The sequence below is a fragment of the Corapipo altera genome, unplaced genomic scaffold (genome assembly GCF_003945725.1).
Source record: "Corapipo altera isolate COAL_440 unplaced genomic scaffold, ASM394572v1 61411, whole genome shotgun sequence".
In the NCBI taxonomy this organism is placed as follows: Eukaryota; Metazoa; Chordata; class Aves; order Passeriformes; family Pipridae; genus Corapipo; species Corapipo altera.
Window position 1 is genome coordinate 26,724,404 of NW_020884875.1, and position 121,896 is coordinate 26,846,299.

Genomic DNA, 121,896 nt, shown 5'->3' on the forward strand with positions numbered 1-121,896 from the left:
TACATGTTTGGGACTTTTGAAAACTTTCTTTAAACCTCCCATCAACAGTATTTGTTAGGATTCTTCACCTGTCTTACATACTTACAGAGGATTTAATTTCTCATATCCATATATTGCCTAGTATTGCCACCTCCATCTAACAGATATTTTGTCATTTAATGGCCTTATTTTCAACAGAGATAAACACCTACATGTTCCCCCAAAGCAGTAGATAATCATTAAGTGTGTATAGTATTGTTTGACTATGTAGCCTCTTCATTTTCGCTTAATCATAGGGGAAATATTAACAGACACTTTAAATAATCTCAAGATTTTATTTTTGCTGAACATTATCATCTCATGGTTTTGCATATAGTTTTGTTTTCCTTAGCTTTTAAGTTTATCAGTGCTGTCTAGAATTAATTTAATTTCTAGTCTCTAATGTTTCAAGGTTGATTTTTCCTTATTTGCCATCAAAGATATTTTAAATGTCTAAAAACAAGGACTTACACTTATTTCTGAAATAATCAACAGGTTCATTGGTTTGTTTTTTACTTTGCTACTCTTTACACAGTCAGAGCAGAAGACATAACCCCAAACACAAATAAGACTTTTTGATTTTTTTTTTTTGCAAGCAGTAAGAAAGTGGATTATTCAAATTTTAAAGGTGGGTTATTCAGTGACACTCATGAAAATATACACAAATCAAAATAAATAAAATGTCAACTAAATAGCAACACTGCAGGACAGCTAAAATCCACAGTCACTGTACATCTTCAAGCATAAAGTCAAAGGACAAATTTGTAATAATGTGGAAGATACATACAATCAAAACCACATCACTTAAACCAAACACCAAGTCTACTGTTAAACAAGTTTGCTTCAAAATAAATTCATTATATGATCCCAGAATGCAATACTCAGAATATGTGGAAGAGTAACCAGAAGATATCAGCACTTACAAACTCACTTAGGTGGGAATTTAATTTTAGGTCTGTAATCTTTCCACTGGTAATTTACTCAAAAACAGACAATCTCTGATTTATATCACTAAATACTATCCTAAGGGAACAGTTGAAACTACTTTCTTTCCAAGAATTCTGTGTTAGTAGGTGAGGGTTGTTAATGATGGATTCAAAGGCTATTAGTGTTCCACAAAAGCCATATTGTCTCAATATTAAACTTTACTTCACATTAATGTGTTATTTATGCAATAATTAACAAGAAGCTACATAATATCGGATTTATAGAAGTTTCATAAAAATTAGTGGTATTGCAGATGAAAAAACTTGTGTTAATGTGCAATACATATGTTGGACCTACAAATTGTATTTGGCTATGATTACTTGCAGTATGAGGCAAACTAACCAGTTACCAGATCATTAGTTCTTCTTTCACACAATATTAATCCAAATTTGGAGCTGTTACTGGTAAGCAGTTTAGTGGTCTGATCAGTGCATCTATTCTAATATATGGATTTGAGTTCAAATCATGTGTTTAATCATCTATTATTTTGTGAATTCATAAAATCTTGCTTTAACTCAAGCTAAAAGGTATTTTTTTCATTATACTTGTATTAAGTGCTTGCAAACATATGAATGCCTGTGTATGTAAATTTCTCCCTTTCAAGAGCAAGAGCTTAATTTTTATATACTTATATTCCCATAATCTGCTTTACAGGTTTCATGTATCGTCACACATAAACTTTTTACTTCATATTTTCCAGTGAAGGGTTACAAAGATGTGGAAGTGACTGGAGCATCTCACATATGACAAAAGGCTAAGAGAGCTTGGACAGTGCAGCCTGGAGAAGAGCATGCTCAGAAGGAATGTTGTTAATATGTACAAATACTTCAAGGGCAAGCGTAGAGAGGACACAGCCACAGCTCAGGCAGTGCTGCCTAGTGACAGTACCAAAGGTAATGGGGAAATTCAAATGTGAGGGGTTCCTCCTGAGCATCAGGAAACATTTTTTGTGACTGTGTGTAAAGGTCCAAAAACTAAAACAATCCCAATTTTGGGGGAAGAAACTGGAATCCTTTATTGAACACACAAAACGCTATTTAAGGGTTTCAGGGGCAGAACATGTTAATGAGGGGGCCGGGTTATGCCAACTAGGGGATTCCACAATTGATTATAGCATTTCCAGTAACAGGGATTACATATGGAGGAAAAATGGTTAACATTTCCTATATCCAGGATTTACACATGGGAGGAAAAGGATCAATATTTCCAGTAACCAGGATTACACTGGGGAGAGGACAGTTAACATTTCCTGAAATAAGGATTACAAGGGAAGGGAGAAAACAAAGCGTTTTCTGCATGGACTGATAGCATTATCACATAGTCTTTCCATATCCTGCTGCAGGAGACAGGACTATCAACAATGAATATCAATGGATTTTGTCTGGTCATTAGATGGTGGGATTTCCCCAGCCCCTGTGGCCCAAGGCTTGCTGCTTAAGTCCATCAAGCTCCTTCCTGAAGAAGGTTCAGCTCTTACAACTGAGCACTGGCACAGATTGCCCAGGGAAGTTGCAGAGCCTCCATTCTTAGAGATATTAAAAGAAACATATGGACAAGATCCTGGGCAACTTTTCCTAGGCGGTCCTGCTTGAACGGGAGGCTTGACCTAGATGACCTCCAGAGGTCCCTTCCAACCTCAGTCATTCTGGGATTTGGTGATTCTGTGACATCATAAGTAATAAAGCTTCCACAGAATATTCTGAGCTGGAACGGACCCACAGGGATCATCGACTCAAACTCCTAAGTAAATGGCCCATATGAGGATCAAACTCACAACCTTGGCATTATTAGCACCATGGTTTAATCAACTGAGATAATCTTTCCTTATCCACACTTGGAATTCCGGTGTTCTGGAATTCTTTTTAAATACATGTCATAGCATACAGTAGTCCTGCAAGACATCTTACGGACAAAAAGAAAAATCTGGCACAGATAGTTTTGTAAAAACTCATTCCAATTCAAATTTTTACCTGAAGGAAATTAAAGACATTATGCTTAATTTTGCTTTTGTACCCTCTAATGAAAAAAAAAAAAAAAAAAGGATGAAAATGTCCACTACTAGCTTTCTGTCAAATTGCTCATATTATATTTATTCCTTCACAGTGCAGGAAAAAGAAAATAAACACAGTAGAAAGTTTAAAGTTTGAGGCTCAACCTCTTAAACCATTAATGTTTTTCTAGCAAATTTGAACCAGCATAATGAGTTTATGCTTAAGTGCTTTGCATTACATGCCCAAAGTGCTTCTATTTCTGCAGTGTTGTCCAAGTTGGAAAACAAATCATCAACATTTCTGGCTCTGCCTGGAAACTCCAGTGCTTCCCAATGTTCGCAGCCTTCCTAGGCTTCCCCTGGTGGCTCCTAAACAGATTAAGCTCTAATTATATCATAGTAAATCTGCATGTGTAGTGTTTCTATTCATTTAACGAAAGTGAACCTCCACTAAAAAAAAAAAGAAAAGAAAAAAAAGGTAAAAAATTTATGCTAAGAGCATAAACAGCCTTGTCAATAGGCTTAGATCCTATCCTAAGATTTTTTCAGACTTTTAGGGATTTTATGAATGGATCAATATACACCTTCTCCTTTGTTCCTACATCTGACAACCTTGATATTATGATACCCTGCCAATTATCTACTCTCCTTTGAACAGTAAAATTAATTGTGGGTTCATATGCTGTATTCACACAGGCTGATGATATTTTTTCAGTTGAGGCAACTTAGACCTCCATTTCCAGCATATTGATACTAGATGAAAACAGAGTTCCACGCCAAAGAGGAAAGTCTTGCTGGGCTTTCTCCAATTATCTTTCAACATAGCATTTCAGTGTTTATCAATTTAAATAAGCTGTTTACTTGTCTGGTCACAGCGGTAAGACGTTTCAGTAGTAGTCACAAGTCCCAGAATAGTAGTCACAAGTCCCATGAAACAGGAAGTTATTCTCATTTTGAAAGAGTAAGTGAGGCAATGATTAAATTATGGTAACTGTTACAGAACAGAGTGAAGGCTTCCAGTTGGACCTGTGCCTCCTAGGTTTCACTGTGCTCTCTAACTTAGTGCTTTGTGCCTGAGTCCCCAGATCAATGCCGTACTTTTTTCCCCAACTCACTGGTCTCAGCCTATGAAAGCAAACAATAACAAGATATCCATAAGCCAACAGTGTGTCCTTTTGGTTAAGAAGGCCAGGATGCATTAGTAAGAGCATTGCCTGTATGTTGAGGGAGGTGACCCTGCCACTCTACTCAGCCCTGGTGAGGCTGTATCTGAAGTGCTGTGTCCAGTTCTGGGCTTCTCATGACAGGAGAGACATGGAGCTATTGCAGTAGGTCCAGCAGAGGGCAACAGAGATGATTAATGGACTGAAGCATCTCTCTTACGAGAAAAGGCTGAGAGACTTGGGCCTGTTCAGCCTCGAAAAGAGACAACTGAGAGGCAACTCATAAATGTGTACAGGTACATGAATGGAGAGTGTCAAGAGGATGGCAGCAAGCCCTTCTTGGTGGTGCCGAGCAAGAGGACGAGAGGTAATGGGCAGAAACTGATGTACAGGAAGTTCCTCCAGAACATGAGGAAGAACTTCTTTATTGTGCAGGTGACTGAGCACTGAACAGTTTGCCCAGAGAGGTTGTGTGGTCTTCCTCGCTGGAGATATTCAACAACCATGTGAACACAATCCTGAGCCATGTGCTCTAGGATGACCCTGATTCAACAGGGAGATTGGACCAGATGACCCTTCCAACCTTATGCATTTTGTGATTCTGTGACATCACCAGAAAATGAGATATGTAGCTGTGTTTTTCTTCTCTGTTCAAGTTATTGAAAAATATAATAAGCCCATATTTCTCAATGCCTCCAGTCTATGCAAACAAATTCTTGACAAAATGTACCCATAATCACAGAAGTACACTATGAGTCCCAAAGAAATCTAGATTTGGATGAACATAAGGTGATAAATATACACTGAAAGTGCACTGTATTTACTGATTCCATATAGTCGCACATAGAAATCTACTATGATGTGGTTCTTTTATATGGATGAAAATGATACATATTGCACTGAACTGAATAAAATCATGTTTCAGTGAACTCTTACGAAGTGAAATGTCTTTCCATACATTTGAATTTAAGTCCAGTTACTTAAATGAATGAGGCTGTGCAAATTGCAATGTTAATATTAATGAACATCTATTAGTGACGTTACACTGCAGGAGAAGGACTTTTGAAATGAGTATACACAATAGTCCTGTCTTTGATTGCTAAGTTAATGAAAGCTCCTTAAAACTTCCTTCTCATTTTCACAGCTTAGAAATTTCTTAAAAGTAACACCACCTATGAGCACTATGGAATACATCAGTAATATACTTGTTTGTAGACAAGATATAAGAAATATGCAAATCTGATTATAAATTATAAAAAATAAACAAAATTAGGCAAAAAATTTATTCTAAGGGTATCACTTTTTAAGGATTAAAGTTTGGGTTTTTTTTATTTTGAAGGTTTTGGTTGGGCTTCTTTTCCCATTTTTATTTTCCCATGTCAAGAGAACTGTTATATTACTGGTTGTTCTGATCTGCTTAGATGTAGAGGGGAACCAGGTTATAAAACATTCCTATGAATGAGATTAAGGCACAAAACAGGCCAGACACTGGATAATTCAACTTCATTTTGTAACACAAAAGAGCAGAGAGAAAGAAGGAAAACAGAAAGGTAGGAAAAGATAAGGGTAACTGCTAAAAGCACAGGACAGGACTTACCACCACTATGAAAGGTCAGTGGTTTGCAAGCTGGTAGATCTCCATCAGGCTTCTTCCCTGGTCACCTTGTAGGCTATGAGGAGCAATGGCAGGCAGGGTAACAGAGTGGCAGCAGCTGCCGCAGCAGTCCTCCAGTTGTACCCTCAGCAGTCTCCCGGGCATGGCCTTAAATTTCCTTGCTCTGGTAGAGCCTGGATGCCCATTGGCCAGTTCATCGATATCCAAGCAAAGTTTACGTGGTACCAAGATGGGCCCTGAGTGTCCATTGGCTGGTTCCCCAGTCTCCACAGAAGATCTGCCTGGCATACCTTATTTGGGAGAGTAAATCCTTGCCATGTTCTTGATTGTAACAACTTTTATCTTTTTTGCTTGTCTACCTGCCTCTGATGGCTTGCCAGGTACCTCCTGGAGCTTTTGCAAGTAGCTCAGCTCCTGTAGCAGCCTAGCTGTGGCATTAAGGCTTTTTATCTCCATGCTCAAGGAAATGGTGAAGCAGACTCCATCTTTTAATCAGTCCATTACACCCGCTTCAACATGTGCTTTTAAAAACTTTAAAAAGATCTTACACAGCTTGCAGTAGTTCAACAATGTTGACTAGATCATTACAGGATTTGGTTTAAACTGTTACAACTGACTCTTCCACATCTTAAGGAAACTCGCGCTCTTGAAATGTTCTTATTGACCTGCAAAGGCTCTAGATTCTTATGGGGTTTTTCCCTAATCTAGAAAGAGTCAGCAGGGTTCAAACAAGACATTCACTAACCTGGAATTACTGCTTTTTCAGCCTTGCTTACTACAGAGTGATTATAAAATAATTTTATTGACTTTGCTCTTACTAACAGTTATTCTGTTTTGCTGAAAAATGTTGCTGTTACCCATCTGCCTTCATTTCTAAAAGCACTTTAAGGGTTCATACATTAATTACAAGAATAAATACTACATTGTACACACAACTTGTATTGAGTGAATTGCCATAGAATCTTTCTAGTGCTTTAGCATGGTTTCATTCAGTACCTGTTACTGAAATACCATCTGTTATCTGAGACTGCTTTGCTAGTGCTAGGACTTTTCAAGGAAGTATTTATTCTTACCTGGAAAAGACCAGTTCAGCAAAACAAATATTTATTGGGAATATATGATATTAGGGATCTGTTTTTAATGCTGTTGGTGAATGACCTGATGTGAAGAACTTAAAGAACCTAAAAAAAACTTGTAATACTTTACATTGATTGTGTATATTTTTGTTTCCCATATTTATTCGCACTGTTTATAGAGAAAGAGATACTTAACTCTTTTTCGTGGATCAAAAGAAGACTTGAGTTCACAGGTCATGTGAGAAATAAAGTGATGTTTTGCTGAAGCCAGTGACTAATGGAGGGGGGGGGGATATGCTAACCCTTGTTTCTTACTTATAGCTGCTTATTGTTTAGATGTGGTTCAGACTGTTTCTTGCGGAGTTGATAAGAAACAGTAGGAAAAGCTAAAGACTTGCCAAAAAAGGCAGAAGATGAAGGGGAGGAGACTTGGGCAAAGTAGGTGGTCGGGAGAGAATGTGAGTCCCCGAGTACCGAGTCAATGGGAAAGTGGAGAGGCACCACTGCCAGCCGGGGCAGGAGATAAAAGGTCGTCCATTTTGGTGTCTGGGTGTGCCTCCCTGGAGAGAGACACCTGACTCAGCTGCCTCTTTTAATAAAGTAGTTTTACTTCTATGACTTTGTCCCCTCTCAAATTTATCAAGAAGTATTTCTCGCATTTACTACCTGACACATCATTTACTAGGAGGAAATAACGAGGCCACTGACTGAGCATGACCAATCAGGTTTTTAAGCAGTCAATTTGCTTGTTTTTTCCTCAAATTCCTATTATTAGAGTTGTTTTGACTACGTGTGCACATTAATTCACTAGAGTGCTGAAAATTGTCAGAAAATAATCAAAAGACAATGGCTACATATGCCTTGCTATCTAAGGTACTCCCTTTTTGGAACAAACACATTCAAGAACAGATGTAATTAATAATGGCACTATGATTTTCTTAATGTCATGAGAGTAAAGGCAAGGGGCTTTGAGGATTCCAAGAGAAATTGTCAAGGTCATGGCCTACAGAAAAAAAATAATGTTGGTTATCCTTGACCTTAAATCTCTCCCCCAAACTACAAAAGATTCTAATCCACCATTTCAAAAGCAGAATTTTTTCTCATAGAACTTGTTTAGAACAACATAAACTGAGTCAAAAATAGCTAATTATGAAGAATGCTAGGCAGTATGCAAGTCCTACTTTTCAGTTGTGAGTGCCCATGTTACATTAGAAAGGACCAGAAACAATTTTCTCTCAATTCGTTACTATATCACTTAAAAAAATATAAGGGGAGTTAACTGCATTCAGACAGGGAAGGTAGCTTCATGGTACAACTTCAGGATTATGGCCTATATATTTGTCCTGATGGGTAGCAAACAGTGTAACCAGCACAAGGAGATGTATGAGTTACCAATAAAAGCAGTGAAAGTGCATCATGTAACCAGACCATAAATATCTGCTGTAGGCTCTGGGACAGTAATTTTGTCTTATTTGAGGTGAAAGGAGAGAGAAGAAACACAATTCAGTCTCTAAATAAATAACTTAATTTTAAATTATAACAGTTTCTCCTCATACATTTTTTCTCAGAACTGACAGATCTGCAATCATTTTTACTTAGAGAAATGAACATACATCAGTTTCATTACTTCCCCCAGCAAGAAGCTATTACAGGCACTAAATGTTTTTTCTATTATATTTTGTGATGAGGGAAAGGTAAATGTCAGCAGGATTACTTCAAGGAAAAAAGGCAAATATTCCTGAACAATCAGATAATCATGCCTTTCAGAAAAAAATAACCCATCCTGGTGTGACGGTTCAGAAATTTTTTCTGTATGGTAGAGGACAAGCCCAGTCTCCACATGATGAACAAATGTCATAACCAATGCAAGTGCAATGTGAGTGGAGTGTGATTGCAATTCTCTGTCTCCTCTCATTTTTTTCCCAATAGTGTCTAATTCATTGTTATTTCTTCTGTTAAAAGGCCCTGATATGGAAATGAAACTTTGTTATAGGCAGATCTTTCTATCATCCTATCCAGATATTAATATTAGCATTTCATCAGGAATAAAACAAGAGCAAAGAATTTTTCCTATCTGCATAGGTCAAAATATAAAAATGACAACAAAAAAAAATCACTATTCTAATTTTAATTCCTTTAAAAGCTGAGATTTTCAGTGATTTTTGAAGGTTTTTGAATCCCACCACATCAAATAAGTGACAATGTGCAAAACCCAAGGTATGGTAAGGAAATATTTTCTTTCAGATTGTCAATTAAAAAACTTCAATGACTGCTAAAATCATTATAATTTATAGATAAATTAAAAAGGGAATTCCTTATCAGAAATAAAGACAAGAGGAAGAGCAGAGAACAGAAATTACCTATTAATCACATGTATTTTATTTTTACCAAAGGACGTGATTTTGATTAACTTCTTTAGTCAAAGAAGAGAAATTATTATAATAGTAAAGAAAGCTAAAGTAGATACAATACAAAGTATGTGGATAAAATAATTGACAATCTATACATGGAAATCTCTTGGTATCCAGCATAATCACTATCAAACTATTTGTGAAGAAAAATAGAACTCCTTAGAGAGAATGCTGTTTCTGAATATTTTTGTAGGATCTTAACAGTTTACCAAAGAATAAAATAAAGTATCTTATTATCAGACAAATTGGTCTCACTGCTTTGATACGGTCTAAGATCTCTACACTTGTCTGGTTATACTGGGCCAAGTCTTTGAATATTTTAAGTATACTTACCACAATCTACAAGATCTACAGATTTCACCCAGACATTTTCTCTTTAAAGCAATAAGTTGGAAACTAGACCAGATTATAGCAAACTTTTTTATTGAACTAGTAAATTTTAATGTAGTTGGAGGGGAGACATCTGGAGTGGGAACAGGTAAGATAGCAGGTTAAAAGTTGAAGAAAGAGAATATTAAAACTTGCTTTTAACTGCAGCAGAAATTTATAGGAAATTTGTTTCCAACATCTGATTGTACTGTTCCTATAAAGGTAAGAAACAAGCGTAATTTGGAAAAGTACATAGAAACTACTGGGAGGTCATAGATTGTTTATGCTTGTGATGAGACTCAAAAGCCAATTGGTATGGTTTTTACTGCATGATAGATAAAGCAATAGTAATCCTTCCTAAACCAGCAAAGGCTGCAAAATCACACCATGATTACACAAAAAGATGTGAAGTTCAGTAAAATGAATAGTTACCAGAGAATAGTTAATACTAGTTAATAGAGAAGGTGATTCAGAAGCCTTTGTCAAACTATAGAATCAGGGAATAGTTTGAGTTGGAATGGATCTTTTAAAGGTCATCAAACCCAACCGCCCTGCCATGGGTGGGGACATCTTCAACTATATCATATCGCTCAGAGCCACATGCAAACTAAACTTGAATCTTGCCAGGGATGGGGCATCCACAACCTCTCTGGGCAATACGTGTCTGTTTTTCACCCTCATTGTAAAACACTTTTTCATTATATCTAATCTAAATCAACCCTCTTTTAGTTTGAAAACTTTTCGCTTGCTTATCACAACAGTCCTCACTGAAAGGTTTGTCACCATAATTTTTATAGGTCCCCTTCCAGTACTGGCAGGCTGCAACAAGGTCTCTTCAGAGTCCTCTTGTATCCACACTGAACAATCCTAATAGGACAGGGGTTCCATCCATCTAATAATCTTCGTGGATGGCAGGACTTCAGGAAACACAATATGACCAAGAGACGATCAATATGATCAAGCGATGTTCAATTCATTATTTAAATGAGTTAGCTTTTATACAGTTAGTTTGTTCCGGGTACGTGATTACAACAAAGTGATTACACAGCTCAGTCTGTGCACGTCTCATGCCTTCAGTTCATTGGTTCTGATGCTCTGTCCACGCGGCCTGACATCATTCATGCCACCCAAAGTCCCTCCTATTGATCCGCCTTTAGGGACTTTCCCTAGGCTTTCAAGGTGTCCCTTTATCTCCAGTTTCCCACAACTTTCAACTATAAACACATGATTTTCTCATACCTTACAACTATAAACATACAGTTTTCACACAGCTAACAACTATAAACATGCATAGTTTCACACAGTTTGCAAGTATAAACACACAGAGTTTTCACATCGCTTGCAACCTCCAAAGTTATGTCAAGTGAGGCCTAGTGCTTCTTAAAAAGAGGGATTGTTCATAATGTGTCCATTTTCCTGCAAATACTCTACAGTCCTCCTCTGGAGTCACTTCAAAAGTTCACATCCTTCCTGTGCTGAGGACGCCAGAGCAGGGCACAGCACTCCAGATGTAGTCTCACCAGAATAAAGTAGACTGGTTTTCTGAGGTGCAAGCACACATTGCCAGTTCATGTCCAGCCTCTCATCCACTAGCATCTTCAAGTCCTTCTTGGTAGGTCTATTCTTCATCCATTCATCCCTGTATTGGGTCTGGCTGAGCCAGAGTTCATTTCCCCATAGTAGCCCTCACAGTGCTGTACTTCGCGTTGGTAGCTAGAAGGGTGTTTATAACACACCGGTGTTTTTGCTACTGTTGAGCACAGCAACAGCACTGTAACATTCCTTCCTCAGCTGAGGGTAAGATTCTGGGAGGGGACCCAAGTAGGCCAGCTGACCCAAACTGACCAAAGGGATATTCCATACCATATGACAGCAGCTCAGATAGAAAAGCTAAAGCAAGGAGCAGGTAGGCAGGCAGTCATTGTCTAATGGCTGCCTGCTGAGGAACTGTCATGCATGCTGAAGCCCTGCTGCTCTGGAGTGTCTGACCATTGCTGCTGATGGGAAGTAGAGAATAAACCGTGTTATCTTTTGCTTTGCTTTTGCATGTGCAGGCTTCCGCTTTGCTTCTGCTTTAAGTAAACTGCCTTATCCCAATTCGTGAATTGTTTTTCCACCTTACTCTCTCCCCCGTCCAGCTGGGAAGGGGAGTGATAGAGTGGCTGGGTGGGCACCTGGCATCCAGCCAAGGTCAACCCACCACAATCCCTCAGCCTGTATGGATACTGGGGGTTGCCCCAACCCTTCTGCAGGACCTTGCATTTGGCCTTGTTGAACTTCATAAGGTTCCCAAGGGTCCACTTCTTGAGCTTGTCCAGTTCCTTCTGGATGGCATCTTGTCCTTCAGGTGTGTCAACTGCATCATTCAGATTGGTGCTATCAGCAAATTTGCTGAGGGTGCATTCAATCCCACTTTCTGTCACTGATGAAAAGATTAAATAACACTGGTCACAATACAGACTCCTGAGGGACACTACTTGTCAGTGATGTCCACCAGGACACTAAGTCATTGACCTCTATCCTCTGAATACAACTGCCCATTTAGGGGACTGGAGCATTTCTCTTATGAAAAAAGGCTGAGGGACCTGTTCAGCCTCAAAAGGAAACAACTGAGAGGGACCTCATCAATGTGTACAAACAAGTACATGAACAGAGGGAGCCAAGAGGATGGAGCCAGGCTCTTCTTGGTGGTGCTGAGCAACAGGACAAGAGGCGATAGACAGAAACTAATGTACAGGAAGTTCCTCCTGATCATGAGGAAGAACCTCTTTACTGTGTGGGTGACCAAGCACTAAACTGATTGCCCAGAGAGGTTGTGGAGTCTCTCTCACTGGAGATATCCAAGAACTGTCTGGATGCAATTCTGTGCAACGTGCTCTAGGATGACCCTAATTCAGCAGGGAGGTTGAAACAGATGTCCCCTTGTGGTCCCTTCCAACCTTACCCATTATGTGATTGTGTGATTCTGTCCAACCTCATCCACAAGAGAAGAGAAGAGAGAAAAGATAAAAGAAACATCCCTGACAAACAGACTTAACAGTCAAAGTTTACATTAAAATTTCACAAAGTTTTGTTATCTTATACCTGCAGTATAAGATAATCGTAGGATCCTTTTCTATGCAAAACCCGTCATATCACATGAAGGCACCCTTTACATTGTTAAGGAGTGGTTTTCGTAGTGAGTGTCCATAGTCTCATTTACACAGTCTTTTATCTAATTCAACAGCTCTGTCTCTGCTATGATCTTTTGAAACTGCTGCACAGCTCAGTCACTGTCCACTGCTATGTAGTAAGGCCCCTTCCAATACATAAAAGTTCTCTTGTTTATTTAACAAGTGTTAACAGAAGTGTCTGAGGCATTTTCTCATTAACTTCAGCACTAAAAATACACACAAGACACATATAACTGGCAAAAATACTGTCAGTTAAAAAGAAAATGCTTTTTTCCAGTTTATTTTCCAGTTAGATATCTTTTTTCTTCTTCATTATGTTAGCTTTTTCCTTTCCCTCAATTCTGCAGTGAGCAGGGGGTATGCATACACATCCACATACACAACTCACCCACCCCTCTTCTCAGTCTCTCTACTTTTAGCAATAATTTGCACATAATGGAACAGCCAGAGGGGGGTTTGATCAATGACCTCTGTCTCAGAGATGCCGTTCCAAGGGAAACACATCTGCCAACATAAAGCATTGGTGCAATCATAGCTCAGTGAGCGCCGTAATAAGCAACTGTTACACTGGAGCCATCAGTCATGTTCAGTTACAGACCTGAAAGGATATGGCACCTCAGGGAGTAATGTCCTTCCATAAATTTGGGCAGCAATGAAGAATTATTTGCAATCAAGTAATAAAAAGCCTAAAAAAGGTCCACCACGCATACTAACATCCAATACAGCTGACAAAGAAAATAAAAAACCTTGGCATTGTTTGCTCGTTATGTAAACTACACAGCTGTCTAAGCAATTAAGAAATGATTTTGGGAATTCTCTCATAAAAATTTGCTAACAGTGCTTTCACTTGTGAAAGTGACATTCTTCTTTATCAGTAAAGTGCATTTCATTAAGGTAATGCAATTTCATCTAGCTTAATAGTAGGAATTGCTTAACCTTATGGCAAGAGTACGTAAACAACATAAAATTAATGACACTCTGTGCATTATGGGAATAGATTTGCATTAGTGACAGCATTGATCAAGTAATAGAGAAACTAACATGCACTTCCAATTATTAGTACTCTAGGGATTCCTGTTCACTATCTGCAAAGTTATATTTCTGGTCTTCTGTTTGCAAAACTGTTAGAAAAGATAAAATTCACAGTAAGCTTTGCAATTTTTTAATACTAATACTAATGAAATAAGCATGGTAAAAAAGGCATAGGTCTGAAGGGATCCATCTTCACAGGCAGGCTAAAAATATAACTGAAACAGAAGAGATGTGCAAGGGTCTTTTAGAAGTGATGATTGACTTTAAATGTGCAATAGCCCCATGACTCAAGAGGGTTTTTTCTTCCATTCATTCAGATGAGAAAATCTGTAAGTGCTGTGGACACCACTTCATATTCTGATATGTTTATGGATCCAGCTACAGGAATGTTTATTCTGCTTTATGTGCTTTATCATTTCTGCTTCTACCATTAATGGTATGGCTGTGTGTTGTTGTGTAGCATCATGGACAGGACAATTCTCTAATATGGAGGATTTTTCACATACCAAAGTCAAGAAAAAGTACTGAGGGTATCAAGAGTCATATATTCCCAGGAGGATCTTCAGTCTTTTGTACTCTTTTTCTCCAGTGAAAAGAATTTACAGACACATATGACACTGTATAGGCATACCAGCAAAGCTTATTTTGGGTAGTCTAACCCCTTTCTTACCAGGAGACATTTTTCTCAGGCCCCTCTTCATGCACAAGATTAAGAAACCTCTGACTTCTTAGTGAAGCTTGGTGACTTCCTGAAAAGTGTCCCCTAGGTAATCACAAAAATTTGGACCCATAGCAGTAATCTCTGTTAAAACAGCTAAATCTTGATTGCTAGTATTTATATACTACAGTGAAGACCTGTTTTCATTTCTTCTTTCTTCCAAAGGAACTACTTAATTAAACTTGTCTGAAAACGGTCTCATTTTATTAGTGTATGAGTCGTATTGACTGGGTATATCACATTCTATATCATGCACCCACTTCAGGAAAGGTAGAAAGGTGTAATGGACTGTTGAAGACAACTCTAAAGGCACTAGGTGAGGGAACCTACAAAAACTGGGATAAGAACTTAGCCAAGGCCACCTGGCTAGTCAACACTAGAGGCTCTGTCAATCGAGCCGGCCCTGCCCAAGCAGAATCCCTCCACACTGTAGATGGAGACAAAGTTCCAGTGATCCATCTAAAAGGTATGTTAGGTAAGGTCGTTTGGATTACTCCACCCTTGGGCCAAGACAAACCCATTTGTGGGATTGTTTTTGCTCAAGGGCCCAGAAATACCTGGTGGGTAATGAGGATGGATGGAGAGATCCAATGTGTGCCTCAAGGAAACCTAACTTGGGAAAAAATTAATTCTGTGCCTTGAGTTGTGTTTTACAGGAGACCAGACACCAGACAAAAAAGACCCGAACAAAGCTGATGCTGGTATCCAATGATGTCTGATGATGAGACAGCCCAAACCAATAAGCCAGCCCTAAACCAGAACTGTGATTGTGCCAAGGATCCGAACTGAACTGTTGTTGGTGCTGGTCTTCGATGACAGACGACAGCCTTCAAAAAAATAACATGGACTATATATGTATATATGTGTATATATGTGCAGGATGTGGACGAACGCGAGACACAGGTGTTACGTAAAGAAATAGTATGGAATAAGGGGTGGAGAAGGGAGCCCGCATGTCTCTGTGTTGCCCAGGCTACACTGCAGGGTCTGTTCACAGGTGCGATCCCACTACTGACAATCACGGGAGCTTTGACCTACTCTGTCTCCAACCTGGGCCGGTTCACTCCTCCTTAGTCAACCTGGTGTCCCGCAGCTCCCCATGGGTCACCATATTGATGAGTTCCCTCACCCAGTGCACTTATTCCTGATGCTTTAAGTTCCTGTGTCTGACCACCCGGCACACTGAGCAATAACAGTTCTGTGGGAGCCCCGCCTGCTTTTCACGTTTTTGAGGGGAGGGAAGAGAGAAAAAAAGGATGAAAAGGGACAGAAGCAAAACAGGTATGCACAATCTAAAAATCCGGTAAATCAGCAAAATAAAGAACTGGTAAAATCTCACCACTTCTCTTGAGAGAAGCGGGATGGCTGAACACAGCCCAGCACTCTCCCCTCACTTGTGGCAGACAACAATAGTCACTGCAAGCCTCAGCTCCAGATAAGCAAGACCGAGACAGGGACCCCCTGTTCTCAAACGTCGCCGGAAAGGAAGAGAGCAAGCTCTCTTTTCTATGCCTTATTGTTACCCCAGGTTACGTAAAGGAATAGCATGGAATACTTCCTGGATCACCCTCCTAGTTCCTTCCTGGTTACAAGCTGGTCTCCAGAAAGGCCTAGGGTGAAAACTATCACAATGAGCAAGAAACCCATCCTAGAGATGATGGAAAGTAGGAAGACAGGGAATGCTTTAGCAGACATCGGCAAGTCACAAGGAATGCTACTTCTTCTGGGGCTTTTATTTTGGTTTGGTTTACCCTTTTGCAGCTTATTGACATTTTAGAGCTTTTAATTTAAAAGCCAAAAGCTAATTCCGTCTCTTTCTTCCAGTTGAAGAACATAAATGGAATTATTACCTATAAATTCCCTTTATTTAATTAAATTCATGACTGAAAAAATGCCTCAGGCTGCAGAGCTTCCTACTAAAGAAAATATACATAGTAGGTAAGCTGAAAAAACAGTCTTGGTCTCATGTCCTTAAACAATAGCAGTGCAAGGTGTTATTTTAAAGAAAAGTGGATGAAACTTTCAGATAATATTGGGTTAGAATCTTTGTTCAAAGTATGGTTTTCATATTGAACTTATTCTTCAACAGGAAAAAGATTCAAAGTTAGGAAACAAGAGCCATGCAACTAGAGGAAAGGATATTTTATTAGGAATCAGCCAGGTCCTTGATTATACACACCTAGAGTAGAAAATCCAGCAAAGAGCAAATTTCTCTTACTTAAGATGCACCAGTATTTCATTCCAGATTGCAGGCTAGACAGATTGCTGGATTAATGAGAGCAGAATACAATGAACAGTATAAATCTCAAGCCTAAGAAATGTAAATCGGTTTAATTCCTAAACCAGTCAACAGGACAGCTTCTAGGTACAGAACAAGCAGGTCTCTGCATGGATGATGTCTAAATCAAGTAAGAGGGGATTAAGAGGATGCAATATGCAAGTCTCTAAAGGCTGTTGTTCTTAACCAGTTTACTGCTTTACTGCTTTACACTGTAGGACTCCAGGATACTGTAAGTAGTTAACAGGGTTAACTTAGGACAGGAGAACTGGTCCCATGCAATGCCAAACAACTCCTGCAGGATTTTAGAAGTCTGAAACTCAGACTTACAAAATAAGTCCTTTTACAAATATTCGAAGGGCTTTTTTCCCCCTTTTTTTTGCTAGTCAGCCTACAGCTAGTTTAAGAAAGCTAGGCAAAGATCCTATTATCTTTATTTGCTATTATCCATCATGAAGTACTCTTTAGAGGGGAAAATCATACTTCAGAATAAATCTAGGCAATAGATTTACTTCATCGTTCACAAATCAGTCGCCCATTCTTAGAGGAAGGAAATAAGCCTGACTGTGGACATTACAGGTAGTGCCCAACAGCTCCCTAGAAACTATTGATTTCTAGGGATAAGTCCTGCAGATAATGCTCATTTTTAAATATTAAACAATTACATTGTTTTAGAGTTTTTCCAGTTGTATCTTCCAGTGATTACAAAAAGCACTGATACAAAAAAAAAAAAAAAAAAATCTGGGGCAAAACCCCCATGGAATTAAACAGCTATCTATTCTCATGTACCAAGACAGAAGAAAACTGCAAAAGTTCTTCTGCAGGAAAGGATTACTAAATCAGAAGGCCACCATGTCTTAATTCCTCTAACACTCTGAATTCTTAGATCTCATTCTTCTGTGATTTGGACACAAAAAGCTATACTCTCCACATGTGATCCTCCAGTTTCCACAGCATTGTTTATTGCTCTTTACACCGCAAGGAATTTTTCTGAAAAGATTATCTACCAATACTGACCTCAGTCATGAATGGAAACCTGCTAATGATTGAATTAATACAGTAATCTGAGGGAAGGGGAGATAGATATAAATGCTTTACTGTCTTCTCATTTTCTGTAAGATTTATTTGAATGAGATAATTTTGTCCATCGTATCACGCTTTTTAATCTATACTTCTTCTGTGTGCCCAACAGAGTTCTGATTTCTGCAAATAGTTAATACTTATCCATCCTTGTTTCCCTCTCAAACACTGTTTAGTAAAAGTCACTACTGTTGTCATTTTGTGAGGACACATGGTCCCCTTTGCACCAATGAGACATTCTGCAGCCCAGAGGACTCTACAACTCATAAAATACAAAGGATGAAATATTCTGAATCTTGATTAGCACAGTGGCTAAAATCAATGTACCTCTTCTCTTTTCAGTTTAACAAAATATAAATACCTTATAAGAGAATTTCATCCATGAGTAGAGGACCAACATATAACCCTCTTGGACCTTTAGGTACTCATGGTAAATTGCACCATTTGAAAACAAGGCTGTGATTTTTCAAGAGCTCATGCCAACAACCACATGGTTTATGTCATAATTAAAATGTTCAATTTAGTTGAAAGCCACCTACTTCACATATAACTTGTCCTGATTAGACTCACACTTATCTCAGTGACCAATCAGCCTCAATACTACCTTTAAACTCAAGAAAGCAAATACTGGACTCCTTAATCTTTGCACTAGAACCATGAAGACGTTGCCTCACCTAATACAACATACTTATCATGAAATAGAAGTCAATTAACACAGATATTCCTTTTATTCCTCTTTCTCTTCCATCCAGCTCTCATCATACAAATTTTACGTATTCTGAACGTTTACAGTAGAAAAACACATGAAAAACATACAGTCCACATGTGTTTTTATCACCACAGATAGACAATTGTCTCAACTGGTTTTTCCTTATGGATAGCATTAAGGGGAGCTACCATGTAGTGGAAGCTGGTCACATTCCCTGAATGCTGAATATCTGCTTTACATGAGACAGTGACTAAGTAAGATTTTGGTTTTTTAAAATGTTTGATTCTAGACCCACTGGAGACTTAGCCATTCTGCTTTGTCCAGGAGAACCTATGGACTCCCTAATGTCAAGCCCTAAAGTTGCAGGACCTTATCTTTGTCATTCATTTCATTTAAAGATCAATAAGGACTACTTAATGATATTCTGTCATAGGTTTACTTGTTCTAAAAATACAAGCAGAAATTTTCCTTTCCCCTGTCCCACTGTAAGAGAAGGAGGTTGAATGAGGAGGGAGAAGGGGTAATTGACTATACAAAAGAAATAGCTGGCAGACCTGCATTCCCGGCTAATAGCCCTTCTAAAAAACTGCAGGGTGAGGGAAGGAGTTTTTCTCCTCCTCTCCTTACAAACTGGGGACACTTCACTTTCTGCCTTAATGGAGGTAAGGTATGTGTGTGTGTTGGAAAAGCTTTGAGGCCATTTTGCTCTCGATCTGGTCATCTGGCTGCTCTCCGGCCTTGGCTTGCCTGCGCACTGCCCTGTGTCCAGCCTGAATCTGCTCAGATTTCATCATAGAGTTTGTGCTCACCAACGAACAAGGGGGGAGTCCTGTCTACAGCCAGCCGCAGACAGCGCGAGTTTAGTGGGAAAGAAATCGCCTTTCTTTCCCCCTTTTTTTTCCCCTTGGGGGAGGTGTAAAATCTCCATTTTTCAGCTTCTCCTGAGGTCTGGGGCCCCCATGTGGCGACCACGAGAGCCCAACAGCACGCCCTGCCAGCCACCACAGAGCACTTCAGGCTCTGCACCTCTAGTGATCCAACAGTGCTCCTGCCAACTGTGATTAGAATCACACAGAGAAGTATCAAGTTGTTTCTTTCCTTTGAAGGGGACTTTTTGTACAGGATTATTGTTTAGTTGTTTTTGTGTTCTGTTGCTCTTTTTGCCAATATACATATGTTTTTTAATAAAGGCTTGTTATTTCTTCCTTTTTCCATACTTCCTCGATTGGAGTCTCTTAATTTCGGATTTATGGTTGCTAAGAGAGAGGAGTTTGTCTACCTCATAACTCATCCTCTCTAGCAAAACACTCCAATCTCCTTAAACTAAGACTTACTCTAAGGATATGTTGTCTATAATTCTGATACTTTTATTTAATTCAAAACAGGAAATAGTTTCCATTCAATTCATCTCCCCACTACCACAACTACTCTGCTTTAAAATATTTTATAGGATATAAGAAATGTTTATACGAGACATTTTTCAACTAGTAAAGCTATCATTCATTCCAAGTGACTTCATAACTTTAGGCTCATTGACAGGCAATACCAATTCTTTTGTAAGCATACTCCACCTGTGTAATTACTAAAGACTGCAATTAAAAGTTTTCCCTCCTTTTCCCTAAAAAATACTTATTGCTACATAATTTGTGCTAGACCCTTACAAACTTTATAGTTTCAGTAGAAAAAAAAACAAACAACAACAAAGATCAATGTTTTGACATTATTTTTGGCTTTCAAATAACAAGGCTGAGAGAAAAAAAAACAAACAAACAATTAATATATCAGAGAGCTCTGCCAGGCTTTTATAGCAATACAGGATTTTTCAGCTGTAAAGAAACATATTGAATCTTTACAGTACAGCCTATTCTTCACTGCTTCAGTTGTCTTCTTTTGTTTACAAGTCCCTGCCATCCTTCTCTGTGAATTGAATGCTAAACTGTCTCTAGAGAGACATTATATTGCTCACAGAATGCCTCAGCAGATGGTGCTTCCTGTTGCAACAGAAGGCTGTGATTACACCTGAACTCTACAAGAACTCTAACTTACACAGAAAAAACAAGATAAATGGAAGTCTTACAGCTCTGTCCTTTTCTTCCTCTGTTCTCCCACCTTCAAAAAAAAAAATAATAAAATCTAGATTTGTAAACTGCTAACATTTTACCAGAATAGTTTTGTCACAACTTCCATTTCAGACTCTATTTCAGGTCACTCCATATCTAGTTATAGCATTGCTTATTATAGTTATAAAATAGAAGAAACCTTCACCAGGAATAGTCTGTAAACACAAAATGAAGCACCATGAATACCATCTGGATTCAAAAGTTCAATGTTCTGTAGCAGTTTGCTACTGCATGTGAAATGGCCCTTTTACAGAAGATCTATGAATTCTTTGTAGGAAAGCGTCCATCCCATCTATTCTCCTGATCTATTGGCTTCTGTAAAATGTAAAGCTAATTTTAGGACCACATAGCTTAAAACCAAGAACCATAGCAGTATCATAATAAGTTAAATATGTGCGTTTTGTCTTAATAATTAGCAGATAAACAATTGCCATTGAAAGGCAGCCCTCTGAAATAAAGAATTTCTGTAAATTACTTTACATTTGAGTCTTTATCTCCCAAATACTGCTCTGCATGATTTCTAAAGACAGACTACATAGGTCATATAGACAAGGCAGGACAGAAAGGGTTCAATATCACTCTCTGTAGGTATCAGTCATGCAAATTAATGTCTTTTATGTGGCAGAGAAAGGTCATTGTCTGTTGGATGGCTGCATTGGGCTCTGCCTACATCTACCATTGTTATTTTGAGCTTTTGTTGTCTGTGAGCTTTCAGAAGTCATGTAAGTCCAAATGAAAACCAATGTTCAATTTGTTTGTAGAGTTCCAGGTGGTCAGAGACCTCTTGGGACATTGCAAAATACAAATGAGAATAGGTTCCGGTCCTTCTCTTAAAAGAGTATATGGATCTGCCTACGCCTTAGTGCCTGTTCACTGAACATGGAAAGACTTGTTCATCTAGTTTTTGCAGCCAAATGACTGTATTTCCACCACAAATGGTTCCCCATAACAAAGACACTCCCCCACCCCAGATTGAACTAAAGAGAAAATTAAACTTGTATTAGATTGAACTAAATAGAAAGTTAAACTTGTATTTGGGTTTAGCCACTTTTATCAATCTCTCACTTTTCATATAGATGATTCATCAGTTTCATTGTAAACCTTAACAGAACTAAGCCATTGCTGTTTTCAGTGAAATTTCAAGTGTCTTACTGTACAAAACCATTTATAAAAGTTCCTAGCTAAAAAAAAAATCCCCTCAAAATTTTACAGGTTTCAACACTTACTCATTTCTTCAACCTTTTCATATGGGCATGTTTTCCCAAAAAAATAAGTTGTGACAACTCTGAATAACATCAGGCAATGATCAAGTTAATTTCTTTAAATGAAGGAAAAACCTCCCTTACCTTATAAGGAGATGTCTAGTAAAAAAATTCTCTTCTTGCCTTTCCTTGCATTCTCAGAATATATCTATATAGTGTAACAAAGAGGAATGTGAAGGTAGCGAAGTAATTTTACTGCTGCAATGGTTCACATCAGTTTACCAAGCTCTAACAAGACCAACACTCATGGTATCTGCTTTGGCTGTCCTGCTTCCACAGTGTGCCTTTCTTCTGGTCTCTGCATCCAGTTCCCTCATGCTCCTAGAATCATAGAATCATAGAATCATAGAATCGATTGGGTTGGAAAAGACCTCCGAGATCATCGAGTCCAACCCATGGTCCAGATCCAGTCCATTTACTAGATCATGGCACTCAGTGCCACGTCCAATCTGCGTTTAAAAATCTCCAGGGATGGTGAATCCACCACCTCTCTGGGCAGCCCATTCCAATGCCTGATTACTCTCTCTGTAAAGAATTTTCTCCTGATATCCAACTTAAATTTCCCCTGGCGGAGCTTGAACCCGTGCCCCCTTGTCCTGTTGCTGAGTGCCTCAGAGAAGAGACCAACCCCCACCTGGCTAGAACTTCCCTTCAGGTAGTTATAGACGGTGATGAGGTCACCTCTGAGCCTCCTCTTCTCCAGGCTAAACAACCCCAGCTCCCTCAGCCTCTCCCCATAGGACTTATGCTCCAGTCCCTTCACCAGCCTCGTTGCTCTTCTCTGGACCCGCTCCAGCACCTCAATATCCTTCCTGAACTGAGGGGCCCAGAGCTGAACACAATACTCAAGGTGTGGCCTCACCAACGCAGAGTACAGGGGAAGGATCACTTCCCTGGTCCTGCTGGCCACGCTATTTTTGATACAGGACAAGATCCCATTGGCCTTCTTGGCCACCTGGGGCACACTGTTGGCTCATGTTGAGCTTCCTGTCAATTAGTACCCCCAGGTCCCTTTCTACCTGGCTGCTCTCCAGCCACTCTGTGCCCAGCCTGTAGCGCTGCATAGGGTTGTTGTGGCCAAAGTGCAGGACCCGGCACTTGGCTTTATTGAACTTCATCCCATTGGAATCAGCCCATCTCTCAAGTCTATCCAGATCCTCTTTGTAGATGCACTCTCTTCCCACCAGCACAGCCCAGGGGAGAAGAGTCTTTTTTGTTCAGTGTCACATTTCTTAGTAACTCAAGTATCTAGCTGGTGTATATCTTTGTATGATGCACAAATAAAAAGAATTGATGCGTAGCGACCGATCATCTAATTATTAGGATAGCACTCAGTCATTACATAGTATGAGCCTACCAGGCATTCTAACAAGAGGTGTGGGGGAATAAGCAGAACTCAGTTCAAATAATATTTTATACTAAAAGCAATGCTAATTCTGGTTGTAGTTAGCTAGATGAACTTCTTTTAGGTGTCAGTGTTGATATAGATCTGCCGAGCTATAAGAGTGCTTAAGCATGATGTGCATGTATAGGAACTGGACAGTGCTAGTAGTTTTGTTAGAACACAAAAATGAGAAAGTAACTCACAACGATTAGGTCAAGCGTCCCCATTGGCTGTGAAGCACTTTTAAACACATGAGAACAGATGGCAGCATTTTCACCTACACTTAAGATACAGGGGTCAAAACCTGGTGGTCATCTCAGATTCTTTCACTTTTTTTTCCTGTACGTCTGTAACAACAGCAAATCTTGTCACCTCTCATCTATGATGTTTAAAAAACCTCTTCATCAGTCATCCTCCCATTGTGGTAGAATAAAAAAAAAAAGTACCTCACTTCAGTTTCTTCTGTCATCATTAAGATAATATATTTTTCTGTCATCATTAAGATAACACATTGCACAATTTTGTAAATGTCTTGCCTCATGCAATTTACATCCTTTTATTCTTCCTTTACTCCCCTTCATTATTGATGTGTGCTCATCTGCTCACGTATAATTTCATCTCTCTCATATTTACCTCCTGTTTTCCTATGGTTACTCATCTCCTAGTGCCATTTAAGTAATTTCATCTCTCACATATGGTTACGGTTTTCCTCTCTTATGTCTCTTCTTAGAATAAAAGCTCTGTCCCTAAGTTATCTATTTGGGTAAGATTCTTTATTAAATTTTCCATTTAAAAAACAAACAAACCAAAACCAACCAACCAACCAACCAACCAAACCAAACCAAAAAACAAACAAAAAAACTTAATAAACAAAAAGCAAACATTACATCTTATGTAATGGGAGAAAAAGAACAACAGACAAAAAAATTAAAAACTGCTCAGTCACTGCCACCTAAAGCTTTACCTTTCTTGTTGGCTGTTGATAGTAATGATGCTTAGTTACAGCTTGCTTGCCTTGAGTATCAGAGAAACCCATTTCTTTCTTTCATCCAAGACTAGTTCAGAAATCTCCTCTAGTATTTAAAGTTTTCTATTATTTAATTTCACACATTTTTCTTGGTACTACGGAAAATAATGATTCCTACGTCTCTCCCTAGCTTCTGGACAGAAACTTGAGCCCTGACCCCCGCCCCAAGAACAATACCAGTTCTACTGTCACCATAAGGTTTTTTTCTGAATGGACATTTTTTTTTATTTTTTATCACTGAGCTCTCTGTTTCTGAGAAAATCAGCTTAAATCTGTCCATATTCATATAAACACCTTAATATATTTGCCAAAGTTACAAAGTGGTACTCTTTGGAATCTCTAAAGGTCAATAACTCTCTGTGCACTTTTGTGAGGTGCTTCACAAACAATGAGTTATCCCAGATATTGACAAAATATTTCCAAACTTACCACATTCAATTTTTCATGGCTTCCTGTTTGGAATGAGCATTAGGTAGAAAATATTGGAAGGAAATTGGACTAAGCAGCTGTTGAAGCAGCAGATTTTAGTGGTGATACATAGAAAGACGGATGAGTTCAGACAATAAAATTTACTTACTAGACTGATGCAAAGATGGATCCAGCATCACTAGTTCTTTCTAAAAAGGTTTTGAAGCAGCTTTGTAGAAGAAGGCAGAAATATTTTTCACAAACTTTGCATTCCACCAGTAGTGGAAATTACATATTTTGCTGAATCTTCAAAAATCATCACATCAGCCGCTGTTCATCCTCTTTCTCATCTGAGGAGTAATTATGTGACACCCATTAAAAAAGCAGCCAATGATCTTCAAGACCTCATCCTCACACCTACCTGTGTCCTCATCCTCAAACCTACCTCACACCTGGAATGAGGATTCCAGTATGTGGACGCTTGATAAGCTACACTGCAGCAGCCTACAAACCGAGGTGAGACACCGAGAGGGAGAAATCACCAGCAGCAGAAGAGCAAGGACTCAAAACTATCTTCTCGGACTTCATGAGGAGAGACTGCAACAAAACAACTGCTGGAACTTGATGAGAGGGGGAATGTTCAGGAGCCCAGAACACTCCCACAGCAAAAGACTGTGTCACATGTCAGCCTTAAAGGCTGCTCCTGGACTAAAGTTAAAGGAAGGGCTTGATAGGACTGACTGATAGTAATGGAATATATATATAGTTGCCTTTAGTTTGTATAGTATTTATTTGTGTAAATAAATGTATATACTTCCCCCTTCCTCTACAGAAGCCTCTGGTCTGAAAGTTTCTCTCCAGTGTTAAGATAAATTGTGCGAAGGGGTGGGGGAAGTCTAAAAATGGGTTTTAGATTTCTAATGTGGCTCAAACTGCCACAGCATCATACAAAGTCTTTGGGAAATAAGCGTTAATCCAAACATGGAGGATCTTTTCAAAGCTCTCTCTGTCAGCTCCAAGACTAACACCTGGTGAACAGGCCGAGGATACTGCTCAGCTCCTAGTCAAAACACCCATACAAATTAACATTGATTTCTAATTAAATATATTGATTCAACAGGGCTGAAAGACTCCCGTTCCTTTCAGCCACCTATTTGTATACATATTCTAATTCTCATTCAAATCTATTAAAAGAGTAGCAAGCTTATGAACCATGATTTCAGCCTTGTTCGTCCCTTAACAGTTAGAGTTGTTGGATCATTAATACCAATAATGAGCTAGAACTGCAATTAGTGTCTAAATGAAATATGCCACAAATTACTGATTTATCATTATACTTGTCAGTAAAAATATACTATGGCACAGCAGTGTAAGCCCAGAAATTATATGGTTCCAGAGACTTCAAAACTGCTAGTTTTTCTTAGAAGGTATCTGAGAACAATATTCAGAAACTCTGTCATTTGATTGCCAGACAACCTGTGTCAAACCCACATACATAGTACAACAGGAAAATCCACCAATTTTTTAACAGTGCAAATTCTCAAGTGCTAGTTGTTAAACAACTATTTGTTTGCCAGTTTGTCGGACCCGTTGTCTTCTTACTCAGATGTTTCTCCTTTCACCAGTTTTAAACTCAGTATCTTCATTCTCTTCTTGTACTATATTTCACTTTCTCTCACTAAACTGGCTCAAACAAAAACTGCCTGGCTGCTTAACCACACCGTTCTTCTCCTTTCTCTTGTGTTCATTTTTCAAAATCTGTGGCAGAGCAAGGTCCTAAAGCCAGATTTAATCCTTTTACATCATTTATACATTTGCTAATGAAGTCATTGGAACACTGATCTCAGAGATATGCTGCTAGCAGTGTATAAAAAATCTTTGTAATCCCAGCTGATATAGATACAATTTCTACCATTCCATCTTCTCAAACATTTTACTGCAGCAGGAAGAATCGTGCTGATCAGATTTTTTTTAAGAGCACGTTATTTGTTACTTCAACATGAGTCCTACTTATTTTAGGATACAGACAATTCACTTCAGTCTTATATAGTTCTAAGCATTGTATTATTTTCCCTTTATTTATTTAATGTCCTTAAGTACTCACATATAAAGTATTCTAAAGGCCTAGTACTATATATAGACTATCAATAGCAAAAAAAACCCAAAACCAAACTAAAAATAAAATAAAACAAACAACCAAACCAAACCAAACCAAAAAACCCACTAAAAAAAAAAAATCAACAAACCATACACATAAACCCCAGAAAAACCCAAATCCAACATTTTATATTAGTTCTGTTTTCATTTATTTAAGACTTTCAAAGTATGTCCAAAGACCAGAATGTGCCACTATAGCAATAGGAAAGATCACTTTGCTTGAATCATTTGCCAGCAAAGAAAGACCATCATTTGTGATTGATAATCAATGAAATATAAAGTAGCCAGTTTCTGACAAACTCTCTCTTGTTACTAATTGCAAATCAGCAGTTGTTTATATAAAAGTTTGTATCAGATATTAAAACAGTGTGATTCCTAGTGCTCAGCTGTCTGGAAGAAATTTACACTGCAGATTGCCTGCTACTCAAGCTAGATTCCTTCCAGGATTTCTTTAGCAGTTTCCAGGAGTTCCCTGAAAAGATGCTGGCAGCAGCTTATGAACTCTGTCAAAGAAGACAACACAAACTTGCCTGCTCTAGTAAATGTGACATTCAAAATATGAACAGTGAACAAAAAGGTCATGTGGATGAGCTCCACCTTTGGAGTTACAGTCTATTTGTAGTCTCCATGTGACCAGTATCCCAAACGATTTTTTACACCGCATAGTTGCAATTTTACAAAATGTTTGGGAGAATGGACTTGTCATATAGTAAAATCACTGGAGGAAGGACAAGGACATTCTCACCATCACTATTAGCCAGGCAGAGCATTCACAGTTGTCTAATATCCACTTCTCAACACAATCTCTTGAAGAGCCTCCTCTGTCCTGAATTTCTCCTTCATAGCCTGTAGCTACTGAAATAGAGAGGCAGAAAGCTGCTTGCTATAGAGTAGACCTGTTAAGTAAGACTGTGAGGAAGTCTTGGAAGCAAAGCAAGAGGTAAGATTTATTTAAGTAATGGGACAGAATTACTCTACAAGCCTTTAAAAAGGTCTAAAACCAATTCAAATCTTCAATTTCAAAAGACACACAGGTTTTGAGAACTACCTTTGCAAAGAGAACCCCCTGTCAACCCAGCTTGTTTTATTACATGAAAGCTTCTAATTTTAAAATAAATAGCAAAGACAAAGAGAGCATTTACCAGACCTCTGGTGTAAGCTGGAAATTCTCAGCTTGTAACAAACTCAAGGGGTGTGTGAGAATACATCCTTGTGCTTCTTAAAAGTTGGCGTAAGTATTCTACCAAGAAGTGGAAGGGACCTGGTGGACCCAGCTGAATGGTTGGTCATGTTCAGAACTTCCAATTCAAGTATCCAGTGCAACATACATTACTCAATCCAATAAAACACAGCTGTTCACAATGAAAAAATTGAGAGCTATTCTGCAAAGATTTAAGCGTGGCTCTACAAACTGTAAAAGCAAAAGCTGGAAAGTATATGTCCTATATTCTTACAGTTTAATAACTTGATGACTGCTTATGATGAGTAGTAGGAAAAAAATAGAAATTATGAAGAAGGAAAGTCACACTATTAACTCATTTCTCACAAGAATAATACAAAGACTCAAAGTTCTCATTCTACCATAACCACTTTTGCCCCTATAGAAGTTTTTCCTAAATCAGATTTCACATCTAATTGAGTATTTTAAGCAGAAGAGCACTAGCAATAGTGAGAAATCAAAACCATGGAATGCAATATGGATAATACCCCATAAAAAGGAAAAACTTTGCATCATTATTGTCTTGAAGTACCAACTTATATCCCTGAGGTTGAACTCATTGATTAGACACCATGCATCCATGCAAGAGTTTTATTGCAGTTATGCAGAAAAATTTTTCAGGTTTGTATTCTGTAAGTAATGTCCCTCTGTCCATAAAGTGTAGAGCACAGTCTGCATCTCTGTAATAACTTCAACTTACTTTCCATACAGCCTTATGGTTCCTCAGATTCTTCAACTGTCACCTCTATATCTTCTGCTAGATAAGGCATCTTCTGCTAGATAAGGCATCTTCTGCTATCAGAAGAAATATTGGTCAGTCATTTTCAACATGAAAGGCAAAGGGCAGATCTGACATTTTGTTGTTTATCTCTAGACATATCCTCATCGAAAAGGTCAGATTTTCCTAAAAAATACCATAGTGTCACTTTGTTGCCATGGGACAATCCATGCTCAAAGGCCTCCTTTTATCTTAGGCTCTTGCCATCACCATTTACAGTTCAGCGTTACCATCCTATACCACCCCTCATCATCATCAACATCACAGACAGTAGTTCAGCATTAGAAATAGGAAAGTTAGTAAAGGCTTGGAAGGTCAATTCAAATAAACATTCAGAAGTTCAACTGTTTACAAAAATCATTTCCATTTCTAAAGCAGACTGGAAATCCTATAAAAACAAATGCATGGTAAGTTTAGGCCATGACATGCAGAGAACCCTGAGAAGGAGATACAAATACTTTAAGACTTTTTTTCATTTTTTTTAATTAGCAATGGAGGAAGTTACATGTAGTCCATTAGCATGCTCTCTCTTAGATGGCTTGCTATGAAGATAAGCATGAGAGTGAGTAAACTGTACTCAGAATTTTGCAGTTTATTAAAAAGGAAAACACACACTGTTCTTGACAATATCTTTACATTTTGGCAACTGTGCAGTCAAAAAGTATGTTTTCCCACTTCCTGAAGACTCCTGCTGATTGAAGTGATTTGGTTTCAACTTCTCTCCCAAAAATGTATCTTCAGGGGTCTGGATGTACCTTCAAGTCTATGGATGGAAATTTTCGGATGAAATAAGGAATATTTGTGACAACAATCATAATGAAAACTTGAGCAAACTTTCCAGAATTTCAGTGTGAAAATGTACCAGAGATATTTGCTTAATTTTTTATTATTATAAGACGAATTAATGTACAAGTACAAAGATCTGGACAGGAAATCACCACATGAAAATCAGGGGACAGTGAGGTGGGGAGAAGTGTTCATATGTTTATGAGGGTGGATTGAAGATATTTAAATGAAATGTACAGGAATCCTAAAGGACTGACAATGCAAAAGTTGTTTACTTTGGTTTAGCACAGCAGCACTAACACAAAAGCCATTATGCGGAATCTCATTGCATTAGCCAGCTAGTGAGTGTCACAGTTTCTGAAAACAAAAAGTCTGGTTGTTTGAAATCATTCTGAATCAGAGGTAAGCAGAGGAGTTTTTCCTCCCCCTTCTTCAAGGATCTGCCAAGCATGTCAGATCATTCATGTTAAATTATGCTGGATGGCACTGGGATGTGCACTACTGTCATCTAATGGCTGAGTCACAGCTGTCAAATCCTTTGTACCGTGAGCCTTCTGTAGCAATTCAACAATGGTCCAAAACAGGGGAATAGGCCTTCATCTGCTAATTTAAGACTAGTTCAAAAATAACAAAATAAACAACACACATGACAATCGAAGAAGTAAAATAATCTCAACTCTAGCAGCTTCTGCTTACCTGTAGACAGGCTAGTTTACTAAAATCCCATGGCAAAACTCACTTTTGGCACAAAGTGCAATGATCTTATTGATTTAGTCAGCAGCTTATTTGGCTATAAATTTTAAACCTTTACAGCAGGCAGAAAGAAGGGAATTACTGAAAATTAAAAGAATAGTCATACAAGAAAAATGTTTGTCTGTATATCTATTCCTTGAATTGTTCCATGGCTTTAAAAACTTAAATTAAGTTAGAATTATCAACTCCGGCTAAGTAACAATTAAGCTTGTACTTTTTACATATTTATTGTCCTTATTGACATCTCTATTTACTTAGTAAACAATCTTTCTTAAATTTTCCTGTGGCTCAGTCCATGCTAGGAAAACACTAATCTCTCCCAGGTTTTAGCTTTCTCTGTTCCCCTGTACCACAGTTTGACCTGCAGGCAAATGAAGCCATTCAAATATTTGCTTATCTTGTCATCTGTTCTCATCAGACCTTGCAATTCCTGTCATGCCCCACATGTCAGTTTAAAGCATAACATCATTAATACCTCCAGCGCCCTAATGGATGCTTCACACATGAACGCATTAATGAAATGTGTTATTGTTTTCCCTCACAGGACATTAACAATCTCACTCACGCTGAGCCCCTGAAGCTCTGCAGTGCTGCTGAAAACCACTAGCTATCAAATGAACCCTCAGTTACGCCTCAGTAACTTTAGGTTCAAGTTTATCACTGAAGTGTCACTAATGTGAGGAGAAGATACAAGCCTCTAAGGTCTTTTGGGCCCAGCTTCAATTACCATGAAGAGTAACAGGAGGCAATAGCTGCAAGGGAAAAATACACAATCGTATAAATGAAACACTGTCAAGACAAAATAGGAAAGATCTGGGTGTCAATGTAGTAATTTTTTCTTGGTTCTACTCTTTGTCTGTGGACTGGTGGCTTGTACAATGAAGACAGGATTGGTTTTCTGGAAGATATAAATACAAATAGTCTAGTTTCCTGATAAAGATGTTAAATATAAGAGGCAACAAAGATTTCTTATGCAAAACATATTTAAAATTGCTTTTCTGTATCTTTAAGAATTATTTCCAGATGAGTTTATAAAATGGCCACAGTAAGTTATGTGGCTTTTACATACAGGTTAGCTAAATAAGGCTGTCAGTCTTCTGTTAGGCTGTGGTTGCAAGAGTACTTTGGCAGCAGAAATATGGTAGTAGGTTTTTCACATTACAAGTAATGTCACTACCCTTTCTATAGGTCAAAGGAGAATAAAAATAAAGTTTTTCTCTACATTCACATCCACTATAAGAATCAGCCTCTGATTCTGCATTAAAAGTTTTTATTCCACAAAGCCAATGGATGAAGTTGTTTAAGGCTAACACTGTATGGTTAACCTTAGAAATCAGAATTCAGAGCAGCTAAGAATTTTAAATTTTTGTCTGTGTAGTATATATTATCATGTAACACTCTGAATAGGACAAATACAAAAAAGTACTGCAATTTTACCTAGAGTTTCAAGTACGAAATCAGGAAGTTCTCTTATACTACAATCAAGCTTTGGCCCTCATTCTATTCTCAAGTAGTGAAACTGCTATATGGAGGCTATGGGCACAGAGTTAGCACTGAGACCATGCTAGGAACAGGCAGTAGAGATCCCCAGCTGTAGAACAAACAAATAATTAAGTCCTGCACAGGTCATTCCTGGCTTGTTCTATTCCAGGCAACCTCCTTCCTGTGAACTACCCTGAAAGCTCCATTTTTAATTGGTCCAAGACATGACATGAATCTCACAACTCTCCAGCACAGGAAGTTTCTGATGAGCAGCCTGCAAGGTCAGGAAGCTGGGTGTTCCCTATTTTAGCTTATTGCCTATAAACTACTTAAGACAATCCTTGAATGCCTTCACAATATTATAGCATAAGTCCCACATACTTACTGCATATTGTACCAAATAAGTCCCACAGATATGAAACATAAATGGGAGAATGAGTCTTGTAATTAAAATTAACAAACTATCCCAGGAAATCAGGAACTCTTACTGCCACATATGCACAGCTGTCTTCTGCAGAATCAAGTGGATTGCCATTTCACTCTTTCTGAGGTACCAACAAGTAGTTGGTGTTTCTTGTTTCTAAGATTGGGACAAATGGAAACATTATTTTGGAATTTTTAATATTTACAATCCAGAACCATTTCTGATACTCATCCCCTTGTTCATACAATCAGTCTTCTTGTGTAAAACATTTTCTTTTCTTCAGCATATATTTCCATAACAAGGGAGTAGTAAAATCAGTGTCAGCACTTGTGAGTTTTACCTCCCTGTCAATTTATTAGTGTACTAGGTCCTCCTCCTCAGGATCCCCTGAATCAGTGATGCATCACAGTGTCTCTGGCTCAGCTATCACAGACTGTCTGCTACATCCTGATTTTTTCTTTTTATTGTCATTACCTAATCAACATGTCCCATAAACCTGCGACCATGGTATTACATGTGATACTGGACTTCGTTTCTGAACATTTCCAAACAAGCAGTTTTCATTACCTACCCATTTCTTCCTCTTAATTTGCTAATTAATTTCCAGGCTTACGCTGGAGTGAAGAAATTTTATCCCATTTGCTGCTGAACAAGCTAAAATAAGGCATGCACCACTGCCAGCAAGGATTTCCTAATGACTTCCTAGTCTGTTTTAATGTGTATGCATATACACCGAAGAGAGGTTTGGATCCCTTTCCCCCCATGGTGTGGGGCGCACCACTTCTAGTTCCATTTCCATCTGAGGAACCAATTCCAACGGCTGAGGTGGATAGGGAGGGGGAACTCCAGCATCAGGTGTTTCTTCAGGTCCTGAGCCTGGAGGGGAGAGGTGCTCTCCCCTCTCTCCACCCACGTGGTCCCATGGCAGCCACAGAGACAGCACACCGGGCATGGAGAGGAGGCAAGAGAGAGTTTATTGTTGGGGGGGTTACATTTATAGGGTTAGGAGGATTCACAGAGTAACCAATTACAAGTCTCAAGGGGTTAACAACCAATAGGAAGGGGTTAAAAGGGGCCAATGAAAACACCTCAGGACATCTTCTCAGGACATTCCTGCATGGGATAACACTTGTCATGCGGAGTCTTGGGAAGAAGAAAGCATGAGTTAGCAAAGAGACTACAAAAAGCCATTTTGAAACATGTTTAAACAACAGTTTTCTCATATACTGCAGATTTACTGCCACAGAGAGGAGTGTCCCAGCACCAGAAATGCTGACTGTTAACTAATGGAAAGGATGAATTGCATGCTATTTGGAGATGCTGTACAGCATAAAGTACATGGTCTCATGCTTCCAACATGGTTATGAGTACACTCAAGCAACTCAACTATTTCTTTGGTTGCATGCACAGTAGTAAATTAAAGAGCCAGGGAATGTTCCTAAACACAGAAATCCAGTAATTTCTAGCACTAAGTTTTTAAAATGGCCCCTGGTGCTTCCTAAACAACTTTCAGGTGCAGCTCAGGAGTTTGAAAAGGGCTCTCGCCTGTGCTAATTGCCAGCTTAAGAGCAAACTTCATGTTTCAGATGTCATTAGTTTAAGAGAATTTGGACATAGACTGCTTTGTGTCAGTGTCAAAAAGGCTCCAACATCAGTTAGCCTACTTGAGTAGATTACAGCCTTTAATATCACTCCATTATATATGTCTATATATGTAATGAGATATATATATATATATACACACGCACATGTTTCCATACCAAGTTGTTACTGGTTTCCTATTTAATCTCCACACATTTCTGTACAGGAGAATAAATACATGAACTATTAAGGTATGTTCAGATACTGGTGTGCTGTTTGGCATATTAAATGGAGGAGAAAGTACCTATGTCTACATTAAGAGGCAATTCAATGCATTTACAATTAGGGTGGTAAAACACTGGCGCATGTTGCCCACAATTGTGGTGGATAACCCCTCCCTGGGAACATTCAGGGTCAGGTTGGATGGGGCTCTGAGCAACCTGGTCCAGTGGTAAGTGTCCCTAACCATGGCAGGGGAGTTAGACTAGATGATCTTTAAAGCTCACTTCAATCCAAACTATTCTATGATTCCACTTAGAATTGATCTGTACCTTTAAAGAGCAGATGCTGAATTGTCTTCATGTATACATCTGGGCAGCATGCAACAGAAGGAGTGCTACTTCAGTTTAGTATGCAACCGAGGGCTGAGCATTCCCAACACCCATGTAGTTTAAAGATATCTCATTCTCTAATATATCTGAAAATTAACTTCTTGAAATGTTGAGTCCTGACAAAATATTTTTTGTTATCTGTTTTATTACTGTAGTTTCTTTCTTGCTTCTCTTATCCAGGGAAAGAGTCCAAAGAGCAGCAATAAGGCCTGTGAGAACAATGAAAAAGGTCTTGCAGGTCCTCAGTCTATGAAGGTGCATTTCAAAAGCAATTTTTTGAATATATATATTCAAATGTCCTAAGAATTTGCAAATTAACTTTAACTTTGGTTAAAAAGTTAAAAGACTTTATCACAGTTTATGATGTATTCATTTATTTGTCTTTTTACACATTTTCTTAATGTCACTTGGAGATGAAATCTAGTGCAAGGTATAAAATTTGGACAACACTATCATGCATATGAGAAATTAGAACTAACATTTGTTTAATAGCTATCTTTTCACTTTGCTTAGTATTTTCTTTCCACAGTCTGGGAGCAGGTGCTGCTTTTACTCCTTCCTTCCCCATCAAAGCACAGAAAAAGCATTTCCCCAGGCTGAGGAGAAGCTCTGCCCAGTTGGTACTGCCTGCCTGAAGCTTTTAGTTCTCCATATCTTTAGCCAGAGTAGCATCTAGACAACAGATTAATTGGAACAATGCCCAGATACGCTACATTAATTCAGGAAACTACCTTTTGTCAGTTAGCATTAGAGATTATTATCCAAGAAATACATACATCCATACATATATATATACACATATACATAATATATATATATAGGTATGTCTCCAGAAAAATAGCCAACTTTTAAAAGTGCCTGATGCCAAATTTTGGCCCAAAAGGCGCAGAGAAACTGCTCAGAGACAAAGTTTTATTCTTTAAGCAGCAAGGTATTTATTCAAGGCAACATTGGAGAGCAGCCAGCTCGCCCTGGAAAAACTGCTCTGCCTTTTCAGTGAAAAGACAGGATTATATACAATTTTTACAAGTGATTACAACATTTTCATATGCATATTCATATAATTGCAACACCTAGTTATAACATTCATAATAGGCAGAGTCTGGGTGGAGTCTGGGGCGGAGTTGTCTTTTTGGGGTGATGTTCGGTGGTCGTTCCTGTTTCTTCAGCCTCACGGGGTCGCATTTTACTCTTCTTCCTTGGCTGAACTTTTCAACTTTCTTGTTTTTTGCTGACTTTATGGTAAATTTTGCAAGACTTTTGCACTCCAGCCCCTATTTTGCCCCTTATCTTTATTTATGTAGGTGTGTGAGCATTCTTTTAGTGTATGGTACCATCTAATCCTTAAGCCCTGATTTCTGTCTCTAGCTAAGCAGTACATTCTAGCTAAGCATTACATTCTTCTGAGTAGGATATTCCTCAGATCAGTATTCAGAGTAAACTCTTCAGGCCCTAGCTCCGTTTCATGCCCAAGGACCTGATTTTTAGAGATGTTTAGATATCTAAAGACTTAATGACCTGTAGGTTAAGACACTCCCCATGATATCTTTACATAAAATTTTTTAAGGTTTGCAGAAGCCTAAAGTTCTTCATAGCCATAGGTAATGTGAGAAGACAGGGGGAGGGAAACATAGACCACAGGGAGAAAAATACTTTTGCTACAGAGTAGAGTAATGTCAACTCTTACTGGTTATGCTTTCATTGCTTCTAGTGAGCAGTCCTCAGAGTAGCTGTGATCACAGCATGCCTCCTGTCCATGTGGCAACCAGCTCTAAAGTGTCTCCCTGTACACCACACCATCAAACAGGCACACACAGCTTCATGGACTTTATAGAATGCCCTCTGGCTATACTCCAAGCCATGCTTTCAGATTTATTTTCTGTATGGGCATGTCATGGTTTAACTCCATCTTGCAATTAAATACCATGCAGCCTCTCACTTACACACACTCTCTGGTGGGAAGCATGAAAAGGTAAAACACATAGGTTGTGATAAAAACAGTTTAATAACTGAAATAAATTAAAATAATAATAATGAAACGGAAAAGAGAGAGTGAGAGGACTAAAACCCAAGAGAAACAAGAGATGTGCAATAAAATTGCTCAGCACCGGCTGACTGATGCCCAACACATCCTCCAGCAGCCATGGAGCTCTTCTGGCTAGTTCCCTTCAGTTATATACTGTGCACGATATTCTATGGTATGAAATGTCCCTTTGGCAAGTTTGGGTCAGCTATCCTGGCTGTGCTCCCTCCCAGCTTCTCATGCACCTGACTCAGGGTAAGCACTACTTAGCAGCAACTAAAACGTCAATGTGCTATCAACATTATTCTCATACTACATCCAAAACCCAGCACTGTATCAGCTACTAGGAAGAAAATTAACTCTATCTCAGCCAAAACCAGGACAGGGAAGCAAGTTTAGTCTTCATGTCAGAATGTAAACCGTTGCCAGCAACAGAGAGAAAGCCTACATGTGTGTAACTAGTGGTGACCACATACCTCAGAGTTTGGCTTGTATTTGACTAATACAGTAAGATCTAATGAGTTGCAAGACTTTATTTTCACTGAATAATTTTGCTGAGGAAGATAGGGATGGAAATAGAAAGTGCTAGCTAGCAGTGACAGCAAGGGAAGAGAGCAGATGAAGATCTCCAAGTAACCATATGCATTAAACAGGGTTATTTTCCTAAGAATGCCTAAGCAAAACCCACACTGTTATAGTATCCCATACTCTTTCTTCTATGCCATTCCTGATCCAGGTTATATTGCCAAAAATGTGCCAGAGTGACAGGATTTCTGTGATGTAGCACAGAAGCCCAATAGGAAGCAAGTCACAGATGAGGTGATCTAACTTATGATTTCATCCCAGCAAGTAAGGCCACTGAGATTTTTTAACAACTGGAAGGTGATGATTTTTCTTTTGAAACTGGAATGTCCCTATAATGTCAGAGTTTTTAATACATTTTCATTACTCCTCGAATTTCTACTTGCAAACTACACAGGCATAATAAATAAATTTATTACTGAGCACACAGGGTAAGTCTATTCTTTACAGTGTTAGTACACTATGCTTTAAATCTCTAGTATCTCCACAAGCAGCATTTGTGGATGTCATCAAATACTGTATAGGCAATGATAATACTACTGATGTATATGAAAGCACAGTTTAACTGTTTTCAAGAACAATGAGATTTATACAATACTTCTAATTAAGGAAGTTACTTGAATCTTTTCAGGAATAAGTATCAATGCATGGATATTATCTAAAGAATTTCTTGTTTTCTGAATGTTGACAGACATTTCACAGGAAGTTCCCTATCAATCTAAGATTATTAAAAAATAGAATTAATAACTTACTTGCCAAAATACATTGAAAACCTTCATGGACGTCATCACATTGAAATATCATATATAAATTCTACAGTTGTTCTCTAACATAATAAAAAATTTAAGTACTTTGCACTACTGAAACTGACTTCTGAAAACAACTTTCAAGAGTGGTTTAATCTGTCCAGGAATATTTCAATGAGATCTCTTTGTGAATAAAAGTAATTAATTTGACTCAGTTGTATTTGCCTTTTGCTCTCTGTGACTGTTTGTACTGAATTAGGTTCTAATCCCAAGACAAGGGGTTAATAAAACAAAACAACTTTCTTTCTTGTGCTAATAATTTCACTAGGATCATCTATCACAGAAGCCCCAAAGTCATGGCGTCAGGATCAGGAGTTATACCACATCACCTGGAAAAACAAACAGTCCATGGGAATGAATAGAACATTCCCTAGTTCAGAGCAGTAGTTTTTTGATTGAAGTAATTCTGGCATTTAGATTTTGCATAGATTCTGTAGCAGCTGCAATTAACCTTTTTTGGACTATGGCAATTTGCTTCTGTATAGAGATCAGGAATTGGGGCTGGGGTCTTTAAGACCCTCTCTTCATCAGTCTATCTTCTTCGGGGTACAGGGGGCACATGTTCACCCAGTTCTTGACTGTACTCTTGCGGTTCAGGCCAGGATTAGATGTCTTCAAACAGAAGAGGCCTATCTTAAAGAGAGACTAAGCATTTCTACTGGAATTCAGGGGATATTGATTTGGGAAATTGGGGTAAGAGGGTTGTAGTTACTACGCTAAGGGTAAGGGAATAAGTACTGCTGCTTCTAAATCTACTTCTACTATATAACGACTTATAAAACTTGTAGGAGCCCAAAACCAGCTCTCAGCAAAAGGAGGCTCAGTAAATTTGAATCATAAACCTTGGAAAACAAGGCTGACAAACATCTCATGATCTGAAGAAATTTGGACCTTGTCCTGAGACCTGTCCAAGAAGAATTAAGAAAGGACTTTTTGAGATGGTTGTTAAAACCATGTCTAAACCCCTGTAATCCCTCTATCCCCCATGTAATCCTACTTGAAGAAAAATTAACTATTTGGAAATTGTAGTAAAAACTTGTGTAACTCCCCAATTAACATAGGTTATCCCCTTCATTAACATGTCCAGCCCCAGATGCCTTTAAAATTGAATTCTTTTGTTCAATAAAGCATTCCAATTTTCCCCATGCTGGAATAATGTCTGGCTTTTTTTTTTTTCAGACCACCACTAAAACTTATAAAAATTAGAAAAATCAAAAAACAGATGGACCTTAAGGCATCACAGCAGAATGGCCTTTAATGGTAATTGACTTAAAGGACTGGTTTTTCACCATTTTCCTACACCCTGATGATGCACCACGCTTTGCTTTCTCCATCCCTGCTTTAAACCATGCAGAGGCACCACTGGGTTGTCTTGCCTCAGGGGATGCATAACAGTTCAACAATTTGTCAGACTAAGTTTGCTCTTTTACTGCCAAGTTATGAGAAAATAAGTGCTGATAAACTAGAACTTCGTCCTTGAAACAAGCATCTTGTATAAACTGAAATTAATTGCTGTCTTATGATTGGCTTATCACCTTTCAAGGGTGTTTGAAAGAGAAAGTGAAGAGAAGAAGGATGAAGTAAGACCCCAGACTCATTTAGAAAAGACTCCTGAGGTTTAGTGCACAAGTGCGGGGGGAATTCCGAGGTACCCATGCATGCGCAGAAGAGATGCCACTTGCATAACAGGGGGTGGGACTGAAGGCCTCTAGCTGGGCAGTGCTGGCCACACCCGCTATCTTGTGAGCTTGATGACTCCCCGAGAATGCAGCTTCTGCTATGGGTAATTCTAGGCATTCTGGGTCGGTAAGATAACTTCTTAAGTGACACCAGGGGGACTGGGAGAGTCGTACTGAGGGCTTATTTTTCCTACTCCTTCCTCTCTCTCGAGTTTTTGTTTGTTGGTCACCTCTTAGTAATAAATACTAGGGTTTTTGTTGAGCTTTCAACGGTGTACAGTTTCAATCTCGGCATCCTTCCAAACTCTCCTTATTACAGTCACTACAGCCAAAGAAACTGAGTCACAAACTGTTATAACTGCTCTGACTAATGCTGTCCAAGAAGCAGGCTTGCAGGTTGCTCCAGAGAAGATCCAATGGTCTCAATCTTGGACCTACTTTGGATGGAGGATCACGCAGCAGGAAATCTCACCCCAACCACTGACAATTAAGGTAAAGGACACTTTAACCTTAAATGACTTGCAGAAACTTTTAGGAGCCATCAACTGGTTAAGGCCTATCTTAGGCTTGACCACAGAGGAACTGCACTCCCTCTTTGACCTGCTGAAAGGTGATCCAGACTTTACATCTAGTCGGTTCTTGACCACAGAGGCAAAGCAGGCATTAAAAACGTGTTCTCAGGCAATCCAGAGCAGACAAGGCAGAAGGAGAAATCCTGAACTTCACACCTGCCTTGCACCTGTACCTAGCAGGTTCCAGCCATTTGCAGTTTTGTTTCAGTGGGACCAGGCTGAATCGGATCCACTGAGGATCCTGGAGTGGCTGTTTCTGCCCCACTCAGCACAAAAGACTGTGTAGACAATTAATGAAATATTTGTTAAGCTTGTCATTAAAGGCAGAGAACATCTACAGGAGTTGGACTGTATGGGCTCTTGTTAACCACAGAAGGTTTGATTTCTACATAATGCATGTTAGGTCACACACAGAAATGCCGGGGCCTGTAGCAGAAAGGAACCAAAGAGCTGATGCAGCAGGTATGTTCACAACAGTACCTAGAACTCTCAAGCAGGCTAAATTGCCTCATTCCTTCTTCTACCAGAACTCATGTTTTCTGAAGAGACAATTTCAAATCACCCTTAATCAGGCTCGAGATCTAGTCAAGTCATGTCCAGGCTGCCATCAAACTACTCCAGTGCTATCCCAAGAAGGAGTTAACCCCAGGGGACTGAGAGCTAATGAGGTGTGGCAGACAGATATCACACACATAGCTGAGGTTTGGTCGGCTGAAATATGTTAATGTTACAGTCAACACACACTCCAGATACATACCTGCCACTGCATATACTGGGGAGAAGGCACTGGCTTAACTGCTTTGCAACACTAGGAACCCCAAAAAAGACAAAACTGACAGTGGTCTGTCATACATTTCAGCAAAAGCCAAAACTTTCCTAACAGACTGGGGAATCTCTCATTCCACAGGCATACCGCATTCACTCATGGGACAGGCCATGGTAGAGACAGAAAACCGTATCCTAAAAGACATGCTCAAAAGACAAAGAAAGGGGGAGTCCATCTGTAGTCCACAGGAAAGTCTGTGGAAGGCAACATATGTCATAATTTTTTTAAATTGTGACAGTGCAGAGAAAAGCAAGTATGAGAGACAACATAGACCTCAGGCATTTTCCTCTCCCAAACCACTGGTCATGATAAAAGACTTAATTTCATGGCAATGGGTGGGACCAGTGGATCTCGTGATGGGGGGAGGGGGTATGCGTGCATATCTACAGGTAAAGAATTAAAATGGATTCCTTCCAGGTGTGTCAAACCCTATACAGGTACACCTTCACAGCAGTAGCAAGAACCAGAGTGATAATTGAAGAGACTGCAGACAAAGATACATAACTGATGTTTACTACTGAAAATGACCAGTGTGGCAAAAATACAGAATCTTATTAAAGGCCATAAGTGTGCATGTGAAGAAAGAATGAGGCGGCCACCGGTGTGAGTGTGTATGAGTAAATGAAAGAGAATTGTGTGAGAATACAAGCACCTTAACACTAAGCCTTAAAAAGTAACACTACCTCAACCACATGGTCATATTAGAAGAATTCAGTTCATAATGTTTGCCCCTCAATAAACCCTGGTGTTGAAATAAAGTTGAATTTTCCCTGTTCTACACAAACCCTTAGACAAATAAAGACTAATGTTTCTTGTTTCCCCTGTTATATAAGTACCACCCAGTTTTATAAAAAACTCTCAGATCGAAAGAGTTATTTATCCCAGTTACATTACACCCCTTGGGAAAATAAAGGTTCAAGTTTATATCAAGCACGTTCGAAAGGTTAAAGAGAAAAATTCTAATAAATAGGTTTGTTGAAGAACCAGGCTGAAGCAGTGAGCTGGGTCACTGTGATACAGTGGTAATTGCTAAAGGTTTTACAAGGTTTAAAAATGTACTGTTCTATTATTTGCACTGTTCTATGACTCATCTTAATAGTAAAACTGGGGGAGATGTAGGGAACGTGTTTTAGGGATGCTGGATGAGACACCCTGGGAGATGTAGTCCCAAATGTACTCCAATACACCTGAGCAGTGGCAAACCTGTGGTGGTTGTTTTAAAGCTGTTTGAAAGTGCATATAAAATATGCTGTTCACTTCCAATAAATGGATTTGGTTGTTGTGACTCTAATCAACCGGGTTGTGTGGGTTTATTTATTTATTATATTAATAAAGCCACATTCTGGGACCCATTTTCTCCTTCCATTTAAATCAATTTCCTAAAAACAACCTCAGTGAAAGCTGCCCATTCAGACACTACCCATGGGCTTGATACAGCTACAAACAGGTGGAATTATTATAATTAAGTGTAGTTGCTGTTTGGAAGAGTGCCTGTAGGCTCTATAGTCTATAGCAACTATAGACTATGGACTACAGCAGCTATACTTAATTACACAGCATAAGCCAGAATTTAGGCATTAGACACATTATAGTTATAAACTGGGGATGAAACTTTAGCAATGAATATTCATACCATTACGTCACCTGAAGGCAGGGGAGGGCTTTATGTGGGTCAGAGCTTTCTCAGGGTCTTAGGAGGTGCCAAAAGGTGATTCCCCACTTGACCTGGCCTGGGGCAGGAACTGGAAACAGTCCCTTCCTTCTTGCTTTCTGTTGCTGCAGTGGTGGGAATTCTCTGAGGTCAGCCCAGGGCTGTCTCTTTTCCGCGGTCCTAGTTGCTGCCACCGCCACCCAAATGAGCCCAGATCTACTGCACAGACAGAAGGCTTGCTGCCATTCCACACCAAAGCCAAGGGACACAAAACCATGCCGCAATCAGAGTGTTTTTGGGTTGCCCTCATGCCCACCAGCACTGCCTGCCCAGAACCACTGATGGAGTGCCAATGCCACTTTGCCTGCAGCCCAGCCAAGCCGAACAGGACAACATGTGGTAGAGAAAAAAGAGACTCTGAACTGGTCTTTTTGTCCCCAAGGAAGTGGGTGCCACTTGGTTTTGGTAGATCTTTGGTTTTCTGGGTAAACTTTTTTCCCCCTGCAATTTTGCAGTTATTTTGTAACTATTTTCTTTTAGTAAATAGTTGTTTTTTCACTTACATCTCCTTTCATTTTTGTCTTTTCTATATTAGAGGAAGGGGAACAAAAGGGGAGGGGTTTCATCTTATTGGAGTTCCCCTCTCCCAAATATACCAAGACAGCACATTTTTCTTAAAATCACCACCGAATATAAATAAGCTAATTAGGCCCCAAGTTATTCAATTCTAAACTTGTACAGCGAAAGCAAAATCGTTTATGTTAATTACCAGTTTCTTTGTAAATATAAAACCAAAACAGTCTTTTCTTACACTTAATTTAATAAGAATATTGCTTATTAGTAAGTCTATCAGCCCTGTGAGTAATTGCCTTATCTGTTTACTAAAATTGCATCACTCAGTTCCTTTCAATCTGTTTTCCCCAATTAAACAGGGTTCAGACAGAAAACTAATCTAATATGTATTTTACCCCACCAATTCTAGGACGATGATTCCACTATAACCATCTTTTCTAGTTTCCATGTCTATCACATGCCATCTCATCAGTATTATTCAATCTTGCATAATCTTTCTAGAAAGTTTTATAACTGAGAGATTCTTAAATATAGCTTAATCATAACTTTTTTTTAGGTAGAACAATTGTGATTGAAGAGCATTCCACGCCCAGGAGATAAAATGGCAGAGTACTAAATATCTGGGGGTTTGTTGAAAGATTAAATGGCTTTGATCACTCGCATTAGGAATATATGAGGAATATTGCCATTCCTCCTACCTGTTGTTAAAAAATTGATCTATTTAGACCATGCCAAGAATTCTCCAGCTACATGCCTACCACCTTTGTAGTAAGATTTTCTGATAGGCCAAGAATTTCTGAGTCCATACATTCAGAATGTTTTTTAATATAAAGAGAAAGATGGACATGATGATAAGAAATAACAGATTTTGGAAGAGGAATATTTATTTTCATAGAAAAAAACATTGTGAAGCAAAGCAGTAGTAAGCATTTAGGACAATATCCAGTTGGTGACTCAGAACTATTGGTCTGAGGCCTCAGGTAAAAGAAAGACTGTCATTCAGCTCAGTAGACAAATCATTCAGGGGAATTGTCAGTATCAATACTGTAAAGGAACTTAAATAACTGACAGTTTTATAGCTGAAATAAAAGAAGCACCATCTTCAACTTCCGAAGAATTGGGTTATCTTCCCATTGCAATCTAAAGAAAGACTTTATAAGCATTTTGTTGTTTGATAAAATAATTAAAAGGTTCTATTATAGAAATCACCAGGAGGAATAAGACCTCTTTCAGTTCTGATGATGTGGTAGAGCTATATAACATTTGTTTGCACTTAAAAAAAGCTTTTCAGTTATATGTAACCAATAAACAAAAGTTCCTATATTTTTTAAAAATGGAAAAGGGGTAGGCTCTTGTCTTTATAGACTTCAAGCCTAGTCTCATTAAAGCAAATCAACTGTTAAAAATAAATGAAACATGAATAAAAATAAAATAGGAAAAAAAAACAAACAAAAGAAACAAAAAAAAACAAACAAACAAAAACCCCAAAACCTCTTCCCGCTCTTCTGGGAAAAATCCCAAAGACTAAAAAGACCAGTCAATTATCCTTTCTTATCATCAGTGTAAATAATAATTTATAGACCATCACCTTGCAAAGCAGATGAAAGATAATGGATCTAACTTAATCTAGATTAAGTAAATACAGGTAGATAGGAATTGCAAAACTCTTCCCAGATAGGAATTGAAACACGAGTTCTCTACATGCAGTGTATAACCAACATGCCTGCAAGACAGTGACGGAGATGTTTAAGCAAACATCCAGTACAACCATTAGTTTTCACCATTTTAAAGCCATGAGTTAGTAAAGAGTCATTTACTCATAGCTTGTCTGCTACCTTATGGAAAAACTCTTGGTTTCGACAGCACTGTTGCAACTGCATGCAAGTTAGGAAGGAGAGAATAACAGGTACACACCATGCACATTTTATATTTCTGTTATAAACTAACTGAAATGAAGACAAACAGCAACCAGACTACTTCAAATCTTGGAAATAACACAGCTTCTGTAAGTGAAGTCAATGAAAAAAACCAGCTGTTTACTTTTAACAGTATTCGTACTATTATAACTGATCAGAGATATTGATTCTCATGTAGATATAAAACAGTAACAAAAACTTAAGCATTGTCTTATCCTAAAGGACACCGAATATTTCCTACAGAAAAGCAGAGAAAGCCCATTGCTATACTTAGTGTGTTCCCAAGGGAATTGGAGCACCTCCCCTACGAAGACAGGCTGAGAAAGTTGGGACTGTTCCGCCTGGAGAAGAGAAGGTTGCATGCAGACCTCATGGCAACCTTCCAGTACCTGAAGGGGGAAAACAGGGAAGCTGAAGGGAGACTCTTTGTAAGGAACTGTAGTGATAGGACAAGGAGTCATGGGTACAAACTGAAAGAGGGGAAATTTAGGTTAGACATATGGAAGAAATTTCTTACTGTGAGGCTAGTGAGGCACTGGAACAGGTTGCCCAGAGAAGCTGCGGATACCCCATCCCTGGAACTGTTCAAGGCCAGGTTGAGTGGAGATTTAGGCAATCTGGTCTAGTGGGATGTGCCCCCGCCTATGGCAGGGGAACTGGAACTAGATGAAGTTTAAAGTCCTTTCCAAACCAAAGCATTCTATGATTCTGTGACTCTAAATCCAGATAAAGGTCAGGTGTATCTACATTTCAGTTCTATCCCTTTCACAGGAAAGATGATTCAAACAATGCTTTTCTCTGGAACCAACAATAAATCTCAAGGGGAAGCATGATCTTCCTATGTCCCATCTTTTAACCCTGCAACAGATATATGACACTTGACTTACTTAACTTTAAAACAAATTTCAGCTATTTCTCTCTAATATTCTAGGGAATTAAAATTCATATTTATGATGCAAACTGTTAATGTCACAATATTTCTACTAATATTTCCACACTGAAGTTGTAAAGTTGAAGAGGGAATTAATTGTAAGTATTTATTTACACTGCTGAAGCTATCAACGTCTACTTTATATAGTACCAATTTTTATATATGACAACCTCCTAATGAATCAGCAGCACTGAGTCTAGAAGTTATATCAGATTAATTTATGGTCTGTTTGCTAGAATCTGATGTACAATAAAATACAGCAAATTAAATGTTCTATAGGTTAATGATTTATGCTCAGTGATGAGTGTGCATTAAAACATTTACTGAAGAATCAAATGATGCTTCTAGACAACCACCAAATGGAAGTATGAAAAACACAGTGAGGCTGTATTACCTCCCGTGGAAAATTAGAGGATGGTAGAAAACAGTAGCAATGAAGAGGTAAATGATGGAGCAGATGGGGAGGGTACCAAGATGTTGAAAAATTAATTAATGACTGAAGTATCTTGAAGAGGAAAACTAATTTATAATTGGTAAGTATCATTAATTAATTTAAGTTTCTCTTCCTTTTTTTTTTTTTTTTCAGGTAGCCTGTTATACTGAAAGATTCCCCAGCATGTTGTGGAAGGATGTAACACCTTCAGAATTTCTTTGAGTTGAAGGGCCTGTCAGCTTACTATTAGGGACATGAAGTCAAATGCAAAAGCTCTGCAACAGCTCTTATATTCAAACATAAGAAAGCCACAGTAAAGCCATTACGAAAAAGAAGGCAGTCTAGTGAGAGATCAACAGATTTTGTGCACACAAAAATCCTACAAAAAGGAGCCTTCGAGTGTATCAGTGCAAGCCAAATATATCAATGGATCATATATAAGAAATGCTCTATTGTCATGTTAAATATGAAAAGACGTAGAGACTACAGAGGGACAGCAGTGAAGGTTTTGACCATGTAATTATTTGTACATACAACTTAGAATATGACAAGGAGGATAGTGTTTCAAATTATCCATGTGTCCCAAAATATGTTCACAGATCATTTGTTGATCTGCTAAGATCTGACTTGTTATTTATTCTGTCGTTTTCCTGTAGTTGTCATCAGCTATCACCATATTACACATTCTCCAAAAGGTTACTCTTTTGGAGTAAACAATTAGAATAATGAGAGAGCTGCAATGAGCTGATCTCAACTAAATGTGTGTCTATGCAATGGAGGCTACAGTCTAGCATTATTTACCACAACAAGGATATAAATCATAGATGAAAGTAAATCAACAAGCTTTCCAATACAAAACGTTACTATTTTCAAACACTACTTCATTCCTTCATTCATATTTGAAGGAGATAATCCACCAACACGGAATTTCTGCTCTAGTGACTCGCCCAGCATGTGTCCTGCTGTCACTGATAGCAACCCTGCCCTATTTGCTAAAATGTGAATCAGAAAAATTACCTCATGCCCAGCAGGTTTTACATGTCCTTTCCTCTTCTGTTAATTTATTTATTAGGTTTTGCCTTTTAACACAGTCCTGAACTGCTGAATGGTGACACCATTGTTTGAGTGAGTTTAAGGTATGGTACTCTATGCCTTAGTTATCAGCTGTTTCTAAATCCAGGTCAAAAGACATGCTTATACTTGATCCAAAACGCTAAATCCTTCTCTCTTCGACCAACAGATTTGAGAAAAAAAACACAAAGAAGGGTTATCTTGGTAAGAGTATGTAAAGGTTATTCTTTTACCTGATGTAGTGGAACACAACTACTAAAAGCTCTATCAGATAGGATTATATAAATATATATTTTTATATATTTTTGTATTATATTTATATATATTTATATTATATTTATATATATAATATTATATGTATCATATATATAAAATATATAATACATATAATATATATGCTATTCTATTCTGTATTATGTATTTCTATTTCATATATGATATTTATACTATAAATAAATTTAAAAACCTGAAAAAAACAACTCAGATCCACAACTCTCATACCTAAGTAGAAAAGAATTGCACACATCAGCCTGAGCTTTTCCTGTCAAAGAACTTGAATGCCAGGCAGTTTTTGTCACAAAATAACCTTTTCCTCTTGACGTAAACAGAGAAAAAAAGGGCATAAAAATGTAACAAAATTTGATGGCAAGCTGGTAGTTTTATAATTGTTCAGCTAGACTCTTGTATACCTAATTTTGGGGACTAAAATAAGGAGAGTCAGCAGAATCAGACACTAGGATAAAATGCAATTGCCATATCTTTCCCAGCAAAAAAAAATTTGCTATCATCCTCATCATATCCTTCTCTGGTCTGAAAGACATTCTGTATGTGTCAGTTATGAGCACACTCTAATACTGGCTAAGGTCCTTACCATATGTACAGTAAATTGAAGAATTATCTGTTTGGAACCAAAACAAATGAAAAAGAAAGATAAGGTGATTTAAGATTCATTGATTTACCATACCTTTACATATGGTCCTTACCAGCATAACTAACTTGATTTTAAAGGTGTTAGTCATGCTGTTCAGTGTGGTCCTTTTTAATCTACAGGATAGAAAAGGAGGTCTAGTTTCAAACATATGTTCCATAAAATGATACAACTCTATCTGGAGTGTTCTCAACAATTCTTTTCAAATTCTCATTCCACAATCATAATAAAGCTCATTTACAAACATAAGCAATATCTCTTTGATGGTGTTTTCACTCTTTGACTAATTCAAGTTAATGCACCTCAATCCAAAACTGTAGTCTTCACATAAATAATCTGTGAAGGAACAAGATTCAGGATGGGAGTGGTTCCAGGTATGGAGAAAGACATATAGCAATTGACAGGACTTTATTATATGGACTTTACCATTATTATGTGTATTGCATTGTACCCACACTACACAGTGCACAGCCTGGGCATGCCCGGGCTTGCTAGGAGTTCGCCTGCTCCCTGCTTCCCTGCTCCCCTCTCTGATAGGCTGAAGAAGCTGCAGAGAGGAGACAATTACCATTCGCCCTTTCCTTCCCCGGTTCCTCCCACATTCGTCCCCCTTTGCTTGTGTCCCTACCCTGGTTTGTTCCCCTGTTTGTCTGTCTCATGCTCCACCCCATGTTCTAGCCCTTTCCCCACCTGAACCCATAAAACTTCTGGACATCTCAATAAAGTATTCCATTTTGACCTCTACCTTGTCTCCGGACCCGTCCGTGCTGTGTCACGGCCCCATTCCCCCTCAGACCGTGGTAGTAATCCATTCATTATCCATTTATAAGTTTGAGTGATTCCTCACACCCTATAAATCTTAAGTATTAATTAAAGTTTTAAGTCAACATGTCTTTCTGCTAAGAAGATACCAAAACCAAGTAACACAACTGAATTAAAACATAAGGGAGACTGAGAAGAAGCATTTCCCTATCAGTAAAAGAAAAAAACTTTACTGGATCATGTGAAAGGTCTTTCTTAGCTAAGTTTCTGTCTCAAATAGCATCCAACAGTTAATTTCTATCTAGGTTCCTAGAAGGGAGACCTCTACGGTTTGGAAAGGCAGAGCTGACATCCATATCCAGAGAGAATTTTTTTTTTAAATGTATCTTGTAACAGATAAGTAGGTGTGGTGGTTTAATCCCAGTCAACAGACAAACCTGCAGACAGCTGCTTGCTTACTCACCTCTCCTGCAGGATGGAGACAAAATAGGAGAAAGGTGGTAAGATTATAAAAGTCTATTGAGTTAGTTCAGTCCATAACTTGGGTTCCTTCTGTTATAGAAGATCAGAATAAAATATATGGCTTGTTGTGTTGTTGAGAAGCAAAGACAGCTCAAGCTGAGTCACCAGCTCACTTGTTCAGCTTCTTGTGAGGTTGGTCCTCCGTTTGCTTGGGTTGTTCCTGCTACAGCACTTCCTACAACATCCAACTCAAACCATGGGTTATAACAGGTTAAATGTATATCCATTACAATTTCCACCCCTTTTCCTTTGGTCCAGGTAATAGAGTTACTATTGCAACACCATCCACACATTGCATTTGTGCCAGCATGAACCCTCCATGGGGTGCAGTTCCTTTGAAGGTGTACCTGCTCCAGTATGGGCTTACTCATGGACCATAGTCCCTTCAGGAGTGTTTCTGCTCCAGCTCATAGCTGACTTCGTGCATGTCTGGTACAGCAGTACAGGAATGGCAGCAGTGCTAGGGTCATATGCCAGTCCAGGCACTTGGGCACATATTGTTAATCAAAATGTTGCCAGCCATGACAAACTAAGATGATGAGTAGTACCTGAAACAGCAAAACCAGTCATCAACAAGCCACAGACTCTAATAAGTGAGCCTCACGGCAAGCATAAGAGCCTGCAAAATAACAGTTATAACAGCTATAAATTCAGACTACAAACAAATCTGATGTTATCCTGAACCTCTTAAGCCCTGTGTCATGCAATAAAATTCTTGTGGTGGGTTGTCCGCACAATGGGTTGTGTAGGCAAATACCTATGCAGCCAGCCAGTCACTCCCCTATCTCTTGGGAGACCAGAAAACAGAAGAGAGAGAATAATATTCATGGATCAAAACAGAGAATTTAATAGGTGGAAAAAAAGCAGTTTCACTGTTTCGCATGGACTGGAAGACATTTAGCCACTTCCTGTAAAGCAGAGCCTTAGCATGCACAATGGTTACTTGGGAAGACATAAACCATGACCACAAATGTACCTAATCCCTCTTTTCTTCAGCTTTTATTGCTGACCACGATGTTCTGTGGCATAAAATATCCCTTTGGTCTGTTGGGATCAGTTGTCCTGCCAGCTTCTTGTCCACACCCAAACTAGTCCCTGACAGAAGTTGAGGGAAGAGAGTGAGAAAAAGAGAAAAGCTTGATAATGGGCAAGAAATACACAACAATAGCCAAAACATTAGTGTGTTGCCAACAGTGTTTCAATCACAAATTCAAAACACCATATAGCCTGCTACTGAAAAAAAACCCAAACCCAACCAACCAAAAAAACCCCTTCTATCTCAAATAGACACAGTACAGTAGGGATGAAAAGACTGATGTATTAAAGATCATGATACTTCTTTCCTGAATTTTCTTAACTTTCAGTAGTCTGCAGTTTAGGGAGCTCCTGACATTACGGCATTAAGCATTTGATTAGACACCTTAATGTTCTTACTAGATGTTTACACAAAAATTAGAAAATTCACCAAATGAAAACTTTCTAATCTCTTTTGAATATATGTCAAACTGGAAGGGACACTAAGCAAGTTTGCAGATGACACAAAACTGAGAGGAGCTGTTGACTCTCTCGAAGGCAGGGAGGCCCTACAGAGAGACCTCTGGGCAATTAGAGGACTGGGCAATTACCAACCATATGAAGTTCAAAAAGGGGAAGTGCTGGATTCTGTCCTGGGATGGGGCAATGCCAGACGTTTGTGTAGCCTCACACTTGCTGTTTTTAGCACCATGCTCCAACTAACTGAGCTAATCTCAGGGTCACTCATATCATCAGTACCTACACGCCTTTAGGTAGCCCTCAAAATCAATCCTCCCCACCCCGTTATAAGATCTGTATCCACAGCAATTTGAATGGAAGAGAAAAAAAGTCACAGAAAACTATCAAACACTTTTATAAAAGCCATTTTTTATATTCCATATTGATGCAGTAACAGATCACACCCAAGTATGATTTTGCATATTTTTCACCATTTATAGAAGCAGTGATTCTGATACATATTCTACTTCTCTCCTTCTATAATAACTTCCATTTCAGTTCTATTTTTGTTATGTTGCAAGAAAAAAAATGTTGTATTATCTTATTATAAGTCTATCCCTTGCTTATAACTTCAGCAAATTTTACTGGTTAAGAGTGAATTTTTCAAGCTGTTCTCTGTACATTATTTAAATGTACAATCAGAAAGTACTCAACTATTTCCCTGAAATAACTCAGTTGGGAAAAATTGTGAAACTACCTATTTATATCAGGTAGTTTGTTTAACATTACTAGTCACTTCACGACATACATTCTGCAGAAGATGAGAAAACAATCAAAAAGTTACATTTTCTATCTTGATAAGAGTACACAGATTTGAAAAAAAAAAACCCAACAGGTGGAAAAGAGAGAAATATTCTTTCATCCAAGCTTAAAGTGAGATTTGTGTCTTAATTCTTTGAAAGGTCTAGCTTTTCTTGACATTCCCAAATGCCTTCAACAAGCAATTTGGCATTCTGTACTTATTGACATGGGAGTCTTATGAAAAAATACACTTTTATTTACCAGAGATAATACTATCCATCTTGCAACATCTTCTGGTAAAACCAAAAGAGAACTAAGTCTTCTACCACACAGAGCTATGCCATCCAGTCTACACTTGGTCGTTCTAACTTACATGCTTTACTCTTACCTCAGAGTCAGGGGTCAACTACAAGAACTTCAAGTATCAGCATGCCCCTGGTTTCCTGCTAACACACACTAGAGATTCAAGTAACACCATATCTCCAGTTACTTATGTTAACAACATAACCAATAAGATGCCTAAGATGAATCCAAGGCTGAGATGTGAACAATGAGGGTCTTTGTCTCTGTTGGCTCCCCTTGATCCCGTGAAACAAAGGAAGAGAAATGATAAGCTAAATCAATCAAACTGCAACACCCAGACCACTGCTCTGGCAGTCTAAATGGCTCACAACATATACTCGCAGTCTGAAAAGGTTTAAAACCTACTTTTTCTTCTAGACAGATGGCGTTCACCATTGAAGAGGGCTTACTATTCAGAGTTATTTATTTTAGGCAATTTATTTTAGATCTTATGCTCTCCCATTTTATATGTTTCCAGTAGATAGTAGAGACCAGTTCCACATGCTTCTGCCTCCTCACTGCTAGGGATTCAGCTGTCTCTCACTGAAACTAAGCACATTTTAAGTAAGAAACTCATAGCTTAGGCAGCTGTCTGGTGAGCTTGGCTGATGTGGACTAAACCTCACCAATACCTGACTTACCCAGACAGCAGGAAAAACAGCTTGGACAGAAGTACACAGTCTAGGGTTTTCTCAAAATAAACTAGAGTTTTACAATACAAACAGTGGTCATGCTCTATGCTTCACTAACCAGTGTAGTTTTATACTGAAACTGTAAAGCTAAAGTTTATCTTCTCACAGTACATAAGCAAAAAAATCATATCTCTAGTATAAATGCACTTCTTGTGGAGAAGTTCCTTAAGTTCTGGCAAGTTCTTTCAGGAATGGAAGACTCCTTGGAACTGTGGTTCCAAGATTACCACTAAAAAAGGAATACCAAACATCTGATAACAACATTTCACAAAATCATAGAGTGGTTTTGGTTGGAAGGACCTTAAAGTTCATCTAGTTCCAACCACCCAACCATGTGCAGGGACACCTTCCACTAGACCAGGTGGCTGAAAACCCCATCCAACCTGGCCTTGAACACTTCCAGAGCACCCACAATTTCATCTAACAACCTGTTCTAGTGTCTCAGCACCTCATTGTAAAAAAACTCCCTCCTTCTTTCTAACCTAAGTGGACACACTTTCCGTTTAAAGCCATTCCTACTTGTCCTATCACTATACACCCTCATAAAAAGTCCCTCTCCAGCTCTCTTTCAGCCTCCCTTTAGCTTATGAAAGGCTGCCATTTGATATCCCTGAATCCTTCTGTTCTCCTGACCAAACAGCCACAATTTTTTCAGACTGTCGTCACAGAAGAAGTTCTCTAGTCCTCTGATCATCTTTGAGACTCTTCTCTGGACTTGCTCCAACAGGTTTATGTCATTCTTATGTTGGGGGCCCCATAGCTGGACACAGCACTCCTGGTGGGAGTACAGGAGTAGAAGGGCAGAAATCACCTCCCTTGATTTGCTGGCCATGCTGCTTTTGATGCAGCCCAGGATACAACTGACTTTCTGGGCTGCAAGTGCATATTGCTGGCTCAGGTTCAGCCTCTCATCCACCAGCACCCCCAAGTCTTTTTCCTCAGGGCTGTTCTCAATGCATTCTCTGCCCAGCCTATATTTGGGCTTACTATTTCCCTGACCCCTGTGTAGGACCTTACACTTGGCCTTGTTGAACTTCATGTGGTTCACACAGGCCCATCTCTGAAGCCCATGATCCATGCTGCTGACAAAGGTGTTAAACAGTGCCAGTCCCTATACTGATCCCCACGGAATGACACTTTTCACCGGTCTCCACTTGGATATCAAGCTGCTGACTGCAACTCTTTGAATGTGGCTATCCAAGCAATTCCTTACTCATCAAATAGTACATTTCCTGCTACTTAAAAAAGGATGAATCAAATTGTCAGTGTATATTTCTAGACTGTTTTGGCAGACAGCTACATCTTATAGACTGGACTCCGGAGAGTACTCTGGAGACACTGTAATAACCATGATTTGTCATATTTCTCCCGATAGCCTCCATAATTGATTGTCATTTGCGTGCTAGGAAGAAACCCTCCTAGACATTGTTAGTCTCTTGCTAAGTTTTGAGGGAGTAAACCAAGTGAATATAACAAGCCTGTAGACATTATCTAATAGACTGAGTCCAGCAGTCAAAAACAGTTGCCCAAACACTCGTCACATCCCTCTTTCTCTAGGTGCAATCATTTGTTTCAAGTCTGGATTGAATTCCAGGTTTGGGGTTTAAGCTATTAGACTTCGCATGTATGGAACTCATTTGAAAGACAAACCTTCTGCTTTGTCATATTTGAAGAATTACTAACAACCTAGTTTGAGCTGAAACTTCAGTGACATATGAGAAGGCACAGCTGGTAAGAGTCACAGCTTCAAAAAATTACTTTCTTACTTGTTCCAGAAGAACCCTTATCTGTCCCTGGGACACATTGTAACTGCTGAACTGCAAGAAACTGCAAGAAAGTGACTGGAAATGTCTATGACTACTGAGTTAGCTGAGATGTGGAGACTAACCTTCTGTATCTCCAACTTCTAAGATACACTGCCAATTAGGATTTTTTTATTTATACAAGGAATTAAGTTCTCTTCACTTACCAAAAACTGTATTTGCCAGTAATTCACATTTCAATTGTACCACAATAAACAGCAACATTTACATCAATTAAAAACAAGTGGTTCAGCCTTCTATTTTAATACACATTGAAACCTAACTAGCCTATTAAATCCACCTGATTATGTCTTTTTAAATGTCTGCTTTTCTTATTTGCTATAAGTAAGCAGTATTTCATCTGAATCCTATCAAACAAAGTTATTGAAGCATGAGTTCTATATAACCAGTGAAGCAGAAGACCATGCTATTACATGGACAAATGCTCCAGAGTTACTGAAGCAACACAAAAACAATCATAGAAACATGGCTTTTGAAACCTCATAAGCAACTCACTTTGGAAAAAAGTGTGTGTGTGTATATATATATATTAATACATACAGACACACACATGAATATAAACCTATCTCCAGAACAGACACATGTGAATTTGCTTCAAAATAATGTTATTATTTCCCATGCAACTCCTCTCAAAAACCGGAGAAGACAAGGAAGAAATTAAAGGTATCTATGAGACTTTGAAAAAAAATCCTATTTTCTTATGTTTTATTATTCTTTTTCACATGTTGAGACAAAGGAGAAATAACAATTCACAAACCACTTTGTCTCTGGAAACACCATCATCTTATAATAGCTTCAACACCCACTATCTTACAAACTCCTCCTGGGCTCCAAGGGGTCTCTAATGCAACTCATATCTAGTCACCATTTGGGATTAGACTCTACCTTTTAAACAGTCAAACTTATGCCCACGTATGCATGGTATTTTGACATTTGTTCACCAGCATGTCTGGAGAGGTCTATTGGGTACTTAAGCTTGGATGCCCCAGCTCCCAACCTGCAGTAGCTGCAGCCACCAACAGGTTCATCAGGGGGATAGATAATGGCAGTGCTGGGGCTGTTCCAGACAGCAGACATGACCAATTGACCTTAAAATCCTCTGTTAAAAAGAAGAAAAAAGATTATGTAAACCAACGTGAGTTTACACAAAACTAAAACTGTACAGCCGGGTCCCACAAGGGGCTGTGCCCTGCTTGTGGCATGGTGAGTGGGAGCTCAAGGCAGCACCAACACCCAGGGTGGGGCAAGGTCAAACACCACAGAGAGGCCAGCTGAGCACAGAATATGAATCTTTATGCAATTCACCTAGTAATGCAGAAGAGCACGTTTAGAGCCTGCAGCCCTGACATCCTCTCAAAAATAGGTGCTGTTACAGGTTGCCTATATAAACAGTACTCTCTCAAGTCCTGCACTCACCCTCTTTGAGCTCCCTGTTCACATCTCTCCCCAACCCTCTGAGCCTATTCCCTTTCATATACATTAATTTCCTCTCCACCCTCACAGCAGCCTTGATAGCCTGCAGCAGGATCATTTTCTCTCTCTCCTCCCACACAGGGCCTCTATACACAATATGGGAAGGGGTTGGCTCAAAAGAATCCAGCCTCGGGCATATACCCAACAGCAGACATGAGCACCCACCACCTCACCACACCACTCATGCCAGTGGACAATGTTTTACACCACCACCTCTAGTGATGGCACAGCCCTGCAGCTCCACCCTCCCACCCTCACTCAGCAGGCCCTCTGCTATGGGGGTGAACTTTAGGTCAACTCCCAGAGCCAGGGTCCCACTTCACCCTCACTCACCAGTTCCCAGGATGCCCCAGTCTTCTTATCAATCCCCTACCAGCGTGGCTGGCACCTTGCAGGGTTGGGACCTCACCGGCAGCCAACAGCAGCAGATTTGGGCAGATCCTTTTCTCTTTTGTTTGTACAGTACCTGGAACTTTTTAATTCAAACATCTCATGATCCCACAGGGGCATCAAGCCCTCCACAGCTGCAGGTAGCCATAAAAAGCCTCAGTGACAGGGGCTGTGGAGGCAGTTGTTGGCCAGTTCTCACTCGGCTCACAGCCTCCACAGTAAAGGCAAAGGCTACTGTAGCATCAGGTCAGTGACTTTGATCCAGGATCAGAGGTTCACCACTTAATGAGTTATTTCTTCTTTGTTTGCAAGTGTTTTCCATTGCACACGGTAAGGCTAGCATGGAGCTCATTTGTTTCCAGCTGCAAACATTTGTTCATTACACTAGGCTGATCAGCAGGATACAGAAGAAACATTTCTTCATTGATGAAATGGGGCAATGAATAAATAAATACCTCGGGACTAGCCAGTCTTAACATTTACAGTTGTTTTAGTTAAAATAGTTACCAATTAATGTATGCCTCTACACTACCAAAACTCTAATCAGGACAGTCTCACAGTGAAAGTCTTCTACTTCTTATATTTTAATTATTTACTTACTCAAAATTAACAAGGTCAGGCTATCAAGACACACATGTAAAGAGACTCTCGGAAGAAGTAATCTCTTCACTATCTTCACTATACTCTAGGACACAAAACATAGCACAAATTCCTCCTGTAAAACACTGTCAGTCAGAGTTTTTTTCCCCTCCATTCAAAGACTATAATGAAATGCTTGTCTTTAGAGAAAATTACCATATGTAATTTTTTTTATAAAAATAATAACCTTAAAGGTTACTATTATGAACTTGAGGGTACTCAAAAATGAAAAGCAATCAAAGAATGAAACTAATCCAGGCATTTTTGCAAGGCAGCAGCTGGCACCCACAGTCATAGACACAGCCACTGCTGCACCACAATCTCCAACATCAGAACAGCCAAACCAATCTATAGAAAAAAATGAACATGCTGAGGGTTAGGGGAAGGGTGGGCAGGTGGTATAAGATTCTTGAATGTGAAGCTTAGCCTTGGGGTAGTTTTCAAAGAAAGTAATAAACCACTAGAAAGGTTGTTTTACTGAAAAAAAGAATTGAATTTACTAAGATAGTGAAAATGTTCTGCTATATTAAGCCACGTTTTGACCGTATGCATTTGTTATGTGGGGGGTTTATTTGTTAGTTTTTGCAACAGGAGCCAAACCTGAAAGATAAAATGGTTGCAACAGTTTTAATCGGACACTGCTGCCCTCTAGTGACTACCTAGGACAAGAAATTGGGGAAGAGCATTGGCTGCAAAAGGTTTCTTTGCTCTCAAGATGTAGGTGATCAGTTGGATATCATCGAACTATGACAAATTTTATGAGAGTGAAATCTTAGTTAACCTTAGCCTTAAAATATCATTTCAGTAAACAAATCATTTGAATTTAAATAAATAAATATTTCTACAAGTTGAATGTGTAGTGCAATAAACGATCACAGACTACAATCAGCAATACTTTTGTGTTGCACTAAAATAGTGTATGACAAGCAATTCAGAAAAATTACAGCTGAAAACAAGGAAACTATATCACATGACAATTAGTTCAAAGAACAAATTGATCTAATTTATCTAGGAAACTTTTCATGTATGGGACAGTGTTTACACTACTGGGGACTTTCACAATAAACAGTGTCAGACACTTCAACAAAAAGCAATGTAAATCATAAATGTGCACCATTACCTTCATTCCATAAATTGCACACATGCAGAACTGCCCAACGTTTCAGTGTCAGTAAATGACTACTATAGGGTTTGCTAAAAATTCAGATTTATTTTCTTTTGACAAAATGTGTATTTTATGGTAGACCTGTTGTTTGATAGTCCCTAATACTGTAGTTCCAACTTTCCAATATTTTGTGACTAGTTTTTTTGTTTACCTTACAGGTTTGCATTCTGATGGGACCTTGCCCATCTTGCAAAAAATGATGAAAATTGTACCCTTTGATGCAGTTTCTGGATGCAAAATCTCAAACCTATTTGTTTCACAAGGAAACAAATATGGGAGTTTTTTATGGGGAATATGATCAGAGAACATGGCCACGACTTAAAGATCAAAAAAACCACTAAAATAAAAGCTAGGCAACTCCAGAACTTGCAAGCAGAACAGTAAAGTTTTTTTGCCTGTGTTGTGTTTTTGGTCTTCAAATATTTGATTACATTTTTTGGATAAATAACTTTTCTTCAAAAAGAAAATATTTTCACCGTTTGGAGTTTAAATTAATCTAAAACATTTCACTGAATTGGTAACTTCTGGTTTTACTTGCATCACTTACACAGTTTAATGCAGCATCATCTGCTCTCTTAGGCCTAGTTTTAGTTTGACATCATTCACAAAGCTAATTTACTCCATTATTTTATCTTAGAATGTGCATCTATTTGGTATATAGAGGTTAAGTGAGTTTGTTTTGTGAAATCAGGGCAAATCTCAGGCACTTTGACTGATTTATTTGATAAAGGGAATTTTTCTTATAAATTTACTGAAAAATGCTGGAAGATTTTCACCATCCACTTCAATTACAGTTATCTCTCTAAAACTATGTTTGTGACATGAAAAAAACCAATTTCCTAAGAACTACAAGTAGGAGATCTCTACAGGAATGGATACAGTTTTAGAATGGAAACCTATTTTCAGGAAAAAACAAACAAACATGAGGCAGTCAGTATTGCGGGTTAAATATAGTAGCTTTGGTCTTTTTTCCCTGTATCTTAAATTTTGTCAGTGATCTTTCATTCTGGTGCAAACACCTCAAAATTTTTTCCTCATGGAAATTCTCGGTTGTTGCTGGGGAGCAGGAAAAATAAGCAACTCATAAGGAGTATTTTCTCCGTTCTTTTAGGGATTCTATCCTTGATTCCATCTTTGATTTCTTTTTAATTTTATATAAGATTTTTTAAAAGACATTTTTCAAAACAAAAACAATAGCAAGTTCTTAGCAAATCTGTGATTATTTGCAGAAAGTAACAGAAAAGTGTAAACATAAAACTACAAGTGTGTATTTTTAGTTGCAGTAAGATCAACTTTTGTTGCTGCACATGTAATTTTCCTTGGAGAACTGCCAAGGAGAAGATCAAAGTTTCACTCCCAGCCTAGAAACAAAAAAGATACACAGTGTACTGCTAGCCAATGTCACTCTAGACTCATCTCATCAAGGAGCTCAAGGTGTGAAAACTTTGCAAGGGCAGATGCCAGCACTCAGGAAAGCAGCAGCTGTTCCATGTGACCACAGTTCTGCCACTAAAGCTAGGAACTAACTTAATCTGATACCTTTTTAGGTTGTTCTCAACTACCTTGCTTTTTATGAAATGGAATATACTCAGTATTTTGAGTATTGCGCTAGTTAAGAATCTATGGCTAAGAAGATATCAGATAACAAAGTGCTTTTAAATTCCTATAGTATGAAAATGGATGGCTAGGATTCCAAGAGTGGTGATGAATGGAGTTACTTGCAGTTGGTGATCAGTCATGAAGGCTCAGTATTGGGGCCAGTCCTGTTTACCATCTTTATCAACGACCACAAGTGGATCAACTGCCCCTTCAAGTCAGTTTGCAGACAATACCAGGTCAGACAGGAGTGTTGATCTGCTGGAGGGTAGGAAGGCTCTGTAGAGGGATCTGGACAGTACAGTGGGCCAAGGCTAATTGTATGAGCTTCAACAAGATAAAGTGCCAGGTCCTGCCCTTTGGTCACAACAACTTCATGCAGCACTGTTAGACATCAGATCAGTAATTATTGGGTCAGAACGACCTTGTGAGGACTGCATGTGTGCGTATGTGTGTGTATATGTGTGGAGGGAGAAGGGACAGGTCAAACCTCACAGACGTGGGGTGGCATTGTACGCCTCATGGCAGACCCCTGGAGCTCACATGGGGAAGGCCTGGAGTAGCTGTCAGACACAAGCAGACTGGGAAAACTATGAGACACCACACCTCCTGGAGCCCCTAAGCCAGCCTCATATTGGCAGGGACAGTGAGGACACTGCCCCTCACCCTGGCTTAGAACCCCAGAGTGGCTGGTGGGTCAGAGGCCCCACCAAGCAGGTTTGCCATAAGGACCAGAGCAGATAAAACTGAAGGCATATATTTGCCACATGTCATGGCCCTGCTGCTTGGACGTGTGAGAGCTGGTCTTCCACAAGGTTCCAATGGTAGCTATATAATCTGACTCTCCCTCTTTCTCCTTCTCTCTTCTTACTCCCTCTGCTTCTCTTTCTTTGCTCCTTTCTTGATGCTTTGGGTGGCTTGGAGCTGGAGGGACTGGATATTGACTTAAGTGTTGTAGATTGATTAGATCTTGACTTATGTGTTGTGGATTAATATCTGCTGAGTCACTATTGTGGTGGAACATTTTTGTCTAGCTTGTGTACTGCCCCTTTTGAACCTTTGCCAAGTTCACTTAATTTTTCCCCTAAATTAATAAAGACACATCTTGGGAACAAGTCTGTTGCTTATGCTCTTAATGCCATCTTAAGGAATTAAAAAACTGTATATATGTATGTGCACATATATATATACATATATATATACATATATATATATATGTGTGTGTGTGTACTTTTTTTTTTTTTTAAAGTAGAACTTCCAGCTAAGCCTGTGAGCCTGCAGCTCCAGGGCTGAAGTGTTACAAGCACTACAGGCTTGGGGAAGAAAGGCTGGAAAGCTGTCTGTTGAAAAAGGAACTGGGGGTGCTGGCTGACAGTTGGCTGAACACGAGCCAGGTTGTGCCCAGGTGGACAAGAAGGCCAATGGCATCCTGGCCTGTATCTGACATAGCATGGTCAGCAGGACCAGGGAAGTGATTATGCCCCCTGTAGTCGGCCCTGATGAAGCCACACCTCAAATCCTGTGTTCAGGTTTGGGCCCTCATGGTAAGAAAGACACTGCGGTGCTGGAGCGTGTCCACAGAAGGCCAATGAAGCTGGTGGAGGGTCTGGAGCACAAGTCCGGTGAGGATTGGCTGAGGGAGCTGGGGTTGTTTAGCCTGGAGAAAAGGAGCTTCACAGGAGACCTTATCACTCTCTAGAACTACCTGAAAGATTGTAGCCAGGTGGGGGTCGGTCCCTTTTCCCAAGTAACAAGGACAGGATGAGAGGATATGGCCACAAGTTGCTCCAGGGGAGGTTTACACAATGTCAGGAAAAATTTCTTCACTCGAAGGGTTCTCATGCATTGGCTGCCCAGGGAATTGGTTAAGTCACCATCTCTAGAGATATTTAAAACACATGTAGTTGTGGCAACTATGGACATGGTTTAGTGGTAGACCTGGAAATGTTACGTTGATGGATGGACTCATTCTTGGAGGTCTATTCCAACATTTATGATTCTGTGATTCTATGGTAAAATTTAAATTGGCCAATTTTACCTGAAGCAGCTTTTAATTTCCATTATGGGGCATTTTTTTTTCTTTGATATATGGACCTTTAAGTATTTTAATTTGATGTCTAAAGCCCTGTGTAAAGCATATTTGCAATAAGCTGGTTATTTTTGGGTACTTTCTTTCTTTTCTTTCTTACCTGACCAATATCACATACTAGTGGTTGGAGACAGAGTGGCAAAAGCATCTCTGGAAACAGATACAGCAGCAAAATTTCAAGACTTTTTCAGAAAACACAGTGAGGGACATCTCCCAGGCCAGATCTAAGCTGATGACTGTTCATTGAGGCTAAAAATTTGGAGGCAGCTAGATACCAGTGGTTGGTTGCATCACTCTTGTATGCAGCTGGCTGCAGAAACTGGTGAACCATAACAACATTAAGCTGACAGGTCACAGATGCTATGCTGGATTGCCGCTCATGAGCATTGACAAAAAGAAAATACACTGAAGAAAAACGGCTATTGAAATGCATTTTATTATACAGCAATTTGTAATACAGGAAAGATGTAGTTTTTAAACAACTACATATATAAAATTACAGTAAATGCAGTGATCAGTAGATTTAAGGAGCAGCAAACTGCATGAACACTAGTTTTACTTGTAAACAGTATAAAATTTAAAGGAACATTTCACTATTTAGAGCCTTATTTATATAATATAAATACTTCTTTAAAAGATGATCATGCAATGGGCACAATTTCTTCCTCATACTAGTATGAAAACACACTTTTATTTTGCATACTTCATGGTCAGTGGGAAACCTTCACAAATTGGTTTTGTTTGTTACTCAGACACTTAATGACTAATTTCCTATCAGTCCAGCTATCTGGAGCCATAACTGAAGGAGTATAAACTGTAGAAAAAGGACCTCCTCTTGGTACAAACTCAGTAACACATTCACATATACATTTCACATATCAACTTCTCTCAAAAAATTAATAACGGTGAATATAGATATTACCAGTCCTAAGGATATCAATAAGAAAGGATTAGGACTCACAGTAATATAGTGGAAGAGAAGTAATAAAATAGCCGACGCTGTAAAAAGCTTCTCTAACACATAAGTAGCCCAGACAGGGTCAGAGGGATAGCATTACACGCCATATCAAGTCTATCAGAGGTAGTGGTAAAAGGGCATTTGAACTGTACTTGAAATATTGATTCATTTTTATAATTATCTAAAACAGCCAGAAACATCTTGGAAATATGTTTCTTTTAAACACAATGAAGTGCCTTGACTATATGAATATATTTGTCCCTTTGGTTTAAGAATTAGGGATCTTTAACTGTAGCGTTTTTCCCTAAAACATTGCCTAGCACTGCTGTAGAGCAGTGGATTGAGGAAAAAAAGAAAACCACTTTAAAGGATCTATATATGGATTGCTTGCACTAGCACAGAACCTATTACTTTATTTGGGGATCTACATGTATGCACATTTGGGGATCTACATGTAGGCACATCTACATGACGGTCCTTGCAGGAGTGGCCCATAGATATTTTCCTTGAAGTACATTTTAACATGCCATAGAGATTTATAACAGTAATTTTTCCCTAAAATTATAGAGGATTTTGTAGTCAATACAAAAGTAGTTACTTACACAGAAAAATACTTAAGGCATATAAGGCCATAACTGTAGTAAGAAGCTGCAGCTTGTCTTATCAAGACAAATATATGCTCAACAGGCACAAAGTGGTTACAAGAACTTATGTGATCAAAACATTTTTATGAGTGTCTCACAGAAATGATTGCCTAAGAAATGTGTACTACATTACAATTAAAAAGGGTCAAAAAACCCAATATAAAACAATGCTTCCACATGAACTGAATAGAAATAATTTAGTTACAGATTATGAGGACAAATATGAAAAACCTTTCCTTTTCAAATAAATACATGTACTAAGGGAGCACAGCCACTAACTGAAAAAATAACTTTGTGCAATTAAATTAACAGTTCTTCCGTACTGAACAAAACCATAAAAACATTCAAAGGACAATAGTGCAATCATGTCAGAGCCTAAAGCTGATGTATGCCATTTTACGCTCAGGCTGAAGGCAAGGTAGCCCTTCAAAGCAAAACAACGCAAAAATTTGTGCATTGTATAAATATGTGCTTTAATTTCTAAATTTAAATATGTTTCCAAGTTTTTTTGCTTTAACATGAATTCAATGTGTTATTATGTGAACACTAAAGACATGATGGAGCTGATCATCACGGGATTTCCAAAACCAGTTCCAACTGAGCTATAGCTATATCCCCATTTGGTAGTGCCTCCTAAGTCTTCTAAACATTGATTTAATTCAAGGTAAAACTTTGTTATAGTTAACAGTTTTCAACCCTGAATCTTATTTAAAAAACAACACTGTTTCAAATTAAAGTTGCTTTACAAAAACATTACAGAGCTTAAAAAAGGAACTCAGGTTATATAATTTGGCTAAATAACACAAGATAGATTTTGGTCATTAAAATACATGAAAAAAAAAGTACCCAAAATATCAATGGCCTAATCCTGCAGAGACAGAAAAACGGGTGTGAAGGCAGGTCCCTGAATTCACATCCTTCAAAAAGCCTCTCTACAGGCATGGACATTAACATGGCACTCTCAGTATGATAAAAATATTAGATATGAAAGCAATTACTACACATGCACATATGCTGCTAATTCTAGGATGTGGAACTCACATTTGCAAGAGGTTGCAAGAGGTTGTCCTGATGTTCTTACACTAGTCAAGAGAACAATAAGGGTGATCTACAGATACCAAAAGGGTGAGTCATCAAGATTGCAGTTAAACTCTTCTTAGTAGGAGACAATATAATGAGGGGAAACTGCTACTAATTTGTAGCCACTTGGGAAACTGAGGTTGGACATGGAGAGAAATGTTCATCCAGAAGGGGAGAGCAACCATGGGAACAGGTTGCCCAGAACAGTGACAGTATCTCTGTCCTGGGAGATTTTCAGAGCCTAGATAGCCAAACCTACAGTTAACCTGATCTAGGGCTGGTAAAAGTCCATCTCTGCTTGGGACGTTGTACAAAACCAATTCCAAAAATTCTTTCTGCAAACAACTTGATGTGATTCTCTGTATTCAACCAAAATGCTTTGCTCATGTAGGTATGTCAACAAGGTTGAGGAAAGTGTATTTCATCTCATTTACTGCAGGCCAACACCACAGAGCTAGTCAAACACAGTAGCTCAGGACAGACACAAAGAACAGTGAGCCTCAGTTTAAGCCCTAGAGTTAACAAGAGGTAACAACACTGAAGGAGAAATATTTTGGAATGTAAGTAACAGCTTATATTAAAAGGCTGTGACCTCTATCAAGTTGAGAAACCTCGCTGGGGGATTGTCCAAGGAACTCTCCCTTTTATTCAAATACAAGTTTTAGTTAGCTCCTCTGTCTCTTGGCTATCTTTGAGGGTCTTAGTACCTGGATTTTTCAGAATAAATGGGGGCTCTTGTCCAGGATTGACTCCACCCTCCAAGGGCAGGGGCTCATGAATGGAGCTGAAGACGCTGCATCAACAGTTTTGGTGATCAGTTGCTTTCACTAGAGGCTAAAATGAGACGGGTGATTGGGTTCCCAAGGCTATCCAGAGACAGACGAGAGAGGACAATAGGATAAAGGAACATTTGTTTTGACTTGGAAAGGAGTCAGGGAAAAGACTGAGACATCTCACCCAATGAGTAACGGGAACTGAGGGAAGTAAAAAGAGAGGGCCTAGAGACAGTAAAAAGCCAGGTAAGGGATCTGGCAGAAAGGGCGACGACCCTTGTATACTCCCACACAGTCCCTTGGGTAAAATGCTGGCATTTTGGGACAGTATAAATTCACCAGAAGGGGTGACTAAGGAATTAATGGTAAAATACTGTTGTTTTCACTGGCCAAAGTACTCACTACCTCGTGGGTTTAGGTGGCCGCATTTTGGGTCTCATGATGACGATCTTATTCAGACCCTGTGTGTCTTTCTGGATGACAATGGGATGGAAACAACTGAGAGGAGTTGTGGTGACATGTAGTCAAAAGAGACTTCTTTTGTGAAGTTGTGTCCTTTCAGAGAAAAAGAAAATTGGGGAGAAGGTGAGAGAGAGAAGGAAAAAAATTTAAAGTGGGATGTGTTGCAAGTATTGCTTCCACCTTATCAAGGAGACAGTCAGAACCACGAAGTCGTTCACAGGAAAGGGAACGGGGAATTCTCAGTGCCCTAAGGATGGAGGGTGACAGGAAGTAGGAGGAGAGAAGTAACTCGACCCTGCCTGCTTCAAAGGCAAGGGTGGGAATTTGGTTTCCTGTCAAAGAGGGGGGTTTGCAGATGCTGCGGGAAGGGGAGGTGGGAAGCAATTCAATCCTGTCTCCCCCAAAGACAAGAGCAGGAACACAGTATGCTGTTGGAGAAAGAGTTTTGCAAATGCCACTGAGACGGGTCCCATTAGGAGGCCAAGGAGGAGGTTTTAGGTTTGTAATAGTGCCACTAGCAACTCAGGATTGAAGAGAAGGCTTTCATTTCATTTGGAGGATCCCACAGGAGTAGGAGAGAGAAAAGATGAATATTTAGGGTATGCAGATTACACTTGGAAAGACTGAGATTTCTCCCTAGGAATCTTTTTTGGATTTCAGGAAAAGTGAATGGTTTTACAAAAGGCACAGCAAACCTGGGAAGATGAGCACCCACAAGCTGTGGGTGTAGTAGGACAGAATGGCCTTGTTGTGGACAATGCTATTCCACAAGCCGACTCCAACTGGGACCCAAACAGCCAGGTGCAGTCAGGTCATCTAAGAGATTATCACAAATATTTAATTAGAGCAACAAAAACAGCAGTGCCACAAACGAGTAATGTGTCTAAAGCTATGTCTCTACAACAAGAGAAAGATGAGAGCCCCACCCAGTGGTTAGAAAGGCTTAGGGATGCCTTGAGAAAACAGGGAGGGTTAGACCCTGAAAGCCCTGCATTTGAAACTTCATTGAAGGTACAATGTGTCACTCAATCACAGCCTGATATAAGGTGAAGGGTTCAAAGAGGAGTAGCAGAATAAATCTTTAGAAAATCTAATATGAAAAGCACAAGTTTATGTAATAAAGGACAAGGAGAAAGCCAAAACAAAGGCTAAGGTAATGGCCCAGATTCTTCAACCTAAATGAGGAGGAAAGAGAGGACAAGGGGAAGCAAGAGGGAGAGACTGGACCCCCAGATCCTTTCACAATACCCCTCACTCCCCTAATCAAGCTCAAGTACGACCTAAGTTAGGGAGAAACCAAAGTGCAATCTGTAAGAAAGAGGGACATTGGAAAAAAAGAATGTCCACACAAGCAGACAGATCAAGAAGAGAAGGAGATCCACCATTTAATAGAAATGGATTGCTAGGGGTGTCACAGGTTCCCTTCATATTATGAGCCCACCACCATGGAACCCTTGATAAACTGCCTACTGGGCCCTGATTGAGAGGTAGTGCAATTTTTAGTGGATACTGGGGCTTCTAGATCTACACTGAATTTTATGCCAAAAGGAGGCTGGTTATCAAAAGGAAGTTTAACTATTCAACAGGTAAGTGGGAAGGATGAGAAAGTACATACACTGGAACCTATACCAGCTGACATAGAAAATAAATTTGAAATGCATGACCTTTTTGTTCCAAACTGTGATTGTAATCTGCTGGGGAGAGATTTGATGGCAAAAGTGAAGTGGATATGCAAATTAATATTCTGAAGGATAAAACTGAAGCAAATACAATCATTACACTCCATAAGCTATCATCAGGGGTTTATGAAAAAGTAATTCCCACTATGTAGGCAGTATCTGGGAAATATGGAAAATTAAATATAGAACAGATTACTTTAAGGCATCAGGATCAGATTGTATCCCAGAAGCAGTACCTCATTCAATGGAAGGAAGAGAAAGGTTAAAACCTATAATCCAACCGTTATTACAAGCTAGCTTGTTAGAACCATGTATGTCTCCTTGTAACACCCCAATTTTACCAGTGAGGAAACCAGATGGAAGTTACCGAATGGGTCAAGATTTAAGAAAAATTAATGAAATAGATAAGTCTAGACACCCTACAGTTCCTGATCCTCATACTTTTCTCAATCAAATTCCCTCTTCTCACTGTTATTATTCTGCGTTAGGATGCATTTTGGTTGTCCAATTACAGACAATAGTAAGCCATACTTTACCTTTGAGTGGGAACAAGAAGAAGGAGGGAAAGTAATTAAACAGCAACTTAATTGGACCGCACTGCCACAAAGATATACTGAATCACCGGTTTTATTTGGACAAGCTTTAAAAAATCTTTTAAATGAATTCTCATTACCTCCACAAGTAAGGTTATTGCAGTATGTAGATAATTTTACAAGTAGAAGATACTACTGTGAAACTGCTTAACTTTCTAGCTGAAAAAGGACTAAGAATTTCTGAAAAGAAAGATCAAATGGTAGAGACAGAAGTTAAGTATTTAGGACATATTATAATGCACGGATCACAATGTGTAGGTCCAGAAAGGGTGAAAGGAATCTTGGAAACTCCTCTTCCAAAAATGAAGAAAGAATTTTTAGGATTAGTGGGATTTTGTAGGACTTGGACAGAAGATTTTTCAATAATAGCCAGACCATTGTATGATTTGTTGACTCGAGAAAATCCAGAAGTAATTATTTGGATACCTGAAGGGAAAAGGAGTTTTCAGTAACTAAAGAGTAAATTAATTCAAGCTCCTGCCCTAGCTCTTCCAGATCTGAACAAAGAATTTGCATTATATGTAGATGTTAACCAGGGACATGCAAAAGGAGTGTTAATATAAGATCATGGTGGCTCTCATAGGCCAGTGGCCAATTTCTCTAAATTATGACACAGTAGTTACGGGATGGCCACATTGCCTTCAAAGTCATGCAGCCACTGCTCAGATGGTGCTTGTGGCTAGAAAGCTAACTAATGGAGGACATTTAGTAGTTAAGAGTCCCACACCAAGTTAAAGCATTATTAACAGAAAAAGGTTCTAAATGGATGACTAATGCACAATTGTTATAGTATGAAACTTGTCTAACGGAGTAAGATGATTTAGAAATCAAAGGTAGAAAAAGTTTCAGTCCAGCTTCTTGTTTAAACAGAGATGAACAAAACCCTGAAATAGTTGATGATTGCATTCAGGTAATAGGTCTTCAAACATGAGCTAGAATTGACCAAACAAATGGTCCACTATCTAGACGACAAAATATGTTTATTGATGGATCCTCAGGGGTGATAGAAGGGAAGTGTTATACTGGATATGCTATAATTGAAGAAGAACAGTTAAAAGACTGTGATAGATTACCTTATATCTAGTCAGCATAAACAGCTGAACTATTTGCTCTGATACGAGCTTGTGAAATACACCAGGGAAAAGCAGTTAATGTCTATATGGATTCCAAATATGCACATGTGTTTGCGAAATTACAGGAAGAAAGGGGATTTTTAACCTGTAGAGGCAAGGCACTAGCATATGAGAATTTGATAAAGAGATTATTGAAAGCCATGGATTTATCTCAACACATAGCAGTGATCCATGTTAAAGAACATCAAATGGGACATCAAATGCTTCTGCAGAAGTGATTGGTAATAGACTAGCAGATGAAGAGGCCAGGAAAAAAGCACTTTTGCTTGAGGTATCTGAAGTATTTCCCCTCCTACCAGTGACTCAATTATTGCCAGAAGGAATGTCCTTCTTACCACAAGACTTGGAAACAATTAAAAACAGTGGAGCAGAAAATAGAGGGGAAAATTGGTTCACAAAAAAGGGTAAACAATGGATACTGAAGGCATTGGCCTTACAAATATCAAAACAACTTCATGAAGGGAGTCATTGAGGCTCCTGAGCACTAGCAGAGGCCTTTCTTAAAATGTATTTGACATTGAGCCCTTTGTGACATTGCTTTACATATTCCATGGTACCCTCAAAGTTCTGGATGAGTAGAATGTATGAATGGAGAGATAAAGAAATATCTTTTAAAATTAGTAAGGGAAACAAAAATGCCCTGGACTCAGCTTTTACCTATAGCTTTAGCAAGGATAAGAGCTAAACATCGAGAGAATCTTAAGTTATCTCCATCTGAGATGATGTCTGGAATCCCTTATCCGGTTGGGTTACAAAAGGAAAGCAGAATAGAAATTATTGATTTGTTCATAAAGCAGCATGTGGCCAGAATACTGTCTGTTGTAAAATCTCTTCAACAGGAAGCCCAGCTGGCACAAACTCTACCCTTGGATTTCGCAGTTCACGACATCCGGCCAGGAGACTGGGTTCTAGCTAAGGACTGCAAACACCGCTCGTGGGAAAGTGGCACAGACCATATTAGGTGTTACTGACCACAGACACAGCACTTAAGACTGCTGAGGATGGGTGGACTCACCATACACAAGTGAAACCTTCTAGAGCACCAGAGTTCTGGACTTCACAACTAGAAGAAAAAGAAGGAAAGCCTAAACTTATACTACACAGAAACTGTGAGTAGAAGCGTCTGTGTTGATTTACGAAGAAGTTCCTGCATCTACCCACTGAGCATCTACTTAATGTCTACTCAAATGGACCTTCCTATCGACAGTCAAATGAAGACAAAACTTTTGATCCTGTTTCTTTGTTATCACCTGTGCGCTGGTCAAATAGAAGGAAACAGATTTTTAGCGCTAGGGGAAGAAATTGCAAAAGCTCAAAGTTCCAAATAGCTGGTCCATAATGCTCAATAATCCTTTGAAAAGTCCACTCATTCTTTTTCCATTTTTTGTTTTCTTCCTCCTGTAGGGGAGGTATTAAGTTCTCGTTTGTTTGGTTTTTTAATCATCATATACTTTAATTCCCAAACTGGATATGGCTTAAAAAAAAAGAATAAGGGTTTAATACATCCTACAAAACAAATTCCTTGTCCAATTTTCAGGCAATCTTCTATATGTGTGTTGGTCACTGTTGATCCAACAGTGTCCTTTAAGTGCCCAGTTTACACTGGATAAGGGATCATCCCAGAGTTCCTCATCTTCTGGGACTTGAAAATAAAGAGTATTTTCCTCTCCTAACAGCCCACCACTATATGTATTTCAGGATCCTTGTTGGGATAATGTGGGAGAAGATGAATATGAAGATTGGAAGAGAAGTGTTGAGCCCGAGATTCCCTGCGAAGATGAGACCAACGTATGAATGGATATGAACTGTTTAAGAATAAGCATTTCAGATTTCACATTATGTTTCTCAGTTTATTGTGTAATCCTCTATAGATATATACAGTGGACTGTAAATTCTGGAAAATTCCCTTATCCCTCATGGTCTTGAACCCTGCCCTCCCACTGATAAATCTTTGCTGCATTGCAGAACCCTTCCCTATATGGTTGTGTCATTCTCCTATTTTGCATGCTCCTCCTTTACTCCTCCTTAGTTACACCCTCTTCCTTGCAAGTTCTTACCCTACCATATATAAGGCGGAAGCCATATTAATAAAGTGTCATTTCTCCTTGGATCCCAGAAGTGTGTAAACCCATTTGTCCCAGCTAATAGCCACAGGATAACAGTATCACAGAACCCCCGTGAATTGATTCATGGAACAAGAGAGCCCATCTATAATTTAAATCATATAATTTGACTCCAAACTATATTAGAGATTATTGCCAATCAAACAGCTAATGTCTTAAGACTTGCTGGTAGACCAAGTAACCCAAATGAGAACTGCCAACTTTAAACACCAAATGGTTTTTGATTTTTTGTTAGCAGTGGAAAGTGGAGTATGTGGAAAATTAAATAACTCAAATTGCTGCCTGCAAATCAATGACAATGGAAAAACAGTAAAACAAATAACAAAACAAATCTGAAAGTTAGTCCATGTCCCAGTTGAAACTTGGAAGGAGTGGGGCATAGATATGTTTTCATGTCTTGCAGTTGGACCAGCAATAAAGAAAATACTATTCTTTGGTTTTTGCAGGCAAGCTACCTTAATTTTCCTGCCTTGTATGATTCCTTGTCTTATGCAACTTATTGCACATGTGATGAAGAGGATGCAAATAGTAGCTATGCCTAATGACCCTGAAATGGCAATTAAAGGACAGAAAATAATGGCTCTGAAAATAGTGTGTAAATAAGAATTACCAACTACTCATTCTCAAGAAACTTTAACCTTAGATATCGAAGTAGATCAAGAGAGAACTATTAACAAAGTAGTACTCCCTTTTGCAAGAACATAATTTTTAAAAAAAGGGAGGATTATTAGGAATAAGTAGAATGTTGTTGCAAAGTTTGTAGTAGTCACAGTTAACTTAGTAGTACGGGATAGAAAAGTTATGAAGTTGCCCAGTATGAGATAATACAGTGCCCAGAACATGGAGACCAATCAGCAGCAAGGGATAAATACACAGTAACCTCCATTTTTAAAATGTTGGGGACCCTCAAAGCCCTTAATGAGCATGTAATAGGGGACATGTAGTAGGCATGTCAGAAAGTCTGTAACCCTGGAATACCTCACTCAATGGAGAAATGGGGAGGGACCTGAGTTTTGGGCAGAGTGGATAAAAGAGGCTACGACCCCTGTCAAGTAGAGAGACCTCACTGGGGGAATGCTCAAGGAACTCTCTCTTTTATTTGAATGAAAGTTTTAGTTAGCTCTTCTGTCTCTTGACTATTTTTGAGGCTCTTAGTACATGGATTTTTCAGAAAACTTATAATCATGACCTTTTTATCCTGAGAAAACGCAAATATCTACATGTTGTAAGGTCATACTTTAGAAACCAAGCACTGGATCATCTTCCTCTCTTCTCCCTACTGTTGCAGGAAGAACTATCAGCAAATACAATCCAATTAATACTACTTCAATTTCACTAATGGAGAGAGAGAAGGACACAGAAGAGGCCCTCATCAATGCAGTCAGTTCAACATGGTTTTTCTCCTCAGAAAAGCTAACTGGAACTGTAACTTTCTTGTTTAAATAGTACAGAGTTAATAGCAGACAAAATGTATGTGACTAAGCATATTTCTCATACACCTGAGTGTCCTTCGTTCTCTGCCATCAGCTCCAGATAAGTCTCAGGACTACAGTGAGGCCTCTTGTACTGCTGTGTGGGAAGATGCTACAACCCTGAAGTCTCCCACATGGAATAAAGTAGTGTGTGAAGATTCTCTTAGTACTTAAAAAAACCCCAAACTACCAAATATGTTTCTCTTTTAGAGTTAAATTACTATACTGTGAAATAAAATGTCTTATTCATTCCAGTACTAGATTCTTCTCTCTTGTTAAGAACAAACTTCCACATAATTACCTGAGGATTAACTGCTCTGGTAAGAGTTTGAAAGGATGCCTAAAAACACTGCTCTTCCTCCTTTAAACTTTTTTTTTTGTAAATTACGAATCATCCTGTTTTTGACAACTCTACATTTTATACAAGAGGTAACACAATACAGACTATACAGTGTTCAAATACAATGCTGATAAAATGCAGTAACTGCTGCTAGTCATATGGGTTTCCAATCAGTCCATAAAACTTTATCCAAGGTTGATTTACGAAACTAGCCTGGAGATGTGTTATTAATAGATACAGAGGAGACAAACCTGCTGGTTCTGAAAAGATCCCATTCTGATCAAAATTAGTGAAAGCTAAGAAGAACTGGACCACAACAGATAACTGTATAAATACCTACAATTTTTACTGTACCGTAGAACTCTTTGGAACTATTTTAAGCAATAATAACTCAGTTTTTAGAGATGCTGACACTTAAAGCTACCACCCCCTGCTGAGTTTCTCAGAACTTTCCCAAAATCAGGTAAAGGAATTCTCAATAAGGTAAATGGTTGCTGTTCATTTCAGAGTCTTCTTTTAATGAACAGCTTATACAGATGCTTGTGCATGTGCAGCAATTCTTTCACATAGTTTAAAACTTTTAAAATGCTAAAATCCATTAAATCAGACTCCTATGTATTATTACAATCCCTCAATTATTGACTGAATGGAAGACATTTGAAAAACAAAGGGAAAATTACAATCCCTATCACTCTGTAATACTAATAATGATAAAGTATAAACAAACAGGCAGGTTGGATCATTAATTCATTTCAGCAATGAATATAACAGGTGTTACATTCTCTCTGGAATTCTGAATGGTAACAGTCCACACAAATGCTTCTTTCACCTCCAAGCTGTGTCAGATCAGATGTAAAGTATATTTCTTCGTTCTGAAACAAACCCCAACTCCCAAAACAAAACACATTCTAACTCATCAGCTTTTGAGAAAGTACACCAGAACCCCATGCACCTGCCACTGTCTTCTCCCGACAGAGATCATTCTGCTTCATGCCCTAAACTTAGGATTTACATGGACCTGGGCGGTCTTTTAATGGTTTGGAGTTTTCTTAAGAAATGTTTCCTCAACACGTAACTGAAGGCCTCAAAAACTAGATAAACAGACATAAGCAAAAAGATTAATTAAAGCTGTCATTTTCTCTTTACCTATGAGTGACATATGATACTACTAAGTTCTGAAATACTCACGCCATAAAGAAACAAGCAGGTACAGACAACAACATGTATTGCAATGTTGTATGCTGTGACTACTGCAGCACTCATTCTGAGCTCATTTCATTATATTATATTACTTCAGACAAGTGAAACCGGAGTCTATGGAGTGAAGCAATTGCACAAATATGAATGAATAGAAAATAGAGTCCAGATTTTTACATAATGCACAATTTCTAAACACAAATGTATAAATCCACAATAAAAAGAAAACATTACTGAAATATTTTGGCTTGGTTGTTGGTTTGGGTTTTGTTGTTTGGTTTTGGTTCTTTTTAATACACAAGTTATTTAAGTCAGGAAAACTATGTGTCTCTTAAACATTGCAACAGTTTTTTGTCAGTGCTGATTTTTTGACAGGTGTCCCAGCCAGGCTGGTTACTGACCTCGTATCATCTTGATTATCACTTCGTTTTCGCACTTCACTGTAAAGAAAATCACCAAACAAAAAATGCACTCAATTATAATATTTCCATCCATGTTCACTGTTCTGTTTCTCCCACTATATCTTACACAGCTTTTAGCCATCTGTTGCATGGCTAAAACTATGGAGTTAGTGCACAGAATCAACATCTCATAAGTTTCTAATTTTGGAATCATATGGATATTTCTGTGCATTTCATAGTTAGTCACAAAAATACAATTATACCTAATACCTAATAACTCCCCAATGTTCTGATATGCCTTTCCTTTTCTTTTGAGAATTTTTATTTATTTGCTTCAGAATACGTTTATAGTTTAAAGTATAAAACTAAATAACTTCTGTTTCAAGTATAAATTTATCTTCAGAATAAAAACGCATATCGTTGGATGTTTTTTATAAATGTGGGCTTAAAAGTTGCGCATGCATGAGTGATTACTGATTACAGAACATCAGTCTTGAAAAATTATACTGTAATCAAAAATTATTTGGAAAGGTAATGGAAGTGTAATGTTTGGCTCACCCATTATCACAGAAATACCAGGGCACTAAATGAATATACAAATAATTTCTATCTTGTAAGTAATTCAGAGAAAGGGACATCAAAGAAAAATGTGTAATTAGAATGTTCAGTAACAGAACTGAGCATATATTAATATATTGGAAAGAATTAAAAATTAATTATACATAGAATTACACACATCTGAAAATAATTTAAGAGATAATTAGGAAAGTAAATCCATGTACAATTAAAAATGTAATTCATTCACCAAATAGGTTTTAAAACGGTGGGCTCCATAACTGAGCTCTAATTTGAATATTAATTACTGAGACAGCTTTGTAACATTTGCAAGCAAAAATGTTAGTTGTTAAACTGAAAATAAATCCTGTCCCTCATTTATCTATAACAATTCAACATGGTATTCTCTTTAATTTTTTTTTTTTGTTTATGTTGGTACAATCTTAAAACTACATGTATGACTTTGTATGTATATTCACATATTATATCCTTTTTACAAAATATACTCAGTTGCGTTTATTTGAAAAAAGAAATAATGTTACCGAGCAAGATGAAGAACTGCTTCTACAATATTAGATCCATCTTTAGCACTTGTTTCACAGAATAGCGCATTATAAGTCTACGAGTAAAAATAAAATGTTAAGCCAATTAATTTGAAATGGTTCCCATGAGAACATGTATATTTATTTACAAATGGTTTCCTCAGTAACACAAAACAACGATGACACACATTTAAACCAACAGGATTTCTTCTAATGCTCTTAATTCTCCAAAATATTCACTTTAGTACTGTGAAAGAAAACAGTAATTGTTTTTTAATTATATCTGTTTTATATTCACTACAGTCTGAATTAATAAACTGAATAAAAAACATATCATAGTTCTTAACTCCAAACTCAATCTTCTTGTTTCACAAGATTGCAAAATATGAAGAGAGTTCCTAGGACAATCTAGCTTGTTCCTACTCAATCTAGCTTGTTAGTTACTCAAACTACAGCATCCGATAGTCTAGGTTAACCAAAAACATAATTCCATAAGTAAGAGACATGGTATCTGCCGCAGTTCAATCAAACAATTGTACAAGCACTTAGAGACTCAAGATTCTTAAGATTCTCTATATTTTTCTGCCAAATATAGGATTTATGCATCTCTTAGCCACCATATAAATACATGCAAAAAAAATTGTCCACACTTCTATTCATAGCAGAGAATTCCTTTTTTGTTTCTGCACATGCGGTAGAAATACAAGCTAGCCCCTTGAAGTGAAACCATTCCACTTAAAACCAGGACAGACACAAGCCAGTTGAAAAGCCTAACTAAATAGCATGCTTCATATTTGAATGAGCAAACTCAGTCTCCCAGTCCAACCACTCTTTTTACAAAAAAGACTGAGAAGACTATCCCAGCCAATAACAAAATTAAGCTTACTAGACACTGAGATGTGATTTAACCCAGCAAACACCACCAAAACATGATAGTTTTAATGAGAAGTATCCACGAATACTCGATTTGGACAAATGACCAGAAAATTATTTCTGTTTACTACCTTCTTATGTGGTTTCCAGATTAAAGTCCTTAAGACCATTTTATACTAAAGAGGTACACTTCGACCTTACCATAGCCAACTTTTCTCCATAGTTTACAGGTACACATTTTTGCCCTTGTTCTGTAACAGCTTGACGGAGATCTGCCTTGTTTCCCACCATCATAATTGGAATATTCTCATGAGTTGCATCCTGTAAAGAGAATTTTATTTCCTTATTGCTAGAACACTCAGTATACAAAAAAGTAACTAACACCATCATGTCACACTGACTTCTTTCCCACAAAAGGAATCAGTGCACTATCAGAGAAAGATGACTAATTATAAAAGTTATGCTGAGAACTTTTTGTAAACCATTTAATATGTAAGTAGTCGGCTTAAACGTCAGCCTGCAAAGACGTGCTTCCATTACTATAAGCCCTGCTTCCTGACAATTCATTTAATATGTGAAGTTAGTCTAATGAAATTAATTATTGCATCCAAATGCTATATGACAAAATCACTATGGGAAAAGTGACTACCATGATTTAGAAAAAATGCTTTTAGAAGATGAACTAAATATTTTGCTTGCCACTTTCGTTCTATTAAACACCTTCAGCACAAGAGAAAAAGCCTTTGCATTAAATGCAAATTCACATTCAAATAAAAAACCAAGAATATTGGTTTAAAATGCAAAGACTCCAAGGAATACTCAAGCCATCCACAAGAAGGTATCCGAAATGGGTTCTCATGTTCATTTCCAAAGGAAATGTTGTGATTCCACAACAACCTTTTACACAAAGATGTACCATATTGCATGCTAACTGAATATGTCAGGATGCATTTAGGACTTCAATGTAGTTTTTACTTCTATGAGAGCCTGCAGTCTGGCTAACTACAACTTACAGACAATAAAATTTTATAAATAATAAGGTTAACAATGCAGTGAAACATAGCTTATAAGCTGTATATACTTAATACCTTATACTTACCTCAATCATATCCATCCATTCTCTCACGTTAAGAAAGCTTTTTTCACATGTTACATCATATAGTAGCAAGACACCATCTGCTCTTCTGAAGTATGATTTAGCAATACTTCTGAATCTTTAAGAAAAAAAAGGTCTGCATAAGGCCACATTAAAAAATAATTAAATTTAACATCAATAAGAAAGGAGTATTTCTTAATTTCACTACTGAGTAAGATTCTCTCCACATTACACGATGAGTTTTCTCATAGCTTCTTTTGTAAGTAGTTCTTAAAAACTGCTGATGCAGGTCTACAAGTGCTCTCTAAGGATCAACAGGATTCTGTCCTAAACAACAACCAATATTTTGTATATCAAAACAATCTACAGTGTATCTATCACAGATAATATGTTCTTAAATTGTGCCAGGGAGGATTAGATTTTCTTCACTAAATGTCCTTACAGAAAAGGTGGTCAGGCATTGGAATGAGCTGTCCGGGGAAGGGACATGGTTTAGTGGTGAATACAACAGTATTAAGTTAACAGTTGGATTCAATACGCTTAGAGGTCTTTTTCAAGCTTAATGGCTCTATGATTCTATGATTCACTTACATATAACTTCCTAAATAAAATTATTCTAGGGATTAACTATCTTTGATATGAACTTTACACAATGTATTTAATCAAGTACAGCAACTTTGTATTTACACTGGATATTAAAATATTCTTCACAAATTTACTACATGGAAGGAGAATGATTGGGCCACTACTTCCCTACTTCACATAATCACTCATTCAGGTAAAAGTAAGCACATACAATCAAACAGAAATTTTGGTCAATGAACAGATTAAAGTGACTTCCAAGGTGCTAGATTAATCTCTCAATAAACACCAAAGGCTGTCAGTAAAGTAATGGCTCTCAAGAAAAGATGACATAGAAGAAACTTTATGTAATAATTTAAGAATCTTGAATATATATTCAGCAATCTGTGAAGAGACATGGCAAAATTCTAAAGTTTTTGGGAAGAAGTTTTCATATCCTAAATACAATGCAAATCAGGACTAGGATTTTCAAAGAGGAGAAGAAAGAAGAGGAGGGGGGGGAAGGGAATGTCTAAGAAAAATCCTGCTTAAAAAGTGTGTAAGGACAAAGAAAGCTAAAGACTAAAAACAGAAAAACAATGTGCATCTTTTTGCATTGCAAAAGAGGGACACGTGGACTTAATTAATTAATCCTGTGGTGAACCTTAACGACTTCCCTCTGTGGAGAAAAAAGATTACCTCAAGCATCACTAAAGCTAACAAAAAACATTGCACCTGTCTTGGAGTCTCAGAAGAGAAAAATCGCTTCTGCTTACAGATATTTACATATGGCCATATTGACTTGCTGTAGGACCATACCATTAGTGGATTTTTTTCACCTAGGCGAAAAAAGGCAAGTGACTTTTACAAACAAAAGAATTCAGAATAGAGAAGTGTGAAGAATTACTAACCTCTCCTGCCCTGCTGTGTCCCACAGTTGTAGCACTGTAGGTTCTCCATCAACAATTAGTCTTTTCATTTGAAAATCCACACCTGAAAAAAATCATGTGTATAGTCTAACACAAAACATCAATAACCTTCAAAAAAACACAGAAAATGAAAAGTTATATGCTATATACAAGAGTTATTTCAAAATTCATCTCTTTTAACAGGTTATGAGATTTCAGTTGTTCACATACTCTCGAACTGCAATAATCCCCTGAAGGTATCTGTCTTTAGAAAACTATTTCAAAAAATATTTTACCCAAGCATATTCCCAGAAGCATTGATACAAATGGCATCCCTGACAGCAAATAAGACCTCTCTCTCTTTTATTTTGCTAAACAGTTTTATCAAAGAAACAAAAATATTTTATAAAACAGACTTTCTTTCAAATGCCAAGGAGGAAAAAGATAAATTGGAAAAAAAATCCTGACTCAGAGGCAATAAAACAAATATATAACTATGATTCAACTGGAAGAAAAATTAAGTCTGCCGAATTTTTAAGACAAGTTTGCTAGTTGACAGCTATAACAGTATACACAAGATATCAGTCAGAAATCCCTCTAGCTGTATTTAAACCAAAGCTTCAGTAACACTTCAAAGAAATTGAGACAAAAATAGTATAAAAGGATACTACAAAATACTAAGGAAAGAGGAAAGAGCTGAGAAAACAAGAAAGCAATAAAAATGCAAAAAGGTTCATACAAACACTAGAAGTTCCTTATACTGAAATTCTCTTTTCTGGTGCTTTGTGTTGTTCAGAAACAGGCTTTGTAAAGAAAAACTAAATTAGACCGGGACCCTACAAACCTACAAACAACTGTTAGGTACTGCTAAGCTTTAGAACTCAATTAGCTCTCCCACCCTAAGAAACTGTTTCTGTATATGCAGGCAACCCTAGCAAGCAATCACAAATGGAATCTTTTCACCCATTTCTGCAAAACAGCAATGAAATTCATTTAAATACTTTAAAAAGAACAACAACTATACCCAAAGTTGCACTGGTATTGCCTCGAAATTCATTCTTGCAAAGTCTCATAAGGAAACTGGATTTTCCCACTGCTGCATCTCCAGCAAGAACAATCTTGTAAGCCTTCTCTGAACTGGGGTATTTTAGAGTGCATTCGGTTGCATCTGACTGAAAATAAAAATAATCCCTCTATTGCAACTTATATAGAAAGTATATTCTCTGTATTGCTCTTTTTCCTTTTTCCACTAAAGAACTGGTTACCTGGGGAGTGAGAGCAGATATGTATTTCCTTGTTGAAGCAATTGAGCTGCTTCGACTTACTGGTCGTGAGGGCTTCCACTCTAATACTGCAGTACTGTTGTCAGGACTGTACGCTTCTTCATCCCTGATCTCTGGAACCTGAAAGTACAGATTAATTCTCTGGTGAAAAAAGTGCACTTTTTTGGAAAGGCACAGGCAAGATTCATTAAAACATTTGTTTTAACAATTTGGATTAAACACAGATGAATGACCAAATAGAACTGTGCAATTCTAGTAAAAATACTGTGATTATTCTGTTCTTATTCTTATCCATTTGCTGTTGACTATAGCCTACATATTGTCCTTAAACATGTTTATGGTTTGGTATACATTCTTTTAGTACTCCTTCTGATAGACTAAACTAATTTCCATATGAAAATTTCAGCTTAAGAACAGTAACAATAAACAAATATTTTATTTCAAAGCCTATTTTACAAATATTAAGAATTTACCTACAAGACATTACTCTCTATGATATTACTACTCAAGCTAAACTAAATACAGCACAGCTGTAATCAACACTACTCATAGCATACTCTCCACAGAGATTAAATCTTTACTAAAAGCACAGCAAAGGAGTTGCCTTAAAAAAACACATGTTCTACTGTGTTTGATACTAGTCTTGCTATGTAGTCATAACTAAATCTTTCCATTTTGCTGACAATAAAATGGGTATGACACTTTCTTACATTTTTAAATTCTCTGAGACTTAGTGTGTAAGTCAATGTATGCACCAACAGTATTCTTCTTTCTCATATATGCTTTTTTCCTTCACTGCCACAGCATACTAAGAGGAAGTGATGGAAACCTGTTTTACTTCTATAGTATCTGCTTTTTTATCATTAGAAAATGAGCTCCTCTCTCCAAACAGTTTAACAACCTTAAAAAACCAAGCATAGTTCAAAAATGAAGTTACTGCCTCAGAAATCTACCAAAAAATGTAAAAATGAACATTTTATTTTAAAGAGAACTAAATATTTATGCATTCTCCAAAACAATTTTACTAATCTTATTTGAATACATACAACCCAAATACTTAGTTTTAACTGCTCTATGGAGAAAGATCCATTTTATTTTAAAACCAGGAAACTAATTTTGTCTCCAACCAAAGGTCTTTCTCAGAGAAGGAGTAAATCTGGCACTTACATCTGTATCAGAAGCATCACCACCAAAGCCTTCTTGCACACACTGTGACCTTTGAAAAATCCTTTGATGCCTGTATTCCACTTCTGAATCATACTCATTTGAATCTCTCAGGGTAGACAAACCACTGTCAAAACAGCTCTCAGGTAAGCTGTCAACTTCACAGTTTATCCTTTGCATAGGATCGCAAACGGCTAAAGAATCAAAATCGTCATCCACACAAGACGAATGAGACGACCTAATAAGAAAATATTGGAGGGGAAAAGAATAACTTATTCCACAATTGTTTTTCCCAACAAAATATGAGACATTCTGAAACAGCTGATTTTTAGAACTGCTAAGTTAAAGCCATATGTTAAGCCTATCTTGCCTTTATAAAGAATTTCTTTCTCAATCATCTCTCTTACAATGCTCAGATTAAATTATTTAATCTATGTTATTGATGATGACTTCCCATGTTTCAGTATGTCTATTTATTAATTAAAAAAAAACTGTTTAAGAACATTCAGAAAAATGACATACTATGAAGACATCAAAGGCAGAAAATAATAGACAATGGTTTAGCTCATTTTTGGCCTATTCTAAGACATAAAATGACCTTGACATACTCTGTCTCATTTAAATGATTGCATTTCCTCGTAGAAGCACACCTGCTAATAGGGAACAGCTATAAATATAGAAAAGGGAGTAGCCAAGTTCAGGAGATCAGTAATGGTGGAAGAAGTCACTGAAACACATGTTCTTATAGTTCAGTAGGCTACGTAAAACCTAAGATTTTACACAGAAGTCCTTTCTTTTCCCTCACCCCTTCTTCAAAGGCTTTTTGGTTTCCATTTTGGATGCTGTAATATATAAAAATACTTTAATGAATGCAGCAATGCCAGTATGGCTTACAGGAAAAAAAAAGCTTTTATGTATGTAAATAAAACTACATAAAAGAAAGATTAATAGAGTAAATCTTAAAATAATCAATCTTACAAAAAAATATATGATGGCTACAAGCATTATTATGCTCCTGTAGCAAGACAGGAACAGGCACAAATTACAGTGAGGTAAAGAAGGTCTTCAAGTCACAGCACAGAAGAGAGAAACAGTCTGGCTTTGCTGTATTGGGAATGGATGTGAGGCACTGAACTGCTAAAACAGACAAGGTCAGCATCAATCCTTGTAAAAATAACTTGGTCCCAGAGGGGCTGGGACCTCCCAGCGTGATGGCACAGCACAGCAGAGTACACTGGGGAGAACAACAAATTATGAAGTGAATAATGAGTCGAATTCCTGCACATGGCCAAATGGGGGTGACAGGGTATCACTGTTCCATGCAATAACATTCAGAACTATCTAACTTACATACCTTAAGGCTAAAGAATAATCACACGAATGAATGTGATCTTTGCTTTAGACTATCACAGCATACATGCTCTTTGCATTTATGCACCTACGAGCCCGTACCAAATCACTGAAATACAGAAGAAGAGTGTATACTATAACAAAGTTAAGCTTGTCAGGCGTTCCCTGAAATAAAGGTCTTTAGTAGCAAACTTTCAACCTCACTGAACCATGAATTCAATGCTGGGAATTTCATACGTGCTTAAAGCAAGTTAGACGAAGATGTGTGTTACAGATGAAAAAAACACACCTGTGCAAATTGCTTCAAAACATGTTAGAATGCAAATCAATAGCTCTTAATGCCGATTTGCTGTCAGGAGACAAAGTACTAAAACAAACTGTCTGTCATTTGATACTAAGTCACATCTGTTAAGAGTGAGTTTTATTTCTACCACATAACCTTTCCTCTAAAGCTTCTTTCAGAAAATTACTCAATGTAATATGCAACTTAGTAGGGGATGCCTTTCAAAATTTGCAGAGGGTCCAAACAGAGGCTGCATTAAGAAGGAAACAGTTTCTGACGAGCAAAACTTTACAGCCAGCAAACACGTCTCACAGAGACAGCACCCCTATACAAGATACTCTTCTCTCTGTAAATGTAAATGTAAATGTAACATACAGACTACTAAGAACTCTAAGGTTTGGAGTACCACCGAAAGAAAAAGAAGACAAAATAATCTATCAACTGAGTAAGGACACACATTTTTGCTGGCAGATCCAGCTGTTTAAAAAAAAAAGTGTGAAAGTATAGCATGATTGATAGTGCTTGGGGTTGTCTCCATTGCTCAGTATCTTCAGTGTCTCTGCAATGATCTGAGGAAGGTCTGATCAATGACATGCATCCAGTAGGTACAAAAATAAATACCTCTGACCATTTGATATTTGCATTTAGATATCTTACTGTCCTCTGTGACTTTTACTGCACAAATAGCCAAGTGCACTCACTGTGCTGGCATGTCAGTATAAGATGAGGGTGCTTTTTCTTTTGAAGAATTAGGCCCACATTTGTAATAATTAGTACATGGAAAAACAAGACACACAGGCTGAACATACAACCGAAAACGTTTTATGTCTTAAGTACTCGGTAAGCTAGGTAACAGAGGTCCTCAGAAGATTTTTGTAGCTTCTTGGAGACAAGGAGGGGAGATCAAGAATCAAACTAGAATCAAAACAACAAAACAGTCCAAAATCAACAAGAGGCTGTCTGAACTCTCCATAAATTCATTATTTGGACTGAGAAGAGTTTTCCTGAGCTTCCTGAAGCAACTTAAAAGATTCCTGTTGACTTCAGTATACTTTGGATCTTATGCTATGGTCACACATTTCTTCTAATTCAGACAGAATTATTCTCTCTGTTATTTGACAGCAATTTGCTCTACTATGAAAAGTGTGATGCCCTAGTCTTAACTTAACAAAAGCAAGCCAGGCTTACCTGTCATACCGTGGATTTAAAGGAGAATGTCCACCATTAAATTTAGGACTGCTTCTAGAATTGGTACTTCCTGGTGAGGTGTTTGCTAACCGCTGCAACAGATACATAACAAATGCATAATAAGTTTGATAAATAGAGTGAAAGCATCCAGATTTGTTGTGAAAAGAAATATGCATCATCAAAATGAGAAATGTGTATTTTAATATGTATTTAACTACTTACATTTAATTAAACCTCATGCTTTATATAGGGATGAGGGTCAAAAGGCCTATTACAAATAAAATTTAGACCCTACTGTTGCCTTAATACTGAACCTACTAACCACATTCAATCACAAAAGAGAATGGAAACTCCAAGAAGATTATTTTATTGACTACACCTGAAGACTCTGAGTTGCTAAACTTTAAAAAGTAATATTTAGAACAAGGCACGTTGACTACTAAAAATAAAATGGAAATGTCACTGGTTGAGCTAGTGTCGGTAGAGCTACCTCCTAATTCTTGAGAGAGATAGTGAAGGAAAGGTCTCAACTAATACAATGTGACAGACTACTCTGTATATTCTGCCATGCCTCTACACATTTATTCACTGGAAACAGTTTCTTCTGTGTTCTCTGTAATATGCTCCTTTTTGTTTCAGGGCACAACAGAAGGAAATGGTATCTCTTGTTGCATCTGCAGTGAATATCTAGTAGCTTGTATCGGCAAAAAAGCACTCATGTTCATTGGCATGGAATACTGGAAACCCCTATCTTCATCCTTCCTGTCCAGTATTGTCTTTGAGGGCCCATTATTCAGGCCTCAACCTTCTAAAAAAGTTAGTTGCTTTACTCATGATGCTCAGTCATTAGCTTTAGAGTTTAACAGGTTTCACAAGATTGGGAAACGGCAGTGTAGAGCAGGTTTTTCGTTATTTTCAAGTCTTCCTTTCTCTGTTTTGGAGGATGTCTGGTTACACCTGTTATAATAGATTCCCATGGAGTTGTAATAGCCCAAAAGGGCTTGACTAAGGTCTTAATTATCAGAAGTCCCTGCTATTTATTTTCCCAGCGACTTGCCTGGACAAAAGTCCAGGTTAGGTGAAGACCTTGCTATTGAGAAAGGGCAGTTTTCTGAAAAAGTGTATTTTCAGTGGTAGGCAACTCAATACAAACATATCCGTTTAGTTTGAAAGGAAAACTGCTGCTTTATTCACCTCATTAAATACATCTGAACACAGTATATTAAAAAAAAATTACTACTTTCCAAAGCATCTCAGAAAGCAGTTGTGCTCCAACAAAACCTCATTATTTCACAACGCATTAGTAAAATCTAACAAGATTCAACTATACAAGAGTATCCCCACAGTGAGTCCACTCATTTAAACTCAGATTTTTCTGAGACCCAGCCAATTTAAATTTGGCTGAAGTACCAATTTAAATTTGGTATGTTAATTCTTATGCCTTCTAGTACAATGTAACAAAATCATAAATACATACCAATGATCTGTTGTACTTGCTGAAACTGTTTTCAAGTGCACTTCTTAAACCGTCATTGCTGTCATGTAATTTTCTATTAGCTGACCTAATAAGGAAACACAGTTTAACTTGCAGGAGTAAAGAAAACTTGAAAACTATGTAACTTATCACAAATAAATATTGAATAAGGACTTATCAAAAAACCCTTTTTTTTTCTTTTGATAAACACCAAAGAATAAGATGAAACTAGAAACATGTTGACACATACTGAAAAAAAATCATTATATGTGAAAAAGCCACAGTGAAGTTTAGTCCCCAGTGCCAGTTTAGGAAACCTGTTTTCACTTCTGCAGCATGGTCTCTGGTCTCCTGAGTGGAAAAAAATACTGTAGAAATGGTCACCAAAAAAAAAAAAATCAAAAAAATCAACTAGTACAGCCATTTCTGTACAAAGTGAATACCCTCTAAATATTGCTGAGGTGACTCTAAGGACAAATGCGATTCATCTGCTTGAAAGAAAGAATTTTTTTAGAATAAAGAAACTAACTAAAGATATAAAAAAATCTATTCATTGTGACCCTCCTTAAAAGCAAAAATTTGTGCACCTCTTGCATAATACTGTGCACTTGTAGTACTTCCCAGACAAAAATAAGACAGGGAGTTACAGGAGAAGCAAAGGCAATAAAAAAAAAATGAGTCAGGCAATAATTTTTATTCATTGGGTCTAAGAAAAGAAAAAAAAAATCAATGCAGAATTACTGTCTCAGTAGCACAGCGGTCTTACTAGCAAAGTAACATCTACGACAATTAAGCATGATACCTTCCACGACAGTTGAGGCCATTTCAATATTTTCACTTTGTATTTTTTTTCCAAATCTCAACCCACTCTTTTGCATACAAAATATTTACTCCCACACGCACTGAGACAAAATTTGATAATAAAAAATTGAATTACTAAAAACTTACTGCAGTATTTCAATTTGTCTTTCCAGATTATCTCTGTCTTCAGTATATTCTCGGATAATTTCTAGGTCTCTGGAAAAGAAAAAAAAAAAACACCTAGCTTAAATAAACTTATACCTTACATGATATCCTTTTCTTTTATTTTTATAATACTGCTTTTGGTAGAGTTTACATTTATGCTGACACATGTTGAAAGCAGTTTTATGCAAAGTAAGATCACTTGGTGACTTCACTAATCTCTGCCGTTATAACTCAACAAAGACTGAAAAATAAAAGAAGTACAAAATAATCATATGGATTTCTTCCTTTCCCCTGAAATATAATTTGTGTTATCCGAAGACAAGCACTCAATGAAACTGTCACTTACACTCCTTTAAATCAGTAACTAGAAGCACCTTTTACTCACTTCAGAAAAAAATGCTTGAGATTGATGTGGAAGGCTTCCAAAACTATTCTCCCTAATATTCAAACAGATATTAATCTGAGCGCATGCCAAGGAGAAAAAAAACTGGCTGATGCTGCACTCTTATTTTATTCCTAACTAAAGTCCCACTAAAATCAACAGACATTCTTGCAAAATTATAAGAGTTTGCATCATATCCAGAACTTGCTGTTTCAGATATAAGAACAGTAGTGATGGTATGGTGTCAAACATGTACCTGTCCTTTATGGTAAATTTAGAAAAAAACAACTGCATACATAATAACTACATCAGAGAGCAGATTTTTTTCCCCTGGTGAAAATTATCATGTAAAAGTAACTTACCTCTCAGTGTTCAAAGACTGATCTGCATACTCGCTTTTCAAGCTATCTAATTCACTCTGTAGAAAAGCTATATTTGTCTGTGCTTCTAAAAGATCTTTCTTAAGTTTCTGATTTTCCTTTAAAAAAGGAAGATATTAGATGTTAGATGTCATAGTCACCTCCACAAAATGTTCATAAATTATAATGGTAGAATAAACATCATCAAAATTACATAAAAATGAAACACTAAAATCTTGGCATAGAGGGGGAAAGAAAATGAAAGAACACCAAATCAACAGAGAAGTCAGTAAACTAACATGCAAAAACCTTTGAATTTTTATTTTTCTTTTCAGTTACACAAAAAGGGGACTATATAGCCTCAAGTCATTTCTAAATGTTATATATAGAATGTGCATGCATTTATACAGAACAGGTACTCTTCCAACTTGAAGAATCTCACAGATTTATCAATGACTTTAAAAGTTTACTTTGCAGTTTACCAGTATTAAATGTAAAACCACTACAAAAACCAACAACAAAACAAAACAAAAACAAAAACAAAACCAACAAGAACAACAACAAAACACACAAAAATTTGCACTGTAGACTAAAACAGAGGCTAGATTAATATGTTAATGATAATAAATCTCTTACCAGGAACATATCATGCATTCTTTTTTTCAGTTCACCCACATCTTCCTTGTGATTTACATTTTTGGATTGCTCCTCCAGCTAGACAGACAAAAAAATGCAAAATTAATGTATTTGATTGTTCTGATTCAAAGTACACAAAAGCTAATGGAAATCACATTAAGTAACCCCTGAAAGGTTTTACAGCTACTTAAGTTTTTAAAAGTTAGAGTTTTGTCATCTGTGCTGGTAGGCAGCATTACTCCAATAATCACTCGCTTTCTAAAAAATTTTTAGATCAATAATTAAAAAACGTTTAATGAGCATTTTGCTCACCTACTCTTTAGGTATAAAATATGCATAACTAGTGACACAAGTCAACTATTGAGAAGATACAAACAGGTGTATTCCCACTAAGCTAAAAAAAAAATTATAAAAAATTACTACTACCTCAGCTGTGTAGTATTTGTACTACAACCTCTCATGTTTCTTGTGAGAAATTTCTATTTCTATAAATGCCATTTCAAGTTCAATATAAAGAATAAAAAATGTATCCATCTTGGTTGCTATGATTCTGCTAAAACTTACAGCAAAAACTAATGTTAAAATTAAGACCAGATTACAAAATATCCAAAAACAATCTCATATCTGAGATTTCAGTTTGCCTTACTACTAGGTATCAAATTAAAAGATCACATTGGAGTTGAGTTCTAAAAGGCACTATATTACTGTAAATTACTATATTTGGGTTGCCAATTTCATTTCAATCTATAAATTATAAATACTTAGAGGCAATATGTTGGATTATTTCTACCAAAACCAAGACTAGATAACTGCAATGTTAACAACTTGATGGACACTTTATGGACCTAGAAAATTTTTCAACAACAGAATTTGGATAACAGTTGCTCTTTTCCCTAAGTATTTCAACGAATTACTGAAAATTATCAGCAGTTGCCATTTACTAATACACATTAGATTACAAACCTATAATTATGATTATCCATCTTGAGGAAAGCACTTCAAGGTCAAAATCTTTTAAAACACTTCAAAAACTCACCAGACTTCAACTCACTCACCTTTTTAAGCTTTTTTATTGTCACCTGAAGATCCCCAACTTCAGTATCATACTGACGCTTCAGCTCATTTAGTGCTTCTTCAGCTTTTCGCTTCTCCTGCAATATTTTCAATTTCATTAGAAGTTGAGATAGGTTTCAAAGGTTTATTAAAAAATTCATTCATCATTTTGGAAACCATACTTAAATTAATGTGTGCAATTTTGTCTTTCCATTGTGTCAACCTGTCACTTCCTTAGGATCCACAGATTCTGAATCTGTAACTGCAATCCACTTATACAACATTCATAGAAATAAAATGGTAAGGTGGAAGCAAAGATATGAGTCAATTCAGTGCTACTTATGTCTCTTGTGCTTAACATTTTCAATGTCTTAGGAAAGAATAAATAAAAACCAACACGAAAAAAGTGATCAAATTTTATTTGTACATACATGTAAGTGTGTAGTGTATATACAGATGAATACATACACACCCATGCACAAATCGGGCCATTATGTTCTTTTTTCAAACCAGTCTTCTATGGCTCAGCATACAATGTGCTAGTAATAACATTACCATGCTACCATCACTTAGTTTTTTATTTTGGTTTTTCTCTTACATTTTTTTGCTCACAAGTATTGGAATGTTACGGGGCCATGTCAGTAAAAGGTAAGCAGATGACAGTATCTTTAGTTTCATATGGTACTCAATCTGAATATCAGTATCTGAATACGGTACTCAGTCTGAATATCAAACCAAGTACACTATTCTGAGTTTTATTTTAATCAAGACAGAGAGATTTTGAAGAGAGGCTACATCAGCCACAATGAGAAGAATGAGCATGGCGTGCTATAAATTAATAAGTGTTTGACTCACTTTAGTCACTCCCTGGGGACTTCAGTGCAGTTTCACAACACAAGAAATCAGAATGTAGCAGTGACTAGTGGTGCCAACGAGACAGGTTGAGTTTTCACATGGAAAAGACAGACATGGACTTTGCTCAGAATTCAGTGCTTTCCTGTAGGTGATGTTGAAATCTTATGTGTTAAAACAGTAATCAAAGTAATCAGTTTAAGCTGGATTCCCCTACTGTTGGCAACTATATAGGACTTCTCAGTATTGTTTGGTAAATATTTGTTTCCCTTGAAGCAACAAAATACAGGACAGGTTCTGCAGCGGCAGGTGTCACGGTAGCATGAGTAAGATCACTCTTACAAACAATAGGCTTGATTACAGGCATTAAGATTAATGGCTTAGCACAGTCCTACAAAGTAAATAACTTAACATTTACTCTCAGGGTGTTTCACTAGGTGGAGTATGTGCAGCTACAAGGGAACACTGAGGAGTGAAAATTAAAAAAAGCACTGTGAGAAACAACAGCTCATCTTTCCTACCTAGAGGTAGATGTGAACAGTGAAGATGCAATCCCTGCAACTTGGTGTCAATTCGAGGACTTTTTAGAAGGAAAATACAGACTAGAAGTGGGTAATACACAGAAGATGTACATAACTGTAGATGTTCTCAGAGCGAGCAAATGCACACATCCCAGTCATCCTTTTAAAACAGTGAAAAAGTCCTCAGGGCTCTTTTCTGGAATTTATCATTTTTTGAGAAACAGCAATTTTCCAGAGAAAATTTATTTGTTTTTTAAACATAACTGCTTAGTCTCTCTGGAAATGAACATTTATCTTTACTGAGAGATGCATTACCAGTAGGTAAACATATTACAACACACTTTTTTTGCAGTGGTGATATCTTTATTAACATTTTTATGCCATTATATTTTGTTTCTAGGAAAACAATTGACTTTCATGGTTTGGTAGGAGTGTTTTCTCTTGTACAGAAAAATACGCTATTTGAAGCAAATCTATCAGAACACCATTTACCTTCACAGATCAACTAATGTGAACTACTTCAAATCAACAAGTTGTCAGAAAGCACTTTGTTGCTTCTAATTCTGGAAATGCTCTGGTGAAAGAACCCATAGCAAACATATACAGACATTCAGTATATTGTGTGTCCTACCCAGCAATAATTACGCCCAGAGTATATGTTTTAATTAATGCATATCTTATGTCGACATTAGAACACTTTCACAAACTGTTATTCTTATGCATATTATAAAGTTAGGCTTATTTTATATTAATTTAGTAAAACAAAGCAGACAACTGGTTTTGCTGCTTTGAATTACACAGTCACATGTGACTCTAATATATCTTTCAGTGGGTAAGGACAAGAGGATTTTTGTACTTTTCCATCAAGACTGCTAGTTGGTTGAAACAACAGCTAAAACCCAAGCACATCAAAACAGATTTTCCCATCAATTTTGGGAGGTGCAGACCCTCACACACTTGTATCACAACTACCCTCTCTTAAGTCCACAACTCTATAAAATGTAGCTGCAGGACGAAAACAGAGGAAAGAAAGATCGTTACTCCAGGTTGATACACAAATTAGGACTAAATGATCTAAATTCTACATAATTTTGTCTACTAGTTTCCATTCCTTTATGGTGAAAGATCATTTTCTCCGATCTGTTTGCAATATTGGTCTCAGAAAGAAACTCCCCTTGGTCAGCATATCCTCACAAAAGAGAAAGACTTTTTTTTCTTGGTTTTCATTACATCTGAGTAGACATTCCTCTTTGCAAAAGCATTAAGAGCATTCATTTTTATCTTATGCATAGCTTCTTTTCATCTAGGCCCTGCTTTCAGCAGCTTTGAGTAAGCCCATCAGGATCAAAACCATACCTGGCCATCAATTCTGCTTGAGACCACCGAGAGTTTGGTAATTATGAAATTCTGTACATATAAATTACTCACTTCCTTTTTAACCTTATGCTCTGCAGCTTGTATCCGTTGTTCCATCTCTTCCTCTAGCTCACTTAGCTGAACTGCTGCTTTCTCCTGAGCTCTAAAATTTAAAAAAAATATTCTCTTAGCAATTGCCCTCTGGTTTGACAGAAACACTGCATAAAACACACCTGCTTACCTCAACTGAAACAAATTAGACAGTCATACATGGAAACACTTTAACATTGCCCAGACCTTGAAACTGATGTGCCTGGGAACCAAAATCCCAAATTATTTTGAAGAGACTGGCAAAATAGTAGCTGACAGATGATGATTAGTCTGAAATACATCATATCTGCATTTTTAAAATTAATTTACAAAGATAAAAGGCCCCTCAGGTTATCCTATGAAGAGACTTCAAAAGGGTAACTGCAGCAACGTGCATCACCAACACACACAAGATCTCTGTTCCGAGCTAATCTGTTCGGTTGTGGCAGTAATTATGTGAGACTGTAAATGCCAAGTAGTTAAAATAGGGAAATACGCTCCTTGAAGCTCAAGAAGCAAAAATATGGTTTCTAAAATGAAAGCATAATGGACATGCATCATAAAACTCAAAGTTGCGGCCAAGGAGGAGGAGTCAAAATGTTTTAAGACATTTAACATAACAATAGAGTCTACAAAAATTTGGTCCAGGACTTATCCAAAGTATGAACATGGAACCCTTCGCAAGCTGCTATATGTGTTTATGTACAAGTGCATGCATGGTTTATTTTGGCATTAACTCTTCGTTTAAGCTAACAAAGCATGATAGACAAAAAAAAGAAACTGCAGAACTGAACTAGAAACTCAACTCACTATACCTTTTTACTGCTATGGCCAAAGTTTCCATCTCTGTGCTTTGAAGTTTGATCTCTCGGATGAAGTTCTTAATTACACGCTCATATGACTGGATTAATCTTGGTTCCGCTATGTGTATGTTCTGATACAGAACACTGACCTGTTCTTGTCTGAAAATGAGAGGAATCATGTTAATGCACTTACTTGGAAAAATGTTCTACAATAGGTTTGAAAAATTTACTGCAAATCAAGATGGAAAACCTCTTTGCCTAGTTTTAAAATTTAGCAAGCTAGATAAGGACTTTGAACATTCAGCACAGTATGTCTCAATTCTTCTACATTACATTTACTTTTCTCACTTCTCTACTTTCATATAGCTACTGTAAAAAAAAAAATAAATTCATAGTTGGAGAATTGCTAACATGTGACAAATTTCATAAATTTCTAGCACTTCAGTAGTTATCCTTCAGAGCTGTAAACTGCTCACCAAAACAGGCAATAAACTATTCCAGAATAGTTTCAAATTTTAGATGGAAGCAGACACTGTTCACATCCAGAAATAGCTGCTGAAGAATGTCACTCGTTCAAAGAGTGTAAATATACACAATGTCTTTTAAGTGAGTTTAATGTAAAATAGAAATAGCACTAGCCACAGTGAAATGGACAGTTTATCAGCCTTGCAAGGCAGATAAATTCAGCACAATCTAAAACAAAAAAAAATTTTAGTCAGCATACAAGATTTTTAGAAATATGAAATACAAACATGATACAAACATCTATGTTCTGCAATTTTCTATTTTCCTTTAAATTTCACCAAAAATATGCTTACTAGTAACATTGTTTCTTAGAAAGCAGGCAAACAGTAGGAAAATTACTTGTTACTTGACCCTAACATAAAAGATCTGTTACTTAAGCAAATGTTTTCGTGACTGTCCTGCAAATCAGGTCACTGACACCATTGGAACTTCAAGGACCTATATAATTATATATAACATATATAACTACATAACACACAGTGTCAATACCAGAGATTTCCTACCACAGAAATTAATAATGGAGTAGCAAAATTGAAGATTCAGTGTCTTACATTGAAGGGGGAAACAATTAGACTGTGCTTACTGTACTTTGTGCCAGGAATAGAATACATTTGCAGTGGAATAGTGCAATGTATTTCCACAACCTTCATTCTCTTCACAAGAATGTCACACCCACAGCCACTCCCTCTTCCAGCTTTCTTCTGAACACTGTCAGAGTATGCAGGGGATGCCACAAAGAAGGCCAAGGCTCACTTGGAATATTAAGGACAAGAAGAGCTTCTACAAGTACATCATCAGCAAAAGGAAAATTAGGGAAAATCTGGGGCTACTGCTGAATCAGATGAGTGCATTCTGGTAACGCAAGACACAGGGAAAGCAGAATTACTGAATGCCGTCTTTGCCTCAGTTCTTACTGCTGAGGCCAGCCCACAGGAATCCCAGACCTTGGAGGTAAGAAAAGGCCGGAGAAAGGAAGAATTCCCCTTGGTCATAGAGGGTTGAGTTAGAGATGGTCTAGGCAGACAGATGCACCCACCAGTGTTGATGGAGTTGATAAGTGTTGTTGCTAAGCCGACCTCCATCATCCTTTAAAAATCACAGAGAACAGGAGAGACCTGATAACTGGTAGAAAGCCAATGTTACTCCCATCTTCAAAAAGGGCCAGAAGGAGGACCGGGGAAACTATACCAATAAGCCTTCACCTCAGTCCCTGGAAAGGTCATGGAACAGATCCTCCCAGAGGTCATCACCATGTTGAAGGAAAGAAGTAGTCAGCATGGATTCAACAAGGGGAAATCCTGCTTGATCAACCTGACAGACTTCTGTGATGGCATGGCAGGACAGGTCAACAAGCATAAAGCAGCGGATGTTGTCTACCTGGACTTCAGCAAGGCTTTTGACACTGTCTCCCACAACTTCCTCATAGGTAAGCTCAGGACATGGGTTAAATGAATAGACAGTGAGGTGGATCAAGAACGGTAGAGCTCAGAGACTGTGACCAGAAGAGTAGAATCCAGTTGGAGGCCTGCAGTCAGTGGTGTTCCCCAAGGATCAGTACTGGTTTGAGTCTTGTTCAACTTGTTTATCAACAACCTGGATCAATGGATGGAATGTAGCCTGAGCAAGTCTGCTGACAATATGAAACTGGGGGGAGTGGCTGATACACCCGAAGGCTATGCTGCCATTCAGTGGGACCTTGAGAGGCTGGAGAGTTGGGCAGAGAGAAACCTAATGAGGTTCAACTGGGCAAGTATAGGGCCCTGCACCTGAGGAAGAATAACCCCAAGTACTAGAACAGGCTGACCTACTGGAGAGCAGCTCTGAGGAGAAGGATCTTTTAGTCTTGGTGGATGACAGGTTGACCACAAACCAGCAGTGAGCCCTTGCAGTCAGGAGGGTCAATGGTATCCTGGGATGCATCAGGAAGAGTGTGGCCAGCAGGTCATGGGAGGTGATCCTGCCCCTCTACTCAGCCCTAGTGAAGCCATATCTGGTGTATTGTGTTCGGTTCTGGGCTCCTCAGTACAAGACAGACAAGGAGCTACTGGAGAGGGTCCAGAAGAAGTCCACAAAGATGATCAGGGTTCTGGAGTATCTCTCTTATGAGGAGAGACTGCAGAAGTTGGGCCTGTTTAGTCTAGAGAAGACTGAGAGGGGATCTCATCAATACCTACAAGTATCTCAAAGGCAGGTGCCAAGAAGATGGTGCCAGATTCTTTTCAGCAGTGCCCAGTGACAGGATGAGGAGTAATGGCCATAAACTAGAAAACAAGTTCCACCTCCATGAGAAAAGACTTCTTTGTGTTGAGAGTGGCAGAGCACTGCAACAGGCTGCCCAGGGAGCTTGTGGAGTCTCCCTCTGTGGAGACATTCAAAATCCATGTGGACATGTAACCTGCTGTAGATGAGGCTGCCTTGGCAGGGGGTTGGACTAGATGATCTCCAGAGGTCCCTTCCAATCCTAACGATTCTGTGATTCTTTTCAAAGTATATGCAAATATACATTCCCAAATTGACGCTAGAAATCAGTATATCAATGCTGCTGAGCCTCTGTCTTACATCTAAATCTGCTTTAAGACGAAGTACTCAGAAGCACAAAGGAGTTACTGAAAGATTTTATTTTCCCCTCTGGGATTAAAAAGAAAACTTTTATATTTCACATTCCTTCTTATTCCAGTGACTAGCTATCACCCAGATGGATTCAAAATATCTCAGTGACCCAGTCTTAGGAAGTACTTAGGTTTAAGAAGTCAAAGAATGACCTGTACAACTAAAACCATGCTGACCATGCTGGCTCCTCGAAAGGGCCTGAAAGGCTTTATTGACCACAGTTGGTCACTGAAACTATCAGTGACACTTATGTGAGTGTTTCTATGGCAAACAAAATTGATGGGACTTTATTTAATCACTTATGCCTTCAGGAAGAAGTAACACACTTTCATGAACTGGGAAGACTGTTATTGATATAGTCACTCCAAGTATCCATGATGAATTAGCAGTAAGCACACTGTTATAATGTTTTATAGACATGCAGGATTTCAGAAGCATGCAGCTATGTACACACTGTATCAACATGCAGTAAGTATTTGATGTTTATTGCTTTCAAATTGCCATTTTCAATCACTCCTCTGTTTTCATATGCTTTGGTGAATACCAGTGACACCACTGCAGCAGGACAGATTAGCTGCAATTAATATTGCCCAATTTGTTTCTTTGTCCCAAGTTCTCCTTAAACACATGGTATTTCTTTCTGTAAATTCATTAGTTCTTCAAAATTAGTTATCAAAAAAGATTTTACAAATGGATTTCACCAAGCTGACTTGAACTTTAAACAGTCTGTCTTTTTGCTGGACAAAAAGGCAACTAGAATGCTCTTACTTCAGTTTCGGGGAAAATAATCTAAAATGCTTGAGTCTGCCCTTCAAAACTGGTCTTCCCTGAAATCCCAAAATAACTTTTCAATGTATTTAGCTGTACCTCTTTAAGTTCCACACTAACAAAACTGTAGACATTCACAAATATTAATGCATAGAAAGAGCATTTTTTAATACACAGCATGAAAGACTGTCACTTTGTTCATCTGGCACTATGGTTACACTACCCACCATGCATGCCTTTCTGCTGCTTCTGCAAAGTACAGATACAATACACTAGTACCCCCAATAAGTATAGCATTCTGGCCACATACTGCTCTGGTAGTACTAAAGTACTTCATCCCAAAGGTTTTATAAAATAAACTGTCTGTAAAATTAGTACTTAGTAACTGTAATTAGTCAATATTTGCCCAACTTCACATGAGTTAACTTAAGTAAAGTTACTGTATTTACATGGTTTCAGAGAGTTCCTGAGAGAATTACATAAAGAAAATAAAACTGGTCTGATTATAAAACAATTTGTAACGGTAGATTTAAAGAAGCACAGTAGAATACAGGAAGAGTAGCAGAAAAGGCAAAAAAAACCCCACATCAAAATCCTCACAACACTGGTCTTAAGAGATATCAGATATTTAGATTATATTAAGTGTCCTAATTTCATTTAACCCCCCACAGCTATATGAATCCTTATTAATTAATAGAATTATTTTTGGTTTGCTGATCATACAGTGACCATTTGCCTAATGATCCAAACTCCAAATGTTGCTCAGAGGGAGTTGATGGAATTTTTCAACAAATAACAACTCTACAGTTGTTCTGTATCTTACATGTGCCCCCTATGTATTTAGCAGAGAGCATGCCATGTTACATGGGCCCCCCCTTAGTCTGACCCTAAGGGTAGTATTTGGTTTTAGAACACTATTCTAATGACCTCTTCCTAGTGGAGGTCAGCTTGTAAAATTTCTCTTATCACTTGTAGCAGCTCTGTTGTGGTATGGACATGAAGAGGTGCAGTATAAGGTGGTCTGAGCAAGGAATGTCTGAGCTGGGTGTTCGGTGGAAAAGAAAGATCAAGTATTATGCACCTGATGATTGTCCTCACTCTGGAGACCAATCACCTGTGTGTGCCACCAAGAGATAGAGAAGTACCTTTTTCTAAAAAGCAGACACATTGCATATGCCACTCTGCATCAGCAACCAGAAAAGAACAACCATATCTGTTACAGAATGGATAGGATCTGATTTTGTCACAGCTGAGTACCTAACATCTAGATTGAATGCCTTGAGGAAAAACAGATTACACAAAATTTTAACATAGTGTAAAATTCTAGGTATTTGTCAACTTGAAATGCTACGGGTTTTTTTAGTACTGCCTTCTCTTTTTCTGTATCTGCCCCTTCAGATACAGGCTGCATTAAAAAAGATAAACAAATCTGCAACCCCCAGATGAGAGAGCTCAGCCAAGGTCTGATTCCCAGAGAAAGGATTTTTAACGTTTCCAAGGCACAAATGATGTTCCCTTCTGAAAACAGAGGAGTCATTTAGAGCCAGTGGAGCAGGAGTGGAAAAGGCTGTGGGACAGGCAGTGAAGGATGAAGTCTGGGGAAAAGAATGTCTCAAACAACACTGTTATGGTAAATGGTCGTATGACATTAAAATACCAGGAAAATGAATGCTACAGTGCTTAAGTTAGTTAGCACAGTTGCTGTTCTGATTATAGCAAAAAGCAGAAGAGCAGTAAAACTTCAGCTAGCTCAGAAAGTCTTCTGGCTCACAGAAAGGCTTCCATCACATTTTCAGGAGAGTATATCTTTCAAACCCCTATCGCGAGACATACTAAAAGACAGGACAACATTCTTACAGCAGAAACCCACTCTGTGACAAGGGAGGACCCAACATTTGTTTTTCCTCTGAATTTGCCTTTATCCTCTCTCCAGGGAACATGCTTCAATTTCCAAGGAAACCCCTCCAGTTCTGATATCATCATCTCATGGAAGTAAACACTAATTGCTGACAAGAGTTAATACTGCACTTTACATTGACTTTGGCAAAAATACATCCTGGCTCGTGACAGCAAGAGCATGACACGTTTTGGATGGGTTTTTTATGCAGCAGAGCTCCTCTTCTCTGCTCAAGTACATAAGTATATTCCATGAGCATCACCTGTCTTCACACTTTAAGCAGCTCATGTTAAGAAGAGCATGCTTTTCTCACTTTATCACATCCCCCAGATCCACATTTTCTATACAGCTTCAGATGACATGACTCTGGTGCATACTGTTATCATAATCACATTAAGTACATTGGAACTGTATGATGCATAAAATCTCACAGTCTGGCAGCACTGAAATCAGAGCCTGATGAACAGTCAGCTTGGCCAAAATTACAAGACATACAAATAAAACAGACCCCAAGACTAAAAAGCAAAGTAATGAAGTATGAGGACTCTCAGAAGTAGACTTTAACTCAAGACCGGGATAAAAACTTTCTGCTCCAGATTCATCCACCCCCTCATGCTCAAATTAATTTAGTTCATTTTCCAATAAAGTTACCCAATTTGCCAAATATCTCACAAAAATTGCCCTAGAAGGTTTAAAGCCTTTACTGACAGTCTCAAATCTTCATTCTTTCTGATTGAAGGTCTCTGACACTAAATTTAAAAATCTGTTTTCCAGAAGATTTTTGCCTGTAATTTATAGACAGAAATAAGTGTCATAGCATTCATTAGTACAGGTTTTATCTTGGAAGTGTCAGTGGATGTTGGATCATTCTTTCCTCAAGATGAGGAATGGAAAAGGATAGCCATCAGGAGACTTTCCCACATGCTTACAGGAGCACGTCTATTAGAAGCATGGAGGGAACCTTACAGTCTTACTACTGAAATTCAATCAGATCTGAGATTGGCCACAAAAAAGAATGCAACACCCAGTAACATGGTCAAGGGCTAAACCCCTCCAGTACGGGCAGTGCAGTGGAGCACTCACTGCCTGGAACACCAAATAGGTACACTTCTGAACTTTTTTGGTGTATTCCTGTACCATTGTAAATACTTCTTAAAGGAATAAACTAATGAATATGGCTGAGTTCTCAATAAAACAGATCTCCAGTGGCAATTCACCACATATACATATAAGCCAAAGGCATTGCATTCTTTTATGTTTAATTATTCATTATTCCAGATTAAATGTAACCATACAGAAAGCTAGCCGCATTTTTAAATGAAATGAATGCCAAAAAAAAACCCTAAAAAAACAATGTAAGTGCAATTCCACTAAAATCTGACTTCACATATTAGGTCAACAGCCTGGAAAGACTCTGTACTTTTTTTGTCCTAGTGGCCCAATTTCCCACCAAGCACAGGTAAAGACTAAGGCAAACAATATTTTGACTCACAGTAACCACCTTACCAAGAAATCTAACTGAATTTCGTCCAAAAAATCTATTCAGATGGGGAGGAAAGGAGCAAGGCTGAAAAGAAGCTCTTTAACATTACTCTTCCAATATAGCCACATAAAACCAATATAATCACAACTCCAGCACAGACTTGAATGTTTTAAAGTATAATCTAACAGAACTGTGTAACTGATACACCAAACTGCAGAGGTATAATCCATCCCATAACAAAACTAAGTTTTAAAAAAAGTAATTAAATTCAAAATACGCTTACTGTAATGTATGCTTATTTTAGTACCTGGCACAAGGCAGTAAGTACCTGGCAGTAAATAAAGTTGCATCAAATGTCTGCTACTCCGCTGAAGACTGGATCTGTTACTGGGTTTCACACCTCATTATGGAGGCTTATTTACGGTTTTTGAAAGTTCAGTAGCAGAAAGTGAGGCTGAACCAGTTGCTGAAACACTGACAGAACCTTTTGTATCACTGAAAAATTTCCCCTTGATTTCCATGGGTATTCAATCAAGCTGAAGAGTGACAAAGACCACAAGTGTTTACTGTGTGATTTTCTCCTAACATCAATCCTGGTTTTATCTCACTATTTCCATCTACTATGCCTAGTTTCTCTTTATATAAACCGTAACAGCATCAAAGCACATGTGCCAGTGTTTTGCTGGTCTGGGGCCAGAAGGCAGAGCATTTTGAGAGACTGAAACCCAAAATGATCACGATAAAAACCACATAATTGAGATAAAAAATTTATGGACAACTAACTGCACTCATCTGGGTTTAAGCACTTTCTTCTTTGTAATTACTTTCCTCACAGTTTTCACCACCAGTGTTACAACAAACATATGAAAAGTAATAAAGCACAAAGTAAGAACACCAACTGTCTTATAGCACAGAAGATGCAGTTATGTTCTGAGCTAGGTCTAGTTTTCAATAAAAAAAATAAAATAAAAAAAACCCTTAAGTAACAAACAATTAAAATAAATGAAATAATTTAAATTAAAAGATAAATAACTTTTTGGAATTCCAGCTTGTACTTCACATGATTTTATTATATTCTGTTGCTTAAGACTCCTCAAATAATTTCAATATATTCATTACTCACATAAGTGGTCCTAATGATTTTAGTGGGGCTACTCGCATGAAAAAACCCCTTATACGTATGTTTCAACAAAAAAGGTGCGGCCTGCCAATGGAAATAAGCTGAGCTGTAACACAAACCTGCTTCTTGCAATTCAGAAGAGGAAGGAGAAATAACAAGAAAACAAAGGGCACACTGTTCTTCAGCTAATGCTGGCACACACCTAATCAATACAGCCAACTATGAAGGATGTTCAAAAGTATTTATAAAGCTGAACACGAATAGGAAACATTTACATCAAATTACAGCCAACCTGATAGTATTTAACTATCAAAATTTAGCTAATTGCAGTTTTCTTGTAAAAGAATTATAACATAAATTACATTAAATGAGTCATAATGAATTTAGCATAAGTACAGGATTCATCCACACAGTGGAGCCAACAAAACCTATTACCTTTCTCTCCTACTATCCTTTTAGACAATCAGCTAGATCATACTCAAACTGCTGCTGCAACACATGGTAACCAAGATCCTGACATAGACTATTACCAAAATTAAACTGATGCTTTCACAAGTTACCACTGTCCATGAGTCACATTTTTTTTCACCTCCTATTGAGTTTCTGCCCGACTTTAGGTTAAGTTATTAACTGTTTCTGCAAACTTTCAAACAGCCTTTTGTTCTTGTTCTCCTTCTGTAGAAATCAAGTGTGTAGAAAGGAGGGCATTATGAACAAGATAAGAGAGACCTACGTAAGTTACTGATCTGTCTGAAATGGGGTAGACCAATAAATCTAACCAGGGCTAGTCCAAAAAGAAAACTATTTATTCCAGTTGTGCACATGAGTAGCAGGTTCTGTAACTGAAAATTTCTCAGAAGAAACCTTTTATCTCATAATCCAAACACATTTTTAAATGTGGTTAGAACTAAATTATTAGGATAAGTAAGAATTTAAGGAGCAATATCCATACATAAATATATTCATATACATGCGGGTTTTTAACTAGTTGCCAAGTCCTTAAAAGCAGATTGTTTTCCATCAAAAATTATAATTTTAAAATGAAGAAGAATCACTCTATACTTCTCATGGCCAACATTTTCACATCAATTTTGAGCACCTCAGGTTTCAGGTAGATTACTGCAAGTCACCAAAACGTGCCTCTGTAGATAGGAACCAGCCTGGTAATGACATACTCGTGGTAACCGGGTTTAATCTCAAACCAAGTTACCATCAATTATCTTTATTTCCCTGCCACCTATGGCAAAGGTGCTCACGAACTTCAGTGAGCTCCTCACACCTAGAGCAGTACGTATCAACACCGTTAACCCCAAGGCAAAGTTGTTGTTGGCCAGCATTTACCAGGAAAAGGCTGACAGGGCTGCAAGAAAGGTGCTGGGGCTGGTCGGGGAATAGCGCGGGGAGAATGTTCCTCCGGAGCCGGCAGAACTTGGCATCCCGTACGTTCCACCGGCCGGAGTTTCCCACGTGGGCAGCTGGCAGCGCAGCGGAGAGTAAGCAAGCGAGAAGATGCATGGTGGAAAAACAGCGCTGAAAACCACCGAGGCCGGGAAGCAGATGTGAGGACGGCTCTACACACCTGCAGGCGCAGGGGCGCAGGGTCACGCTACAAGGCCATTTCCCAGCTGGGATTGCATCAGCACCGGCAGCAGGCTCCGCCAGGAGGGCCGTTTCTGTCCCGTGGGGCCGCTGTGCCGCCGCCAGCCTCAGCCCCGCCAGCCGCGGGAACGCGGACCCGCGCCCCCCGCCGGGATCGGGAGTGGCACGGATCGGGCGGGTCTGGACCTTACCTGGGGATGTACCTCGCCTCTTCTCCGAGCCGCACCTCGAAGTCCTTCCAGGGCTGTTCCAGCCCCGCGGCGACCCACGCGGCCGTCTCCTCCCCCTCGCCCTCCTCGCCCGCAGGCTCGCCGCCGCCGGGCTGCCGCCGCGTGGCGCCGCGGAAGCCACGGGCGAACTCCGGGAAGGTGATGGCCCCGTCGCGGTCGCTGTCGAGGCGCTGGAAGATGGCCTCGGCCTCGGCCGGCCGCACCCGCAGCTCGGCGCACAGTGCCGCGAAGTCCTCCCGCTCGATGCGGCCCGAGCCGTTGGCGTCGCACGCCAGGAACAGCGAGCGCAAGCGGGACAGTTCGTCCGCCGCCGCCTCGGGATCCATCGGCCGGCGCCGGGGGCACGGATTCTCCGACCGCGACCGGCACTGCACAGGTCGGGACGGGCGAAGGCGGCGACCCGACCTGCGGCCCACTGGGGCGGGACAGGTCCTGCTCCGCCCCGGCGCCCCGCGGGGCCGGGCGCGGCCGGGAGGCGGGAAGCGGAACGCAGGTGGCGGCTCTCGGCCTGGATAGGTGCCTGGAAGTGCTGGAGAGGCCCGCGGAACGCCGGCCGGGACAAAGCAGGGCGACCCCGACCCGGCAGCCGGGAGATGCCGATCCCACTTTCCCCTTTGCCCTTGCACAGGTGACTGTTTACAGCATCGCGGGCTAAAACACACGTCTCACCACTCTGCAGCACTCAAATATGAGTCCCGATACTCTGCGGTCACCATAGGGTGTTAAATCTCACTTCTGTTTTCTCACAGAATAAAAGTACTCCTGATGTTCTTGAAGACCAAGAACCCAGGATGACACAAAGTTTCAACAGATAAATTCTTGCTGACCACGAATAGTCATGGAGTTAAGCAGTGCAAGTATGTGCTCATCGATATCCCACCACCAGCAATTTAGAAATGTGCATTGTTAAAATACCAGCTTAAACTGAACATGCAAAAGCTGCATTCAAGTCAATAAGCCAAAAGAGCTAGATTTTCAGTGCTCTGTGAAGAACTACCATCTGTCTTCCTTGACAGAAGTCAAGGTGCCTCCCTTGTTGAAGTCAGACTCAAAATTTAGACTCCATTTGAAGCAGTTAAATTTTAACAGATTTTTTGAAACTATTATTTCCCTACACTTGTTCTTGTTTATGTCTATCTACAAATGTAAATTGTGCATACCAAAGTTGCGATAAACAGAATACAAATCCTACTGTCAAAACAACATTTTCTTATTGACCAAAACAGAGCCTAGGCTAAGTATATGTGATCCAGCAAGGCACAAATAGTCCAGACCTCTCCTTAGAATAAATCACTACTGTAAATGGGAACTATAAGGTACTCCTCTGCCTAAGAGATGTGGAATGCCCTCAAAGGAAATTATAATTTTTTTTTAAAGCTTTTGACTACTTTCTTGTCAAATTTAAACAGACAGACAACAATTTATCTCTAGACAATAAAAAGTTTTGTGAAATTTCCCTGCACTTTAGAGAAATACAGTTGTTAAATAATTTGAAATATAAATTTTAGCTTAAAAATGTTAGATAATTGAAGGACTTAAATTTATGATTTTATACATTTTTGTCATTATATTTCCACCACACAACTGCAGAACTACTAAAAGTAGTAAAGTGGTAGGATCATCAGTTTCCTAGTGTTTTTGTAGAACAAAATTAATTTAACAAAAGTATTCTTCCTATTCCATGGTCTCTCGTCTGTCCATCAAATTTTTATACTCAAGGAGTATCATGAAGACCTTATGGGGTTGATGAAGGGTTGTTCAGCCATCCAAAGAGACAAATTTACCTCACTTATACAACCCAACTCTCTGTCCATAGAAGCAGGGACATTTGGTTGTCAGAGTGAACAAGCTCATGAGCTGAACTGCAACAGCCTCATCCTGGGCTGAATTGTGTCTGACTACACAGACAGGGAGTTCCCACTCCAATCAATGTGCTCACCTTCTTGTTTGCTTTTGAGGCTGCAGGTTTATAAATTGACATTTCTCAGTAATCCTTTTCCTACCCACTCTTTTACTCACTCTCTTGTGTGTATCTCTTGTGGTAGTGACTACCTTGGGCTGCTACAGTAGAGGGCATAGACTTTAGACATGTAATCTCTGTTGGGATTTTTTATTCTTCTTTTTTTTTTTTTTCCTCTGATAGTTAACATCATCTTTTCCCAAGCTTTTCTATGTAACACTGTTCTGGATACGACTTAGGATTTGACCATTCTACTGTGAAGGTCTGAATTTTTGTTTTCATTAAAGGCTTTATGTTTCTCCCTATATGATGCAAAGTAAATAGTAAGTAACACTGAAAACAAATAGAAATCTTCACATTAACATTCCATTTTTAATCAAGCCATATGAAAGTCTTGCAATAAAATTTGCCAATACAATGCCTATATGCTTTGTGCTTTAATGTGCAGGTAGTTCCTCATGTATTCAGTGGATTTCATTGCCTTTGACATCTCCCTTATTTCCGCTGTTAGAGAAGTTTTGTCACACAAATCTCAGTTAGCACAGTCATGGCATACATATATTCTGCTAAATAGATGATACAGTGCTGTACAATACCACATAACCAGTGCTTGTTTGGCAGGCCATGATTTAGTTGAATAGTCCTAACACAACAGCACAGAGACAACAAATAAAAGATGCTTATTTGATGAGACATGAGAATGAGTGGTGAGATCAGGATTCCCAGCAGGCAACGACAAAACAGTGCTTTGTTCTGAAATCGTGTGCCTATTTTTAGAAGGATCTACTCCTTCAAATCCAGCTCTAAATTAAATAAATATGTAAATACACTGTTTCTGTGGTATAGTAGTTTTATATTCATAAGGGAAGTTTCAAATTCATGCATAAGATACCAAGGCTACAGATACAGATATACCCAGGATGCAATTTTCAGTCTATCATCTATTTTACTTCACTGTGCCATGAAACACACAAGGTAGCCCAAGCATCTATTTGGCTGAAGAGGCAGAAGAGAACGTCATGCTCAGGAACTTCACAGAGGCCTAAGGCAACAGACAAACAAGAAAGGATTCATTGTATCACTACTAAAGTGTCCTATTGTACTGAGTGGGAAAAGGTGGGTTTTGACACTGTTATAGAGACAGAGGTTAAATGGAGTAGATTAGAAGAGACGGGTAAACCAGAAAATTGAGGTGTGGCAGCACATAATATCAAGACCTAGCATTGTCGCAGGAAGCAAAAGAGCAGAGGAGCTGAGCTGACAGGTGGGATAAGCTACTGAAGTTTTAAATTCTATTTGAATATATGTGATCTCTGAAAGTAACTGCGCAGAACTTTGGACAAGCCCAGAAAAGCTGGAGTGCTGTGCTCCAGGCAGAATCCATGCCTGATATAGCAGGCCTCTTCCCATGCCTCTCTGTGTATTGTTTGACGAATCCTACGTACATACTGAAGGAAGATTTTTGACTTGGACATCAAGCATTTATAAGGTAGGAATTAGAACATAAATTGGAACAATTATTACTTCATCATTATTGAACATGGCCTTGGGCATTATTTACAATGTCATGCATGCTATTCCGATTTTGCACTGAAGACTGAATATACCTACTGTATAGTACCTGCATATACTAACTAAACTTCTCAACTAGTGATGGTTAAGAAAGTGAATTGATCCCTCTGTGCTTGCAATTACTTTCTTATTCATCTTCTTCTGGTTTACATTTGGATAGTTTAAGCAACTTAGCATAACCTGTGTGATTTACTTGGAGAGTAGACAAGAAGTAAAATACAATCATCTAGTAATAAGGAATATCTCACTGAAAACAGTTAATATTACACACAAATATTATACTTGCCACAACACTATGAAAACTAATGAATTAAAACTGCATCAATTTCTCCCTCAACCAACACAAACTTCACTTGCTCTGCAAGCCACCATAATATGTCAAAGCATCACAATCCTGGTGTGACACTCTACCTCTTCCTTCTGTACCTGTACCTGTTCATCTCCCTTCTAACAGGAAGGGAGGCACATTGTGTGCAGGCAGATGAAGGGCAAGGTGAGAGGGTGATGTGCACAGTGGAGTGGCTCTGAGAGGTCTCCAGCAGATGAGCCGTGGTAGTTGTTCTTCCTCCTCACTGCTTCCCTTCTCTGCCTTTCTCATACTATGTCTTCATTTGCACTTTTTATTAACTTGGTGGCATTTTCATTGCTTCAATGCATCAAACTATGCTTCGATGGCATTAAACAAGCTGTTTATTTAGTTATATCCAGGCATGTACCTTGTGTGAAGCTCATAGGGTAGGTGTGCCTATTAAATGCCAAGTCTAGGCAGATTACAAAACATATCGACATACTCTCATTCACTACTGAATATTTTAGTACTGCTGAATATGATTCACCCTTATTCTCTTCAGTTAAAAACTAAGGATAACGTATCTGGTAACAGACATCAGTAGACCTTGTTTCTCAGATAGACTGCATCATTATGACCTCTTAAAGGGAAAAGGCACAATCTAGGTCTTTAAAAACTTAGTCCAAGACAAAGAAATTAAGACATTTGCATGATATTGCACAATGTGCATAATATCCACAATTTTATGCTTCAACTTTATTAAAAAAATGAGACAGAAAATGACAATTAAAGTTCTTTTTCAAAGCAGAGGTACATTTAAAAAACAAAAATGTCTCTCAGGATACACAGATTTTTTTTTAATCAACTAAAAATTTGTCAGTTCAAACAGTGGATAATGAGTTTCATGGATTTATTGATTACTTTAATAAACTTTGGACAATGATTGAAGTGGAAATTTTTCAGTTGAAGCGTCTTCAGCCTTCAAAAGGGATTGGAATTAATATTGGTATAGCAAAGTACTCATGGTGCTCTTGCATAAATTTTTAGACATTGACAGCAAATGAGGCATGACTATCTCACATTCTTTTTGAAAGCTTGTCTGTTGTGATCAACTGAATAGACAGAGAGATGCTGAAAAGACCAATAATGACTGACGAGTACTTCAGCTCCAAAATAACAGAAAAAGACTGTTCTAGAGACATGTTGTTACACTGCCAGTTCTCAAAATCTCAAAATCTTGCTTTCCCTATTAATTTTTGGAGTAATATAAGCAGCTAGCAATAAATACTTATGAACTTCATCTTTTACAGGAAACCTTGTTTTTGGAAGTCTACATGCTTTTTGCAATTCTAATAGTTAAAACCAAATGGCATCTACTGATGAAACTTCTTTGTTCTTAAAGAAATGGGCATCTCAAACGTGCAATTCAATTAACAAAAAGCATTGCTGAAGACAGGATTTTCAGGACGGAGATTAACAATGTTAGGTCAAACAGACATACCTCCTTCCAGCTGGGATTAGCTTTGACCTTTTTCTGCAGAATCGTGCCAAAACTCTTTCAAAAACACAGCAAGGTCCAGGTTTTCCTTGCAAACAGAACGGTCACTGTTTCTTCCTATTTCCCTTTCTTGCTCAAGGTGTTGGAACATTTCACCAGAAGCAGAAGAATCAAGTTTAAATCACTACCTTGCCTAAAGCAAATCAAAGCTACCTTTCTTTTTCCTCATTTGACTGTCCTAACCACAAAGCTACCGGAGACAGTGATGGAACTGAGAAGCACAAAATTACTCAAAGCCACTGCTCCAAGATTCTGTGTTTTACAGTGCATTACAACTACACAACAAAAAAGTCTTTGGGGAAGATGCTAGATGCCAATTTTCCTTATGCCAGTGAATCACCAATCCATCTTTCATTTCTTTCTGTCTGGTCCAAAAAATTTTATCTTGTTTCACAGATTCTGACTAAGTGTTATCTATTCAATCACTTGAGCAGTTGTAAGACATTTGCTTACCTGGAGCAAAAAATACTTAAACCTGTTCAGAGAGAGACAGAAAGACTGGATTAATCTCCAGTCTTGCGTGTAATGCTCTTACCTTCAAGTTGCTTTATAAAAAAGACATACACATTCAGTACTTTTTTCTACTTTATCCTGGGCAAAAGTGGCTACTACTGTTTCACTTTGTGAAACCTTCTCCTGTTCATGTAATGCAAACTTTGTGTTTGACAACAGAGCAGGCCTTTAAAGAATGAGGGAAGAATGTCCTATTTGTGGATCCCAAGAAGGTTTTTTGCTGTTGAACTGCTGTGTCCAACAGGGCTCTTAGACATTCCTACAACTTCAGGCTTCTGGGCAGTATTCCTGGAGAAAACCTAACTGGTCAACACCCCATTGAAAGCAGTTTTGGATGGTGTCATAGTTTATTCCCAGCCGGCAACCAAGCCCCACACAGCTGCATGCTCACTCTCCCACCCGTGGGATCAGAGAAATAATTGGAAAGGCAAAAGCTAGAAACTCGTAGTTTGAGACAAAGACAGTTTAATAGGGAAAGCAAAAGCCGTACATTCAAGCAAAGTAGAACAAGGAATTAATCCACTGCTTCCCATGGGCTAGCAAGTGTTCAGACACCCCCAGGAGAGCAGGGCCCCATCATGTGTAACAGTAACCTGGGAAGACAAATGCCACTCCAAACATCTCTCCTTCTTCTTTGTTCCCCCCATTTTATACCCTGGGCATGATGACATTTGGTCTGGAATATCCTTTGGTCCGTTGGGGTCAGCTAGTCTGGCTGTGTCTCCTCCCAACCTCCCATGCACCCCCAGGCTCCTTGGCAGCATGGCAGTATGAAAAGCAGAAAAGGCCTTGGCTCTGTGTAAACCCTGCTCAGCAATAACAAAAACATCTGTTATTATCCACTCTGTGTTCAGCACACAGTGTTAGCCACTGTGAAGAAAATTAACTCTACCCCAACGAAAACCAGCACAGACATCTCTCTCAGACCCCTTGACTGCAACTAATAATTTTGTGAGTTCTCAGGCAGAGGCACTGAAACTCAACTACCTACACTGTTCAATTGTTTAGAACAATCCTCCAGTGTTGGTTGCAGGAAAACTGCATCTCCCATATCTCTGTCCTTATGAACACTGTTTGGGAGATAAAATAAGCCAGTTTTACTGTGGTCATCCTGTTTCTCTGTCCTTATGAACATGTTTGGGAGATAAAATAAGCCAGTTTTACTATGGTCATCCTGTTTCTCTGTCCTTATGAACATGTTTGGGAGATAAAATAAGCCAGTTTTACTATGGTCACCCTGTTTAGGAAGGTAAGTCCAGTTCGATAATAGTGAAGTAGACAGTGCCATATGTGCTGATCTCAGTGCCAGAGAACAGTTTTGATGCTTTTAATTTATTAGGGTAGAAAATGAAATTGTGTAGGCCTTTTTGTTTATAAAAGGTCAAAATAACATTTAAGATTATAATCCTATTAGAATTTACTTCCTGGATATATAGTGCTTTGACAATAGTTCAAACTTAATCGCTGAATAAATGTAGGCATAGCTAATTTGACCTTTCTCTGCCTGAGCAGATTACTTCTGTATCATGAGAGAAATAAGTGCATCAAAAAACCTTAAATAATTATTTATTTTAATATATGATCAAACAATATTTTCATAAAATAATGGAGAGATGCGCAAAACAAAGGTGTAGCAAAGCATCCCACAAGGATCTTTTAAATAGGAAAGTGTTAAAGGAAATTAATGGGAGTTTTAAACCAGAGGAGATTAAAGTTTATGTGACTCAGAGCTGAAAAGTAAAACAAACAATAAAATAATCACAAAACTATAAAGCCACACTAACTCTTCTGAAATGTAAGATAAAATACTGCGCTTGTTAATCTGAAAGAGGAGTGAAATCTTGTCATTAGTTTTGAAAAAAAAGACATGAAAAATCATCTGCCAGAATTTCTACCTGTTCAAGGGTTCTTCTTTTCTCATCATAAAAATTACAGAAAGATAATCTCAGCAACACAGTATAAAATCAGAAACAAACAAAAAACTATTTTTATTAAATGTTACTAAAACAGGGGTTTAGTTACTAAACCACTACTAAACCAGGGTTACCCCTCATCTGCCTCCAAAGCATAAAGAAAAAAAATATGCTTTCTTAGATTTACAGAACTAGAAAAGATTACAAAAATAAGTATTTCTAATATGTTATCTTCTACAGGTGAAACCTCTTCCACAAATTGTATTCTTTCAATCTTTGCTCACAAATCTCTTATATAGTGAGAATACTCATGTTCACAGATTAGTATACTGCAAGGAAATGCTCAAGAACATCTACAGAAAATTAACTCTATGTTTGTAGCATAAAGTGGTTTTGGTGGCGGGCTGATCCTCCTCCTAAAGCACCTGATTTCTGAAACCCAAAGATAACAGCTGCTGCACATTTGGCTGCATTAAGTTAGGCTTTAGCCTTGATGAAGTCTAAGTGCTTTAGCTGACTATATTAGAGGGCTAAAAGCTGTTGGATATTTATATTGTATTTCATACCATATTACAACTGTGTGACAGTTGAATGTGCTCTGCTGACTCCTGAGGTTTTTCTTAGCACAAATAGGCCATCATGTTCACCCACCTGATAAGCATCTCATGTGACTTTGTCTTCAGCAGGAATGAGGAAAATTCTAATTTCAAGTAGTCATTGTGAACTGATAATTTCCAGCTAAAACTAAGGACAATCCAGTGGATAATTTTGAATAAATGAATTTGAGGGGGAAAAAAAAACAAAACCAGAAAAAAAAGAGATAAACTCTTCACAAGGAATCCAGAGTAACAGAAAACATTTTGCTCTTACTTAACAAACTATTTGTTAAATGATCCATTGCAGCAGCATCAAAGATGTGTATAATTGTTCTTACTGTCATGACGAATGTTTTTTAAAATGAGACATTTTAATAAAATATAGTCTTTTATAAACATATCTACTCTTTCTGAATTTCTGTACAATGTGGTATTAAATATACTACTTAAAATATCTATATCATAATGCTGTAAAAAATTCTGTGAGAGCTGTAATTTTGAAAAAGTAATGTACAACCTATAAAAGTAAATATTTTAACAACAGTCATTATGAATTAGTATAACATGATTATAACACCCTGAAGTGCAGACAAATTCCTGTAGTGGTAACACAAGCCAATTTAAAAAAAACCCTGATATTTTGCCTTTAATGAGAATCATAATGCTTTCATATGTCAATTAAATTCTCAGGATCTGACAGAAAATGCTGCAGCTAAAGCCAAAGACTGAAGGATATTTTTTCTGGAAAGCCCACACATACCTTCTGCAACTACTGCAGTTTTTTAATTGCATCCAAAGTAACATCTCTGCAGAAACTGAGCTTCACACATTCCAGACTGACCAATAAAAAGCTGACCTATAGCACCCTGAGACCCACAGACTAAAACCAAGCTAACCTTATATTCTTCCAGGTGTCTTTAAGAATACCTTTGTAGGTTCTGTAGACAGAGAGACCTACCTATAACCATTCTAAAGGCTGAGTAAGCTTTACTTTTGGAAAAACATAAATAAATATTAAATGCAAAATACTAGTAATGTTGTTGAAATTTAAATTTCATTTTCATGCTTTAGAAAAATCAAACGAAAGAAAAGAAAAGAATATATAGATTGGGAAAGGAAAAGCCTCTGGAAAAAATATCAAGATTTGTAGAATATTTTAACTAAGGCAGAATTTTAGTCTGTAACTTTCAAAGTTAGGAAGAGGCACTTTGACCATATGTCCAACTTAAATATCTAATTTTTCTCTTCATCATGTCAATGCTACTTCCTAGACACTATAATTCAACTGCCTCTCCTAGTTAAGTTATTAGACCATTTCTTGGCAGAAATTTAGCCTGTTCTAATTATCACTCTCTGAACAATTCCCAAGCAGATAGAATGGTTCAATGACTGTTCTGAAAATGGGGACTGCATGCAGTCAGACTGCACAAACATATGCCATGCCATGTGGATTGGTTTCGGTACCCAGGACTACTCCCAGACACCTTCATTTATTAACATAAGAACTATTGCTTTTCTCATGGGACACTGAGGTGCCAGTTAATTCTGATGAAGAATTGTTGAATGCTACATTTCTGGAAAGTGACCTAAAAATACATAAGTGTATCAATGTCAAGGATAAAGAAAAGGAAATTCCTCTTTGTTTACAGTAGCCATTTGGTACAATGGCAAGCAGTGATAAGCATTTCTAACAACTGCTCTGTGGCAATTGTATGGATTCAGTAACTGAATTTGTATCAGTCCTTATAAATGTAAAATTATTTGCAGGTCCAGCAAGAATCTTGCAACTGCTCCAAGAGAGTCAGGTTTCTGTCCAAAGAGCTTATGTAGCAAGGGAGAGACAACATTAACAACATCATCACAGACCAAAACTAATTAATATAAAAAGGCATATGTGAAAACTCAGACGAGCTATTCTTCCAGAACTTAACTTCAAACTAAGTGCAAAATGAACCAGCTGTATCTGGTACATTTAGAAATGAAAAAATGTATTCCGTGACATTAAGGAAAAAAAAAAGACAGAAACAAATATGTAATATGATTTTGGGTTTTGAAAAATATCTGAAGTTTATACATTAATTTTAAAGTAAGGGCTATTACTGTAATTCAAAACACAGCATTCAAAACAGGAAACATAACTGGCAATGAGGAATTTACCAGTCTGTTCAGGTGTAACCTGCAGCTTAGAAAATAGTTGAGGAGGATCATCAAAGTGATTGGGAGAGATTCAAAGCCTGGAGAGACTTATACGGAGCCTGAAGGAGCTAATAATTCACTGACTTTCATGTTATTCCCCAGTTTTATACCACGTTTAATGTACCCCCACATATATTCCTGTATTAATCCCCTTGGTTTGTATTGTTCAGGGCTTGTCTGGACTTGCCCTCACATTTTCCCACCAAAAGTTGTTTACTCCCTTGTCCTCCCCTGCTTTCTCGCTCATCTCTCACTGATCGGCCGATGAGTGCTGCAGTGTGGAGTGAGCTCCCACTGGTCCCCTTCCCCTAGATACTCCCAAGCTCCTCGCATCTTTCCCTCATTCCCCAATCCCATGTTCTCCTGAGATGTCAATCCCATGCTCTGCCCCAGTTAGTAGACCTCCCCTCATTCAAACTCTATATAAGTCCTTGTTCCCCTCAATAAACCAGCCACTGCACCCTGACCTTCTACCGTGTCAGAACCCTCTGTGCAGTGTCGTGTCCCTATTCCCTTCTCCCCTGGGGCCATGGAAGACAGTTACCATTCTCACTTGTGGTGACAAGGGAAGGTGGTGTGTAACTTTAATTGTTCTTTCAACAGGAGTACAAAGCCTATGCATCATGCAGTAAGCTGTATAATCTTGCTTTCAGTTAAGATTTTTATAATTAGTGCTCATTTTCAAAATACATCATTATGTCTGAGTCCTCAATTCTATTCACTTATCACAACTGAATGAATGAGGGTTAGGAAGTGACAATATCATAGAACCATATGATTGTTTGGATTGGAAGGAGTCTTAAAGGTTCAGCTAGTTCCAACCCCATTGCCATGGACAGGGAACCTTCCATTACATCAGGTTGTTCAACACCTCCAGGGATGGGGCATCCAGTGCTTCTCTTACCAAAAGTATTACTACTCTTACCACTCCCTCTGAACTCTCTTATAGGCCCCTTTGGGTACTGAAAGGCCGCATAAGGTCAACCGTGGAGCTTTCTCTTCTCCAGACTGAACAATCCCAGTTCTATCATGCATCTCATGATGCCCCATAGATTTATGTATATTTGGGTTCCTCAGGTGGCCAATGAACATGATTCAGCCTTTCCCAGTCCCCATCCTGCTGTCCATCCACTTGAGAGGTATGGGAAGAGAGGTTGCCATTGAAGACTGAGTCAAAAAATTTTGGAGTACCTCAGCCTTGTCCTCATCTGTAGTTACCAGTTCACTAGCCTTGTTTATTGGGCAGAGTACACCTTCTTTGACCTCCCTTTTCTGGCTGACAGATCTGTAGAAGCCCTTCCTGTTACTCTTAGATACACTGCCCAGTTCAACTCCGGCTTCATTTTGGCCTTCCTGACCTCAACCCTGCACAACAAATACTTTACATAACCCTATACTCTTCCCAGGATACTTGTCCCTGCTTCCACTTTTCCTTCTTGCCTTTTGTTTGACTAGCAGGTCCCTGCTCAGCCATGACAGTCTCTTGCCTTTCTTGCCTAATTTCTTGCTTCTGGGAATTGCAAGCCTTTGCACTTTATGGAGGATGTCCTGTCTTCCACTTCCTTGTCCTTGAGGGCATTTTCCCAGGGGATCCTGCTGACTGTCTACTTGAAGAGCTGGAATTTTGCTTTCCTAAAGTACATAGTCCTAACTTCACACTTCTCCTTACCCATATCCCTCAGGACTGCATACTCTGCCAATGCATGATCACTGCAGCCCAGCCTGCCTCTATCCTTGATGTCCCCAACAAGCTCACTTACACTTGACCATGAGGTCCAATATCACAGCCCCTCTGGTAGGGCTGTCTATTGCCTGGCTCAAGAAGTTATCCTCCATGCTTTTCAGAAGTCTCCTGGATTGCCTACAGCTCACCATGCTACTTTTCCAGTAGGATGGTTGAAGTCCTCCAGCAGGACAAGAGCCTGTGAGCATGATGTCTCCAGCAGCTGAACCAAAAAGTCTTCATCAACAGGTTCTCCTTAATCAGGGGTCTGTAGTAGACACTAACCACAAGGTTCTCTTTGTTGTCTTATTCTCTGATTCTCACCCACAGGCCCACACTCAATCCACCTCTTGATGTAGAGGGCACTCTCTCCACCTCTCCATCCTCCCCTGTCCTGAACAGGCTGTAGTCATTGACAGTTGCACTCCTATCATGGCATTCACCCCACCAAGTTTCAGCAATGATGCCTAGGTCACAGTTTCTGAGCAGCATGGTGGCTCTCATGTTCTCCTATACGTTACCCATCCTGCATGCATCGGTTTAGAGGTACCTCAGCTGGGTTGCCATCCCAGAGACAGGTGAATTTCATCTGATGCCAGGATGACTGGTGCTGTTTAGGCCATCCATTGTCAAAGAATCAAAAATAGTTGTGACACCAGCCACAGTGTTTTAATAGACTAGGTCTATCTGTTTCTCCCAATGTCACTGCCCTCAGCTGGAAGGATAGAGAAGAAAATAACCTGTGCTCCAGAATACCTCAGCCACTGTTCCAAGGCCCTGAAGTCTCTTTTGTTCACCCTGGAACTATGTGTTAGGTCAGTTAAAACATAATATGTCAGTTAATAACACAATTAAAAGAAAATTTGTCTTTTTTTTTTAAATAAAAATGGAGTTGGAAAGTAATATTGTGAAGAATTCTAAAAAAAAATAAATTTAAAATTGTAGCTAATAACACCTGAGAAATCAAAATAGATTCTGAATACTACACTTGTTTGAATTATTTCAATAGACAGAACATGACAATTAATTGGGGAAGATGAGATGTAAATATTCTTGTGATTTAATTATCTCTGAAAGATGCCCACTGGCAGCAGCAGCATTTGATGAAGAAAAAAACTGTGGTTTCCAGATCAGTAACCTCCAGAAGACATTTGTATTGAGCTCCAAAAGTCCATCTATGAACAATCAGGCTCATCTACAATAAGACAATTTTGAATTGTCCAAGTGCTCCAACAACATAGCATTCTAAAGCTGAGAACTTCTGTCTTAGTGACTTCCACAAGAGACTAAGAGGGCTGCAGGGAAGGTGACTGTGGAAGGGAAGGCCCACCTCTACCCATGGATAAGGAAAGAAGGGAGTTGATTTTCTCCAGTATCTAATGAAGTGATGGAAAAGATGGACCAGAAAGGAAAGTAAAGAGAAAAATTCCCAGTACTTGAGACCTTGTCAAATGCAGTACAGGAACATTCCACCTTCCTTTTTAGGCATGAGGAAATGTCTAAAATCCAGCTCCCAAAATTACACTCTATCTGCATGAGAAAATCACAGCTAAACATCTTTTCTTTTTGAAATCTCTTGAGTGGTTAGAATTATTGCTTGGTGATATATAGAGAAATAATTTTCTCCTATATTTAAAATAAAAAAATAAAATTTTATTTTCTTCTCTTTAAATGTCAAACTTGTGCAGTCTATTCTTGCAAAAGAAATTGGTGTAATTATTTCAGATTAGAGTATTCATGTACTCTAAATACTTTATAAGAGATACCACATAAACAGAAACAACTAATTCTTTCAAATACAGAAAGCCTTCCTTGGAGTCAGAAAAGTAGGAGGCAGTCACATGAATGAAAGTTCCTTAAAATGATACTGATAATTTATTATGCACAGAAAGCTATGTATAATTTAAAAAAAAGCAACAAAAGAAAAACGAACAAAAAACCCCAAACTAACCAACCAACCAACCAAAACAAACAAACCAAAAGAAACCCAAACCACAAACCCCCCCTTATGTAGCCAAAAAAATGCAATTTAAATAATTTTCATCATTTTCTTTACAGAAAAAAATTACTAAGTTCAGCATCAACAGAAAAGTTCACATTAAGTTATATATAACTAGACAGCAAGAAGCAAAAATAAAATGGTTATCTCTATAGCCCTGAACTCTCTAAAAGAAAAGTAAAAGAACAAAAATATGTGTTTCCATAGCTGTGTATGAAATCCAGTCTGCAATCTACACTGTGGTTCAGGATAGGAAACAGAAAATGTACTGAAAAGCCCTTTCACTCTTTTACGTATTTGCTTGCTGTATTTCAATTAGCAGGCACTTAGTCTCTTAAAAGGTGGAATTATGATGAAAAGATCAACCTACCAGTAACTATTCTCTCAGCATGAAGCTCTGAAAGCTGTGATGCACAGCTGCTTCATCAGAGAAGATGATATTTTAAAACTTACGTAATTCTCTCCTAAAAAATAAATTCAATTTGTTACAATAAGAATCTAACATCCACAGCTGGAGAGCATTTTCCAAGGGATCAAAGAAAAACTCAAGATCTGTCACATAGAGATAAATAATAATGGTTTTTGATTCAACTCCGTACATTATAAACTAAGATGTATTTAGTATATATGAAGATTTTACTAAGAAAGTATAATGTGCAGCTGTAATTTTTATTTTAAAATGGGAAATAAATTAATGCATTAATAATCTTGAGGGTATCAGTTGTAATAAACTTTAATATACAAAACATTAAAATTTTATTTCACCTGTAAAGTCTTCCTAGAAGCAAGGAGATTTTTTTTCAGTGTTCACATGGCCACATAGGCCAGATTTGGATGACTATAATTAGCAAGGAAAATTCTACAAACAAAATTGTAAACTGCTTCTCAAATCAAAAAAATATGGAAAATGAAAATGAATACTGGTTACTTTCAGCATATTAAACCTCATACAGGTGCCTTATTCTCTTTGGCTTGTTGCTGTAGAGCTTAGAGCAAGATAATGAAGCTGGCAACAGCTATCTGGCAAAGCCTGAGTGCCTTTATCCATCACCATTTATACCCACAAATATCAAGATAGCTGTAGATATCAAAATAATTTTTTACTTCTAAAATATGTCTGTCATGAGAACAACATCATGAAAGTAAGAAATAGTCATGTTTGCAGGGTGATCTCTATAGATATACTGTACGTTTTAAACAGATATACTAGTAAGACCATGACAGAAGTAGCTGATTACTCGAAAATGTATGTGCTCTTTACTAACATATATTAATTTCCATTTCTCTCACGTTATAGCTTCAGTTTAAAAGAAATATGTACAAAACCTATCACTAAGAAGAGTTTTCACCAGATCATCAAGACAGGCTCTGTAAAAAAGAAAATTTCTTACACTAAGATGCCTCCTCCACCTTAATCTTGGGCTTTTTTTTATATGCACTTAGTTTTGACAAGAAAAATGTAATGATTCTCAGAATAGAAATGAATTACATGCAACCAAGAGTTACAGTTAATGTTCCATAAACAAGTGGTTTTGTTTGAATTCTAAGCGTGAGAACCACTAGTCTTGCTTCCATTTCTTGTGTCTAAGCAGCTCATGAATGTCCATCTTGTATCATAAGACAAAGCCCAGTGATGAGTGTTCATTCCCTAGTTGTCTTACCAAAGTTACATAATAAACTTGGGAAGCTTACAAGTGTGTCAGAGTATTACGAGATTTGAGAACTCTAATTAATCAATGAAGAGGTAAGATGGCAGAAGAGTTACTAAGGCACGTCTTGAATCAGATTATATATATATGTCATATGCTAAAATAAAATTTATGCCAAATCACCATATCAACTAACACAATGAAATCCTACTATTCTAAAGAGAACACAAGACCTTTACTTCTTGCCATGTCTACTACCATATTCCCATTTGGAGGCTACAAACCTGAGCAGCATTTTGCCTAAGAATTTCTCGAGTGTGAGCATGCTAGAGGGCTGTTAGGAAAGTAATGGTGTGTTCTTTGATAACAATTTTCATTTGTAACTAGCAGGCCGAGCTAAAACATTCAGCAATGTGGTTAATGAGTATGAGGAAGGAGTACTTCAATTGCTATCACCAGGCACCATCAAAATACACAAGACAGATGGAACGGAAGTAGTAATTTTTTTCTGTGGTTCCAATTACATAAAACTGTGCAGAAAGATAAAAGTAATTGTGATAAGTTACTGCTACAGAGAATTCAGAATTTTTGTAGTAGGAAAGGAAAGTTGAACTGAAGTAGATGATGTCACAGTGTCTGGCACCTCAAATAAATACTGTAACTATTTTTCCATACACATTCTTTTGAGAAAAAAAACAACTATTTTTTTATAAACAGTTAAATATTTGCCAGTATTTATACAGAAAATAATTAAATACTTTACCAGCAATGTATTAATTCTAAATGTTTCAGTCTTGCATGAAATATAATTACGTCATCATGGATATATCTTTACTGAGTAATAACATAACATTTTGATTGTTTCTGGCAAGACAAATATTTCTCCAGCCTGTATCTTAGTTTTCCAGGCTACACTCTGAAGGAAAATTGATGCCTCCATCTTCCTCTAAATCAAAATTGCTGAAAAAGTTGGGCATTTATGCAGATAAAGTCAGCTTCTGCCAAATAGGACATCACTCAAAAGATCCATGCTTTCAGACATTAGAACCAGGAAGACTAACTGTTGATTTAGGACTTGCATACCACCACAGTGACACTTGTAGCAGAGAAACCACAGCCTCTACTTTTGGAATACCAGCAAGACTCATATGGTGCTAACAACAACAAGGTCATGGGTTTGATCCCTGTATTGGCCATTCACTTAAGAGCTGGACTTGATGAACCTTCTAGGTCCCTTCCAATGCAGAATATTCTGAGATTCTGTGATTTTTCATGTCTGAAATATTCAAATTTACAAGTCTATGTAAGGACAAACCGTTTCCTTTCAGCACCTGAGGAAGACTTCCTTCTCTGTTTCAGCACTATACTATTACCACATGGAACTGAGCACATTTTTCTTTTTTTTCCCCCTTAGGCACTTTGGAGGATCACACCAATAAAAAATGTGAATCCTTTCAAATGCAACTTGAACTCCCTTCACAATTCCTCTGAGAAATAAGTAAATAACACTGTCTTATATCAGGTTACTTTTACTTAAGAAAAGATGACTTGCCAAAGGTCGGAATATCTATAATAAAAGAGAAAACAATACACATTGCTTCAGTCTCAACTCTTTACTTGCTTCTCTAGTGATTTGCTACTAAAGCTATTGCTGGGCAACAGCAGCTACTAGAGATCTCACTTGCAGCTGAACTTGCAACTCAAGCCTCATATGGATCAAACTGCCTTGAAAATACAGAGTATGGTTATTGACTAACTAGAATTATTCATTATTCATTGCAACAAAAGAGACTACTGCTGAAACTCTTCTTCACTTATCTCACACAGGACAAGGTGGTAGGTTTTATAGCTGCTTTCACATGGTAAATATACACCCAGATAAGAAAGTCCCTGTTTAAATTTCTCATCATAAGTTTGAGCTGGCAGTGTGCTGGAAACTTTATTATGTGCTTATTTCCTGAATCTGGTAGGATACAAAAGAGAAGAGCATTTCTCCTGAACAGAATTATACCTTACTTATACCTCTGGTATTTCAAAGTTTATTATTTGTTCTTACTACCGTTTTCCTTTGACATCTTTCCTCCTCACTGGTACTTTAAAACATATTTTTCTAAATTATCACGATTATTCTTTTTTGCTTCTTCCAAATATTTTCATTCATCTTTTCATTCCATCTT

At 38.2% G+C, this 121,896-nt stretch overlaps 1 protein-coding gene and 2 long non-coding RNA genes across 10 annotated transcripts; all 3 read right to left on the bottom strand.

The window, feature by feature from the left end:
- Positions 1–27,086: 27,086 nt before the first annotated feature.
- On the bottom strand, positions 27,087–49,912 carry LOC113943199. The gene is made up of 3 exons (XR_003526230.1): positions 49,828–49,912; positions 28,897–28,969; positions 27,087–27,832 (listed from the first exon to the last, which is right to left on the bottom strand). It is a non-coding gene; the product is annotated as an uncharacterized LOC113943199 (long non-coding RNA).
- On the bottom strand, positions 46,738–49,020 carry LOC113943200. The gene is made up of 2 exons (XR_003526231.1): positions 48,658–49,020; positions 46,738–47,830 (listed from the first exon to the last, which is right to left on the bottom strand). It is a non-coding gene; the product is annotated as an uncharacterized LOC113943200 (long non-coding RNA).
- A 13,087-nt stretch (positions 49,913–62,999) lies between the features above and the next one.
- RASEF (RAS and EF-hand domain containing) lies at positions 63,000–104,168 on the bottom strand. 8 transcript variants are annotated; one of them, XR_003526229.1, is made up of 19 exons: positions 103,713–104,168; positions 93,532–93,678; positions 92,699–92,789; positions 89,900–89,995; positions 88,845–88,922; positions 88,212–88,327; positions 87,450–87,518; positions 86,505–86,589; positions 85,028–85,119; positions 82,210–82,444; positions 81,025–81,162; positions 80,784–80,952; positions 79,763–79,844; positions 78,294–78,408; positions 77,396–77,515; positions 76,322–76,398; positions 75,225–75,263; positions 74,815–74,940; positions 71,814–74,717 (listed from the first exon to the last, which is right to left on the bottom strand). XR_003526229.1 is itself a non-coding variant. In XM_027634656.1 (18 exons), the coding sequence occupies exons 1-18, from the start codon at positions 104,075–104,077 to the stop codon at positions 70,981–70,983; spliced, it is 2,202 nt and encodes a 733-aa protein (XP_027490457.1). In that variant the 5' UTR covers positions 104,078–104,168; the 3' UTR covers positions 63,000–70,980. The 8 variants fall into 8 exon arrangements, 7 of the variants coding, with proteins under 7 accessions (XP_027490457.1, XP_027490456.1, XP_027490462.1 ...); XM_027634656.1 differs by lacking the exons at positions 71,814–74,717; positions 74,815–74,940 and adding an exon at positions 63,000–71,089 and having other exon boundaries at positions 80,784–80,931; XM_027634655.1 differs by lacking the exons at positions 71,814–74,717; positions 74,815–74,940 and adding an exon at positions 63,000–71,089.
- Between the last annotated feature and the right edge of the window lie 17,728 nt (positions 104,169–121,896).

What these genes read in the sequence shown, in the direction of transcription:
- RASEF (XM_027634655.1), bottom strand. Translation starts at nt 104,077, where the DNA reads ATGGATCCCGAGGCGGCGGCGGACGAACTGTCCCGCTTGCGCTCGCTG. An exon ending in GAATGCATGATATGTTCCTG is followed by an intron (nt 88,328 to 88,844) that starts GTAAGAGATTTA and finishes CCTTTTTTAAAG; the next exon opens with GAAAATCAGAAACTTAAGAA. An exon ending in AGACAAATTGAAATACTGCA is followed by an intron (nt 86,590 to 87,449) that starts GTAAGTTTTTAG and finishes TTTCCTTATTAG; the next exon opens with GTCAGCTAATAGAAAATTAC.